The 144,179-nt window shown below is 42.4% G+C and overlaps 3 protein-coding genes across 3 annotated transcripts in view; all 3 read left to right on the plus strand.

The window, feature by feature from the left end:
- Positions 1–12,046: 12,046 nt before the first annotated feature.
- Positions 12,047–72,416, plus strand: cntn3a.2 (contactin 3a, tandem duplicate 2; the record flags this gene model as incomplete). The annotated part of the gene is made up of 22 exons (XM_084184036.1): positions 12,047–12,101; positions 12,251–12,386; positions 14,674–14,849; positions 15,056–15,151; positions 17,462–17,665; positions 19,943–20,045; positions 20,387–20,571; positions 23,619–23,755; positions 24,318–24,447; positions 24,591–24,741; positions 28,970–29,097; positions 31,133–31,302; positions 33,770–33,887; positions 44,358–44,516; positions 45,003–45,152; positions 60,439–60,509; positions 62,112–62,346; positions 63,495–63,604; positions 65,948–66,134; positions 66,510–66,622; positions 66,897–67,062; positions 72,319–72,416. The coding sequence occupies 22 exons, from the start codon at positions 12,047–12,049 to the stop codon at positions 72,414–72,416; spliced, it is 3,078 nt and encodes a 1,025-aa protein (XP_084040162.1).
- Positions 72,417–103,126: 30,710 nt separating this feature from the next.
- exosc10 (exosome component 10) lies at positions 103,127–113,751 on the plus strand. Its single transcript, XM_084185125.1, has 25 exons — positions 103,127–103,301; positions 104,500–104,636; positions 105,154–105,277; positions 105,381–105,485; positions 106,355–106,520; positions 107,010–107,118; positions 107,209–107,284; positions 108,981–109,091; positions 109,266–109,409; positions 109,559–109,749; positions 109,867–110,023; positions 110,130–110,278; positions 110,569–110,619; positions 110,719–110,830; positions 111,038–111,085; positions 111,198–111,273; positions 111,357–111,466; positions 111,618–111,710; positions 111,799–111,867; positions 112,016–112,109; positions 112,199–112,272; positions 112,400–112,580; positions 112,726–112,790; positions 113,150–113,226; positions 113,544–113,751. Exons 1-25 carry the CDS (start codon positions 103,188–103,190, stop codon positions 113,572–113,574), a joined length of 2,664 nt encoding a protein of 887 aa, XP_084041251.1. The 5' UTR covers positions 103,127–103,187; the 3' UTR covers positions 113,575–113,751.
- Positions 113,752–142,932: 29,181 nt separating this feature from the next.
- Positions 142,933–144,179, plus strand: part of srm (spermidine synthase) — a 5,700-nt gene continuing 4,453 nt past the window's right edge. Inside the window, exons 1-2 of the mRNA XM_084185126.1 lie at positions 142,933–143,194; positions 143,945–144,065. Of these exons, the coding sequence (XP_084041252.1) occupies positions 143,064–143,194; positions 143,945–144,065 (252 nt within the window). The 5' untranslated portion in view covers positions 142,933–143,063. The remainder of the gene's footprint in view (positions 143,195–143,944; positions 144,066–144,179) is intronic.

The following is a 144,179-nucleotide window of genomic DNA, read 5'->3' on the forward strand; positions in this document are numbered from 1 at the left end:
CCTGCGTATCCGGTGGTGCTGGGCATGCCCTGGTTGAGTACCCATAACCCATTTATTTCGTGGCAGGAGAGGGCTCTGATGGAGTGGTCTGCCCAGTGTGTGGGTCGATGTTTAGGCGTTTCCGTAGGGGCTACCTCGGTGGAGAGTCCAAACCAGGTGCCCGCATTGCACGTTCCCCCTGAGTATGGGGATTTGGCTATTGTGTTCAGTAAGTCGAGGGCGACGCAGTTGCCTCCCCATAGGCAGGGAGATTGTGCGATAGACCTCCAGGCAGGAGTTGCGCTCCCACGGAGCCATGTGTATCCTCTGTCTCAGGAGGAGAAGAGAGCTATGGAGACTTACATAGACGAATCTCTGAGACAAGGATACATACGGCCCTCCACTTCCCCTGCGTCCTCGAGTTTATTTTTTGTGAAGAAAAAGGATGGGGGGTTACGCCCGTGCATTGACTACCGTGGTCTCAATCAGATCACGGTGAAGTACAGTTATCCACTCCCGCTGATTGCGACCATGACGGAGTCATTGCACGGGGCGCGTTTCTTCACTAAATTAGATCTCAGGAGCGCGTACAACTTGGTGCGCATTAGGGGGGGCGATGAATGGAAGACAGCCTTTAGTACCACCTCGGGCCATTACGAGTATCTTGTCATGCCATACGGGTTGATGAACGCTCCTTCAGTTTTCCAATCATTCGTGGATGAGATCTTCAGGGACATGCAGGGGCAGGGGGTGGTCGTGTACATAGATGACATTCTCGTGTACTCGCCTACCCGAGTCGAGCATGTGGCCCTGGTGCGCCGAGTGTTGCGGAGGCTGTTGGAGCACGACCTGTATGTCAAGGCAGAGAAGTGTCTGTTCTTCCAGGAGTCGGTCTCCTTTTTGGGTTATCAGTTGTCTGCATCAGGGGTGAAGATGGAGGTAGACCGGGTGTCAGCCGTGCGTAATTGGCAAACGCCAACCACTGTGAAGGAGGTGCAGCAGTTTTTGGGGTTTGCGAATTACTACCGGAGGTTTATCCGGGGTTTTGGACAGGTGGCAGCTCCCATAACGTCTCTTTTGAAGGGGGGTCCGGTGCGTCTACAGTGGTCAGCCGAGGCGGACAGGGCGTTTGGGAGGCTGAAGGACCTGTTTACCTCGGCCCCGGTGCTGGCGCATCCGGATCCCTCTTTGCCATTTCAGGTAGAGGTGGACGCGTCAGAGGCCGGTGTAGGAGCCGTGCTTTCGCAACGGTCCGGCGCGCCACCTAAACTCCGGCCCTGTGCTTTTTATTCCAAGAAGCTCAGTCCGGCGGAGCGAAACTATGACGTAGGGGACAGGGAGCTGTTAGCCGTGGTACAGGCCCTAAAGGTGTGGAGGCACTGGCTTGAGGGGGCTCAACACCCTTTCCTCATTTTGACAGACCACCGTAACCTGGAGTACATCCGGGCAGCGAGGAGGCTGAACCCTCGCCAGGCGAGGTGGAATATGTTTCTGACCCGGTTCACATTTAAGATCACGTACATCCCTGGGTCACAGAACGGTAAGGCAGACGCACTGTCTCGGCGGTATGACACGGAGGAGAGGTCCGTGGAGCCCACTCCCATACTGCCGGAGTCTTGTCTGGTGGCACCGGTAGTGTGGGAGGTCGATGCTGAACTCGAGCGGGCGTTACGCACCGACCCTAGTCCACCTCAATGCCCGGAGGGTCGGAAGTACGTTCCGCTCGAGGTTCGGGATCGATTGATCTATTGGGCTCACACGTCACCCTCCTCTGGACACCCTGGTATCGGCCGGACAGTGCACTGTCTTAGTGCCAAGTACTGGTGGCCCACGTTGGCGAGGGATGTGAGGGTTTATGTTTCCTCCTGCTCGGTGTGCGCCCAGTGTAAGGCGCCTAGACATCTGCCTAGGGGTAAGTTACTACCCCTGCCCGTTCCACAACGACCATGGTCTCACCTCTCGGTGGATTTCCTCACTGACCTTCCTCCTTCACAGGGGAATACCACTATACTGGTCGTTGTGGACCGGTTTTCTAAGGCCTGTCGTTTGCTCCCTATGCCGGGCCTTCCTACTGCCCTGCAAACCGCCGAAGCACTATTCACCCATGTGTTCCGGCACTACGGGGTACCCGAGGATATTGTGTCTGATCGAGGTCCCCAATTTACCTCCAGAGTCTGGAGAGCTTTTATGGAGCGGTTGGGGGTCTCGGTGAGCCTCACCTCGGGTTACCACCCGGAGAGTAATGGGCAGGTGGAACGTGTGAACCAGGATGTGGGTAGGTTTCTTAGAACATACTGCCAGGACCGGCCGGAGGAGTGGGCCAGGTACGTTCCCTGGGCCGAAATGGCCCAGAATTCCCTACGCCATTCCTCCACTAACCTAACCCCTTTCCAATGTGTGTTGGTTTACCAGCCGGTTCTGGCACCTTGGCAGCAGAGCCAGATCGAGGCTCCTGCGGTGGATGAGTGGGTGCGGCGCTCGGAGGAGACATGGAACGCTGCACACGTCCACCTGCAGCGGGCCCTCCGTCGTCATAAGGCGAGCGCCGATCTCCACCGCAGTGAGGGACCGGTGTACGCACCTGGTGATCGAGTCTGGCTCTCTACCAGAAACCTGCCTTCCGCCTGCCCTGTCGGAAACTGGGTCGGCGGTTTGTAGGGCCATTTAAAGTCCTGAGAAGGTTGAACGAGGTGTGTTACAAATTACAACTACCTGTTGAGAATAAAAGTATTAACCCCTCGTTCCATGTGTCTCTTCTCAGGCCGGTGGTAGCTGGCCCACTCCAAGAAAGTGAGATCAGGGAGACTCCTCCGCCCCCATTGGACATCGAGGGGGCACCGGCGTACTCCGTGCGGTCCATCTTGGATTCGAGACGTCGGATGGGGGGTCTCCAATATCTAGTGGAGTGGGAGGGGTACGGCCCGGAGGAACGGTGCTGGGTGCCGAGGAGAGACATTTTGGACCCGTCTCTCCTGACGGAATTCCATCGTGGGCACCCGACGCACCCTGCTCCGCGTCCTCCTGGTCGTCCCCGAGGCCGGAGTCGGTGCACGTCTGGAGCCGCGCGTCAAGGGGGGGGTACTGTCACGGTTTCGGCCGAGGCTGCCTCTCTTCCTTGCTCGGGCAGGCTTCGGCGTTCGTCGTCTCCGGAATACTAGCTGCCACCGTTGCATGTTTCTATGTTCGTTTGCTTTTGTCTGATTGTTGTTACACCTGTTATGGTTTAGTGTAATTAGTGTCCTATAAGTTCTCGTTGTGTTTGTCTAGTGTTGTGTGTTATTGTTTTACTGTCGTGCCGGTAGGCTGTTATTCTACTGTTTGCTCGGTTGAGCTATTTCTCCATATTGTTTGGAGTGTTTTGTCGCACCTGTTTGTGCGCCCGTTATTTTCGCCTACGTGCGGAGTTTTCGCCTCAGGGCATTTATTCGTGATTGTTTTTGTGTGCATCTACTAAAGTCTGTTGGACTAACGTTCTGCGTCCTGCGCCTGATTCCACCACCACACCCACCTACATCTACCTGACATCTATACTGTTCCGGGACAGAAGTTATTTTAAAAGCAAAGCCCTCACTCTCACTCAAAAATGTATTCCAGCGTCTGCCTGCCAGCTGGAAATCTGTGTCAGTGGGTGTGTGTAGGCTACCTGCCCCTCCCCTCTGAAGCATAGGTTACTGTAGCCTACTGACAACATTACAAGCATGATTCAGAAATTAGGGAGAGATGTTTAAAAGAATGGATTAACCTTTTCAATGCTAGTTAAGGATACCATAGTTATCACATTTCACATTGGATTTATTAACTACAAAATGGTAAGATGTGTTTTTAATTCTAGTGCTGCTCTGCACACACAAGCATGTTAGCTAGCTATCTAACGTTTTCTCTGGTCCAACGTTAAACCAACTCGGAAATTCAAAGACATTCAAAGTTCCTCCATAGAAGCCGCTCCTCCATAGATATAATTATGTGGGCCTAATTCAGATAATGCATGTCATAACAATATGCCCAGCTCTTCAAGGCAAGCTTCCTCCAAGGCAAGCGTCCTCCATCCTCTCGCACTCTCTCCTCACCGGCAACATTTCAGTTGTCTCTCGTGCCCTACAAAGTGACTGGCAGCACAGTGTGTGTGTTTGTCTTCCATTATGATTAAACCGTGCTGTTACGGCAAAATACAATTAGCTCTTAACGACTTTCCTATATAGATTAAATTGCTTACCCGCTCCATAGCATGCTGCTCTATCTGCACTGATTGGTGAAGTAAAGATCTGAAGTTGTTTTCTAGGTACAAATTCAACATATTTCATACAAGGTTTGTCTTGTTGAAATTTGGTTACCATGATGATATAATCCTTTGGTTGTAATTTCATCCTCAAAACAACAGTTAATGTTGAGGACTTTTTTCAAATCCAAAATATTTTCCATGTAGATTCCACTTCACAAATTACGTTGAAACAACGTTGATTCAACCAGTTTGTGCCCAGTGGGATACTATAGAAAATCCTTGGTATGGTGCTTGGACACTGACTGTAGTATGATCCTTACTAATACACTGACAAACTAACTGTTGTTCTGAATACATTCGATTAAATCTCCATTCAGTTATCACTCCATTTGATTTTGTCAGTGAAGCTTTTAACAGCCAACATGTGCTTTGCACTTGGATGCGGTGGGAGATGCATGCCACCTGTTCCTCTGTGAGAGTGAACATTAGTATTATAATGTATTTGTTAAAATCATGTTTGTAACACTTTCTATGAACCACTTAATAATTTATGTAGGCTTTTATAAGGCGACATTAGCTGTTACTAAAGCTTATAGCAAGTATAATACACTATATTATTATATATTACACTATATATAACAATATATAGTGCATAAGAATTGAAACATACTCTCTTGCAGCAAATGTACCTTGATTTGGACTAACCCCATCACCCAGGTAGCGGTTTTGATTGAATAGTGGCCATAGTGCTGTCTGAGGTTGTGGGATTATAGCTCCCAAAGCAGGTCTCTAATTGTCCTCTAGAAGCAGCCAAACTGTATTGACCACAAGAACCAAGACCAGGATTTATCCCCTACTGGATCTCTCCCTTCTTTAATGTGGCCTGGACTCCCTCAGAGAGAGAGAGAGAGAGAGAGAGAGAGAGAGAGAGAGAGAGAGAGAGAGAGAGAGAGAGAGAGAGAGAGAGAGAGAGAGAGAGAGAGAGAGAGAGAGAGAGAGAGAGAGAGAGAGAGAGAGAGAGAGAGAGAGAGAGAGAGAGAGAGAGAGAGAGAGAGAGAGAGAGAGAGAGAGAGAGAGAGAGAGAGAGAGAGAGAGAGAGAGAGAGAGAGAGAGAGAGAGAGAGAGAGAGAGAGAGAGAGAGAGAGAGAGAGAGAGAGAGAGAGAGAGAGAGAGAGAGAGAGAGAGAGAGAGAGAGAGAGAGAGAGAGAGAGAGAGAGAGAGAGAGAGAGAGAGAGAGAGAGAGAGAGAGAGAGAGAGAGAGAGAGAGAGAGAGAGAGAGAGAGAGAGAGAGAGAGAGTGAATTCAAGGTACTCGGACCTAATGGACCCACAAGCATGGAGCTGCAGCGGGCAATAAAAGGTATGCCGGGTCGTTAGTCTTAGGCAAGGCTGTTGAAACCATCCTGGCTAATGAAGTAAGGCTACACCAACAGTCAACCATAGACTGTAGGAATTAATGAAGCAACCCCAGGAGGGCATCCTTCCTCAGTGCATACTTAAATTAGCAAACAGCTCAACGACCAAGCAACGTTTATTTTTAGATTTACAGCCACGTTCATAAAAGGTTTGTACAAATCGTTGTAAAGTCTTGTGTAGTCTAGAATACAAAGTTAGGGTGGAAACAGATTAGCAGTTTGATACAGTTTACTTTTGCTTCATTGCTTGCACGGTATTGAAGATAGAAATGAGAAGTAACTAGATAAAGGTAACTTGTGAATATTTCACACAACATATTTGTGTTAAAAGGGAATTTTAAAACTTGGACATTTAGTTGTTTGTGTATTAAAATTCAACTTATTTGGTAGAAACGGCTGAGTCTTACTGTCTGGCTCGAAGATAGCCAAGTACCTCAACTCCTCCATGGAATTGAGCGCAGACTAGAGTTTTTTTAATGAATCTCCGACTCGTCGAAACTTAAAAAATGTACATTCTTAAACCCTTTCCATGTACCTATGTTTTCCATTTGTTGTTGAGGGCCTTTCTTTGTTTGCTGAAATCCATTCTCCATAATATAACGTTAATCAAATACAACCACTGACTGTTTCCTCATTGCTGTTGCCTAAGATGGCAACTCAGCATGCCAATGTGCCAATTGAATCTCAACAAGGAAACAGTCGGTGGTTGTATTTGATTAACGTTATATTAAAAAGTATGAATTTCATCAAGCAAAGAAAGGCACTCAACAACATAGGTACACAGTAAGGGTTTAAGAATTTTACTTTTTTAAGTCAATACATAGCGACTCGAAGGAGTTGGAGGTTAATTTAAAAAACAAGTCTATACTCAACTCCATGGAGGAGTTGAGCTGCTTGGCTAGCTCAAAGATAGACATGCAGAAGGAGCAAATGAATTGAGGCTGTTATTCTCTAAAACTGGGTTAAACATGGAGGTTGCTCAATTGTGCTATTAACATGTTATCTTGCAACCATTTGCACTTTTCTTTGTAACTCCGGGTATTAGACAAGCTAGTCGTGGTGGAGCATTTACATTCACTTCTCTGAACGGTTGAGAAATAAGGCCTAATGACTTTTACAGCTTAACACACACACACATACAGACGGAGGTAATACCTTCAGGGTTCGCGCTAATCCGTGGGGCCTCGAGGCGGGATACAAATATTCCTAGAGGCGGCTTTTCACAACAAGCTCCTAGGATCAAGCGCATGAATACATTACGGAGATAATTAAAGGAAATGTCAAATGGTGGCTGTATGGAGCATTATTAACGATGCCCTGGCCATGTTAAAGAATCCTGGGCTGAAGAGAGGATGATCAATGTGTGTTTAATAGGCATCCGGTAGACTACACAGGCACTGACTGTAGTAAAAAAGAGATTTTGATTCACTGGGTTTGTCCCAGGTATTGACTGGGTATGTGTGTATGTGTGTGTGTGTGTGTGTGTGTGTGTGTGTGTGTGTGTGTGTGTGTGTGTGTGTGTGTGTATGTGCGTGTTAAAGACAGACTGGCTGATAATATATGGGCCTTGTCTGAAGATGAATTATGAACTACAGTTATACAGTGGGGAAGAGATGTCCTCTCTATATGACTTGAACTAGAGTAATAGCCTATCTTACTTTGCCATCAGAATAGTAGCATACACTAACACGTTGGTAGAGTGTTGATTATTATTCCTTTACTCTGTGTGAAAGGAATGTTAGAATACAAATATAACTGACCCAGGACACAAACTCAGAACCATCTGCACTATGACACAATGTACACCAGAAGGTGCATTGCTCAAGGGCAAAACGGCAGGAACTGGCATTTAGGTTACTCATCTTAGCAATCCTCCAGTTACCAGCTCATTCCCCACTAGATTTCCCCATCAGATTTGGGATTTACACCGGCGACCTTCCAGTCGCTGGCCCACCTGTCTAACCTTTAGCCTAGGAAATAACAGAGTGATCAGGTACGAGTTTGTTATGCAGTAGCCTACAGATCAAGGGGAGTTATTATGACACTCTCAAACCATGTAAAATATAATTGATAGATCGCTTATTCATGTTTAATTAGCCTACTGTAGCCTATCAAGTGCATTAAAATGTCAATATTTTCCTAAAACTTTGATCAGTTGAAAGGTTACTACACATAATTAAGATTAGCCCACAATAATTGATCATAGCATCTATTCAGTCTACACCAGCATTGGGTCAGGTTCGGACCGCCATGGATCCACACTGTGCAATGCTGTTTCAAGTATCCAATATATACCGTGCCATCCAGGACTCTTGTGAATGCAGATGTGGCCTCTTTCAGTTTGGGTTGCCTTGCTGTTGAAATGCTGTGTTATTTGGTAACTTGCAGACATAACATAGTAAATGTAAATCCAAGACACTGCAATTAAATCAAATCAAATCAAATTGTATTGGTCACATACACGTGTTTAGCAGATGTTATTGCGGGTGTAGCGAAATGCTTGTGTTTCTAGCTCCGACAGTGCAGTATATCTAACAAGTAATATCTAACAATTTCACAACATATACCCAATACACACAAATCTAAGTAAAGCAATGGAATTAAGAATATATAAATAAATATATGGATGAGCAATGTCAGAGCGGCATATACTACGATACAGTAGAATAGTATAGAATACAGTATATGCATATGAGATGAGTAATGCAAGATATGTAAACATTATTAAAGTGACTAGTGTTCCATTTATTAAAGTGGCCAGTGATTTCTAATCTATGTATATAGGCAGCAGTCTCTAATGTGCTAGTGAAGGCTATTTAACAGTCTGATTTGCCTTGAGATAGAAGCTGTTTTTCAGTCCATGCTTTGATGCACCTGTACTGACCTCGCCTTCTGGATGATAGTGGGGTGAACAGGCAGTGGCTAGGGTGGTTGTTGGCCATGATGATCTTTTTGACCTTCCTGTGACATTGTGTGCTGTAGGTGTCCTGTATTAGTGTGATTTGTTAAGTTTCGTATGGTATATATTAATTTCTGGATGTCCATCATTCTTTTTGTATGATATTTTGCGAATTACAATTTGTATCATATGTTACGAATTGCAATTCGTACAATATGTTACGAATATGCAAACGTATGTTAAGAATTCCAATTTGTTGTGACTAATGTTAGCTATGTGGCTAACGTTAGCTAGGCTTTTATGGTTAAGGTTATGGTTAGGAGTTAGGTTAAAGGGTTAAGGTTAGGGTTAGCAAACATGCTAAGTAGTTGCAAAGTAGCTAAAAAGTAGTAAGTAGTTGCAAAGTTGCTAATTAGCTAAAATGCTAAAGTTGTCCATGATGAGATTCTAACTTTGGGTTGCTAGACATTCGCGGTATACGCCCACCCACCCACTCCAACCGATTGAAGTAACCTTCTGTCTTATGTAACCATATCAAACGAAACATAGGCTAACATACTAATTTGAGTGTTCCAAATGTACGTTTACTATGTTATCTAGTCTAAGAGACCAGGCTGACCATGCAGTTATCAACATGTCAATTTTCACAATCCTATCGATACATTTTGATATCCTGATCATTTTTACGCAGTGATGTCCCCAGTTTTTCTGTCAGCTCAGATCTCTGGCGAAGACTGGCGCAGTTCTTCGGCAGGTGCGTCTGCCATACATTTCCATATTTTCTGCTTCTATCGTCTGCTATAGCTACTTCACAAGAAATACGTAGATCTCCGCACAAGACTCTTTTGAACATCATTTGCCGACATGAATGTGGCTCGAAGATAGGGCAGCGTTTGTACTCATCTTTCGTAAGGTTGCCGATTTGATTCATGAGCAACTGTGTGGGTGTTGTTTTTGGGAAGGAGAAAGCGACGTAGACTATGAGACGCCTGCCTATATAGTGCCTTCGTTCATTGCCTGTTTTTTTCTTACACTGCCTGACCAGTGTTTCGGTTTCACCTGTATGAACGAGCTTGTGTTTCCGACATAAATCGGTGGAAAACGCGTCCGTGGCGGGTCAACTATTTATTATGGCTAAAAGGATTGATTTAGTGCATTGCTGGTCTGAATATATTTCAAGATAAGGAGAAAACGGCCGCTAGGTAAGGAAATTATAAAGCTTGGCATGTGTGGCCATGCATGTATGGCTGGATATACATTATGATGGCCATAGTGACAATAAAACCGATTTACTTTCAATAAATTGTTCTTTGATTGGTAGCCTAATTCGTTTTCTTGGTAGGCATCTTTCTACCAAAGCCATATGCCCATAGGCTTTGACATTAGGTTTTTCCTCTAAATTATAAGCTCAATATAACAATAACATGCTAATAATACTACTACTAATAATAATAATACATATTGGAAGTAGAATGGTTTGTGTGTTTGGTTTGATTAACGTTGATTGAGGTTTGAGGAACATATAGCCTAGGCTACTCGCAGAAACTGCAAGCACTCACAATGTTTGCCATTGATACACATTTGTTGTTTTGTGCAGTTCATTTCTGAAGCTGTTTGACATATAGCCAGCCTAATGCTTGTTTGTCAGTTAAATGGGCTGAGTTCTTGTATATTTCCTACCCCATCTTTTACATCTCTTTGTCCTTCCTATAGAACCCATAGGTGTTATCAACATCTATCGACATCACATCTAATTTTACCATTTCAAATGTAACAAACATAGATGTAAAATTGTACATAGGCCTAATGGGGGTTGCACTCAAAGCTGCATGTGAATTGAATATTCATTACATTGCCATGATAGAACCATTTAGTTTCCAATGAGCTGCTGCTCAATGATACATTTTTCAAGGGACAAACGATGAGTGGGTGCCTATTAGTTCAGTATCTTGAACATTTCTCTATTCAGAGAGATTCTGACTAACCTGCCAAGATATGGCTCTGAATGAATGAGTCTATCTGGTTTCATGCTTGGGGAAATAAAACAATAATCAAGTAATATGCATATTCTTCCATTAAGTAAGTCTGTGGGAAGTCTATTATTGTTATGAATGCAGATGTGGCCTCTTTCAGTTTGGGTTGCCTTGCTGTTGAAATGCTGTGTTATTTGGTTACTTGCAGATGCAGAGTAGAAGAGAGAGAGAGATGTGCTGCTTTTATGGGTTTCAATTGCTGTGATACAGGAAGTGACACTACGCCTTATCATCTGTCATTCATCCTGCTACAATGTTTGGCCTATTTATCACCAGCACATGTGGTGTCACGTGATGTGAGTTTTATGTATGGCGACCAAACAGATGAAACCGTTGATTGAGCAGCTCAGGTTTCGAATAACTTATTTTACACAACACCTATCACACAACAATCGTCAGCCCACAATGAAGCCTATACAGTTTTCAAGGCGGTACTGTAGACCTACTGGAGAGGTAAAGCATTCAGCATTCTTCATGAGAGAAGGCGTGGACAATCCAATTTAGGAGACTTCTAGCAGGAGAAAGGACCCAGCAAACATGAAAGACTGGAGGAAATACTCCCTGAGACCTTACAAATCTGACATTATAGCAGCCGACAAACAATTAGCCCCTTTAACTATGCCACTAAAGCAGACTAGCCCGAGGATTAGACCTTAAATGAGGTGTACATCATGGCTTATGAGTACATGTTTGAATCTGTGTGTGTGTGTGTGTTTGTGTGTGAGATAGAGAGAGAGAGAGAGCATTTGTGTGGTATCACATTTGTGTGGGTTTCGTTCTTCTTCAGTTTATTTGTGTCTAGTTTATTTGTATTTGGGAATCACTGCTCTACTGCAATTAACCTTAGTATTGCAATGCAGACCACGCAATGTCCAGCCACTCGCTCTTGATCATGTACCTGTAGGGAATGGATTTCTCATCAAGCTCTCTAGATTCCCTCAACATGTGGCAAGACATGCTGGTGTCGGTGAGACTAATTGATTGGATGGCACCCAATTCACAGGTCCAGGCTCCTTGGGCCTGAGAGGATAGATATTTCTCTGTGGAGCTGGGTCAACAGTTGGTCTCCTAATAGATTGGTGTCTGTCTTGTCCCATATGCCTCTGAGTGCTCTCTTGCTCGCTCGTATTGTTTGTCTCTAAATCAGAATACACAGGATTAATTAATGCTGTTGCTCAATGGGAATGTTGAAACTGGAGATTGAAAAAGCCGTGGGTTAAGAGAAATGGAAGGTTCCCACATTCACTTCCAACATTCCATCACTCAATATTTCTATGGTGCCAATGTCAATTCCATATCCGTCTCGCCTGCCTGTCCAAATGATGGCTAAGCACGAAAATAGATACAGTATATTTGACGTTTTCATGAGGTGACATGTCTGCTGAGTTTGGTGTTTTTGCTGTAATGACTGTCTCCTACAGGTCAGGACTGTCTGTTCCGGAGAAAAGAGTGTTGTTTAGAGCTTATTGAATGAAAGTCTCATTCGTCCTTCGCTGCCAAATATGACGTTACCATGGAAACAGCTTCTTCTGCTATCAATCATCGACTGTCTCGCAGGTAGAAAAATAATATATTTGATGTGTAATGATTCTTTTGTAGGAAACATTTACGATTCGAGTGTGACATCCGAAAAAGCTGGAAATCATGTCACAACCAGAATATATGAGTTAAACATTCTGCTACATTGACGACTATGTCTTCCCCAGAATGTTTGGACAGTGGATCATTCCATGGTCCAAGATGGAGGATGGAACCCAGTGACTTGTTTATCCCTGTTGATTCTATAGAAGAGGAGGCCACTCTTACGTGTGACGCTAAAGGAATCCCCCCTCCTCAATACAGGTAGGATTCAGACTCACTCACCTGGCTTGAATTTCTATATGACTACGACTACGGCTATTACTACGTTTTACACCAGTGCCGCGGGGTCTACTGGTTTTCATCTTTGCTTCTCAATCAGCAACTAATTTACACCTGTGAAATGAGGTGTTTTGACTGTCTGGCCGATCAGGGACTTTAATGGGTCAGGTTTATGTGGCGCTTCTCCACTGCTCATGCTTTTCACATTAATAGCTTGTTGCTGTTTTATGGAGGGATGAAACAATGGGTGAAACCCAGCTGCAGACAACGCAGATGCTCCAAACCAGTTGCGCAAACAAAAACAAACAAGCATTGACTGTCAACTGTCTTTGCTGTGTAGCCCACAGTACTCCAGCACAGCCAGTGTAAATGAGAAGAATAAAAGTGGTATTGAGCTCACGCTACGTTCATAATCGCATGTGGTTGGTATCCCCCCAGCTAAGATGAGGTATTTCCATTTGCTGATTAAAGGCGAGACGAGCGTGTTTAGCGTTGCATCTCTTGCTGTGCTCTGCACCACATGCCCTCAACACCTCCTCAGCTCCTCTCTTGAAGTGTAAATGGAATACACTGCTCCCTCCATTTTATCTTCTCTCTCGCTCTCTCTCTCACACTCTCTCTTGCTCTCTCTCTCTCTCTCACTCCTGCCACTCATGCTCTCATACCCCCAAAGCTGGAAACAGGGTTTCTGAGGTAAAACACAAAAAGACATTGGTCTTGTGCTGCATATTTGGACTCATATAATCAGTGAACATGTAAACAGTGTTTATTATATGAGATAAAGAGAAACTGAACTACATAATTCAAATCACATTTTATTTGTCACATGCTTCGTAAATGACAGGTGTAGACTAACAGGGAAATGCTTACTTACAGGCCCTTCCCAACAATGCAAAGATAATATTTTTTGAAAAATAATAACACAAGTATATATATATATATGCCACGAGTCACCGTCTGTGATCTAATAAGAGCCTCTGCCTTCCTCTGTTTGTCAAGAGCCCCAGGTCATCAAATCCTATCAATTAATTGCCATGATAGAGTAGCGGGATTGATGGACTGAGTTTCAAGGTGCTTTACCTCTCAAATACTATGACATATTTATGTTTAAAGGGCGGCTGAACCAAAAAAACTACTTCTCTGGTTAAAAACGGCCTGTGGCGTCGGCAGTAGTCATAAACATCCATTGTAGTCCCAAAATTGAATAAAAAGTATAAGTAGGATAACTTTGGTCATAAAGTCAGTATTTTCCAAAACTGAGATTTGCGAGATTTAGGAAATGAATGACGTTGACATTTTCCTTGGACTTGTTGGTGTGCTGTACCAGCTTTTATTATTCTCCTCTTTTCTATGAGAGTGCAGAAAGGGTGCAATGAAAGGAATGTGTGAAAGCATTGCTGTGTGGGTAGTGTGAGTTTGCACCTGCTGTGGGTTTTGAGGGTGCTAATATTCTTATTCAAAGAGAGAAGAACTGAGCATATTATACCAATCGAGAAAGAACAAGGTGTTACTGTTTGTGACTATAGTATGTGTATTTTTGACCCATAGGCCTCTGTGGAGAGTGGAAACAATGTATTTGAGAGTTTGTCTTAAGTGGATGGGATATCCATATCAACCATAAAACTGAAATAACACTAAATATTATGAATGCATTTACATATAATTAAAAGGACATAACACATCATTTAAGTTTGTTGGATGTCTTCAAACTCCAAAAGAAGTCTGTCAAGATGAGTCCAAGTCCCATGCCATCCGTTGTGTAGGTCCAGCTACAGTATACAATATGTCTCCAAATGAATGGAAAGGATAACACAAATCTGGTAATGATATGGTTCTTAGTATTTTCATTCATTTTAGATTGTAGGATATAGCTGGATCTACAAAGTAGATGGCCTGGGACATGGACTTATCTCAACAGACATTCTTCTTATTTATCTTAGCTTGAAGATTTACAAATTGTTATGAATGGTTATGGATATTGATATGTACTTCAACTATTGACATAGTAAAGACTCATGCACAGTATGTCCCTTCATTTGAAATGACAAAACAACAAAAGCAACAAACAACCATAAACCGTACCTACCTGTATATGTTATTTTTTATCATTGACCTCAAAATATCAATGAACTTTAAGTACCATCCAAATAACGGTTGCTGCCTTTATTGAGTTTTAGTTTTCAATTTGATCCCATAAATCCACTGTGGTCAATAGATGGAGATGTGCTGTGAATATTGCCAGCAGCTGATGGTATTTCTGCCCTCACAGATGGTCACTGAATGGAACTCTCATAAATCTGGAGTTGGACCACCGGCGTCGGTTGTCTGGGGGCAACCTCATCATAAGAAGTCTGGACCGCTACCAGGATGGGGGAAGGTACCAGTGTACGGCCTATAACACAATAGGAGCCATTCTCAGCAGAAGAGCAAGCCTACAGTTTGCCTGTAAGTTAAGAACAGGCCATAATACTGCCTCCTGTGACACTGCATTATATTGCATTATTACATTGTCACCATTGATAATAACACACCATACCTTATAAATACATTATAATGCTTTACATGCAGGTGGTTCATAGGGGGAAATGAGTGTCATCAGTGTGCTGTATTTATATTCTAAGACGTCATAAATTGACCCGTTTCTCTTCTAGACTTGGATCATTTTAAACTCCACACAAGAAGTGCGGTGTCAGTTCGAGAAGGACAAGGAGTTGTGTTACTCTGTGGAACACCCACCTCCTCAGGAGGTATTGAATGACTTTTGTTATCTTCTTTTACACTTGACAGTCCTATATGAATCGACATGGCATTTCAACTATACTTTAGCACTACTACTTAAGAATGATTCTGCAGTCATATTACAGTTTAATCAATGCTTTTGGTGCAATTTTTTACAAATATGTGGTCAATTTTCTCAACTTATAGCACAAAACTCAAATCGTCAAAAAGGCTTCATGTCCAAATCATCCTAAAGTATCGTCCTAGATTGATTGTGTTGCTCAATGAAGTTACATATAGGGCAATTCCACACCAGTTTGGCCTAAAGATAGTCATGATGTTTTTAATCTTCCTCAAATGAAGTCCATAGAAAGGTTGTTTTGGGGAATTAAGAAATATTTAAATAAAGTTGGCACATCTGTGAGACTTTGGCCTTACCCAGGTCTCCTTTAGGACACTACAACGATTAGTCTGTAGATGCTACTAGGGCAGTCTTGGTGTCTTTTGAAACATTACTGTGTGCTCTGAAATATGAGTAGGTTTTACATTAAGAATGCAATTTATTTACTTTAATATATAGATAACATATATATAAATAAAACATATTTAACATATATAACATCTGAGAGCAGTGTGTACGTATATGGATGTTGACTGCGTGCATGTTGGCACTGAGGAAGAAGTAATTTGATGGTAGGGGTTGTCTCATACTGGCCTCGTGTAGCTCAGTTGGTAGAGCATGGCGCTTGCAACGCCTGTGTTGTGGGTTCGTTTCCCACGGGGGGCCAGTATGAAAATGTATGCACTCACTAACTGTAAGTCGCTCTGGATAAGAGCGTCTGCTAAATGACTAAAATGTAAATGTAAATGTCTCATGATCCCTTTTGTCCTCTCTCCATCCCTTTGGGAGCTTTCCTCAAAACACGTGACGCCAGGTGTAAGGGGTTATGCCACCCTTTATAAAGCATAGCATTTTGGGAAATTGACATGTTGCATTATGTCACATTTGGCCAGTCACCCTACAGAGGGAGTGGTTATGTCACCCTTTATACACAAATCAAATCCAAATCAAATCCATCCCAAAGATACATTATCTTTATGGCTGTGTTTACATAGGCGGTCCAATTCAGATCTTTTTTACACTAATACCCTGTGAAAGTGAAGTCATCCTACGTCATGTCCCGGGTCTTTTGAATGGGCTTCAAGATTATATCATAAAATTAATGAAAATACGGTCATTTAAGATATATAAAATTATAATTGTATTAGTTTATTGATTTACTCACACCCGATGCCTTTTATCAAAATATTTGATGCTCAAGAAGTAGAAAAGTCTCCTGCAGCGTTGTTAGCATGCTGGAGGGCGCCTGCTCGAGCTGAGGACCTACAGGATGGTAAGAACCCGTTAGTTACAGGCCATTTGATGTGTTTCATAATAGATTATGCTTCTTTTTTTTTGCTGAATGTTGCCACCCAGTACTTTTTGAAAATGTAAAATAAATATGTTTTTGAATACTGGCAAGCTGTCGAAATACCTTTAGGGAGTTGTAGTTTATGTCTCTAGGTCAAATGAAAGATTTGTAACTTTTCGGCTTCGTGTTTCTTCTTGGGCGTCAAATACATTGAAAATTGGCACATGGTAAGTAAATTCATTCGAAAACACATATACATTTTAATATATAAATTAATTATTCCACTATCACGGCTCAGGAAAAGACCCAGATGCAGACAGTTCGAATAACGGACGTTTATTATATAAACAGGGGGCAGGCAAAGGACAGGTCAAGGGCAGGCAGAGGTCGGTAGTCCAGGTCAGTGTCAAAACGGTACAGAACGGCAGGCAGGCTCAGGGTCAGGGCAGGCAGAAAGATAAAAAACTGGAAAACTAGAAAACAGGGCTAAAAAAAACAGGAGTACGAAAAACACGCTGGTAGGCTTGACGAAACAAGACGAACTGGCAACAGACAAACAGAGAACACAGGTATAAATGCACAGGGGATAATGGGGAAGATGGGCGACACCTGTAGGGGGGTGGAGACAAGCACAAAGACAGGTGAAACAGATCAGGGTGTGACAGACCACGTTTTCATGGATTTGAGGATGCAAATTTGAAGCCCATTCTTAGCCTACAAAACGAGGGTCCCGGAAGTAACAATGAGTGTAACTTTCATAGGGTATTGGTGTTTTGACAAATCACATCAGATCTTTTGCCAATAATTGGGCAAAAGATCAGAACTGGGCTGCCTGTATAAATACAGCATTTGTGTTCTTGGTTTCAAGTTTTGAATGTTACGTCATATCAGTAGTTGGCTAAATCTCCCCCTCATTTCCCTTTCTAGACCTTAGTTATGCATGGGTCTTCAATGAATACCCATACTTCGTCCAGCAAGACAACCGGCGCTTCGTATCTCAGGAGACTGGCAACCTGTACATCGCCAAAGTGGAGCCCTCAGATGTGGGCAACTATACCTGTGTGGTGATGAACAGCATCACAAAGGGCAAAGTTCACAGCTCACCAACATCTCTGGTCCTGAGGAAAGACGGTAAGCTTATTCATCAGAAGACCTTGCATAATGATTCATAACATACAGGTAGCAGGCGTAGGTAGGCTTTCATTGAGCCAGATAACTTTTTGTAGTATAATAAAAAAATGACTTTTATTTTGAAGACACCTTATACGTGATGTTGAATAAATGTGTTATGAATGTGGTATGAATGATACAGCAACATTCATGAAGGTGTTATGTACAGTATACACCCTTCGTATAAGCTAACATTGTTATTACCTGGTATGCATTGTTTAGTTGCCAGGCCATGTTCATTATAGCACTATGTAGGCTTTATCACCGATGATCCAGGTGCCTTATTTTCTTACTTGGCTTTTTTAACAACTGCCTGTACTTGGAGGAATCCAATGAACTGTTCCTTATAGCTACAGTATGTATTTAGCTCTTCACACTTTTGCAGAAAGTAAACACTGCCTTTGGGTTGAATTAAACATTTAAACATTAACCATACATTCAAAAACAGCCAGACCCTCAAGAGATAACCTTAGTGTATTCCACCCAGGAACTGAGGATTTAAATTATTTGTTGCTGTTATTTCACTACACTCCCTCGACATGCATGCTTAAAGCTGCAATATGTAACTTTTTAGGGCGACCCGACCAAATTCACATAGAAATAAGAGTTATAGATCTGTTATTCTCATTAAAAGAAGTCTAAGAAGCGGTAGATTTGTCTTATGTGAGCTATTTCTATGCTTCCCGTTCTTAAGTGTAGTTTTTGCCTCTTTTACTTTAGTTTTTGTACACCAGTTTCAAATAGCAGAAAATACAATATTTTTGGTTATGGAAAATATATTTCACTGCAGTTTAGATGGTACAATGATTATCTACGTTATATTGCTTGTTTTGTCACATAAACTGAAATTAGGTGAACTATTAGAATTTTTGCAACCAGGAAATGGCGGAGTGATTTCTGCATAGTGTACCTTTAAGTGGAGTAGCCGTTCAGTTCACCTACATGCTGACTAGACCGGGCGCACGTGCATGTTGATTTTTTCCACCCACACCAGACGCGATCAGGACACGCAGGTTGAAATATCAAAATTAACTCTGAACCAACTATATTAATTTGGAGACAGGTCGAAAAGGATTAAACATTTATGGCAATTTAGCTAGCTAGCTTACTGTTGCTAGCTAATTTGTCCTGGGATATAAACATTGGGTTGTTATTTTACCTGAAATGCACAAGGTCCTCTACTCCGACAATTAATCCACAGATAAAAGGGTAAACCGAGTGGACTGGAGTGTGGACCTCCTTTCATCTTTCGATCACCCACGTGGGTATATGCTCCTTAAAACCAATGAGGAGATGGGAGAGGCAGGACATGCAGCGCGTGGAGCGTAACAAATAGAACTAACTTCTGGCTACACAGACGCTCGTTGACTCGCGAGAGCAGTGTTGGTGCAATGATTGAATAACATGTATGTGTAAATGTATTTTGCAACACGGGCGGTCTGGCTGACCACACATTGCTAAAATAGAACTTGTTTCTATTTGTGACGCTTGATGCACTGCAAGTCCCGCCTCTCCCATCTCCTCATTGGTTTTTAGGAGCATATACCCACGTGGGTGATTGAAAGATAAACTGAGGTCCACACTCCGGTACAGTTGGTGATGATAATGCACATGCACATTAAAGTTGGTTGTCAACCGCCATATAAAGTCCAAAGAAGAAGAAGATGCCTGAAGGAGGAGAGATTACTAGAAACAAACTCGGTTTACCCTTATATCTGTGGATTAATTGTCGGAGTAGAGGACCTTGTGCATTTCAGGGAAAATAACAACCCAATGTTTATATCCCAGGACAAATTAGCTAGCAACAGCAAGCTAGCTAGCTAAATTGCCATAAATGTTTAATGCTTTTCAACCTGTCCCCAAATTAATACAGTTGGTTCAGAGTTCGTTGTGATATTTCAACCTGCGTGTCCTGATCGCGTCTGGTGTGGGTGTACAAAATCAACTGATTTTGTACGTTTGCCCACTGACAAAGAAATGATCAGTCTATAGCTTTGTCAGTGGGCAAACGTACAAAATCAGCAGGGGATCAAATACTTTTTTCCCTCACTGTATACCTTGCGTTGTGAGGCCAAACAAAACCATAGTAAAACTAACAGAAATAATACATGCATAAACACTCTTTCTAACACGCTGACTAGACCGGGCACCTGCGTGCGCCATCGCGCATGTTGATTTTGTACACCCACACCAATAATGGAAGCATGAACAACAACTACTTGTACTTGTACTTCATAGGAGTAATGGGAGAATACGAGCCGAAAATAGAAGTTCATTTCCCTGACACCGTACCAGCAGCAAAAGGATCAGTGGTTACACTGGAGTGTTTTGCTCTTGGGAAGTAAGCTGTATTTCTTGGAGCATGTTTTCAATCTTCCCTCTTCTTTCACTCACTCAAAGCATTTTGGGATTTTTATAGAGCAGTGTCACTAGGAAAATTATGTTTGTTAGACTGTGGCATCTCTCTATTATTCGTCAGAATAGCTTTTGAATACAATGATTGTCAACTTCGGTTTGTGAAGGGCCACATGCATACTTTCTTCAAATGACTTTCTCTCTTTATTTAATGTATAGAATACGAAAATAAGTTGCATAAAATCTTGTTAGATATAGTCTAACAGAGAAGATGTGGAGTCGACATGTTTTGTGGAGTCGACATGTTTTGCTTTCTGTCTTTCCTAGCCCTGTCGCTGAGATTACGTGGAAGAGGGCTAATGGAGTCCCGTTCCCCAGCAAAGTGAAGATGAAGTACTCCAATGCCGTCTTGGAGATCCCCAGCTTCCAACAGGATGACACGGGGGGCTATGAGTGTGTGGCCGAAAACAAGATGGGGAAGAACATCGCTACAGGCCGACTGGCCTTCCACGGTACTGTCACGCTGTGGGATCGCAAATATAATTTTAACCATCAGCCGAGTCAGTTAAAAACACTCCTTTTTACAATGACAACCTGTTAAGTGGTTAGGGGCAAATGCAGCGATAGATAATGAAAATGATATGTACAATAAAGTTACAAAACAAGACAGACATCACAATACAAAAGGACAAAAACACATGGCAACAACACAACAAACAGTAAAAACAATCCATATATGGTCAGCAATCATTTGTTAGGACATCAAATACAACAAGCATACCATCCTACTTTCAAGAGGGATGGATTTATCCATTTGGAAAATGTACACTAAATTTTACAACCCATGAACACCAACTATTGGTCATTATGAAAGCTGTGCTATACTCAAGATAATGCACAGGCTCTCATTATATTACTGTTGCTACTACTCATTGGCAAAGTACAGCCACTGTTGGTATTATAATGTAATAATATATTGTTTGTTTATTGATTTTACACTCAACAAAAATATAAATGCAACATGCGACAATTTCAAAGATTTGATTGAGGTACAGTTCATATAAGGAAATCCATCAATTGAAATCCATTAATAAGGCCCTAATCTATGGATTTCAAATGACTGGGAAATACAGATATGCATCTGTTCGTCACAGATACCTTTTTTTTTTTAAGTAGTGGGGGCGTGGATCAGAAAACCAGTCAGTATCTGGTGTGACCACCATTTGTCTCATGCAGCGCAACATCTCCTTCACATAGAGTTGATCAGGCTGTTGATTGTGGCCTGTGGAATATTGTCCCACTCCTCTTCAATGGCTGTGCGAAGTTGCTGGATATTGGCGCGAACTGGAACACGCTGTCGTACACGTCGATCCAGAGCATCCCAAACATGTTCAATGGGTGATATGTCTGGTGAGTATGCAGGCCATGGAAGAACTGGGACATTTACAGCTTCCAGGATTTGTGTACAGATCCTTGCGACATGGGTGATGGCGGCAGATGAATGGCACGACAATGGGCATCAGGATCTCGTCACGGTATCTCTGTGCATTGAAATTGCCATCGATAAAATGCAATTGTGTTCTTTGTCCGTAGCTTATGCCTGCCCATACCATAACCCCACCACCATCATGGGGCACTTTGTTCACAACGTTGACGTCAGCAAACCGCTCGCCCACACAACTCCATACACGCTGTCTGCAATCTGCCCGGTACAGTTGAAACCGGGATTCATCCTTGAAGAGCACACTTCTCCAGCGTGCCTGTGGCAATCGAAGGTGAGCATTTGCCCACTGAAGTCGGTTACGACGCCGAACAGCAGTCAGGTCAAGACCCTGGTGAGGACGATGAGCAAGCAGATGAGCTTCCTGAGACGGTTTCTGACAGTTTGTGCAGAAACTCTTCGGTTGTACAAACCTACAGTTTCATCAGCTGTTCGGGTGGCTTGTCTCAGACGATCCCGCAGGTGAAGAAGCCGGATGTGGAGGTCCTGTGCTGGTGTGGTTACAAGTGGTCTGCGGTTGTGAGACGGTTGGATGTACTGACAAATTCTCTAAAACGACGTTGGAGGCGGCTTATGGTAGAGAAATGAACATTAAATTCTCTGGCAAGCACTCTGGTGGACATTCATGCAGTCTGTGGCATTGTGGTGTGTGACAGAACTGCACATTTTAGAATGGCCTTTTATTGTCCCCAGCACCTGTGTAATGAGGTGCACCTGTGTAATGATCATGCAGTTTAATCAGCTTCTTGATATGCCACACCTGTCAGGTGGATGGATTATCTTAGCAAACGAGAAATGCTCACTAAGGAACATTTCTGGGATATTTTATTTCAGCTCATGAAACATGGGTCGAACACTTTACATGTTGCGTTTATATTTTTGTTCAGTGTGCATTGTTGTTATGTGTAAGCATTGCAGGCAACTCTATTTTTGATTTTCAGTTATCATTCTGGTAGAAAGCAATTCCAGTTGGGACAGGCATAGTCTCATATTGGAAGTTTATTTGGTTATAATTTTAACTTCAATAATTTCATTTTTCTTGCCTGGATAGCTTCTGCTTCCTTTTCTTGTCCACGGTCTCGTGGCTGAGGCAAATAACACTTTTGTAATTGGAGTTGACAGGATGGTGCTGCAGAGTGAATTGGGCATGTTAACAAGTAACAATGGTGTTAAATGACTTCCTGTGAAAGCTCCTTGAAACCCAGTTTGGTGCTGGGAATAGGTCAGAGGTGAGTTGGGCTGTTAAACTGATTTTGAATTATGATCATTACAGTCTGGGAGCATTGCAGGTGAAGACCTTTGTGAGATCTCTTTAAGAATTCCCTCATCCCTAGTGCATTCAAGTGCATGATGGCGCTGCTGTTGTAGCTTACAGAAGGTGACTCTGTTTGAACAGAGAATTGCACAAAAACAATGACATTGTTCCTCACTGTGAAGCCAAGTTCATGTTTGTTTTACTAAAGATAGCAGATACAGTAGAGACTGCCCCATGGCAGTGAAGTGGACATTGCCCTGTGTAGGGTGCAGCTTTCGGATGGGACGTTAAACGGATGTCCTTACTCTCTGTGGTCACTAAAGATCCTGTGGCACTTATCGTAAGAGTAGGGGTGTTAACCTCAGTGTCCTGGCAAAAATTCCCAATCTGGCCCTCATACCATCATGGCCACCTAATCACCACCAGCTTTCAGTTGGCTCATTCATCCCCTCCCCTCTCCCTGTAAATCTTCCCCACGTCTTTGCTGTAAAAGAGAATGTGTTCTCAGTCATCTTACCTGGTAAAATATGGGTAAAATAAATTGAATAAATAAAACATTTTGTCTACTGTTTTGCAAAAAAAGTGTTTAGCAATTGCATTTAGTGTGAAAACGATGAGAAATGACTAACTGTAAGAAAAGGTTATTGTTTTGGCCATGTGGATCCCAGTTTTGATCACGTAGATCCCAGTTTTCTTCACAGTGTTCAAGCAATCGAGGAAAAACTGTAAGAGGACTTCCCCTTTAAAACCCTCTACTAATATGCAGTCAGTCATTGACATGGAGTATTTTGTATCTTTCATAGCCAAACCTCAGTGGATTCAGACCATGAGAGACACGGCCCTAGCCATAGAGGAGAGGCTTCACTGGGAGTGCAGGGCCAACGGGAAGCCCAAACCTTCCTACAACTGGCTGAAAAATGGCCAAGTGCTGATCACTGAGGTAAACCCCACCTTCCCATCCATCTCTCATGAGTTCTTTGTCCATCTTACAGAAAGGAAGGTGCTAGCACACTGAACATTTCACAATCAAATCCAACTTTTAGGAGTATAAGCATTGTCCAGGCACCTTCCTTACATTGAAACATTGCCTTGCACCTGTGACATGGGTGTGCATCGAGAGAGATATAGCGTGTGTGTAAGAAAAGAGATAGCATATCAGACTCTCTACAAGCTGCTCCATTTCAAGAGAACAGGCAAACACTCTCCATTATTCATAGCCCATGTTCAAGCTTCTGCAGATTTAGTTAATCTACTGTGAAAAGTACACGGTAGCAGACCAAACTTGAACCCCAGAGAAGTGCATCTAGATGTTTCTTCCACATGCACTTTTGTACCACTTTTTTATTCTTTACATTAGCGGGATATTTTGTATAATTTTACTCCTTACCAAAACCCTCCTAATGGTTATTTTTACTGTAATAAGTGTGTTTTATTCTATAATGTTCAAATGACCTTAACATTTACTTGTACTCCACATGCTACTTGTGTCTGTGCCTTTGCAGGAGAGGGTCCATGTTGACAATGGGGTCCTGTTGATCTCGTCTTTGAACCTGTCTGATGCCGGGATGTACCAGTGTGTGGCTGAGAATAAATATGGCGTCATCTATTTCAGCACTGAGCTCATGGTCTTAGGTATGGTGGCTTTTATCCATTTCTAAAACGTGTGACTATCCAACAAATTGGCAAGGTCATATTACTGTTCTTTGAAAGGTTAGAGGGATTCAATAATAATGGGGTCAATAAAAATGTTTTTTACATTTCCTGTGTCCCTTCAGCCTCTCCTCCAGACTTCACTGGTAACCTGCTCAGAGCCCTGCTTAAAGCCAAGGCCGGCACCATAGTGACTCTAGAGTGTAAGCCCCAAGCATACCCCACCGCTAGCATCCTGTGGAAGAAAGGCAACCAACCTATCCACACCAATGACAGGTAACGTCTTACAGTACATTCTATATATGGTTTGATTCCTTCTTTCTTCTCCACCCATATTAGTGCTTTAGACGATGATCTGTTCCTAATTTATTTTAGCCTTATTTAGACAGGTACAAGAAGATACTGATTTCTGCAAGAAAGGATGTATTTCTCAATTGGTCGGTTTTCTTTGGTAGTACATACAAGCTCCAAAAAGATAAAGACCTTGTAGATGTTTTTTTCAAGAAGGAAGTGTGATGAGGTGGTGTTGAAGGAGTCAGGCACAGGAGGGTAAATCACGGAATAACAGGCTTTAATCCGCAAAATACAGGTTTATGCAGAAATGCGTCAAACACACTCCAGGGCACAAAACAGGTGCACTGGAAAATACAAAGCACACAGGAAAATACTCCCGTCGATATAAAATACACGAGCTCCACCGAGCTTCACTAACCTCCACAATAAACAATCACCCACAAGGACAAGGGGGCAGAGGGAACACTTATACACAGACTAATTAGGGGATTAGAACCAGGTGTGTGTGATTGACAAGACAAGACAATTGTGATGATGATTGGGGCGGCAGTGGTTAGTACTCCGGTGGCGACGAACGCCGAAGCGTGCCCGGACAAGGAGGGGAGGCAGCCTTGGCCGAAGTCATGACAGTACCCCCCCCCCCGCCGACCCCGGCCTCGGGAACACGGAGCAGGGCGAGCCGGAAGGCGACGGTGGAAATCCCACAACAGGGAGGGATTGAGGATATCCCTCACCGGGACCCAGCACCGTTCCTCCGGACCGTACCCCTCCCACTCCACGAGGTACTGAAGGCCCTCCACCCGATGCCTCAAATCCAGGATGGCACGGACAGAGTACGCCAGGGCCCCCTCGATGTCCAGAGGAGGTGGAGGAACCTCCCGCACCTCAGACTCCTGGAGCGGCCCAACCACCACCGGCCTGAGGAGAGACACATGAAACGAGGGGTTAATACGGTAATCGGGGGGGGGAGTAACAACCTATACGTAACCTCGTTGATTCTCCTCAGGACTAAAAACGGCCACACAAACCGCGGGCTCAGCTTCCGGCAGGGCAGGCGGAGGGGCAGATTCCGGGTCGAGAGCCAGACCCGATACCCCGGTACGAAGACCGGGGCCTCACTGCGTTGACGGTCAGCGTTGGCCTTCTGACGACGCACGGCGCACTGGAGGTGAACGTGGGCAGCGTCCCACATCTCCTCCGCGCACCGAAACCAGTCATCCACCGCAGGAGCCTCGGTCTGGCTCTGGTGCCACGTGCCAGAACCGGTTGGTAACCTAAAACATATTGGAATGGTGTTAGGTTAGTAGAGGAGTGGCGGAGAGAGTTCTGGACATATTATGCCCATGGCAAGAACACCGACCACTCCCCCGGCCAGTCCTGGCAGTAGGACCGCAGGAACCTACCCACATCCTGATTTACTCGTTCCACCTGCCCATTTGCCTCGGGGTGGAACCCAGAGGTCAGGCTGACCGAGACCCCCAGACGTTCCATGAACGCCTTCCAAACCTTGGACGTGACCTGGGGACCTCGGTCGGACACTATATCCACACCCCGTAGTGCCGGAAGACGTGAGTAAACAGGGCCTCCGCAGTCTGCAGGGCCGTGGGGAGACTGGGCAGAGGAAGGAGGCGGCAGGACTTGGAGAAGCGGTCCACAACGACCAGGATGGTGGTGTTACCTTGGGAGAGGGGAAGATCAGTTCGAAAATCAATACTAAGGTGAGACCATGGTTGTTGTGGAACTGGTAATGGTTGTAGCTTACCCTCTGGGAGGTACCTAGGTGCCTTACTCTGGGCGCACACCGAGCAGGAGGAGACTCACATCCTTAGCCAAGGTAGGCCACCAGTACTTTCCGCTCAAGCAGCGTACTGTACGGCCGATACCTGGGTGACCAGAGGAGGGTGACATGTGTGCCCAGAAGAGCAGACGATCACGGATAAGAGCAGGCACGTACCGCAGCCCAGCTGGACACTGATGTGGAGATGGATCTGTGCGTAATGCCTGCTCTATATCCGCGTCCATCGCCCATACTACCGGCACCACAATGCAGGAGGCCGGGAGTATGGGGGTGTTGTCTCTGGGCCTCTCCTCTGTGTCATACAGCCGAGACAGTGCGTCTGCCTTCACGTTCTTCGTAACCGGAATGTATGACAATGTAAAATCAAACCGGGTGAAGAATAGGGCCCACCTGGCCTGGCGAGGATTCAGCCTCCTCGCTGCCCGGATGTACTCCAGGTTATGGTGGTCCGTCCAAACGAGGAAAGGGTGTTTCGCCCCTTTGAGCCAATGAAATGCGATCTCCCTCCATCTCCACACCTGAGGTGGTAATGCGGTATCCGAGGAAGGAGCCCAAGCATGTCCCGAAACACCTCGTTCACAAAGGACTGGAAGACAGATGGAGCATTCATCAAACCGTAGGGCATCACCAGGTATTCATAATGCCCGGTGGTTGTGCTGAATGCTGTCTTCCACTCATGCCCCTCTCGAACACACACCTGGTTGTATGCATTCCTGAGATCTAGCTTTGTGAAGAAGTGCGCCCCATGCATTGACTCATTCACTGGAGGAATGAGGGGGAGAGGGTAACTAAATCTAATCGTCTCCTTGTTCAGTAACCGATAATCAATGCACGGGCGCAGACCGTCGTCTTTCTTCTTCACAAAGAAGAAACTTGAGGTTAGTACTCCGGTGACGACGAATGCCGAAGCCTGCACGAACAAGGAGGGGAGGCAGCCTCGGCCGAAGTCGTGACAGGAAGAGCATACTTAAAAAAGTAATCTCTACTTAAATAACCAAATCATATCAAGAAAATATCTAAATGTCAATGACTTGCTATTAGTTTCATAATTGATGGTGTGCTCTAAAAATGTTGAAATAGAATGTTCAGAATAACAGACACAATTCAATGGGTTAGAATTTACCCACTGGGCACAGACGTCAATTCATTGTCTATTTCACGTTGGTTCAATGTAATTTCATTGAAATTACATGGAAACAACATTGATTCAACCAGTGTGTGCCCAGTGGGTAGATTTCTTTGATATAATTTTAGGCACTGGTGCCCACTGGTGTTGATAGGGTTTAACACATGACAAGTTCAATGTAAACAGGGTCATACTCATTAGGCAAGAAAACAGACAAACTCATTTTCGTTTTCCATTACAAAACCTTTTTAAATGTTTTCCGTTCAATGCCTTAATGAAAATGACCCAGTGTAGCGGACGTGAGTCGGCCTTACGGTCTCCTGATGAGGTAGCCCTGCCTGGGAGAATATTAAAGCATCCTGCCCAAGAATAGCAAAGCACCCTTTAATGGTTCAAACAGCCAACCAATCAACCAGTGCTTAGCAAACTTTTGGAAAAAATGGTGTTCTACCAAATACAATGTTATTTTACAGAAAACTAAATAACAACAGACTTTCAGCATGCTTATAGGAAAGGGCACTCAACATGCTCGGCACTGACACAAATGACTGATGACTGGCTGAAACATGCTTGTCAATCTCTTCTGGTTCAAAGTTGAGGAGAGATTGACTGCATCACTATTGGTCTTTGTGCGAGGTGTTGATGTGTTGAAAGTCACGAACAGTTTGCTTAAGCAGTTTGGACATTCATCGGTACCACACAAGATATGCAACCAGAGGTCTTTTCAAAGTCTCCAGGTCCAGAATAGAATCTGGGAAACGCATAGTATTAAATAGAGCCATAACTACATGGAACTCTCTGCCACCCCAGGTAACTCAAGCTAGCAATAAAATCAGATTTAAAAAACTGATAAAAGAACACCATACGGCACGACGGGGACTGTGAGTAGACACAGACATTTGTATGTATTTTGCATTGTATTGTATTATGTAGTGATATGTGATGCGTGGTTGTCTCGCCTGGCTATCATGAGATGAATGCCCTAGCTGTGGGTCGCTCTGGATGGGAGCATCTGCTAAGTGACTAAATTGTGATGTAAATGTTGTGTTTTGTATATTATGTATTTTATTTGTTGTGTTTTGATTTCTGTTTGGACCCACGGAAGAGTAGCTGCTGCCTCGGCAGCAGCTAATTGGGGATCCTAATAAATAATACTAATACTAGTGTCAGCCTCGGCCCCAGATGGAATTTCCTATTAGACTAACAGTTAAGACGTTGGTTTCGCCCGTGGGAGACGGGGGTTCAAATCCCACCCGTGTCACCAGCTTCTCCATTTACCCCCACAGAATCACTCTCTCTCCAGATGGAACTTTGAGAATCACTAATGTGACCAAGTCTGATGCAGGCAGCTACACCTGCTTTGCCAGAAACCGATTTGGGGCCTCCAGCACCACTGGAAGACTCCTCATCACAGGTAAGGTGTTGCATTACACAGTAGCTTAGCCCTAACTAAACCTACGCTCTGTCTAACCAAGGGTTACCAAAGGTAAGAGCTAATTTCATCGCGCTGAGCTGTGTTCTCTACTGTAGAGTACACCCTAATGGCCATTTTGCAGTAGGTATAATAATGCATTGGAAAGGTGTTTGTGAAACTACTTGACCTTTGTATACTTGGATGCAGCCAACCAATTGACTCAAACAAATTAAATGCCCCTGAGCCGAAATAACAAAGTTGTCGTAAAAGGATGTTTTTATTGCCCATTTTGAAGTGTATTTCTAGAAGAGTTGGTTGCTTTCCAGGTTCCTCATACAACTATTAACCTCTTAAACTCTGACGTCCTCTGGTGGCATTTTCTAAACTATGCATAATATTGTATACTACCCTCATAAAGTACATTTTGTTTTTTTAAACTATAAGTCCTACAAACACATGCTTAGTACTGTTAGAAAGGTAAGAACTGTGACTACTTTTTTAGGTTTGAAATAAAGTAATGTTACAAAAGGATTTGTAAAAAAAAAAAAAATGCAGTTTAAGCATGCACACAGCTATTTTAAAAGCGCAGGGCTTGTGCAATGTAATTTTTTGTCTTACAGGAATGTTTTTTTGTCTTACAAGAATGATATACATAATGAGGAGAAAGCTTTAGTCTCTACCTATGCATTGATGCAAATATATCCCCTGTCTGATTCCCAGTTCATCCACTAGAGAGCAGTAGGAGATCACATGACTCTTGGCTACTTGAAACCAGTTGCGTCTGGTTTGGGTAGTGAGTCACAGTGCCAAAATGATTTTCAAGCCTGACATTTTAAAATTACCATAGGAATCAGGCCTTTCAAGTTATTGGGTTAGTGTTTTAAAATAAGACACAGACAGGTGAATATTATTTTCCCATTCACTTTTCCTATTGTAAATTAGTGAGATCAATCAATGGCGCATGTGGAGGATGCATACAAAGGAAATGTGGATAGAAAAGGAAATGCATTGCTTTACTAAATGTTTGCAATTTTGGTGACTTGACCTGCATAGCGTACTCTATGAATATGACCATAGCTCATGATTTATGGCCTTTATGGAGGCTTTGTGGGGGGTGGAGATTATGACATTGCCAGCAGTAAGATTTTAGTTCAATATCCAAAAAGACAAGGGCTGTAGCTTTCAAATGATATGTTTTGGGCCCTGTACAGGGCCCAAAAGAACCCCTCAGAGTTTAACAGGTGACCCGAGTGGTAACTGTCCAATAATTTGGCTGCCAAACACTGCATTTATTTTTAAACCGTACTGTGGTAGTTGCATTTTTTGAGGATTTAATTCAGAGAATAGATATATAGAGACTCATGAGACATCTTTTAGATATCATTGTTCATGCCGAGGCTCCAAATAAAATCCCTGCAATAGTGATATATTTCTTATCCCTTCATTCTTTATTTTCTAATTCATTGATTTCATTTAGCAAGATTTAGCAAGGTTGTAATTAATTGCCCTGACTTTTGAAGCGCAGCGGCCTCCGACAAACAATGGCTGTAGTGGTTGCAACTCAGGGCCCTTATTGTGTGGTCAGCATGTGCTGTGTGTGTGTGTGGTTTAACCCATCTTGTGGATAACAGTCCCACCACCTCGAAGTATCAATCACCTCTGCTTTTTTATAGGATTTATCTGGGTATTGTAATTGCTTTCAGGATTACAAAAGATTATTTGAGTCATGTCAGCAAACAGTATCAGCTCTTATTAGTGACAAGCCTGTTTAATAACCCTTTACTTGGCTAATCCGTTGTGATACTTCCATAATGATGGCCTGAATACTGTAAGAATTATCATAACCTGTCTGTTTATGACAGTAGGTGTAACAGTTCCACTATCCATAATTACCTTGTTATTGAACACAGAAAGCTTGACAGAATAGCATTTGATCATACATTGGAATTTTCTGTTTACTTCCTGAATTGACTGAAATGAAATTGACCCCATCCCTGGTGCTTTGTGCGTGGGATTGTTTGTACATTTTGGGCAGATCCAACCAGAATTACTCAGGGGCCAGTGGACATGGAGATAATAGTGGGTGAGAGCATCGTGCTGCCCTGCCAGATCGCCTGTGACCCCATCCTTGACGTCTTCTTCTCCTGGGCTTTCAACGGACAGCTCATCACCAAGACAGACAGGCATTTTGAGCTAGTGGGAGGGGTGAGTGACCGACACACTTTGTCTTCTACACTATTTCTTTGAACATCTGGCATATCTTTCTCCATTCAGTCCAATTTCAAATCAAATCAAATTGTATTGGCCACATGCGCCGAATACAACAGGTGTAGACATTACAGTGAAATGCTTACATACAGCCCTTAACCAACAATGCATTTATTTTTTTATTAAAAAGTAAAATAAAACAACAATAAAAAAGTGTTGAGAAAAAAAGAGCAGAAGTAAAATAAAATAACAGTAGGGAGGCTATATATACAGGGAGGTACCGGTGCAGAGTCAATGTGCGGGGGCACCGGCTAGTTGAGGTAGTTGAGGTAATATGTACATGTGGGTAGAGTTAAAGTGACTCTACCCACATGTAGCATAAATAATTAACAGAGTAGCAGCAGCGTAAAAAGATGGGGTGGTGGTGGGGGGGCAGTGCAAATAGTCTGGGTAGCCATGATTAGCTGTTCAGGAGTCTTATGGCTTGGGGGTAGAAGCTGTTGAGAAGTCTTTTGGACCTAGACTTGGCACTCCGGTACCGCTTGCCGTGTGGTAGCAGAGAGAACAGTCTATGACTAGGGTGGCTGGAGTCTTTGACAATTTTGAGGGCCTTCCTCTGACACCGCCTGGTATAGAGGTCCTGGATGGCAGGAAGCTTGGCCCCAGTGATGTACTGGGCCGTACGCACTAACCTCTGTAGTGCCTTGCGGTCGGAGGCCGAGCAGTTGCCATACCAGGCGGTGACGCAACCAGTCAGGATGCTCTCGATGGTGCAGCTGTAGAATTTTTTGAGGATCTGAGGACCCATGCCAAATCTTTTCAGTCTCCTTGAAAAGGCTTTGTCGTGCCCTCTTCACGACTGTCTTGGTGTATTTGGACACCAAGGAACTTGAAGCTTTTTACCTGTTCCTTTACAGCCCCGTCGATGAGAATGGGGCCGTGCTCAGTCCTCTTTTTTTTCCTGTAGTCCAGTCATGGGTGAACAGGGAGTACAGGAGGGGACTGAGCACGCACCCCTGAGGGGCCCCCGTGTTGAGGATCAGTGTGGCAGATGTGTTGTTACCTACCCTTAGGTCCCATTTCTTCAACTCCAGAGTTTGCAAGTGCTGTGTAAGTGAGGTGTCCCCTGGTTTCCCCTATTTGTTTTTAGGGGAGACTTTGGCCCTGTTCAAATACTTTAAACGCGCAGACTCTTCCTAACACAATGATTTCTGTAAGCAATGGCTCTATCACATACCTTTAACCAATCCAGCCAGGCCGTCATTGTAAAAAAGAATTTGTTCTCAATTGACTTGTCTGGTTAAGATTTAAATAAAAATGCAGCCATGTCAGATGAGGGATCCGATCAGATCCTTCAAGGAAGGAAGCAGGCATTCTTAAAGTATTTTTTGAGCAGGGCCTTTGGCTAGTTGTAGCTCTGGGTTGGTTACTGTGGTCAATAGCACCTACCCATTATTGCGCAATATCCATGCAAGCCAATGTGTGCTAGTGCCACAGAAGCTTGAAAGTTGAGAGATATGCGATTTACTTTCTGTAAATAAGAAAGTGCCACGTTCCCATTGGCTTCTGTCCGAATCTTCCTCATGCTCACGGAAGTTACAGGAAGTAATTAAAACACTTGTTGAGTCTCGATTTTCAAGCTTCTCTGGCACTTTCACTCACTGGCTCCCACGCAAATATTAAACTAGTCATTGTCTGTCTGTCTCATTCATTCGAAAAATGCAAGAGTAGTCTTTGATCAGTCTCCAATCAATTGTTCCAATTGTAGTTTTGTCAATGGTAGCCCAACATTAATTATTAGGTTAGCCTGATCAAAACATATTAAACTTTCTACTGCATCTTTGGTTTCAAGGACATTTTACAGTGTCAGAGCTTTTTCAACTTAACATTAATATTTTGCCTCTGTTGTATCCTCTGAGGTTTTATATTTTGATGTTCAGCTGCAAAATTATCACTGATCAAGGTCTTGGAACAGATCTTCAATTGTATTGGATATCAGTGGGATACAATCACGTCATGCAGTGCCTGGACTGCAAAAAACCCAAAACTACTGGAAGATATGGAACACCCACACACTCTGAGAGATTATACATCGGGCATATGTGTGTGTGACTGACAATTTTCTTATCGCTAATGAGATTCACTCCTCACAAATTCTATAATGTCCCCAAATCCAAAGAGATTATCAACTTAACTTACCCGCTTCAAGGAATTAATTTCCATAATTAAACCAGATCAGCCTCGCCACTTTCCCTCCACCACAGCCAAAGGAAGACATTCCACCATTAATTTAGAATTCACTGCTGGCAGTCGTCTTCAGAAATGAAAGTCTACAGGGCCCACATTTTTTTTATTTACAGTGGAGAAAACTGCCAGAAGACCCATAGAAGCAGGAGGGGGTTACATTACAAATGCCCTTTTACTTACCCAAGTTGTTTGGGATTTCTTATGATTGCCTTTGTAGAGGACAGCTGGGGATCTGATGATCAGAAACATCCAGTTGAATCATGCCGGAAAGTACATCTGCGTGGTGGACACGGATGTGGAGAGCCTGTCAGCAGTGGCCATATTGATTGTAAAAGGTAAGAAACCCTCCTTTTCGCAGAATTACCACTCACTAATTATAACTTGAGTCAGTTCCTGTAAACACAGAGGGAGTAGGGTTGAAGGCCCATTTAGTAGCACCCATTACGAGGGAATATAGTGGTTAGCTTAATTATAGACACATAGAATAGCATCATGTAAGTGAGCTGTTGTTGCTAGTGGGAAACGTACAACTGACACACAGCAGGCATTCTTAACTATTGAGAGATAGGGCCTTTAAGGACTACATTACACATTTATAATAAATGTATGATAAACATTTTGCGAATATCAGCTTAGGTTGTACATTGAGTCGTCATCGATATTATCTTACTGAATTACAGATCTTTTCAGTCACAATATCCAGTAGATGGCGGATCTGAAGGAAACAGAGCAGGCCTACCTGGCCTAAAGCGAGTTCTGTCCTAGAGCATCAATCGTAAATGTCATGTTGGGCTTACAACATGTTCTCTGCCAAAAATGTGTTCTTAGGGTAACACAGAGGGGGTTGGGTACTGTGGCTGAAAAAATACAAATGTATGTTATACAATAGATAAATAAACATCTATTTCTGTGTTACTGATACCTTTTAGTTCTGAAATGAAAATTGACTTTTATTTTGTAGATATATTTTTTAATGAAGGTTGTTATGAATCATATTACAATACTCATGAATGTGTTATGACTGGTTTCATAAAGGTGTTGTGAATGTAGATTACCTAAATATGTCCATACAGTGTACTGTATTAAACAGGGGACATTTGTTTTCTTCCCATTGTAGTGATGCCTAATACAAAACAAATCTAGTATGTTCATTTTAATCACATACTATTTTAACGCCCCTGAGATTCTGACAGCATTCTCTCGGCCCCTGCCAAGAAAATATAATTAACGAGATAAAGAATTGATCCTTGATTGTATGTTCCATTAATCGGTTTTAATGAGGGCGACATATCAAAGCTTCTTATCGGGAAGAGCTAATGAGTTTTACATAGATCGATATCGTAAAAATTAAGCTGATGTTGACATTCTAAATATAATATATTTAGCATGTCTTTATTATAGAACATAGATTTACAGTATGGTGTTTAGGCTTTGAAGAACAAAGGTGGGTGTTGTTAAACAACTCTCATTGTTCTCTGGTGGTCTATGTATTAGCTTTGGCGAACAGACACCTTCATTACAACAGGAAACAGCAGATGAGCTTTAAACTTCAGCCCCTCTAATTGGTCAGATAATAAAACTAAATAATAAAAACGTGGGTTCTCGAAGGCTACGAGATGGTTTTCATTTTCACCTTTTAATGTAGCTCTGTGACTACTACATTATTGTTGATGAGTGCAAGTGAGAGGAGGAGAGTTAGAGTGAAAAAAATGTATAGGCCTGAAGTGGCTTCCTATTCCTTATTAATAGGGTTTTTCCATTACAGCACATAGTGAGCTTGACTTTTTCTCACATTTTGTTGTGTTACAGCCTGAACACACAATACCCCATAATGTCAAAGTAGAATTATGTTTTTCTTGAGTCAAGTATTCCAACCCTTTGTTATGGCAAGTCTAAATAAGTTAAGGAGTAAATATTGCTTAACAATCACATTATAAGGGAGTGAACGTTATTTATAATAAGGGTTACGTGGAGAAAATCGGACCTCTGGAAAAAACAAAACAAGTGACCCTCCCCTACACCCAAAATAATAATTAAAACAAAGTGGATAGTAGAGAACATGTTTACCCCCACTTCTTAGACAGGCCAGATCCTAAGATATGCAGTTTTAGAAACAGTTCTTTGTCTTTTAAGCATTACATAGCAATGCGTCAATTTTGAGGATTCGCAGACCAACGTGGGGGTGTAAAGATCTCCTTTATAGTAAAAGCATTGCATGAATCTATCATTGTATTTGCAGGTCTGCCATTAATAAAAATGTCATGCAATTCTACATAATTGTACATATTAGCGGTGTCTTTTTTTAATACCACACAAATTACCAAAATTACAGGCTAAGAATGGACAGAGAGATGTGTGTCACGGTACTGATGTGGATGTGGTGGTGAAGTCAGGCGCAGGACACAGCGGATAAGTCAAAACGACTTTACTGAAGTATTTGAACAATATACAAAATAAATGGCCTCGAACCAACGGAGGCGAACAGATACGCGAAATGCGTAAAACACTCATAAACAAAGTACCGAACCTCACAACAAAACGACAGGCGGACAATAACACACAACTACAAAACATAACACAGGGAAACTTATAGGTGACATAATCAGGACAGAATACGAAACAGGTGCACTAAACTAGACATGACCAAACAAACATCGAAAACATCAAACGGTGGCAGCTAGTACTCCGGGGTACGATGAACGCCGAAGCCTGCCCGAACAAGGAGGAGGAGCAGCCTCGGCGGTATTCGTGACAGTACCCCCCCCCCTTGACGCGCGGCTCCAGCCGTGCGCCGACCCCGGCCTCGGGGACGGCCAGGAGGACGCGGAGCAGGGCGCGTGGGATGATTACGGTGGAACTCCGTCAGGAGGGAGGGATCTAAGATGTCCCTCCTAGGCACCCAGCACCGTTCCTCCGGACCGTACCCCTCCCACTCCACGAGATATTGTAGACCCCCCATCCGACGTCTCGAATCCACGATGGACCGGACTGAGTACGCCGGAGCCCCCTCGATGTCCAGTGGGGGCGGAGGAGTCTCTCTTATCTCACTGTCCTGGAGTGAACCAGCTACAACCGGCCTGAGGAGAGACACATGGAACGAGGGGTTAATGTGATAATCATTAGGCAGTTGTAACTTGTAGCATACCTCGTTCAATCTCCTCAGGACTTTAAATAGCCCCACAAACCGCCGACCCAGCTTCCGGCAGGGCCGGCGAAGGAGCAGGTTTCGAGTCGAGAGCCAGACTCGATCTCCAGGTGCGTACACTGGACCCTCACTGCGGTGGAGATCGGCGCTCGCCTTCTGTCTACGGATAGCCCGCTGCAGATGGACGTGTGCAGCGTTCCACGTCTCCTCCGAGCGCCGAAACCACTCATCCACCGCAGGAGCCTCGATCTGGCTCTGATGCCATGGTGCCAGAACCGGCTGATACCCTAACACACACTGGAAAGGGGTCAGGTTAGTAGAGGAGTGGCGAAGAGAGTTCTGGGCAATCTCTGCCCAAGGGATATAACCCGACCACTCCTCCTGCCGGTCCTGGCAATACGATCTCAGAAACCTACCCACATCCTGGTTCACTCTCTCCACCTGCCCATTACTCTCAGGGTGAAAACCTGAGGTAAGGCTAACCGAGACCCCCAAACGTTCCATGAACGCCCTCCAGACTCTAGAGGTGAATTGGGGACCTCGATCGGACACTATATCCTCGGGAACCCCGTAGTGCCGGAAGACGTGGGTAAACAAAGCCTCAGCGGTCTGTAGGGCAGTAGGGAGACCCGGCATTGGGATGAGACGACAGGCCTTAGAGAACCAATCCACAACGACCAGAATAGTGGTATTCCCCTGGGAGGGGGGTAGGTCAGTGACAAAGTCTACCGAGAGGTGAGACCACGGCCGTTGTGGAACGGGCAGGGGCTGTAACTTCCCCCTGGGCAGGTGTCTAGGCGCCTTACACTGGGCGCACACTGAGCAGGAGGAGACATAAACCCTCACGTCCCTAGCCAATGTTGGCCACCAGTACTTAACACTAAGGCAGTGCACTGTCCGGCCAATACCTGGATGTCCAGAGGAGGGTGACGTGTGAGCCCAATATATGAGACGATCGCAGATCTCGAATGGCACGTACGTCCGCCCCACTGGACACTCCGGAGGAGTAGGGTCGGTGCGTAACGCCCGCTCGATTTCCGCATCGATCTCCCACACCACCGGTGCCACCAGACAAGACTCCGGCAGTATGGGAGTGGGCTCAATGGACCTCTCCTCTGTGTCATACCGCCGGGACAGGGCGTCTGCCTTACCGTTCTGGGACCCTGGGATGTAAGTAAGCTTAAAAACAAACCGGGTCAGAAACATGTTCCACCTAGCCTGACGAGGGTTCAGTCTCCTAGCTGCCCGGATGTACTCCAGGTTACGATGGTCAGTCAGAATGAGAAAAGGGTGTTGAGCCCCCTCAAGCCAATGCCTCCACACCTTTAGGGCCTGAACTACGGCTAGCAGCTCCCTGTCCCCTACGTCAAAATTTCGTTCCGCCAGGCTGAGCTTTTTAGAATAAAAAGCGCAGTTTAAGAGGCGTGCCTGAGCGTTGAGACAATACTGCCCCAATTCCGGCCTCTGACGCGTCCACCTCCACTTGGAACGCTAAAGCGGGGTCCGGATGCGCCAGCACCGGAGCCGAGGTGAACAGGTTCTTCAGTTTATCAAACGCCCTGTCCGCCTCAGCCGACCACTGCAAACGCACCGGGCCCCCCTTCAGCAGGGAAGTGATGGGAGCTGCCACCTGTCCAAAACCCCGGATAAACCTCCGGTAGTAATTGGCAAAACCCAAAAACCGTTGCACCTCTTTAACAGTGGTTGGAGTCTGCCAATTACGCACGGCTGACACACGGTCAATCTCCATCTCCACCCCTGACGCGGACAACCGATGACCCAAGAAGGAGATGGACTCCTGGAAAAACAGAAATTTCTCTGCCTTGACATACAAGTCATGCTCCAACAGCCTACCCAACACTCGGCGTACCAGGGCTACATGCTCGGCTCGTGTAGAAGAGTACACTAGAATGTCGTCAATGTACACGACCACACCCTGCCCATACAAGTCCCGGAAGATCTCGTCCACAAAGGATAGGAAGACTGAAGGAGCATTCATTAACCCGTATGGCATGACGAGATACTCATAATGACCCGAGGTGGTACTAAATGCTGTCTTCCATTCATCTCCCTCCCTAATACGCACCAAGTTGTAAGCGCTCCTGAGATCCAGTTTTGTGAAGAAACGCGCTCCGCGTAATGATTCCGTCATACTCGCAATCAGAGGAAGAGGATAACTGTATTTAACAGTGATCTGATTGAGATTACGGTAATCAATACACGGGCGCAACCCTCCATCCTTTTTCTTCACAAAAAAGAAACTTGAGGACACAGGGGAAGTGGAGGACCGTATGTATCCCTGTCTCAGAGACTCGGCTATGTATGTCTCCATAGCCGCCGTCTCCTCTTGAGACAAGGGATACACATGGCTCCGCAGAAGTGCCGCACCCGCCAGGAGGTCTATTGCACAATCTCCCCGTCTATGAGGTGGCAATCGCGTCGCCCTAGTCTTGCTGAACACGAGTGCCAAATCCTCATACTCGGGGGGAATGTGCATTGCGGGCACCTGGTTCGGACTCTCCACCGTGGTCGCCCCTACGGAAACACCTAAACATCGCCCGACACACTGGTTAGACCACTCCTTGAGAGCCCTCTGTTGCCACGAAATGGTGGGATCATGGGCGATTAACCAAGGAAGCCCCAGTACCACGGGATACGCAGGAGAGTCGATCAAATACAACTGAATAATCTCTTCATGACCCCCCTGCGTCCTCATCTTAAGTGGCGCTGTGACCTCCCTAATCAACCCAGATCCCAACGGACGGCTATCTAGGGCATGGATAGGGAAGGGTGCATCAACGGGCAGGAGGGTAATCCCTAACCTCACACAAAAATTACGATCAATGAAATTCCCAGCTGCGCCTGAATCGACTAGCGCCTTATGCTGGGACTGAGATGCAACCTGAGGAAATACTACAGGTATACAAAAGTGAACAACAGAGAGCTCTGGGTGAGTTGGGCGCCTACTCACCTGGAATGACTCCCCAGTGCGCGACCTGTTGCCTCGAACCCCTGGAGACCCTCCCCAGCACCTAGCCGCAGTGTGTCCTCTACGACCACAGTTGGTGCAGGGGACGGCCTCCCTCGGAATCTCTCTCCTCCTCTCTCTAGCGCCAGCACCCCCGAGCTCCATAGGGCTCGGCTCGGAGGTGCTGGGGGATGGAATGGACGGCCCCAACTCTGGACGTCCGCGGGTGGCCAGCAGGGTATCCAGACGGATTGACATGTCCACCAACTGGTCGAAGGTTAGATTGGTGTCCCTGCAGGCCAACTCTCGTCGAACGTCCTCACGCAGGCTACACCGATAGTGGTCGATGAGGGCCCTCTCATTCCACCCCGCATCCGCCACTAGAGTCCGGAAATCCAGGGCGAACTCCTGTGCGCTCCTCTTCCCCTGTCGAAGGTGGAACAGACGCTCCCCCGCCGCTTTACCCTCAGGGGGATGATCGAAAACAGCCCTGAAGTGGCGGGAGAACTCCGCGTAGCTGATGGTGGCGGCGTCTATTCCCCTCCATTCGGCATTGGCCCACTCCAACGCCTTTCCGGAGAGACAGGAGATGAGGGCGGAAACGCTCTCGTATCCCGAGGGCGCCGGGTGTATGGTTGCCAGGTAGAGTTCCACTTGAAGGAGGAACCCCTGACACCCGGCTGCGGTGCCATCATATGCCCTCGGGTGCGAGAGACGAATGCCACTGGACTCCGGAGCTGGTATGGTGGAGCTGACCGATGGTGGTGGTACGGTAGGAGGAGATGTGGGCAAGCCTCCTCTCTCCCATCGGCGCAGGGTGTTCATTACTTCTTGCATAGCGGATCCGAGTTGCTGGATCCTGGCGTCCTGGCAGCTGACCCGATCCTCAAGCGACTCGGTTCCCGCCGCTGCTCCTGCTGACTCCATAGTCCTCTGTAGCTCAGCTGGTAGAGCACGGCGCTTGTAACGCCAAGGTAGTGGGTTCGATCCCCGGGACCACCCATACACAAAAATGTATGCACGCATGACTGTAAGTCGCTTTGGATAAAAGCGTCTGCTAAATGGCATATTTATTTATATTTATGGTGTGTTATTCTGTCACGGTACTAATGTGGATGTGGTGGTGAAGTCAGGCGCAGGACACAGCGGATAAGTCAAAACGACTTTACTGAAGTATTTGAACAATATACAAAATAAATGGCCTCGAACCAACGGAGGCGAACAGATACGCGAAATGCGTAAAACACTCATAAACAAAGTACCGAACCTCACAACAAAACGACAGGCGGACAATAACACACAACTACAAAACATAACACAGGGAAACTTATAGGTGACATAATCAGGACAGAATACGAAACAGGTGCACTAAACTAGACATGACCAAACAAACATCGAAAACATCAAACGGTGGCAGCTAGTACTCCGGGGACGACGAACGCCGAAGCCTGCCCGAACAAGGAGGAGCAGCCATGGCGGTATTCGTGACAATGTGTTCATCTTATCATATTTCTCCAATGCCAAATCAGTGTGTCTTGTTTGTAAAGAAACTGTCCATGTTTGCAAATAATTAAATCTGAGACGTCATTAGGAATCTGATCATGTTACTTTCAAAAGTTAGGCCTACCTTTCCAGCCCAGACAGAGTAGGCCTACCGACACAGAAAAATGTAAGCTTTAACTGCTGGCTACTCTTCTTCAGTGGCTTAACCCATTGAGAGATGGTCAGAAGTGTTTCCCTAAAAGCTGTCTGGGTTTAAACATCTATTATACAGAAAGTGAATAGCTTAATCAATTGATAGTGACATAATTAGATTACTTCCCAAGCAAAGTCAGCCTCTAAATGTCAAAGAAACAAAACAATGATATCCCCATATGCATCGGAGTGATGTCTTTCCCGGGTATTTTACAGCTTGTTTCTAGCATAAAGCATCGCGGACCAAAACGCTGTTATAGATCACTTTATATAATCAGATCCATTTTATTTTCTTCAAAAACGTACACTAACAAGGGGTAGGACTGTGCTTTTTGTCATTTTCTTTAATAAAATGTAGGCCTATGGCATACCCTCTCATACCCCCTCGAGTCTTGGTTTTAATTTAACAGCCACTTCACTGACATGGAGGTAGGCTATTTAAAGTGGTGGGTGGAGGAATTGACCCAAAAATCTATGGATATAGCAGTCTGTAGCCTAATTACGTTTGTCAAACAGGTAGGTCTACCTCTTATTTCTTAAATAGAAAGAAATAGGCTCCAACACAAAGCCCTCTTGTTGTTAGTAAAGTCTAATTAAAATGAAGACGGTTGAAATGAATTATGCCTACTCGAATTTGCCTTCTTTCAGCACCATGAGCTGTCCATTTCCGACTGTGCCACTGCTGCTGCTTCAAGTTTCAGCACTACAATGTAAGTTACTAGAATCTGGCTTATTGTGAGGTCAATACCTTTGATAAATACATCATAGCCAAGAAACATAATGTTTTTAATAAAAATCTATTATAGTAGGAGCAAGCTATCAAAGTTGACCTCTGGTCCTCTTCATCTTTAAGCTCTCCTTCTAAAACTGAACAGAACATAGGCTATAGGCTAGTCCATGCTCAAGATAGTGCATTACTGGGCCTAATCAACAACAACAAAATTGAAAGAAACCTTTGGCTCTCCTCCTGAACTGCCACCGTATCTCTACACAGCACAGCACAGCCAAAAAGTATTTGATAAGAAAGAGCAGAGCAGGCCGGGGCTCAGGGTTGGAATATCCATTGCGGTGTGTAATGCAGCCTAGTTTTATTTACACCATCCCAGCAGCTATCTCAGAAATACTGTATAACTTTGCTCTGTGCTTCTCCGAGCATGCATTTCGTAGCCTATAGCCTATAAGCTATGGATAATTTGATTGAGACCACACTAAATAGCCTAAAGACGTAATTGATATTGCACCCATCGGAGAATCAGAGGTGAGGGGCGGCATTGGGCACACATCGATATACAGTATAGCCTAATAAGCAACTAATTCTAAAACACTGAGAAATATTGAAATTTCATCAATTACAAATTACATGATCCTCCCCTTGGCTAGATTATAAAAAATACTAAACCCTCCCCTTCACTGAAATTAAAAAAGCATGACATTTTTCTCCAGGTAACCATTCTGTACATTTTGATCCGTCTCTAAGTTGCATCGACTCACTCTGTGTGCAATAATAGTGTTTAACATGATTTTTGAATCACTACCTCATCTCTGTACCCCACACATACAATTATCTGTAAGGTCCCTCAGTCGAGCAGTGAATTTCAAACACAGATTCAACCACAAAGACCAGGTTTTCCAATGCCTCGCAAAGAAGGGCACCGATTGGTAGATGGGTAACAAAAAAATCTATATATCCCTTTGAGCATGGTGAAGTTATTAATTACACTTTGGATGGTGTATCAATACACACAGTCACTACAAAGATACAGGCGTCTTTCCTAACTCAGTTGCCGGAGAGGAAGGAAACCGCTCAGGGATTTCACCATGAGGCCAATAGTGACTTTAAAACAGTTACAGAGTTTAATGGCTATGGAGAAAACGGAGGATGGATCAACAACATTGTAGTTACTCCACAATACTAACCTAATGGACACAGTGAAAAGAAGGAAGCCTGTACAGAATAAAAATATTCCAAAACATGCATCCTGTTTGCAAAAAGGCACTAAAGTAATACTGCAAAATAAATGTGGCAAAGCAATTCTTTCCTGAATACAAAGTGTTAGGTTTGGGGCAAATCCAATACAACACATTACTGAGTACGATTCTCCATATTTTCAAGCATAGTGGGGGCTGCATCATGTTATGGGTATGCTTGTAGTCGTTAAGGACTGGGGAGTTTTTCAGGATAAAAAAAGAAAAGGAATGGAGCTAAACACAGGCAAAATCCTAGAGGAAAGGCTGGTTCAGTTTGCTTTCCACCAGACACTGGGAGATTAATTCACCTTTCAGCAGGACGATAACCAATAACACAAGGCCAAATCTACACTGGAGTTGCTTACCAAGAAGACAGTGAATGTTCCTGAGTGGCCAAATTACAGTTTGGACTTAATTCTACTTGAAAATCTATGGCAAGACCTGAAAATGGTTGTCTAGCAATGATCAACAACCAATTTGACAGAGCTTGAAGAATTTTGAAAATAATAATGGGCAAATGTTGCACAATCCAGGTGTGGAAAGCTCTTAGAAACTTACTCAGAAAGACTCACAGCTGTAATGGCTGCCAAAGGTGCTTCTACAAAGTATTGACTCAGTGGTGTGAATACATATATAAATTTGATATTTCTGTATTTCATTTTCAATAAATTAGCTAACATTTCTTAAAACATGTTTTCACTTTGTCATTATGGGGTATTGTGTGTAGTTGGGTGAAAAATCATCTATTTAATTAATTTTGAATTCAGGCTGTAACACAACAAAATATGGAATAAGTCAAGGGGTATGAATACTTTCATAAGGCACTGTATGTCATTTAGCAGACACTTTTATCCAAAGTCTTGTGTGCATATAGTAATGCACTGTATAGGGAATAGGGAGTCATTTGAGATTGGCTCAGTGTGGATGGCAGCTGATTTAAGGAGCTGTTGCAGCAGCAGATAATGAAGAGGTGTGTGTGCGTGTACAGTAGGGGGGACTCTAACTCTGCTTATTTTGCGATCGAGTCAGGCCCCCCTGGCCCTCCAGACACAGTGGCAGTGGATGAGGTGACGGACAGCACAGCCCAGCTCTCCTGGAGCCCCGGCAGGGATAACGGCAGCCCCATCACCAGCTACCTCATCCAGACCAGGACCCCCTTCACTGTTGGCTGGCAGAGGGTGGACACAGGTAGGCCTGGACATTGATCTAGAAATCATTGTGTTACTGGAGACTTCTTGTTTATCTGTGCAGAATTGACTGATAGATCATACATTTCATCAGGGATGGAAATTAAGCTAGCCCACTAGCCCGTGGCTAGTTCTTTTCAGACTGGGATAGCAGAAAATGTGCCCAACTAGCCTGCCCAATAGTGAAATTCTGTCTTTTCAAATATCGCTTCGCACAGATTTTGGAACCAGGCTAGTAAAAATTGCGGTCTTCTAGGCCGGCTGGCCAGTTCCCAAAATCCATAAGTGTCATCACTGCATTTGATAATGAACATGTGAAAGAATATTTACTGTTGAGCCACAACAACAGATAATATAGATGCCCTATCCTCGGATTAAAGGGAACCGTGTAAATATATTTTTACCTTAAAGGACTTTCCTATTGAAATTAAGGTTTATCTACGTTGATGTGATGCCTGATCTTAGCCTTATTTCCCTTTGTCCCTAGTTCCTGAGGTAATTGATGGCAACACACTGACGGCCACGGTGGTGGATCTCAATGCCTGGGTGGAGTACGAGTTTCGAGTTGTGGCAAAGAACAGCGTGGGAGTGGGTGAGCCCAGTCCCACCTCCCTCCAGACACGGACAGAGGATGCAGGTGAGTTGTTCACGCAAATTCCACTCCATAAAACGCTTCATAAACTTTTCATGACAAGTAGCTGGGTCATTCCACAAATAGTGCCTTTTGCGTCCCTTTTGATTTTAAGTAGAAATTGTGCACCATATTGAATTTTAAAATCCAGTTATATTTAATGAAAGTGCCCTTTAAAGGTTGAGTAAGTTAGATTTATGTCCTCAAATGTACCCACATTTCTATTGTAGGGAAATAGTTTATGATTAGTAAATGTCATAATGTAGTTTTTTTGTTAGATACTACTGAAGTCATTTTAGCTGTCACGCTAGCTATTTGGTCCAAACCACTGAGCTACAGTGAGGGAAAAAAGTATTTGATACCCTGTTGATTTTGTACGTTTGCCCACTGACAAAGAAATGACCAGTCTATAATTTTAATGGTAGGTTTATTTGAACAGTGAGAGACAGAATAACAACAAAAAAATCCAGGAAAACGCATATAAAAAATGTTATAAATTGATTTGCATTTTAATGAGGGAAATAAGCATTTGACCCCCTCTCAATCAGAAAGATTTCTGGCTCCCAGGTGTCTTTTATACAGGTAACGAGCTGAGATTTGGAGCACACTCTTAAAGGGAGTGCTCCTTATCTCAGCTTGTTACCTGTATAAAAGACACCTGTCCACAGAAGCAATCAATCAATCAGATTCCAAACTCTCCACCATGTCCAAGACCAAAGAGCTCTTCAAGGATGTCAGGGACAAGATTGTAGACCTACACAAGGCTGGAATGGGCTACAAGACCATCGCCAAGCAGCTTGGTGAGAAGGTGACAACAGTTGGTGCGATTATTCGCAAATGGAAGAAACACAAAATAACTGTCAATCTCCCTCGGCCTGGGGCTCCATGCAAGATCTCACCTCGTGGAGTTGCAATGATCATGAGAACAGTGAGGAATCAGCCCAGAACTACACGGGAGGATCTTGTTAATGATCTCAAGGCAGCTGGGACCATAGGCAGCTGGGACCATAGTCACCAAGAAAACAATTGGTAACACACTACGCCGTGAAGGACTGAAATCCTGCAACGCCCGCAAGGTCCCCCTGCTCAAGAAAGCACATATACAGGGCCGTCTGAAGTTTGCCAATGAACATCTGAATGATTCAGAGGAGAACTGGGTGAAAGTGTTGTGGTCAGATGAGACCAAAATCGAGCTCTTTGGCATCAACTCAACTCGCCGTGTTGGGAGGAGGAGGAATGCTGCCTATGACCCCAAGAACACCATCCCCACCGTCAAACATGGAGGTGGACACATTATGCTTTGGGGGTGTTTTTCTGCTAAGGGGACAGGACAACTTCACTGCATCAAAGGGACGATGGACGGGGCCATGTACCATCAAATCTTGGGTGAGAACCTCCTTCCCTCAGCCAGGGCATTGACAATGGGTCGTGGATGGGTATTCCAGCATGACAATGACCCAAAACACACGGCCAAGGCAACAAAGGAGTGGCTCAAGAAGGAGCACATTAAAGTCCTGGAGTGGCCTAGCCAGTCTCCAGACCTTAATCCCATAGAAAATCTGTGGAGGGAGCTGAAGGGTCGAGTTGCCAAACGTCAGCCTCGAAACCTTAATGACTTGGAGAAGATCTGCAAAGTGGAGTGGAACAAAATCCCTCCTGAGATGTGTGCAAACCTGGTGGCCAACTATAAGATACTTCTGACCTCTGTGATTGCCAACAAGGGTTTTGCCACCAAGTACTGAGTCATGTTTTGCAGAGGGGTCAAATACTTATTTCCCTCATTAATATGCAAATCAAATTATACAATTTTTTACATGCATTTTGACATGCATTTTTCTGGATTTTGTTGTTGTTTTTCTGTCTCTCACTGTTCAAATAAACCTACCATTAAAATTATAGACTGATCATATCTTTGTTAGTGGGTAAACGTACAAAATCAGCAGGGGATCAAATACTTTTTTCCCTCACTGTATATATGAACTAGAGACAGCGTTCGTGGTTGTCTAGATTCGGTTTTAGAGAGCTGATTACGCCTGCGCACTAGCACTTAGTGCGCACTGGAGCAGAGCGAGCTGTGACGACGTCATCAGGTCATCTAGAAACATGACAGAGTGGATTAATATAAAATTGTAATACAGGGAGGGAAAAAAGTATTTGATCCCCTGCTGATTTTGTAAGTTTGCCCACTGACAAAGACAGTCTATAATTTTAATGGTAGGTTTATTTGAACAGTGAGAGACAGAATAACAACAACAAAATCCAGAAAAATGCATGTCAAAAATGTTATAAATTGATTTGCATTTTAATGAGGGAAATAAGTATTTGACCCCTCTGCAAAACATGACTTAGTACTTGGTGGCAAAACCCTTGTTGGCAATCTCAGAGGTCAGACGTTTCTTGTAGTTGGCCACCAGGTTTGCACACATCTCAGGAGGGATTATGTCCTACTCCTCTTTGCAGATCTTCTCCAAGTCATTAAAATTTCGAGCCTGTTGTTTGGCAACTCGAACCTTCAGCTCCCTCCACAGATTTTCTATGGGATTAAGGTCTGGAGATTGGCTAGGCCACTCCAGGACCTTAATGTGCTTCTTCTTGAGCCACTCCTTTGTTGCCTTGGCCGTGTGTTTTGGGTCATTGTCATGCTGGAATACCCATCCACAACCCATTTTCAATGCCTTGGCTGAGGGAAGGTGGTTCTCACCCAAGATCGTCCCTTTGATGCGGTGAAGTTGTCCTGTCCCCTTAGCAGAAAAACACCCCCAAAGCATCATGTTTCCACCTCCATGTTTGACGGTGGGGATGGTGTTCTTGGGGTCATGGGCAGCATTCCTCCTCCAAACACGGCGAGTTGAGTTGATGCCAAAGAGCTCGATTTTGGTCTCATCTGACCACAACACTTTCACCCAGTTCTCCTCTGAATCATTCATATGTTCATTGGCAAACTTCATACGGGCATGTATATGTGCTTTCTTGAGCAGGGGGAACTTGCCGGTGCTGAAGGATTTCAGTCCTTCACGGTGTAGTGTGTTACCAATTATTTTCTTGGTGACTATGGTCCCAGCTGCCTTGAGATCATTGACAAGATCCTCCCGTGTAGTTCTGGGATGATTCCTCACCGTTCTCATGATCATTGCAACTCCACGAGGTGAGATCTTGCATGGAGCCCCAGGCCGAGGGAGATTGACAGTTATTTTGTGTTTCTTCCATTTGCGAATAACGCACCAACTGTTGTCACCTTCTCACCAAGCTGCTTGGCGATGGTCTTGTAGCCCATTCCAGCTTTGTGTAGGTCTACAATCTTGTCCCTGACATCCTTGGAGAGCTCTTTGGTCTTGGCCATGGTGGAGAGTTTGGAATCTGATTGATTGATTGCTTCTGTGGACAGGTTTCTTTTTATACAGGTAACAAGCTGAGATTAGGAGCACTCCCTTTAAGAGTGTGCTCCTAATCTCAGCTCGTTAGGTCGCAGTTGTAAATGAGAACCTGTTCTCAACTGGCTTACCTGGTTAAATAAAGGTGAAATAAAAAAATAAAAAAATAAAAAAGACACCTGGGAGCCAGAAATCTTTCTGATTGAGAGGGGGTCAAATACTTATTTCCCTCATTAAAATGCAAATCAATTGATAACATTTTTGACATGCGTTTTTCTGGATTTCTGTTGTTGTTATTCTTTCTCTCACTGTTCAAATAAACCTACCATTAAAATTATAGACTGATCATTTCTTTGTCAGTGGGCAAACGTACAAAATCAGCAGGGGATCAAATACTTTTTTCCCTCACTGTATCTTCGGCTGTGAGTGATGGAAAAAATCAGCCTGTAAGACAATTACTTGAAAAATTTAATGGATGTTTTTGTAAAGTGTCTTATTTGCTCATTTGACTTCTCTACGGGAGCTTCTATGAGAATTGTATTTTTGGCCTGGACTTCAGCTAAACTGCAATACCGAAAGTGTCCTCTGGGTACAGTGAAAAGCATGCTTCTAGACCGGAACCCTTGGGCCTTGGTCCCAAGTAATGTAAAGAGAACGAACAGTCAGATGCATCATAATACCCCGGAAGTAAAGCCGCACTGGAAGCGAAATTTGAAATGGAATTACATTGAAAACAATGGAGCAGGGTGGAAAAAATTGTATCAAGTATTTTCGGAAGGTCTTTGGTCACAATTCTACTAATAAATGTAATACAGTGCATTCGGAAAGTATTCAGACCCCTTGACTTTTTCCACATTTTGTCACGTTACAGCCTTATTCTAAAATGTATCAACATTTTTTTATCATCAATACACAATACCCCATAATGACAAAGCAAAAACAGATTTGTATAAATCTTTGCACATTTATCAAAAAAACAAAACGGAAATATGACATTTACATAAGTATTCAGTCCCTTTACTCAGTACTTTGTTGAAGCACCTTTGGCAGCGATTACAGCCTTGAGTCTTCTTGGGTATGACGCTAAAAGCTTGGCACACCTGTATTTGGAGAGTTTCTCTCATCCTTCTCTGCAGATCCTCTCAAGCTCTGTCAGGTTGGATGGGGAGTGTTGCTGCACAGCTATTTTCAGGTCTCTCCAGAGATGTTCGATCGGGTTCAAGTCTGGGCTCTGGCTGGGCCACTCAAGGACATTCAGAGACTTGTCCCGAAGCCACTCCTGTGTTGTCTTGGCTGTGTGCTTAGGGTTGTTGTCCTGTTGGAAGGTGAACCTTCTCCCCTGTCTGAGGTCCTGCGCACTCTGGAGCAGGTTTTCATCAAGGACCTCTCTGTACTTTGCTCCGTTCATCATTCCCTCAATCCTGCTGACTAGTCTCCCAGTCCCTGCAGCTGAAAAACATCCCCACAGCATGATTCTGCCACCACCATGCTTCACCGTAGAGATGGTGCCAGGTTTCCTCTAGACGTGACGCTTGGCATTCAGACCAAAGAGTTCAATCTTGGCTTCATCAGACCAGAGAATCTTGTTTCTCATGGTCTGAAAGTCCTTTAGGTGCCTTTTGGCAAACTCCAAACAGGCTGTCATGTGCCTTTTCACTGAGGAGTGGCTTCCGTCTGGCCACTCTACCATAAAGGCCTGATTGGTGGAGTGCTGCAGAGATGGTTGGCCTTCTGGAAGGTTCTCCCATCTCCACAGAGGAACTCTGGAGCTCTGTCAGAGTGACCACCTCCCTGACCAAGGCCCTTCTCCCCCGATTGCTCCGTTTGGCCGGGCGGCCAGCTCTAGAAAGTGTCAGCGTCTGGGTGAAGTGGTGAAACGGAATCAGGCGCAGGACATAGAATTGAGAAAAGTATGGCTTTACTAAACACAAAGTAAACCATATCAAACCCTCCACGCAGGGAAGAGCAAAACAACAGCTCAACAGACGACGTAACAATGAACAATCACGCACAAACCCAGGAGGGAAAACAGAGGTAATATAGGGAAACCAATAAGCCTAATGAGTAACAGGTGTGAATAATAAAGACAGGACTAGTGTGACACAGAAACATAGATCGGTGGCAGCTAGTACTCCGGTGACGACGAATGCCGAAGCCTGCCTGAGCAAGGAGGAGGGGCAGCCTCGGCTGTATCTGTGACAGGAAGAGTCTTGGTGGTTCCATTTAAGAATGATGGAGGCAACTGTGTTCTTCGGGATGTTCAATGCTGCAGACATTTTTTGGTACCCTTCCCCAGATCTGTGCCACAACACAATCCTGTCTCTGAGCTCGTTGGACAATTCCTTCGACCTCATGGCTTGGTTTTTGCTCTGACATGCACTGTCAACTGTGGGATCTTATATAGACAGGTGTGTGCCTTTTCCAAATCATGTCCAATCAATTGAATTTACCACAGGTGGACTCCAATCAAGTTGTAGAAACATCTCAAGGATGATCAATGGAAACAGGATGCACCTGAGCTCAATTTCGAGTCTCATAGCAAAGGGTCTGAATGCTTATGTAAATAAGGTATTTCAGTTTTTTTATTTTTAATAAATTTGCAAACATTTCTGAAAACCTGTTTTCGCTTTGTCATTATGGGGTACAATAAATGTAATCAATTTTAGAATAAGGCTGTGACATAACAAAATGTGGAAAAAGTCAAGGGGTCTGAATACTTTCCGAAGGCACTGTATATGCAGTGGACGGTATTGGCGAGCTATTTCAGCGTTTTTTTTCATGGGTCCATTATTTTCCCATTTCAATTTTATAAGATGCTTTGGGCAAAGCAATTTAATTTGTAGAATTCGATTTAACTAAAATATCACAAAGAAATCATAATAAACCCCAGTAACAACTTATTTTCGTCAGGGAATAGGAAACAAGAATTCCAACCTACAGAGGTCAAATTATATGCCGTATTTAGAAGCAAGCATCAACACACTTGATAAAAAGTGTAAAACACACGTGAAAGCTTAATTACATAAAGGATAGAATATGTCCATGATAAAAACAAGAGAATGGAATATAAATGGATAAATTAGAAAAAATGATTAGTTGAGATGCAGCCACCACTTGTGTGTGGATTGCTATTTCTAAAATCAATATGGACGACAGCACCCGATGCTGAAAGCTGAGTAGGCTAATTTAATAACAAGAGGACTTTGTTGGAGCCCCATTTAAGAAATAAGAGGTAGACTTACCTGTTTGACAGATGCAATTATGCTATTCATATATTTGTCGGTAGGCCTAGCTATTTCCTCAAATACTGTCACCAGGCCCACCTCCATGTCTGTGGAGGGCTTGGTGTTTGGCTGAAACCAGGGCTCGAATTGAAGGGGTAAAGAGCAAAAAGAATACCCCTTGTTGGCTTACAATTGTAGGAGGAAATAAAATGGATCCAGATTATCTAAAGCAATCAATAACGATGATAAACTTGATGATTAACATAATGATTAATGAGCTGTAAAATACACAAGAAAGACGCGACTCCGATGCACATGGAGATACAGTATATTTGGTTAGTCTATGACATTCAGAGGCTGAGCTACGACCTTCTGCAGTCGAGGACACCAACAATATTGACTTTCCTTGGGAAGTATTTAGTAATCTAATACAATCACAATGTGACTGTTGCTATCAATTGAGCTATTCATGTTATGTAAAAGAGAATATGTTTTTAAGCCCAGGCAGTTTTTAGGGACGCACTTGTACCTTCTGCTTTTGGGTTAAGCCACGGACGAGTAGCCAGCTTCAAATTCTGCATCGGACTCAGGCCTCATGTCTGGGGTGGATTATTTGCTAACAGCGACAGTTTCGTTGCAAACAAGACTGGTTTGGCATTGGAGAAATACGGTGAGATGAATATCTCTTAACATGAATACTGTATAGAGACATAGAAATGTTTATGTTAATTGTCATTTAATTAATTAGCCCACTAACCAGGTGTGTTCAATGTGTAGTGTAAGCCTATGAATTGGGCTGCGAGTCTTTGCTAGTAATTATGTTTTGGTTGGTAAAAGACCAAGTCCATATTATGGCAAGAACAGCTCAAATAAGCAAAGAGAAACGACAGTCCATCATTACTTTAAGACATGAAGGTTAGTCAATCCGTATAATTTCAAGAATTCTGAAAGTTTCTTCAAGTACAGTTGCAAAAACCATCAAGCGCTATGATGAAACAGGCTCTCATGAGGACTGCCACAGAGTTACCTCTGCTGCAGAGGATAAGTTCATTAGAGTTAACTGCACCTCAGATTGCAGCCCAAATAAATGCTTCACAGAGTTCAAGTAACAGACACATCTCAACATCAACTGTTCAGAGGAGTGCGTAATCAGGCCTTCATGGTCGAATTGCTGCCAAGAAACCACTACTAAAGGACAGCAATAATAAGAAGAGACTTGCTTGGGCCAAGAAACACGAGCAATGGACATTAGACTGGTGGAAATCTGTCCTTTGGTCTGATGAGTCCAGATTTGAGAATTTGATTTGGTTTGAATGGACCGCAGAGTGAAGGAAAAGCAGCCAACAAGTGCTCAGCAAATGTGGGAACTCCTTCAAGACTGTTGTAAAATATTTCCAGGTGACTACCTCATGAAGCTGGTTGAGAGAATGGAAAGCTGTCATCAAGGCAAAGGGTGGCTACTTTGAAGAATCTAAAATCTAAAATATATTTTGATTTGTTTAACACTTTTTTTGGTTACTAGATGATTCCATATGTGTTATTTCATAGTTTTGATGTCTTCACTATTATTCTACAATGTAGAAAATAGTAAAAAATTAAGAAAACCTTTAAATGAGTAGGTGTGCCCAAACTTTTGACTGGTACTGTCTTTATGTAATTTATTACTAGAGTTGTGATCACATTGAATTCTGTTTTAATTTGCTCCACCCTGCTCCATTATTTTCAATGTAATTCCGTAAAAAATCTGGCTCCCAGTGTGGCTTTACTTCCGGGGTATTATGATGCATCTGACTCAGTGCTTGACTTGGGCCGGAGCTGTCCAGAGCGCGGTCCCGGCACCTCCTCTATAAAACAAAGTGGCTTATCACCAGCCTGGATTCACACATACAGCGTCAAAAAAAGGTTGATCAAAGCGGAATGAAGGCGGGATCTGCATTGAATAACAATGGAGAGTGGGCATTCATATCCTGATTCTTCTTTGATCAAGTTTATTTGCCGCTGGTCTGTGAATCCGGTGTATACGTGGCAGTAGTCTGTTCGAGTTTGAGAATTCACAGATTGAGAATGCGCCAGCCTGAATGTGCAGTATGCGCTGTTCCAAATTGCGAAATGAGGGTTCTTACGGTCATGAAAATCCAGGAAAAGTCATGGAATTTTAATGTGTTTTCCTTTTTAAATATATGATCAATCACTTAAAAATCTACATATCAGCCATGATCAGAATTAGGCCTACCCTTCAGTGCGTCCCTCTGTGTGTGCTGTGCATCATCTGCATGTGTGCCATTGCGAATGGGCTGTTGCTCGAGGAGAGAGAGTGAGACATTTCAGCAGCAGGTAGCCTAGAAAATAATTAGACTAACTATATAGTCAATTCAAAACATAGCTTGTAGTATGTCTAGTTATCTCGCTAGCTATATGCATTAACGTCGTAGACTCGTTGTAGCCTTTCCACCGGCACTGTTGAGAAATATATCTGACATCATTATTGGAAAGCTAGGATTCCCCGCTATTAAACAGGCTAGCCATGTAATTCCGACAATGTTAAAAATACTAAGAATAGCCTAATTAACAAATAACTTCCATGCTGTGCATAGACCTCCCCTGAAACATGAATACTGTATTTTAGCCTTATCAGGTTATACAGTGAGGGAAAAAAGTATTTGATCCCCCGCTGATTTTGTACGTTTGCCCACTGACAAAGAAATGATCAGTCTATAATTTTAATGGAAGGTTTATTTAAACAGTGAGATACAGAATAACAACAAAATAATCCAGAAAAACGCATGTCAAAAATGTTATAAATTGATTTGCATTTTAATGAGGGAAATAAGTATTTGACCCCCTCTCAATCAGAAAGATTTCTGGCTCCCAGGTGTATTTTATACAGGTAACGAGATGAGATTAGGAGCACACTCTTAAAGGGAGTGCTCCTAATCTCATTTTGTTACCTGTATAAAAGACACCTGTCCACAGAAGCAATCAATCAATCAGATTCCAAACTCTCCACCATGGCCAAGACCAAAGAGCTCTCCAAGATTGTCAGGGACAAGATTGTAGACCTACAAAAGGCTGGAATGGGCTACAAGATCATCGCCAAGCAGCTTGGTGAGAAGGTGACAACAGTTGGTGCGATTATTCGCAAATGGAAGAAACACAAAATAACTGTCAATCTCCCTCTGCCTGGGGCTCCATGCAAGATCTCACCTCGTGGAGTTGCAATGATCATGAGAACGGTAAGGAATCAGCACAGAACTATACGGGAGGATATTGTCAATGATCTCAAGGCAGCTGGGACCATAGTCACGAAGAAAACAATTGGTAACACACTACGCCGTGAAGGACTGAAATCCTGCAGCGCCTGCAAGGTCCCCCTGCTCAAGAAAGCACATATACATGCCCGTCTGAAGTTTGCCAATGAACATCTGAATGATTCAGAGGAGAACTGGTTGAAAGTGTTGTGGTCAGATGAGACCAAAATGGAGCTCTTTGGCATCAACTCAACTCGCCGTGTTTGGAGGAGGAGGAATGCTTCCTATGACCCCAAGAACACCATCCCCACCGTCAAACATGGAGGTGGAAACATTATGCTTTGGGGGTGTTTTTCTGCTAAGGGGACAGGACAACTTCACCGCATCAAAGGGACGATGGACGGGGCCATGTACCGTCAAATCTTGGGTGAGAACCTCCTTCCCTCAGCCAGGGCATTGAAAATGGGTTGTTGATGGGTATTCCAGCATGACAATGACCCAAAACACACGGCCAAGGCAACAAAGGAGTGGCTCAAGAAGAAGCACATTAAGGTCCTGGAGTGGCCTAGCCAGTCTCCAGACCTTAATCCCATAGAAAATCTGTGGAGGGAGCTGAAGGTTCGAGTTGCCAAACGTCAGCCTCGAAACCTTAATGGCTTGGAGAAGATCTGCAAAGAGGAGTTGAAGAAAATCCCTCCTGAGATGTGTGCAAACCTGGTGGCCAACTACAAGAAACGTCTGACCTCTGTGATTGCCAACAAAGGTTTTGCCACCAAGTACTAAGTAATGTTTTGCAGAGGGGTCAAATACTTATTTCCCTCATTAAACTGCAAATCAATTCATAACATTTTTGACATGTGTTTTTCTGGATTCTTTTGTTGTTATTCTCTCACTGTTCAAATAAACCTACCATTAAAATTATAGACTGATCATTTCTTTGTCAGTGGGCAAACATACAAAATCAGCAGGGGATCAAATACTTTTTTCCCTCACTGTAGATAAACATGTCTTAGTTAGCTACCTTGCATTGAAGTAGCCTGCCTTATCCATGTTATCCCTGATTCATTGAATGAGGGAATAATTGTATAATGACAAAAGTATTTGGTTGTAATGTTGCAGTATTTTATATCAAGGGTGGTCAACCATCCTCCAGGAGAGCTACTGGGTATGCAGGCTTTTGTTCGACAGAATGACAGTGCAGTAATTCTACTTTGTGGGGGGTTAAGTGCCTTGATCAAGGGCACAATGGCAGGAGATAGTAGGCCTACATGGGATCAGAGACCAGCAGCCTTCTAGTGTCAATAAGACATTTATGCAGACTTTTTCATGTAGGCTACATAGACGCCACCAATTATTGGTCATGGAAATTTGGTTAAAAGTGATGGAGAAGTCATGGAAAAGTCATGAGATTCCATCTGTCAAAATGTTTATGAACCCTTAACAGTGAATAATCAGAGGTCTGAATAGCATAATGTCATTTGGGAATTTCTGTGAACATAGTCTAATGGACCGACATGAAAAAAGACAGCTTCTGTACAGTGGCGATTTTAGCATTGGTGGGGCAAACTCCCCCAAATAATTGGGATGCATGCCAGCAAAGCCACTACACAACACAACACAACACAACACTAAACAATACATTAATTGCACTATAACGATAACAAACTGTGCCCACAAACTGTTAGGGCCTACATAAAGCTGTCTCAACAGCAGAGCTTTCTTTTCAGCACAATGGAGTGAATACTTACCACTGCTACACCTGGCTATCAGTGGAGCCTTGTCTGGCAACGAAACAGTTCATTCAGCCTAATTTACTGCCTTTTAAAAAAACATAGCTGATATGGCTGACTTGCTTAAACAAATGTGGTTTCTACTGACAATTGAGATGTACGACCTATGGCATAAGGGGACGACGAGCGTATAAGAGGCAATCCGTAATTTCGATTAAGACATTAATGAGTGAGACAGGACGGACGTAGTCAGTATAACTATTTGTTCAGCACTTTTGAAATGTACAGTGACAGAATTCAGAACATGGGCCGTTCTTACAGTATTCTCCCTGTACACCAAGTCAGAACAGTAGGATAAATAAAGGGGGCATATAAGCAGACAATGAAAGCTCTTACGATATTCGATGATGACAGTTCTCTAAAACAGGCTATAGGCTACATGTGCACCACCAAGTCAGAACAGTAGGCTAAGTTAGGAGGGGGAAAAGGACCAAATTATTAGGGTGAGGCACATGGGCTACTAACAGCTTACTACACAACATACACTTAGTATTACTTTCTTAGCTACAGTATACATATCTCCCTGGCATGTTACATCATTTATGCAGTAGCATACAATACATTTTTGGACTCACCTTGTTGTGCTGGGCTCATCAAACTTTGTCATCAAAGTCTGGTATTCTCTGGATTTATTGTGCTTTCAAGACAACCGGGAACTCGGAATAAAACGAATCATGACGTCAGTGATCTTCAGGTCGGCACTCTAGAAAGAGGCCAGAGTTCCCGACTTGGAATTTTGAGTTGCATGACCGTTCAAAACGTATTTTCCCAGTCGGAGCTAGTTTTTTCCTGAGTTCCCAGTTGTCTTGAACTCATTGAAGTCTGAGATTTCCCAGTTCCGAGTTTCCAGTTGTTTTAAACATAGCAAAAATCATGCTGGATTGACAGCATGGCCAATGTATTCTACCTTTTCTGGCCCATCGTGTTGAATGTTTATCCTTTTAAGCTTGGAAAAGAGACCCTTAAACCCAGACTTGGACCACTCTACTGAATAGCAGGCTAGTGATTGCTTTGCAACGCTCGCAGTTAGCCACTGATTCCTTCAAAACCACTCATTGTTGAATTTGCGATTTACAATTTGTTGTGTAATGTTAATGGCCGATGAGCACTGATATGTTTTATCTATAATTTCTCTTCATATGACAAGGATTGAAAAGGATTTGCCAGTAAATTGTCGACTTGATTCATGATGATGACTGCTAGCTTGCTAGCTAAGATTTTGAAAGTATGATGTTGACATGATCAGTCCAATCAAAGCTACGGTAGATATAACGTGATTTTACGTCATTTCTATCTGTGGCAAATGACCTTGAGCCTTCTTGGATGTGCACTTCTAATGTAACTCTATGGCAGCACCCAAGGGGCTTGAATTTTCGAGCTCTACCCATAGATTTTGCGGTGACGTAGTGTCCCAATGAGTGACAGAACACTGAGCCAATCACGGAGCACATAGAGACCCCTACGCTCTGTATTTTATGCTGGCTGTCCCACCACCACAGAAAGCACTGAGCTAGGCTGAAACACCTGCATTTTGGAGCTGCCTTACTCAAGAAAGCAAAAAAGAGACCATGTTTGCATGTGGCTTTATTAACTCAAAGATTATATATTTTTACATTGTTTGCAAACTGATATGTGACACGTATTAATGCCAAAATAACATGCAAAACAGGCACACTCTTTTTTTGTATATATATTTGTTTTAGCTAAACAGGTGGGGGTCAAAACAGGTGGGGCTTTGCCCCTGCCCTGAATGACGGGTCACCACTGCTCCTGCGCCTCTTTCATCCCAAGTCAAGCGCTGACATTACATTTCTTGCTTGGTCCGAACCTAGCATTGAATCAAGGGAATTTGTCGCGCTATGCAGAGACGTCCCAAGGATCCCGGATAGCATGGATGATGCAGGCAGGTCGTCACTAGTTGCCACAAGTCATAAACTCCGCCTATTTCTACAATTTCTCTTCTTAAAATGTGTTTTTAAAAATCTAGCCCTAACCTTAACACTAACCTTAATCATACTGCTAACTTTTGCCTGACCTTAACCTTAAATGAAGACCATTGTTTTCATGAATTTTTACGATATAGCCACATATTTTGACGTTGTGGTAACTAGTGGAAACCATGCAGATGTTCCTCTTTTCCGAGTCACAGGTTGCTAGGCAACCCTCCTGGATTTGCCCAGGCAGGCCTGCCCCTCACCCGGCTATAGCCAGTGTGAGAAACTTGCTAGCAAAAGTTTGTGCAATGAGACAAAAATAAATACTGCACTCTGACCCACAAACATCTTTGCTAGATTCATAATAGTGTTATTAGACAAAGCAAGTGAACTTCAAAACGTGATGTAGTTTTATTGGGATTTGCAGCTGTTGTTGGTAAGTAATGAATCTACTACCTTCTGAAATTACTTACTCATCCCTTTAATATAGACCACATGGAAAAGTTAATAAATCTGATTTTCAAACATGTCCCTCATGTTTTTCTGACTTCTAGAAAGAGTTTTAACGTTACCCACTTAACCCAAACAATTCCCAGAGTTTTCACCATTACTGTATAGCCCTAGTTACTTTGCTTTGACAAAGTCATTTCTGAAGATTATTATTTATTTAATGTGATTAGAGATTAATTTACCTTTGTCCCTCATTTTAAGGTCAACCCTGTTAAATTAACTGAACACTTGTTTTAATATGGTGAAACTATTCCTTAAAAAAAATAAAAAAACATTGATCAAACTAGTACTCAAATCATAGTGTAAAAGCAGCTGAGCTGGATCTACTCCTTTTGGCCATTTTCTGGTGTTTTGTGGTGGAAAACTGAGCCAGATGACCATAACACGTCTACCCTGTTACCCATAGATAGGAAGGCTAGAAATGTTTTAGCAGTAAAAAAAAATGTGTGAAGCTTGCATTCAATTGCCCCTCCCTGTTGCACACAACAAGCTTCCATTCCCCATGTCACAAGGGGAAATGGCTGATTTAAGATTAATTTAAATCCTGTTACATCAACCCTGTTACTTTAATTGGCACTTACTTTATTAATTTTTCTTCATTAAACCTCTTGAAATGGGAAAACATGTTTTTTATGAAGTTGAACATGTGCTCTTTATGACAGAATGTTATAGGTGCAAATTACACTACCCAAAAGGCACTCAACTGGTGGAATTACCCAGCTGTTGGATTACAACCCTCCTCCAATCGGGCCCGGGCACAAATAGTATTTGTTTCTATAAAAGATACTTAAGCCGTGTTTAAACGAGCTTGCCTGGTGCAGTGGAACCAATGGAATTGGATGTCCCAAAAGTACAAACCCCAACCATCTGGAACTCCAGACAGGCTCAATCAATGTTCAAAGTATAAAGCAAAACAAATATTATTTGAACCCAGTTCTGCTTCAAATAGTTTTGACAATACAAATGTCTCAAGCTATTTGAAACAAAAGACGTGCCCACATGGCAGTCTAGTGGGCGGGCGGTAGCTTAGTGGTTAAGAGCATAGTGCCAGTAACTGAAAGGTCGCTGGTTCTAATCCCCGAGCCGACTAGGTGAAAAATCTGTTGATGTGCCCTTGAGCAAGGCACTTAACCCTAATTGCTCTGGATATGAGCATCTGCTAAATAACTAAAATGTAAATGTAGTGTTGTCATAAACATGGTGTCTGTTGTGTAGTTCCTGATGCTGCACCCACTGATGTTGGAGGAGGGGGCGGCAGCAGATCGGAGTTGGTTGTTACATGGGAGGTAAGTCATCTTATGCTCCAGTCTCCTCTAAAGGGCAGCTGTTGTCCTTACTTGCATGTCATTAAAAAGGGTGCTTATTATTTTACATTAAATCAGTTAGTTGGCTTGTGAGTGTTGTAAATCCAGGGCAGTTGAAATGTGGCTCCGGAGCAGCGCTTGTAATTCCTTAGTTGAGGCGCCCGTATAAGCCCTTGGCAAACACAAGCAGAACATGACACCTCACAGTTTTCAATTAATTATACTTTGAATGGTTAAAAGGGTACAATTCAATCAAATCCGAACCTTGGAAATCCCACACTGCTGCAAACTGCAGTACTGCAAAGTTACATCAGAACAAATGTTTAGGCGTCATAAGTGCCAAACAAATAATGTAATTATTATATAAGCTAAATACATTAAGAATTGTACTCAAATCAAATCAAATTTTATTTGTCGCATGCGCCGAATACAACAGGTGTAGACCTTACAGGGCTTACTTACAAGCCCTTAACCAACAATGCAGTTTTAAGAAAGAATACCAAATAAAATCACAAAATAATACAATATAAAATAATACGAAATAAAAGTAACAAATAATTAAAGAGCAGCAGTAAAAATAACAATAGCGAGGCTATATACAGGGGGTACCGCTACCAAGTCAATGTGCAGGGGCACCGGTTAGTCAGAGTTAGAGTTATTAAAGTGACTATGCGTAGATAATAAACAGAGAGTAGCAGCAATGTAAAAGAGGGGGGGGGGGGGGCAATGCAAATAGTCTGGGTAGCCATTTGATTAGATGTTCAGGAGCCTTATGGCTTGGGGGTAGAAGCTGTTTAGAAGCCTCTTGGACCTAGACTTGGCGCTCCGGTACCGCTTGCCGTGCGGTAGCAGAGAGAACATTCTATGACTAGGGTGGCTGGAGTCTTTGACAATTTTTAGGGCCTTCCTCTGACACCGCCTGGTATAGAGGTCCTGGATGGCAGGAAGCTTGGCCCTAGTGATGTACTGGGCCGCACGCACTACCCTCTGTAGTGCCTTGCGGTCGGAGGCCGAGCAGTTGCCATACCAGGCAGTGATGCAACCAGTCAGGATGCTTTCGATGGTGCAGCTGTAGAACCTTTTAAGGATCTGAGGACCCATGCCAAATCTTTTCAGTCTTCTTAGGGGGAATAGGTTTTGTGATGCCCTCTTCACAACTGTCTTGGTGTGCTTGGACCATGTTAGTTTGTTGGTGATGTGGACACCAAGGAACTTGAAGCTCTCAACCTGCTCCACTACAGCCCCGTCGATGAGAATGGGGGCGTGCTCGGTCCTCTTCTTTTTCCTGTAGTCCACAACTCTTCACCTAAAGTGTTATTATTGAAAAGGTTTAATTTCAAGAACTGTGGGAATAATGTTCCGTTAAAAAGGCTGCAGGGAAATATATAATGAGCCCAATAGTTTTAATATCTGCTTTTCTTGCTCATTTCAGTTATGGTCAGGTAGCAAAGAAAACACATTTGCAGGTCATGCACTTCTTCCATGGGTATGAGATTGGATGTGATTGTGTCTGGCGTGATGACTCGCTGAATGTGTGTTTTGTATGTGTTTTAATATCACTATAGTTTTGTGTTTCACTCCCAGCCTGTTCCCGAGGAACTGCAGAACGGTGAGAGCTTCGGTTACATCATCGCGTTCCGTGGCCTCGGTGAGATGACTTGGACCCACGTCGCCACCTCCGCTCCGGGGGCATCCCGCTATGTGTACCGGAATGACAGCATCGCTCCCTTCTCACCCTTCCACGTGAAGGTGGGAGCCTATAACAGCAAAGGGCAGGGCCCGTTCAGTCCCGTGGTCACCATCTACTCTGCAGAGGAAGGTGAGAGGTCAACCATGTCTACTCCCCAACAGTCTTAAACATTTTCCTTTCCTTGCTTCATTGGTTTCCACAACCACTAATTTGAAAGGGTATGATAGGATTTATTCCATGTAGCCAGACTGTTTGACTATTGAACTGTGTGTCCAAAATGGTACTCTATTGCCTATATAGTGCACTACTTTTGACCTGAGCCATAGGGTGCCATTTCAGACACAGACCCAGTTCACATATTTGAAAGAATGTATTGTTATGTTAGGGAGGTTCACATTATGATAATATACTCAAATGTAACTATAAATCAATCAAAACAAAGGGTACCCCATTTTATTTGGATAGCCCCCTAAACAGTGTCTACAAATACTCAAACTATCAACTGCAACTCTGTTGATTGATATACAACAACATGCAAGGAATAGGGCTAGAGTTAGGGTTAGTGGATAGCTAGTTTAGTTCGTTGAATATCTATAAACCATCTATAGGGGACCATCTTAAAGTAACTGTCCAGTGTTTCCAGATTTCTATGAAATATGACCTATAATGAATTACAATATGAGTGAAATAGTTTTCCATCCAGAAAATGGGAATTAAGTATGTTAAAAAACAGCTTTTCTGTGTTGGAGTGGTGTGGGCGTATACCAGTCATAAAACATATTAATTTGAGTAGACCGCTGATTGGCCAGCTCATCCTCTTCAGGAAGATGACATAATAGAGGTAGCTCCCCAAGAGGGTATGAAAAATGTATGCACTCACTAACTGCAAGTCGCTCTGGATAAGAGCGTCTGCTAAAATGACTAAAATGTAAATGTAATAATCCTCTATGAGGAAATAGCAAGCATTTTTTAAAAGGTCTGTTTGAGATACAAGTTTGAAGTGGAGTTTGTGAAGTGTTTTTTCTCCAATGTATGCTTTGCCCACAAATACAAGTATAGGATGAGTCAACAACATTATTTGGGTATGAATTAACAGAATATTAACTTTTAAAAGTGAGATTTTCACTGAACAGTTACTTTAAATAAAGTACCAAAGTTAATACAATAAACTGAAGGATCAGAAATGTTTGTTTGAAAGGGGTTGTCTTTGCCTGGAGAGTCGTTTGCCTTGGCTGTTTTTCAATAATGGGTGAAACTCTCCTTGGTTGTCTTTTCAGAGCCAAGTGGTATGCCAGGGGGAGTTTGGGCCAGAAGTGTTTCCGCCTCAGAAATTGAAGTGAATTGGCAGGCTCTCTCCTTTACTCCTGAAAGAGTTCTCGGCTACGAGGTACATTTCCTGTTTTAAATGTAAATGAAACAGCGAGTTTGTGCAACACAATTACAATGCCTGTCGTCACCTACAGTGTACCTCAAAGCCTCAACTTCAAAACGTCATGTTCCCATGGAAACGGCTGATTTAATTGAATGACTTGTGTGGCAAAATATACAGGCCTTCACAGCAGCATCCTGAGAGCACTTTGGCCCTTTTAAAGAATACAAAGCAAATTGCTGATCTACCTGTTTTTTTACTTCCTGTCACCTGTACTCAACACCACAAACACATAACGCAGGCTGTGTTTTTGGGCCAGAAACATGCCAAGCATTTAACCACTTTCCGGAACCTTAACCCTAAACCATCGCTGCCAACTTTTGAAGATAGTTTGGAGTGAGATTTCCTATCATAAATCTGAATGCTCCACCCAAAAAGTTAATTTCCTGCAATTCTATATATTTTCACACAGCTTTGGCCCATGACCAGGTTGGAATACGCATATTTTTAAATCAGGATTAATTTAAAGTTGAATACACACTCAAATCTCAACAACTTGGTTTGAAGTTACTTTGAGATTATTTGGGCATGAAATTTGGAGTAGGCTAACTGGTGGAAAATGCTATGGCTAACCATAGGATGGATTGCAGTCTCTCCTTGTCCATAAGAAACAAACATGTAAATATTTCATTAATTTGGATGAACTATCCCTTTAAAATAGGAACGTAGAAATTCCTACATAGAGGTAGCTCCCCAAGAGGGTTGGCCACCCCTGATCTATGTTTCCCAAATACTGGGGATTTGAACATGTTCATGTGACATTTGATTTCTACAAATTACCCCACATTCAAGAAAGATCTAATGAATATCTATCTTCATGTGGTTGAGGCTGATTTGCAAAACCTTTCCATCATCTTTCTTTACATAGGCAAGATCTTTTGCATTTATACCTACCATATCTGCCTAGCACCGTATGCACAATAATACAATGACAAAACAGGATATTTGAGGCAAGGGGCATTTCAATATAGCCTATTGTCATTTTATGACATAGCCTATATTCAGCACTGTCCATAAATGCTTACAAAAATGAATAGCCCTCATTGAATTGTAAAAAAAAAAAAAAAAAAAACATAATTATCTAAGACATATTGACATATCAGATTTCAAATTGAATTACACAAGCAAAATTGGTAAAAAGTCAAATAGAAAAAGTATGGGGAATAACAGTAGTGTTCTTGCTGAGATAGGCACACCAATTAGTCTATATTTTAGCCCATTGTAGGGGATGGATATTGTTCTAATGACTTAAATCAGCTATTGTGAAAGACCAAATACATTAAACAGACAATAAGATCTCCTGAAGACAAGATGATATAGCCAACCCAATTATCTTTCAATGTATTGCCCCCTCCTCCCCCCACTAGAATCAGTTTGGGTTCACAATCTGTTTGGGCAAAATTATATTCATAATACAGTAAGACAAATCAGGTCACCCTTCCAAAATTCCTGCTGAACAAACAAGGTGAATAATGTAACCTATGGATCTGGGCTAATGCAAGTGGTGAATTAAATCACTATGGTAGGCTATATTATCACATGCTGTCAAAAGGAAGCATTTTGCGACAGGGGCAGGAGTGACAGCAAATTAATTTGTTGACAATTATGTGTACAAAAACAGTGCTACAAGTTGCTGTGCTGCTCTTTGATAATTGAGTTCATAAACTTTGTTCAGTGTAGAACGAACGTGCTTGTCCAGTCTGTCGTGTCTGCCTTCTCCACTCTAATCGTGGGAGGTCTTTCTTTACTAACGCGCATCCAATCGCCTTTGTCCCGGACCCTTACTAAACCAATCACAAGCTTAAATTTGCTGCGGTTCACAGTGCGGTGGCAGGAAAATTATGTATCTCCCAGGTGAAGCTGCCGCGGTTGAAAAGTCAATGCCCTGAATATTCACTGGATTAAATAGAAAATAGAAGCAGTACTTTTTCCAATGCGTGAGAAATAAGGGGTGTGGCGTGTGAAGAGGGTCAAATGTGTGTGTCTCACGCCCAATGTGTGAGAATTGGCAGCACTGCCCTAAACTTAACCTTAAACCTAACCTTAACCAAGTTCTTGCTTAAAGCATCACTCTTCGGGATTCATGAAAATAATTACCTTGAGCGAGGCGGGAGTAAAAGGCATATAGCCAATCAGAGCTCAGAATTAGCATAAACCAAATCCCCAGTTTGAGATGTATCCACATGTCCACAAGTCTGTAACATCGGATGGTTGTTTATTCAGTGTGTCAATGTGTTTGCTTCTGTCCCTATTCAAGTAATACATTAAAAGATAAACTCCCATTTCCTCCCATTTCAACAGGTGGTGTACTGGGAGGATGACACCAAGCCAGAGACAATGGGGAAAGTGAGGGTACCTGGGAGTCAAATCTCGGTCACTGTCAGTGGCTTAGGGCGAAACACTCAGTATTTTCTCACAGTCAGCGCTTTCAACACAGCTGGTACTGGCCCTTTCCTCCCAGCCATCAACGCCACCACCAAGAAATCACGTAGGTGTCTTGAACACACTAAAATACGGACCTAGACGGTCAATGGAGGGAATTCCATCAATTGCTCAGCAAAAGGGAACATTTGTTAATAAACTGGACAAAGGTGTAGTGGACAGAGGGTGTAGGGTTCTCCATTCTATGTAGGGTTCTATTTCAGCACGTTTACTTTTTGTCACGGCAGTGGTTGGGAAATAGCTCTTATTTAAAGGTCAATTCTAACTGCATGGTGGGTAGCTGTCAGGAGAAAAGTGTGTTGAGTAGAATGAGCCAGGCCATAGAGATACAATGACTGGTGATGATGACTGGGAGAGGTCATGACTTGTTATGGTAACATACAAAGAAACTTAATGACAGAATGCTGCTTGTGTCCAACAGCACCTGGACAACCTCCTCTAAATGTTGAGTGGACCTTGATTGGCTCCCAGATCACTATATACTGGGAGCCGGTGGTAGCCATGGAAACAGAGTCAGAGGTCACCGGTTATCAGGTGAGTTTATATTATCCTCAGACTTCCCACTTACTTCAAAACTAGTAATGGCAAATTAGTCCAGCTACATATTTATCAATATCTGCTGTACTTATTGATCAATACCTACATATTTCCGTTATGTCCAGGAAGAATCACATACCTTGCGTGGTCGTCTGGTCCACCACCTTGTATAGTTTCTAATGATAAATCCCATCCTAATTCTTCACCAGACAGAGAGAACTTGCTGATAATGAAGAATGCTACTCCATGTTTTCTCTTTTTCCCCCATCAGCTGTCTTATAGGAGTCTGAAACATAAGGAAGAGAACATGCTCTTGACAAACAATTCCACAGCCGAGCTGACCCTTGTTGACGACGACGACTATGTAATTCACATCAGGTCGCTGAGCGAGGGAGGGCTCGGCCCAGCCACAGATCCCATCCGCATCCACAAACTAAGTAAGCTGCTCATAATGTGAAGCATTAACTAATCTGGGTTCAGCTAAAATATATTTGTTAATGAAGATATTAACAAAATACAACAGGCCCTTGGACTAACTTAATGTGACAATGTGACGTTTCAATCCCCATCGGGACTGGGTCAGGTTATTAGAAATGGATGGATCTTGGAAATGTTTTGTAGATTTAATACGATCTGCGCACAAAGGAGAAGCAAGTTCGGAGGGACCAAGAGTCTTGTCTCAGCTTATATCCAAAACTAGTTGTACTGTATCTACAGTTGAAGTCGGAAGTTTACATACACCTTAGCCAAATACATTTAAACTCAGTTTTTCACAATTCCTGACATTTAATCCTAGGAAAATGTCCCTGTTTTAGGTCAGTTAGGATCACCACTTTATTTTAAGATTGTGAAATGTCAGAGTAATAGTAGAGAGAATGATTTATTTCAGCTTTTATTTCTTTCATCACATTCCCAGTGGGTCAGAAGTTTACATACACTCAATTAGTATTTGGTAGCATTGCCTTTAAATTGTTTAACTTGGGTCAAACGTTTCGGGTAGCCTTCCACAAGCTTCCCACAATAAGTTTGGTGAATTTTGGACCATTGCTCCTGACAGAGCTGGTGTAACTGAGTCAGGTTTGTAGGCCTCCTTGCTCACACACGCTTTTTCAGTTCTGCCCACAAATGTTCTGTATGATTGAGGTCAGGGCTTTGTGATGGCCACTCCAATATCTTGACTTTGTTGTCCTTAAGCCATTTTGCCACAACTTTGGAAGTATGCTTGGGGTCATTGTCCATTTGGAAGACCCATTTGCGACTAAGCTTTAACTTCCTGACTGATATCTTGAGATGTTGCTTCAATATATCCACATTATTTTCCTTCCTCATGATGCCATCTATGCTGTGAAGTGCACCAGTCCCTCCTGCAGCAAAGCACCCCCACAGCATGATGCTGCCACCCCCGTGCTTCACGGTTGTGATGGTGTTCTTCAACTTGTAAGCGACCCCCTTTTTCCTCCAGACATAACGAAGGTCATTATGGCCAAACAGTTCTATTTTTGTTTCATCAGACCAGAGGAAATTTCTCCAAAAAGTACGATCTTTGTCCCCATGTGCAGTTGCAAACCGTAGTCTGGCTTTTTTATGGCGGTTTTGGAGCAGTGGCTTCTTCCTTGCTGAGAGGCCTTTCAGGTTATGTCTATATAGGACTCGTTTTACTGTGGATATAGATACTTTTGTACCTGTTTCCTCCAGCATCTTCACAAGGTCCTTTGCTGTTGTTCTGGGATTGATTTGCACTTTTCGCACCAAATGACGTTCATCTCTAGGAGACAGAACGCGTCTCCTTCCTGAGTGGTATGACGGCTGCGTGGTCCCAGGGTGTTTATACTTGCGTACTATTGTTTGTACTGATGAACGTAGTACCTTCAGGCGTTTGGAATTGCTCCAATTGCTCTACAATTTTTATTCTGAGGTCTTGGCTGATTTCTTTTGATTTTCCCATGATGTCAAGCAAAGAGGCACTGAGTTTGAAGGTAGGCCTTGAAATACATCCACAGATACACCTCCAATTGACTGAAATTATGTCAATTAGCCTATCAGAAGCTTCTAATGCCATGACATACATTTCTGGAATTTTCCAAGCTGTTTAAAGGCACAGTCAACATAGTGTATGTAAACTTCTGACCCACTGGAATTGTGATACAGTGAATTATAAGTGAAATAATCTGTCTGTAAACAATTGTTGGAAAAATTACTTGTGTCATGCACAAAGAAGATGTCCTAACCGACTTGCCAAAACTATAGTTTAACAAGAAATTTGTGGATTTGTTGAAAAACGAGTTTTAATGACTCCAACCTAAGTGCATGTAAATTTCCGACTTCAACTGTATATTATGTGAGTGCATATTACCATTATATTACCATCAGGTAGTTACAGCTGAGATAGCACTGGAAACACTGTTTCCATCAAGCTGAAAACAGTTTTTCAACAGTTTTTCTCTAGATTAAGTCATTTAGGAACTTGATAATTTAGCCAAGAGACTTTTCCCTCTTTTGGGCTCCGCAGGCTCGTATTTTGCTGAAATATGCAGCACAATCTATCTCTGTCACTAAGTTTCGCTTCCCTTCTCTCTGGATACTATATTACCTTCCTGGGAGACTACAGGAGGAGACCTCTTCCTTTCCTTTAAATGCTAATTAGAGGTTCAAGCAGCGAAGCTCGCTTGGGTCCCCCTAAAGGCTAGAGCCAGCACTGTTTATTGTTTTTGTTGAAGTTCATTATTAGGAGATCAAGCAGCAAAGCTTCGAGAAACCCTCTCATGCAATGCCATGCCAGTTGGCCAGATGGTGGCGCTATAACACACAATTGAAAATGATTTTTTTTTAAGCTAATGCCCCTCACCCCGTTTGACCTAGAGTCGCAAAATTCGGTACATAGGTTCGCCATTATGGATTTTCCACCATTTAGAATTTTGTGGGAAACACTTTAATGACATCTCCTCCGGAAGCACTGGGCTGACCTGGATGGAACTTGATATATAGCATCTATGGACCAAGGTCTCCCAAAACAACATTTATCTGACTAGTATCTCAAACAACATCACATTTACATTTACGTCATTTAGCAGACGCTCTTATCCAGAGCGACTTACAGTTAGTGAGTGCATACATTTTTTCATACTGGGGATCGAACCCACAACCCTGGCGTTGCAAACACCATGCTCTACCAACTGAGCTACACAGGTTGTTATGGACAAATAAACATTAAAGTGACCTGACGCATAAATGCATATGAATCCGACATGGATATTTATATTGTAACAAAACTTGATACAACAACTGTGGGAAGCCTTGGAGTCAACATGGGCCAGCATCCCTGTGGAACAATTTTGACACCGCCTAGTCCATGCCCCGATGAATTGAGGCTGTCCTGATGGCAAAAGGCAGCAAACTCAATATTAGGAAGGTGTTCCCAATGTTTTGTACACTGTGTATACCCGTTGATTCTTGAAGAATATAACGTATATATGCCTCCATGAGCTTAGTTCAACTGTCGTACCCCATCAGAACCCAAGATATAAGCTTGTTTTACTCCAATGTTGTAAACAATGTAAATGTAAACAAACACTGTATAGCCTCAAAACATGGTTAAAAGTACACTGAACAAAAATATAAACTCATTATGCAACAATTTCAAAGATTTTACTGCGTTGCAGTTCATATAAGGAAATCAGTCAATTGAAATAAATTCATTTGTCCCTAATCTATGGATTTCACATGATAGGGAATACAGATATGCATCTGTTGGTCACAGATTCCTTTAAAAAGAAAGTAGGGGTGTGGATCAGAAAACCAGTCAGTATCTGGTTTGACCACCATTTGCCTCATTCAGCACGACACATCTCCTTCACATAGAGTTGATCAAGCTGTTGATTGTGGCCTATGTAATGTTGTCCCACTCCTCTTCAATGGCTGTGCGAAGTTGCTGGATATTGGAGGGAACTGGAACACACTGTCGTACACGTCGATCCAGTGCATCCCAAACATGCTCAATGGGTGACATGTCTGGTGAGTATGCAGGCCATGGAAGAACTGGGACATTTTCAGCTTCCGGGAATTGTGTACAGATCCTTGCGACATGGGGCCGTGCATTATCATACTGAAACATGAGATGATGGCGGCAGATGAATGGCACGACAATGGGCCTCAGGATCTCGTCACGGTATCTCTGGGCATTCAAATTGCCATCGATAAAATGCAATTGTGTTCTTTGTCCGTAGCTTATGCCTGCCCATACCATAACCCCACCGCCACCATGGGGAACTCTGTTCACAATGTTGACATCAGCAAACCGCTCACCCACACGATGCCATAAAGTTGAAACCGGGATTCATCCTTGACGAGCACACTTCTCCAGAGTGCCAGTGGCCATCGAAGGTGAGCATTTGCCAAATGAAGTCGATTACGATGCCGAACTGCAGTCAGGTCAAGATCCTGGTGAGGACGACGAGCACGCAGATGAGCTTCCCTGAGACAGTTTGTGCAAACCCACAGTTTCATCAGCTGTCCGGGTGGCTGGTCTCAGATGATGCCGCAGGTGAAGAAGCCGGATGTGGAGGTCCTGGGCTGGCGTGGTTACACGTTGGTTGGACGTACTGCCAAATTCTCTAAAACGACCATTGGAGGTGGCTTATAGTAGAGAAATGAACATTCAATTCTCTGGCAACAGCTCTGGTGGACATTCCTGCAGTCAGCATGCCAATTGCACGCTCCCTCAACTTGAGACATCTGTGGCATTGGGTTGTGTGACAAAACTGCACATTTTAGAGTGGCCTTTTATTGTCTCCAGCACAAGGTGCACTTGTGTAATGATCATGCTGTTTAATCAGCTTCTTGATATGCCACACCGGATAGGTGGATGGATTATCTTGGCAAAGGAGAAATGCTCACCAACATGGATGTGAACTAATTTGTGCACAAAATTTGAGAGAAATAAACCTTATCTGGGATCTTTTATTTCAGCTCATGAAACATGGGACCAACACTTTACATGTTGCGTTTATATTTTTGTTCAGTATATAATTTTTACATCATGGCTGGTCAGTCCTTATATCCATAGCTCTGTCTATGAATTTGAGAGTGGTTACATTTCTCCAGGCCCATCTCTCAGCTTTTTACCAAAACAGAGGCGGGGTGCCGCTTTGTTATTGTTTCAACTAAGGATGTAGCTTTAAGGAGTACAGAAGTAGCTCATCGAGAATCCATTTTGTCCTGATAGTGGCGCTGTGGTGCCATGAGGTTTGAACCCCGCAATGGCTGCTTGCAGCTATATTTTGTAATATTGATATTCTGTGTTGAGCCACTGAAAAGGATGGAGAGGATTGCATTCCAAACTGGCCTTTTCTATAAAATTTCATTTCAGATACGAAATGTTTCCCCCCCTCTATTGAAATATAGAGAAATCCTGTATTTGTACTTCTTTTTTGTTTTCAAAATCATATTAGCAGGACATGGGTGGTGCAGGAAGTGCCCCTGGAGACCAGGGTTCGATTCCCTAGTCCCATCCCTTCACTATTCGATCTGTCTGCCTCTCATAACTGCTATCTATTGCTCTATTATATAAAAACAAGAACAAAAATAGGAGAACAAAAAAATCACATACGAAAGAACATTACATGGGTCAAATACCTAAGACGAGGTATTATCTCTGTTTCATAAATCCTTAATGTTGGCGTTGTGCTTTGTTCTAGGTATGAGTGCGCGAGGCTCGAGGGCCTGGAGTCTGAACACATCCCCTGTCTCTCTGCTCCTCACCATCGCATTGTCAACGTTCAGGTCTACATCGTGACAGAACGTCAGGCTACTATCTTGTTTATAAATAAAATAAGCTGTCTTTGCTCCATTCCAAATGACCCATCTACAATTATAATTTTTTCTAACTGGGAAAGTCATGGTACAGACTTTCCATTTTGGAGGCAAGACAATAATTTGGGAACATAATTTGTTGTTGTTTGGGCGCATGTTATGATGAACATTGTGTTAGGTCAAGTGCTGTCAACTTCTGAAGATATCTGCTTGGGTTGTACATTTTAGGTGGATGTTCAGATGAATGCGCTATTTACTTTTTGGAGCCCTGAATGATACAAATGCCTTACTTCCATTCATGTGCCAAAGTAGTTTGAATCGTTTAGTTGTAGGCTAAATGCTAAGCTAGCAATGCCATGCTTTTTTTTCTTCATATTTTCATTTGTAATTAAACCTTGTCACACTCAAAGTTGGTTATGAAAGTTATTACCTATGGTAATAATACTTGTCATTTAAACTTTCAAGGTTGTGATATGAAGTTGACTTTTGTAATTTTTACGTACTCTGAGGTGGTCATTGAAGCGAAAACTTTTACTTGTTTCGCTGAGCCAAGTTAAGTTATCTTGCTTACTCATTGAGTAGACACAACCATTTGCCTGTGCCTGTGCCTTTGAAGGTGTGAGAGTGTGACAAAGAAAATCGCTTCACTTGACTTATAGTCAGTGTTGTGCAGCATTTCAGAGCTCTTTAAGTGATCGTTATCGTATCATTATGTGCTACATGAGACCCATAAGACGAGCTGTTTGAGACAGTGCAAGTCGTTTTCTCAATGTTTTCATTTTGTCATTGTGGTAGAGACTTGATTGTATCACGAGGGCTCCTTACAACTATAATGAGCCAAAATCTAAATACTGACCTTACAGTGGATGGATAGATTGCATTTAATAGGAGGACTGTCTTTACCCCACATCACCACTACCAATATGTGACACCCACCTGGGTGATGCACGGCAGCCATTTTGTGCTAGAGTGCTCACCAGTCGCATGGTGAAAATGGTGCCAAATGAGACCCAAGCAGGCAAAGTCATTCACCCACAAGAAAACCCATGGAGCCTTACTGTATATTGAACTCATGCATGACATTGACCTATAGTCAGCTAAATATGTACTGGACTTGCCTATCATTTGTTCAAGGTTCAATTAGCCTTTTCTTGAAACGTATGTATTGTATTATAGGCCCTACATATATTTCAGCGTAGCCTCAACTGCTCAGGTGTTCGGTCCTTTACACACCAACCTTCACTGGTCATAAAGCAGAGAGAAGCTAGATCAGACGGCTGACAGCACATGATACAGTGGTCTATTTAATGCCCTGACTTGACAAATGAAAAGTCTGATATCTGCCATGATTTAGCAGCAATTAAAACATATTAATAAATTAGAGTGAGCCTAGGGGCCTCTATGGGAAAGGGCATAGGACTAATGGTTCTATGACACCACAGAAGATTAATGTATCAGGATTCAGTGAGAGGAGCTAAATCAGAACGATTCCATCAGGATGGAAATATGGTTGTGTGTGTGTGTGTGAGCCTGTGTGTACCTGTGTGCATTGTTAATATATTTATATTAACTTGCTTCTCTGTGTGTCACAGATGACTGTCTTTTGGAAGGATTTTTTAAAAGCTCCAGACCATTTATTGTACTGGCAATCAAACATTTGACACATTTTTGTGCTCACTTTCAAATAGAATAACAAACCATGAAGTTGCACATCTGCGATGGTGTAACCTGGGTTGTGTTTATTAGGCACCAAATGGAAGAAAACTGACTCAAACATGGAGGGACTACCTGGACTAAGAAAGGCTCCTCGGAATACATATCCCAAATGAAATAAATGATCTCACTCCAATACATTTTAATGGAAAGTTAGCAAAAATAGATAAGATCTTGCTACCATGGAAAGGTAAATACCTGTCAATTTGTGGAAAAATCACCCTCATTAACTCTTTAGTATTACCCAGTTTACCTATTTGCTTATGGTCTTGCCTACGCCTAGCGAACAGTTTTTTTTTTATGATATGAGAATAAAATATTCCATTTTATTTGGAACGGCAAGCCAGACAAAATTAAACGGGCCTATTTATATAATGAATATGAATTCGGAGGACAGAAATTATTAAATATTAAAGCTTTAGACCTATCACTAAAAGCTTCAGTCATACAAAAGTTATACTTAAATCCGAACTGGTTCTCTAGCAAATTGTTAAGATTGTCTCACCCAATGTTCAAGAATGGCCTTTTTCCCTTTATTCAGATTACAACCTCTCACTTTCAGTAATTTGAAAAGGAAATAATCTCCCAAATATCACTATTTCTAAAACAAGTCATAGAAAGTTGGTTGCAATTTCAATTTAATACTCCAGAAACGACAGAACAAATAATGCAACAAATATTGTGGTTAAACTCAAATATACTAATTGATTAAAAAAACATTATTCTTTTTTAAAATGTTTAAAAAAGGTATAATCTTCGTAAATTATATCATAGGTAGGACTGGTGGAGTTATGTCGCACATGCAGCTAACAAAAACATATGGAAATGTCTGCTCTACCCCAAATTACAACCAAATAATTGAAGCATTACCGCAAAAATGGAAGAGGAAAGTGGAAGGGGGAAAAAGTAAGGAACTTGTCTGTCGGCCCAGCATTAAAGAACACAATTGGTTAAGGAAAATTGTGATAAATAAAAAAGTATACCAGTTTCATTTAAGGACCAAAGGATTGACAGCCGTCCCATATAGATTGCAAAATAGTTGGGAAGAGATTTTTGACGTACCGATTCCATGGCATAGTGTTTATGAACTGATACGCAAAACGACGCCGGATTCAAAACTTTGAATTTTTCAATTTAAATTATTATACAACATTTTGCTACCAATAGAATGTTATTTATATGGGGGATACAATCTTCCCAGCTCTGCAGATTTTGCTGCGAAGAGACAGAATCATTAGATCATTTGTTTTGGTACTGTCCATTTGTAGCTTGTTTTTGGACACAGGTCCAGGAATGGCTAAAGGATTGCAATATTTACCTGGAGCTAACCCTGCAGATAGCACTACTGGGTGACCTGAAAAGTCATAGTCAATCGATCAATAATATAATAATACTTTTAGCAAAAATGTTTATTTTCAATTTACAATCTGTAGAAACAATGAGAATAGAAGGGTTCAGAAATTTTGTAAAACATCACAGTACAGTTGAAAAATATATGGCAAATAGAAATCCAATATGGATGGTGTTAAGAGATAGATGGGTGGTGTTGAATGGAGTTGAAGGATGGGACTAATAACAACTAACAACAACTAATAACAACAAGATAACTAATGTAAAGCATACTGTGTCCATAATAAGTATATAGGTTATAGGTTGAGAGCTTTTGTGAAAGAGCACAGTTAGAAAGATATGGCATATAGAAGCAAACCAGATGGACATCATGAAAAATGATCAGAGGTTGAGGGTAGAGGAAGTTCAGGAGTAAAAACAAACAAAATATAATTATTGTAAAATTGACTGTGTCCATAAAATGTATATAGTATGTATAAGCTGGAAGTAGAGGCCAAAGCATTGTTGTTCACTAGTTTACTCCAATTAGGGAAGGGGTGGTGGGGTTGGAAAGTAATAAAGGGAAATATATTTTTTTAAAGGATAAGTGTATATATATGTATGTATATATTATACAGTGAGGGAAAAAAGTATTTGATCCCCTGCTGATTTTGTACGTTTGCCCACTGACAAAGAAATGATCAGTCTATAATTTTAATGGTATGTTTATTTGAACAGTGAGAGACAGAATAACAACAAAAAAATCCAGAAAAACGCATGTCAAAAATGTTATGAATTGATTTGTATTTTAATGAGGGAAATAAGTATTTGACACCTCTGCAAAACATGACTTAGTACTTGGTGGCAAAACCCTTGTTGGCAATCACAGAGGTCAGACGTTTCTTGTAGTTGGCCACCAGGTTTGCACACATCTCAGGAGGGATTTTGTCCCACTCCTCTTTGCAGATCTTCTCCAAGTCATTAAGGTTTCGAGGCTGACGTTTGGCAACTCGAACCTTCAGCTCCCTCCACAGATTTTCTATGGGATTAAGGTCTGGAGACTGGCTAGGCCACTCCAGGACCTTAATGTGCTTCTTCTTGAGCCACTCCTTTGTTGCCTTGGCCGTGTGTTTTGGGTCATTGTCATGCTGGAATACCCATCTACGACCCAATTTCAATGCCCTGGCTGATGGAAGGAGTTTCTCACCCAAGATTTGACGGTACATGGCCCCGTCCATCGTCCCTTTGTTGTGGTGAAGTTGTCCTGTCCCCTTAGCAGAAAAACACCCCCAAAGCATCATGTTTCCACCTCCATGTTTGACGGTGGGGATGGTGTTCTTGGGGTCATAGGCAGCATTCCTCCTCCTCCAAACACGGCGAGTTGAGTTGATGCCAAAGAGCTCCATTTTGGTCTCATCTGACCACAACACTTTCATCCAGTTCTCCTCTGAATCATTCAGATGTTCATTGGCAAACTTCAGACGGGCATGTATATGTGCTTTCTTGAGCAGGGGGACCTTGCGGGCGCTGCAGGATTTCAGTCCTTCACGGCGTAGTGTGTTACCAATTGTTTTCTTGGTGACTATGGTCCCAGCTGCCTTGAGATCATTGACAAGATCCTCCCGTGTAGTTCTGGGCTGATTCCTCACCGTTCTCATGATCATTGCAACTCCACGAGGTGAGATCTTGCATGGAGCCCCAGGCCGAGGGAGATTGAAAGTTCTTTTGTGTTTCTTCCATTTGCGAATAATCGCACCAACTGTTGTCACCTTCTCAACAAGCTGCTTGGCGATGGTCTTGTAGCCCATTCCAGCCTTGTGTAGGTCTACAATCTTGTCCCTGACATCCTTGGAGAGCTCTTTGGTCTTGGCCATGGTGGAGAGTTTGGAATCTGATTGATTGATTGCTTCTGTGGACAGGTGTCTTTTATACATGTAACAACCTGAGATTAGGAGCACTCCCTTTAAGAGTGTGCTCCTAATCTCAGCTCATTACCTGTATAAAAGACACCTGGGAGCCAGAAATCTTTCTGATTGAGAGGGGGTCAAATACTTATTTCCCTCATTAAAATGCAAATCAATTTATAACATTTTTGACTTGCGTTTTTCAGGATTTATTTGTTGTTATACTGTCTCTCACTGTTCAAATAAACCTACCATTAAAATTATAGACTGATCATTTCTTTGTCAGTGGGCAAACGTACAAAATCAGCAGGGGATCAAATACTTTTTTCCCTCACTGTATATATACATACATACATACATACATACATACATACATACGTACATACATACGTACATACACATATATATATATATACATATCCTTTAAAATAATATATTTCCCTTTATTACTTTCCAACCCCGCCACCCCTTCCCTAATTGGAGTATACTAGTGAACAACAATGCTTTGGCCTCTACTTCCAGCTTATACATACTAAATACATTTTATGGACACAGTCAATCTATACACAGCTGTGGAAAAAATTAAGAGACCACTGCAAATTCTTCTTAAATCAGCATCTCTACATGTATGACAGCCATTCCATTCCAGTGTCTGTTGAATTCCAACACAGGCACACCTCATTCTACTGAATTAGGTACTGATTAGGTGATCACATGAACCAAATCTTATTTAACGAGGAAAAGTATAAAAACCACTGCTGTGGTCATCACTATCCTCTTGCAGTAGGACCAGCTGGATGGCAAAAACAGTGCTAATAGTACCTCAAAAGTAATATTAATCAAGAAATAACTATTGACCATGCCAAAAGAGTTGAAAAGGAAAGTTTTGAGTGAGGAAAAGAAGGGTTCAATTCTGTATTTACTGGCAGTGGGATACAGTGAGCGTCAGGTTGCTTCCATCCTTAAAATTTCAAAGACGGCGGTTCATAAGAACTAGGTCAAGCAGCAGACATTGGAGACAACAAAGCAACAGACCGGCAGAGGGCGAAAACGACTCTCTACTGACCGGGATGACCGCCAACTCATTCAAATGTCACTCAACAACCGTAGGATGACATTAAGTGACCTACAAAAATAATGGCATTGGCAGCTGGGGTGAAGTGCACGGCGAGGACGGTTCGAAACAGGCTCCTAGGGGCAGGGCTGAAGTCGTGCAAAGCTAGAAAAAAGCCCTTCATCAATGAGAAGGAAAGAAGAGCCAGGCTGAGGTTTGCAAAATACCATAAGGATTGGACCGTAGAGGACTGGAGTAAGGTAATCTTCTCTGATGAGTCCAATTTTCAGCTTTGCCCAACACCTGGTCGTCTAATGGTTAGACGGAGACCTGGAGAGGCCTACAAGCCACAGTGTCTCGCACCCACTGTGAAATTTGGTGGAGGATCGGTGAAGATCTGGGGGTGCTTCAGCAAGCCTGGAATCGAGCAGATTTGTCTTTGTGAAGGACGTATAAATCAAGCCACGTACAAGGTTGTCCTGGAAGAAAACTTGCTTCCTTTTGCTCTGACATTGTTCCCCAACTCTGAGGATTGGTTTTTCCAGCAGGACAATGCGCCATGCCACACAGCCAGGTCAATCAAGGTGTGGATGGAGGACCACCAGATCAAGACCTGAACCCCATTGAAAACTTCTGGAATGTGATCAAGAGGAAGATGGATGGTCACAAGCCATCAAACAAAGCCGAGCTGCTTGAATTCTTGCGCCAGGAGTGGTATAAAGTCACCCAACATCAATGTGAAAGACTGGTGGAGAGCATGCCAAGACACATGAAAGCTGTGATTGAAAATCAGGGTTATTCCACCAAATATTGATTTCTGAACTCTTCCTAAGTTAAAACATTACTGTTGGGTTGTTTTAAAAATGAACATGAACTTATTTTCTTTGCATTATTCAAGGTCTGACAACACTGCATATTTTTTGTTATTTTGACCAGTTGTCATTTTCTGCAAATAAATGCTCTAAATGACAATATTTGTATTTGGAATTTGGGAGACATGTTGTCAGTAGTTTATAAAATAAAACAAAAAAATATTTTTACAAAAAAACACATAAATGATAATTTTGCAGCTGTATATATATATATATATATTTGCGAGAGAAAAATACAGATGGGGGATTGGAAGTGATGCAGACAATTACAATGTTTTTTTTGTTTGTTTGTTTGTTGTTGTTTTTTTAGGCGGTAGATCACCTTTAATATTGCAGATAGATCGTAACTTCCATCAATGTAATTGTCTGCATCACTTCCAATCCCCAAAATAATTTTTTTTCTTCTCGCAAATATATATATACAGTGGGGAAAAAAAGTATTTAGTCAGCCACCAATTGTGCAAGTTCTCCCACTTAAAAAGATGAGAGAGGCTTGTAATTTTCATCATAAGTACACGTCAACTATGACAGACAAATTGAGAAGAAAAAAATCCAGAAAATCACATTGTAGGATTTTTTATGAATTTATTTGCAAATTATGGTGGAAAATAAGTATTTGGTCACCTACAAACAAGCAAGATTTCTGGCTATCACAGACCTGTAACTTCTTCTTTAAGAGGCTCCTCTGTCCTCCACTCGTTACCTGTATTAATGGCACCTGTTTGAACTTGTTATCAGTATAAAAGACACCTGTCCACAACCCCAAACAGTCACACTCCAAACTCTTCTATGGCCAAGACCGAAGAGCTGTCAAAGGACACCAGAAACAAAATTGTAGACCTGCACCAGGCTGGGAAGACTGAATCTGCAATAGGTAAGCAGCTTGGTTTGAAGAAATCAACTGTGGGAGCAATTATTAGGAAATGAAAGACATACAAGACCACTGATAATCTCCCTCGATCTGGGGCTCCACGCAAGATCTCACCCTGTGGGGTCAAAATGATCACAAGAACGGTGAGCAAAAATCCCAGAACCACACGGGGGGACCTAGTGAATGACCTGCAGAGAGCTGGGACCAATGTAACAAAGCCTACCATCAGTAACACACTACGCCGCCAGGGACTCAAATCCTGCAGTGCCAGACGTGTCCCCCTGCTTAAGCCAGTACATGTCCAGGCCCGTCTGAAGTTTGCTAGAGTGCATTTGGATGATCCAGAAGAGGATTGGGAGAATGTCATATGGTCAGATGAAACCAAAATAGAACTTTTTGGTAAAAACTCAACTCGTCGTGTTGGGAGGACAAAGAATGCTGAGTTGCATCCAAAGAACACTATACCTACTGTGAAGCATTGGGGTGGAAACATCATGCTTTGGGGCTGTTTTTCTGTAAAGGGACCAGGACGACTGATCCATGTAAAGGAAAGAATGAATGGGGCCGTGTATCGTGAGATTTTGAGTGAAAACCTCCTTCCATCAGCAAGGGCATTGAAGATGAAACGTGGCTGAGTCTTTCAGCATGACAATGATCCCAAACACAACGCCTGGGCAACGAAGGAGTGGCTTCGTAAGAAGCATTTCAAGGTCCTGGAGTGGCCTAGCCAGTCTCCAGATCTCAACCCCATAGAAAATCTTTGGAGGGAGTTAGAAGTCCGTGTTGCCCAGCGACAGCCCCAAAACATCACTGCTCTAGAGGAGATCTGCATGGAGGAATGGGACAAAATACCAGCAACAGTGTGTGAAAACCTTGTGAAGACTTACAGAAAACGTTTGACCTGTGTCATTGCCAACAAAGGGTATATAACAAAGTATTGAGAAACTTTTGTTATTGACCAAATACTTATTTTCCACCAAAATTTGCAAATAAATTCATTAAAAATCCTACAATGTGATTTTCTGGATTTTTTTTTCTCATTTTGTCTGTCATAGTTGACGTGTACCTTTGATGAAAATTACAGGCCTCTCTCATATTTTTAAGTGGGAGAACTTGCACAATTGGTGGCTGACTAAATACTTTTTTTCCCCACTGTACATATACATATACACATAAATACATATACATACATATATATACATATCCTTTTAAAATATATTTCCCTTCATTACTTTTCAACCCCACCACCTCTTCCCTAATTGGAGTAAACAAGTGAACAACAATGCTTAGGCCTCTACTTCCTGGTTTATACATACTATATACATTTTATGGACACAGTCAATTTTACAATAATTATATTTTGTTTGTTTTTACTGTTGAACTTCCTCTACCCTCTACCTCTCCTATCATTTTCATGATGTCCATCCGGTTTGCTTCTATATGCCATATCTTCCTAACTGTGCTCTTTCACAAAAGCTCTCAACCTATAACCTATATACTTATTATGGACACAGTATGCTTTACATTAGTTATCTTGTTGTTATTAGTTGTTGTTCGTTGTTATTAGTCCCATCCTTCAACTCCATTCAACACCACCCATCTATCTCTTAACACCATCCATATTGTATTTCTATTTGCCATATATTTTTCAACTGTACTGTGATGTTTTACATAAGTTCTGAACCCTTCTATTCTCATTGTTTCTACAGATTGTAAATTGAAAATATTTTTTTTTGCTAAAAGGATTGTTATATTGTTGATCGATTGACTATGACTTTTCAGATCACCCAGTAGTGCTATCTGCAGGGTTAGCTCCAGGTAAATATTGCAATCCTTTAGCCATTCCTGGACCTGTGTCCAAAAGCAAGCTACAAATGGACAGTACCAAAACAAATGATTGAATGATTCTGTGTCTTCCCAGCAAAATCTGCAGAGCTGGGAAGATTGTATCCCCCATATAAATAACATTCTATTGGTAGCAAGAATTTTGCATAATAATTTAAATTGAAAAATTCAAAGTTTTGAATCCGGCGTTGTTTTGCGTATCAGTTCATAATAATAATAATATGCCATTTAGCAGACGCTTTTATCCAAAGCGACTTACAGTCATGTGCGCATACATTCTTTTACGTATGGGTGGTCCCGGGGATCGAACCCACTACCCTGGCGTTTACAAGTTCATAAACACTATGCCATGGAATCGGTAGGTCAAAAATCTCTTCCCAACTATTTTGCAATCTATATGGAACGGCTGTCAATCCTTTGGACCTCAAATGAAACTGGTATACTTTTATGTATCACCATTTTCTTTAACCAATTATGTTCTTTAATGCAGGGCCGACAGACAAGTTCCTTACTTTTTCCCCCTTCCACTTTCCTCTTCCATTTTTGTGGTAATGCTGCAATTATTTGGTTGTAATTTTGGGTAGAGACGACATTTCCATATGTTTTTGTTAGCTGCATGTGCAACATAACTCCACCAGTCCTACCTATGATATCATTTACGAAGACTATACCTTTTTCAAACATTTTTTCAAATCAATTAGTATATTTGAGTTTAACCACAATATTTGTTGCATTATTTGTTCTGTTGTTTCTGGAGGATTAAATTGAAATTGCAACCAACTTTCTATGGCTTGTTTTAGAAATAGTGATATTTGGGAGATTATTTCCTTTTCAAATAACTGAAAGTGAGAGGTTGTAATCTGAATAAAGGAAAAAAGGCCGTTCTTGAACATTGGGTGAGACAATCTATCTGCAATATTAAAGCTGATCTACCCCCTAAAGAAAAAAAGAAAAAAAGGCTCCTTTTCACTTCCCATTGCAAAATGTTTTCCATTGCGTGCCCTAATGAGCACGATCCAAGTTCAACCAATACATTTTAAAAAGGCAGCAGTTGTAAAGGGCTTTGTTGGAAGATAAGATCAGATCTCATTATCACTGCTGGCAACTTAAAGAGAGCTGTCTGAGTAATGTGTTTTTGTTGATATGCTTGTTTTTGTGGCTTTCTCGTGGTTCATCTGTATACTCTCAGTTTTATTTCATTACACACCAACCAGTGTTTACAGAGAAACTGTATCTTTATGACTGATTTCAATGTTTAACTGATTAGAAACTGATTAGAAACTCACAATATACAGTCTATGAACTTTGTGTCCTTGATGCAGAAAGGTCACCTCCTTCTTTGTTTTGTAATGTATACAGTAAGTACTGTGGAGATCTTGTTATTTTATGTTTGATTATGGGCTTTCTTAGTTTTGACAATTCTACACAAAGGTCAAGTGTTGCTTTAAAGAGATAGAAATATGAGTTCTAACTTGTTTAGAAATACATTTTGATTGGTCTGTCACGCCCATGTACTATGATATGGACCAATGCCCTCAAAGGGTTTAAAACCGTGAAGGAAACTTTAATTTGATTTGTCCCCAAAATGCAATATTAATTTTGAATGCGATCCCCAGTAAATTCAAGAATTCTTAACTATACCTGAGCAGAGAGTGACATTTGTGACAATTTGGTCAGCAGACAGCAAAGTTTTCCCTTATGAATGGTCTTTTATAGCACTATATTTGTGCTTTGTCAAACCTATTGAGCTTGACTAATGCATTATTAAAAGTAAAGACTGACATCAAACAGTATTGTATAGTTAATTGGTAGCCTATAATGCCAGTCTTTCATGAAATGAAAAAACTACATTTATTAGACTAAAAAGTTTAGGGGCTGTGGTTAGCAACGCTTGGCCTTTATGTTTGACACTGCAGTATTAAAAAAATGTTAAGTGATCTCCATGAGATTGTATCAAGAATGTTTTCACGATGAAAAGTAATTGGCTGATCTTGTATACTGAATCTGTGCATGTACAATATTGTTTGGTGCATTTATGTTTTCTAAAAAACAAAATATTAAAGGAAAACGATTTACAGAGGATTTTCTCTTCAGTGTTGTTGTTGAGTTGTGTGACTTATACTGTATAATGGCAGTCTGCTTTGACCAAGAAAGTAGAATGAAATAAATATTGACTATTCATATTTTTTTCTGGTTTGTCCAACTACTGATATTGGTCTGCAGACATTGAACAGATGACCAAAGGATCCTTCCATAAAGTGCACATGGCTGCGCTATTAAAGACTTAGTTCTGTGTCTTCCTATTTTTAAGATAAAATATATTTTTGACATATGCAGTTCTTGTTTAGATCATAAAAATGCACATAGACATTGCATAACTGCAATCACAAGAAAATGATAGTACTGGACACAAGCATAATACTATTATAATAACCAATTTATCAGGATTACAGCCATGTGTCCATTAATCTCGGTTAACGCAGAACTAAAGTCTTGCGTATTTGGTCAGATGCTCGATTAAGTTCTGGGTCCATACGTGTTAAGAGAAGAGATAGAACGAGGATCGGAACCGGAGTGAAGAGCTCCACCCTCTCTTTTGCAAGTTACCGGCAAGTCTATGGGCCAAATTTCCCCTCCCCTTCCAAAATTCGAAACATACTGGTCGCGTTCGACTACTTAGACGTTGCCAGATCTTACAAAGCCTGGATAGGTATTTTATCTATCAGCTAACCATATCATATATTATAGCAATCTGACAGTCGACGACACAGTCGATACCGTGGCATGCAACAATTGGTTGATGATGCAACGTCTAAGCAGTGGAACGCGACCGCTAACACGTGAAATCGTGATTTATCCAAAGCGCGGGAACTAATGATGCTCGTTATCTCCCATCATGATAGATCTGCAGTACCATTTATGGTTACATAGTCTGTCCACGAGAGTCTTTTTTTTGTAATATTTTTTTTCTTACATTTGAATTGTCTGGCATTTTACTACATTGTTAGGATCTAGTAACATAAGCATTTCGCTGCTCCCTCTATAACTACTGCTAAACCCAAAAACTTTTTTGATTTGATTTATGTGTCCACTGTTCAAGTCCAGCCCCTTTTCTCTCACAAACAACATAGGAAGGTACTCCATGTGTTGAAATATCTATCAACCCAGTGTTGCAGAGAAGCTTTTAAAGGTCCAATGCAGCCGTTTTTATCTCAATATCAAATCATTTTTGGGTAACAATTGAGTACCTTAATGTGATTGTTTTCAATTAAAATGGTCAAAAAGAAACAAAATAGCTTCTTAGAAAAAAAGCAATTTCTCAAGAAATAATTTTGGTAGGACTATCTGGGAGTTGTCTTCGTGGGGAAGGGAAAACTGAAAACTAGCTGTAATTGGCAGAGAGGTTTGGAACTCTCTTTCTTATTGGTGTATTAACTAATTTAACGCTTGGTGATGTCACCAGGCAGGCCAAAGGTCCATCCCACCAAAACAGGCTGAAATTTCAGGCGGTCTTTCAAACAGCTCTTACACTAAAAAGCCATTATCATAATTTTCACAATTTCACAGTACTATCCCAACCTTATAGTGTGGAACTATATATCAAACACAGGGAAATACATTTAAGATAATAAGAGAAAAGGACCCTGTGCGAAGATCAATATGAAGAGGAATGGAAGAGAAAAGGTTCCTCTCCACACACCACAGATCCAAATAATGACTTGTCTGTGTCAATGCCCAGAGTGCTGCACTACACATGCTATTGATCAGTGGATCAAAAGGAACCCACTTTAACACCTGAAAGACCATTGCTCTTGTACCCAAGAAAGTGAAGGTAACTGAACTAAATGACTATCGTCCCGTAGCACTCACTTCTGTCATCATTAAGTGTTTTGAGAGGCTAGTTAAGGACCATATCTCCTCCACCTTATCCGACACCCTAGACCCACTACAATTCGCATAGCGCTCCAACTGATCCAAGGATGATGCAATCGCCATTGCACTGCACACTGCCCTATCCCTACTGGACAAGAGTAATACCTATGTAAAAATGCTGTTCATCGACTACAGCTCAGCCTTCAACACCATAGTGCCCTCCAAGCTCCTCACTAAGCTCAGGGTCCTGGGTCTGAACCCCTCCTTGTGCAACTAGGTCCTGGACTTCCTGATGGGCCGACCCCAAGTGGTGAAGGTAGGCAACAACACCTCCGCCACGCTGATCCTCAACACGGGGCCCCACGGATGCGTGCTCTCCCCCCTCCTGCAACATTGAGAGCATCCTGTCGGGCTGTATCACCGCCTGGTATGGCAATTGCACCGTCCGCAACCGCGGGGCTCTCCAGAGGGTAGTGCAGTCAGCCCAATGCATCACCAGGGGCATACTGCCTGCCTTCTAGGTTATCTACAGCACCCAGTGTCACAGGAAGACCAAGAAGATTATCAAGTTCACCCCGCTACCATCTACAAGGCGGAGACAGTACAGGTGCATCAAAGCTGGGACAGAGAGACAGATAAACAGCATCTATCTCCAGTCCATCAGACTGTTAAACAGTCACCACTAGCCAGCCTCCGCCCAGTACCCTGCCCTGAACCTTAGGCACTGTTACTAGCCGGCTACCACCCGGTACTCTACCCTGCACCTTAGAGACTGCTGCCCTATGTACATAGAGTCATTGAACACTAGTCACTTTAATCATGTTTACATACTGTTTTACCCATTATATGTATATACTGTATTCTAGTCAAGGCTCATCCTATATAACTACTGCTGTACACACCTTTTATATACTGTCTATAGACACATTATATATATACAGTGCATTCGGAAAGTATTCAGACCCATTGAATTGTTCCACATTTTGTTACGTTACAGCCATATTCTAAAATGGATTAAAAAAGTAAAAAATCCTCTCAACAATCTACACACAATACCCCATAATGACAAAGCATAAACAGGTTTTTAGAAATGTTGGCAAATGTATTACAAATAAAAAACAGAAATACCTTATTTACATAAGCATTCAGACACTTTGCTATGAGACTCGAAATTGAGCTCAGGTACATCCTGTTTCGATTTATCATCCTTGAGATGTTTTTACAACATGATTGGAGTCCACCTGTGGTAAATTCAATTGATTGGACATGATTTGGAAAGGCACACACCTGGCTATATAAGGTCCAACAGTTGACAGTGCATGTCAGAGCAAAAACCAAGCCATGATGTCGAAGGAATTGTCCGTAGAGCTCAGAGACAGGATTGTGTCGAGGCACAGATCTGGGGAAGGGTACCAAAAAATGTCTGCTGCATTGAAGGTCCCCAAGAACACAATGGCCTCCATGATTCTTAAATGGAAGAAGTTTGGAACCACCACCAAGACTCTTCCTAGAGCTGGCCACCCAGCCAAACTGAGCAATCGGGGGAGAAGGGCCTTGGTTAGGGAGGTGACCAAGAAGAGTTCCTCTGTGGAGATGGGAGAACCTTCCAGAAGGACAACCATCTCTGCAGCACTCCACCAATCAGGCTTTTATGGTAGATCAAATCAAATCAAATTTTATTGGCCACATGCACCGAATACAACAGGTGCAGACATTACAGTGAAATGCTTACTTACAGCCCTTAACCAACAGTGCATTTATTTTAAATAAAAAAGTAAAATAAAACAACAAAAAAGTGTTGAGAAAAAAAGAGCAGAAGTAAAATAAAATAACAGTAGGGAGGCTATATATACAGATATAGTCCTGGTAGCCATTATTAGCTGTTCAGGAGTCTTATGGCTTGGGGGTAGAAGCTGTTGAGAAGTCTTTTGGACCTAGACTTGGCACTCCGGTACAGGGAGTACAGGAGGGGACTGAGCACGCACCCCTGAGGGGCCCCTGTGTTGAGGATCAGTGTGGCAGATGTGTTGTTACCTACCCTTACCACCTGGGGGCGGCCCGTCAGGAAGTCCAGGATCCAGTTGCAGAGGGAGGTGTTTAGTCCCAGGATCCTTAGCTTAGTGATGAGCTTTGAGGGCACTATGGTGTTGAATGCTGAGCTGTAGTCAATGAATAGCATTCTCACGTAGGTGTTCCTCTTGTCCAGGTGGGAAAGGGCAGTGTGGAGTGCAATAGAGATTGCATCATCTGTGGATCTGTTGGGGCGGTATGCACATTGGAGTGGGTCTAGGGTTTCTGAGATAATGGTGTTGTGAGCCATGACCAGCCTTTCAAAGCACTTCATGGCTACAGACGTCAGTGCTACGGGTCGGTAGTCATTTAGGCAGGTTATCTTAGTGTCCTTGGGCACGGGGACTATGGTGGTCTGCTTGAAACATGTTGGTATTATAGACTCAGTCAGGGACATGTTGAAAATGTCAGTGAAGACACTTGCCAGTTGGTCAGCACATGCTCTGAGTACACGTCCTGGTAATCCGTCTGGCCCTGCGGCCTTGTGAATGTTGACCTGCTTAAAAGTCTTACTCACATCGGCTACGGAGAGCTTGATCACATAGTCATCCGGAACAGCTGGTGCTCTCATGCATGCTTCAGTGTTGCTTGCCTCGAAGCGAGCATAGAAGTGGTTTAGCTTGTCTGGAAGTCTTGTGTCACTGGGCAGCTCGTGGCTGTGCTACCCTTTGTAGTCTGTAATAGTTTTCAAGCCCTGCCACATCCGACGAGCATCAGAGCCGGTTATGGTCAGATTTGCCAAATGGAGGGCGAGGGAGAGCTTTTTATGTGTCTCTGTGTGTGGAGTAAAGGTGGTCTAGAGTTTTTTTCCTCTGGTTGCACATTTAACATGCTGGTAGAAATTAGGTAGAACGGATTTAAGTTTCCCTGCATTAAAGTCCCCGGCCACTATGAGCGCTGCCTCTGGATGAGCATTTTCCTGTTGACTTATGGCCTTATACAGCTCATTCAGTGCAATCTTAATGCCAGCATTGGTTTGTGGTGGTAAATAGACAGCTATGAAAAATATAGATGAAAACTCTCTTGGTAAATAGTGTGGTCTACAGCTTATCATAAGATACTCTACCTCAGGCGAGCAAAACCTCGAGACTTCCTTAGTATTTGATTTTGTGCACCAGCTGTTGTTTACAAATATACACAGACCGCCACCCCTTGTCTTACCGGAGTCAGCCGTTCTATCCTGCCGATGTAGCGAATAGCCCGCTAGCTGTATGTTGTCCATGTCGTCGTTCAGCCACGACTCGGTGAAACATAAGATATTACAGTTTTTAATGTCCCGTTGGTAGGATAACCGTAATCTTAGGTCATCCAATTTATTCTCAAATGATTGAAGATTGGCTAATAGGATTGATGGAAGAGGCAGTTTACTCGCTCGCCGTCGGATCCTTACAAGGCACCCCGACCTACGTCCACGATATCTCCGTCTCTTCCTCATGCGAATGACGGGGATTTGGGCCTTGTCGGGTGTCTGTAGGATATCCTTCGCGGCCGCCTCGTTGAAGAAAATATCTTCGTCCAGTACGAGGTGAGTAATCGCTGTCCTGATATCCAGAAGCTCTTTTTGGTTATAAAAGACGATGGCAGAAACATTATGTACAAAATAAATTACAAATAACGCGGAAAAACACACATAATAGTACAATTGGTTAGAGGGCTGTTAGAGTGGCCACTCCTCAGTAAAAGGCACATGACAGCCCGCTTGGAGTTTGCCAAAAGGCACCTAAAGGACTCTCAGACCATGAGAAACAAGATTCTCTGGTCTGATGAAACCAAGATTGAACTCCTTGGCCTGAATGCCAAGCGTCACGTCTGGAGGAAACCTGGCACCATCCCTACGGTGAAGCGTGTTGGTGGCAGCATCATGCTGTGGGGATGTTTTTCAGCAGCAGGGACTGGGAGACTAGTCAGGTTCGAGGGAAAGATGAACGGAGCAAAGTACATGTCACGATCGTCATTCATAGAGGAGGACCAAGGCGCAGCGTTGAATGCGAACATTTTATTAAACTTGAATGAACACACGAACAAAACAACAAAACGAAAACGTGACGTCCCTGGTTACATAAACAAACCAACACGGAACAAGAAACCACAAATAATGAATGCCTAACGGCTACCTAAGTATGACTCCCAATCAGAGACAACGAGCTACAGCCGTCTCTGATTGGGAGCCACCCTGGCCAACATAGATATACAACAACTAGAACATAAACCAATGAAAACTCACACCCTGGCTCAACATACTAGAGTCCCCAGAGCCAGGGCGTGACAGTACCCCCCCCTAAAGGCGCGGAATCCGACCGCGCCAACCAAATACAACAGGGGAGGGACCGGGTGGGCACTCTGCCTCGGCGGCGGATCCGGCTCCGGACATGACCCCCACTCCTTCTCTAACCCCCCAAAGTACCCCTGGTCCGGTCTGGCCCTGCTGACCAGAGCTGAACTGAACACTGGTGGAGCGGATTGCTCTAGCTCCGGCGTGATGCAGCACCTGACCGGTGCCGGACCAGCCACCGGTGGAACAGGCACGGGCCGTGCCGGACTGACGACGCACACCACTGGCTTGGTGTGGGGAGCAGGAGCGGGCCGAGCCGGGCTGACGAAACGCACCACTGACTTGGTGCGGGGAGCAGAAGCGGGCCGGACCGGGCTGACGAAGCGCACCACTGACTTGGTCCGGGGAGCAGGAACGGGCCGTGCCGGGCTGACGAAGCGCACCACTGACTTGGTGCGGGGAGCAGGAATGGGCCGGACCGGGCTGACGACGCGCACCACTGACTTGGTGCGGGGAGCAGGAACGGGCCGGACAGGGCTGACGAAACGCACCACTGACTTGGTGCGGGGAGCAGGAATGGGCCGGACTGGGCTGGCGACGCGCACCACAGACTTGGTGCGGAGAGCAGGAACGGGCCGGACAGGGCTGACGAAACGCACCACTGACTCGGGGCGGGGAGCAGGAACAGGCCGGGCCGTACTGGGGACACACACCACTGGTCCTACGCAGGGATCTGGAATGGGCCGGACCGGACTGGTAACACACCCCAGTACCTCTCGCCGTGCCTCTACACCTTCCACCCCCTCTTCGACCAGTGGCCCCCGTAACCTGGCGGCCTCCTCTGCCAATCCGCTGGGCCGCTCTGCCACGGTCTCCTGCTGGCCCGTCGTCCACGGCGTTAGCCCCCCCCTAAAAATTTTCTGGACGTTTCTCCTACCCGTGGACCAGGTCTCCATGTCCCTCGCCAGCCTTTCGCCCTTCTGCCACAATGTCAAGCCCTTCTCTTCCTCACTCGGCTTGACCCAGTCGAGGAGGCGAAGGAGATCTGTTAGGGATCTCCCTGGCGATGGCTCCTGGACACGCTGCTTGGTCACATCTTGGTGGTTTCTTCTGTCACGATCGTCATTCATAGAGGAGGACCAAGGCGCAGCGTTGAATGCGAACATTTTATTAAACTTGAATGAACACACGAACAAAACAACAAAACGAAAACGTGACGTCCCTGGTTACATAAACAAACCAACACGGAACAAGAAACCACAAATAAAGAATCCCTAACGGCTACCTAAGTATGACTCCCAATCAGAGACAACGAGCTACAGCCGTCTCTGAATGGGAGCCACCCTGGCCAACATAGATATACAACAACTAGAACATAAACCAATGAAAACTCACACCCTGGCTCAACATACTAGAGTCCCCAGAGCCAGGGCGTGGCAGTACAGAGAGATCCTTGATGAAAACCTGCTCCAGAGCACTCAGGACCTCAGACTGGGGCGAAGGTTCACCTCTTAACAGGACAATGACCCTAAGCACACAGCCAAGACAACGCAGAAGTGGCTTCAGGACAAGTCTCTGAATGTCCTTGAGTGGCTCAGCCAGAGCCCGGACTTGAACCCGATCTAACATCTCTGGAGAGACCTGAAAATAGCTGTGCAGCGATGCTCCCCATCCAACCTGACAGAGCTTGTGAGGATCTGCAGAGAAGAATGGGAAAAACTCCCCAAATACAAGTGTGCCAAGCTTGTAGCGTCATACCCAAGAAGACTGTGGATTACACGACTGGGAATACAGATATACATCTGTTGGTCACAGATACCTTTAAAAAAAGGTAGGGGCGTGGATCAGAAAACCAGTCAGTATCTGGTGTGACCACCATTTGCCTCATGCAGCACGACACATCTCCTTTGCTTAGAGTTGACCGGGGTGTTGATTGTGGCCTGTGGAGTGTTGTCCCACTCCTCTTCAATGGCTGTGTGAAGTTGCTGGATATTAGCGAGAACTGGAACACGCTGTCGTACATGTCGATCCAGAGCATCCCAAACATGCTCAATGGGTGACATGTCTGGTGAGTATGCAGGCTATGGTAGAACTGGGACATTTTCAGCTTCCAGGAATTGTGTACAGATCCTTGCGACATGGGGCCGTGAATTATCATGCTGAAATATGTGATGATGGCGGCAGATGAATGGCACGACAATGGGCCTCAAGATCTCATCACGGTATCTCTGTGCATTCAAATTGCCATCGATAAAATGCAATTCTGTTTGTTGTCCGTAGCTTATGTCTGCCCATACCATAACCCCACCAACACCATGGGGCACTCTGTTCACAATGTTGATTCAGCAAACCGCTCGACCACACAACGCCATACACGTGGTCTGCAGTTGTGAGGCCGGTTGGATATAGTACCAAATTCTCTAAAACGATGTTGGAGGCGGCTTATGGTGAAGAAATGAACATTACATTTTCTGGCAACAGCTCTGGTGGACATTCCTGCAGTCAGCATGCCAATTGCAGGCTCTCTAAAAACTTGAGACATCTGTGGCATTATGTTGTGTGACAAAAATGCACATTTTAGTGTGGCCTTTCATTGTCCCCAGCACAAGGTGCACCTGTGTAATGATCACACTGTTTAATCAGCTTCTTGATATGCCACACCTGCCAGGTTGATGGATTGTCTTGTGAAAGGAGAAATGCCCACTAACAGGGATGTAAACAAATGTGTGCACAAAATTTGAGAGAAATATGTTTTTTTTGTGCGTGGAACATTTCTGGGATCTTTTATTTCAGCTCATGAAACATGGGACCAACACTGTACATGTTGTGTTTATATTTTTGTTCAGTATATATGTCAGCAATGTCAGAGTCTGTAATATATATATATATATATATATATACACTGCTCAAAAAAATACAGGGAACACTAAAATAACACATCCTAGATCTGAATGAATGAAATAATCTTATTAAATACTTTTTTCTTTACATAGTTGAATGTGCTGACAACAAAATCACACAAAAATTATCAATGGAAATCAAATGTATCAACCCATGGAGGTCTGGATTTGGAGTCACCCTCAAAATTAAAGTGGAAAACCACACTACAGGCTGATCCAACTTTGATGTAATGTCCTTAAAACAAGTCAAAATGAGGCTCAGTAGTGTATGTGGCCTCCACGTGCCTGTACGACCTCCCTGCAATGCCTGGGCATGCTCCTGATGAGGTGGCGGATGGTCTCCTGAGGGATCTCCTCCCAGACCTGGACTAAAGCATCCTCCAACTCCTGGACAGTCTGTGGTGCAACGTGGCGTTGGTGGATGGAGCGAGACATGATGTCCCAGATGTGCTCAATTGGATTCAGGTCTGGGGAATGGGCGGGCCAGTCCATAGCATCAATGCCTTCCTCTTGCAGGAACTGCTGACACACCCCAGCCACATGAGGTCTAGCATTGTCTTGCATTAGGAGGAACCCAGGGCCAACCGCACCAGTATATGGTCTCACAAGGGGTCTGAGGATCTCATCTCGGTACCTAATGGCAGTCAGGCTACCTCTGGCGAGCACATGGAGGGCTGTGCGGCCCCCCCAAAGAAATGCCACCCCACACCATGACTGACCCACCGCCAAACCGGTCATGCTGGAGGATGTTGCAGGCAGCAGAACATTCTCCACGGCGTCTCCAGACTCTGTCACGTCTGTCACGTGCTCAGTGTGAACCTGCTTTCATCTGTGAAGAGCACAGGGCGCCAGTGGCGAATTTGCCAATCTTGGTGTTCTCTGGCAAATGCCAAACGTCCTGCACGGTGTTGGGCTGTAAGCACAACCCCCACCTGTGGACGTCGGGCCCTCATACCACCCTCATGGAGTCTGTTTCTGACCGTTTGAGCAGACACATGCACATTTGTGGCCTGCTGGAGGTCATTTTGCAGGGCTCTGGCAGTGCTCCTCCTGCTCCTCCTTGCACAAAGGCAGAGGTAGCAGTCCTGCTGCTGGGTTGTTGCCCTCCTACGGCCTCCTCCACGTCTCCTGATGTACTGGCCTGTCTCCTGGTAGCGCCTCCATGCTCTGGACACTACGCTGACAGACACAGCAAACCTTCTTGCCACAGCTCGCATTGATGTGCCATCCTGGATGAGCTGCACTACCTGAGCCACTTGTGTGGGTTGTAGACTCCGTCTCATGCTACCACTAGAGTGAAAGCACCGGCAGCATTCAAAAGTGACCAAAACATCAGCCAGGAAGCATAGGAACTGAGAAGTGGTCTGTGGTCACCACATGCAAAACCAGTCCTTTATTGGGGGTGTCTTGCTAATTGCCTATAATTTCCACCTGTTGTCTATTCCATTTGCACAACAGCATGTGAAATTTATTGTCAATCAGTGTTGCTTCCTAAGTGGACAGTTTGATTTCACAGAAGTGTGATAGACTTGGAGTTACATTGTGTTGTTTAAGTGTTCCCTTTATTTTTTTGAGCAGTGTATATATATATATATATATATACTACCAGTCAAAAGTTTGGACACACCTACTCATTCAAGGGTTTTTATTTATTTTTTAAAATTGTTACATTGTAGAATAATAGTGAAGACATCAAAACTATGAAATAACACATATGAAATCATGTAGTAACCAAAAAAGTGTTAAACAAATCAAAATATATTTTATATTTGTCGTGACATAACTTACTTTAATGTATGACTGTTATTTATCGAATCAACTAGCTATGTTTAATTGTCACTATTAAATTTATCATGTAACAATTAACTAATCAGGAATTTGGGGCACCACGAAAGAAGTTGTTTAACGAGTTACCATCTCCCGAATTAAACTCTCTTATATATATATATATATGTTATATATCGATAACAGTCACTTATTAAATAATTACCTCTTATCAGTCTCATTCTGAACGTTGCATAATCCTTGAATCTTTAAGAACCCTAACCTTATTGATGAATCAGCAATACACAAATTGGCTTAATTATTTATTTACTAACTAACTAAATAATAACACAATACAAACACACACACACACACACATAGGTTATTGATTGCTAATGTAATACAATGAAAACAGGTCTCTAGTGGACTGGACTAACAATAGCATGAATGCTTGGGTAGAAGGAGGGTTGGCTGATTCAGAGAGGGGGGGAAGGAAGAGACAAAGGAATTCACCTATCGGACAATTGTAAACTACGCTCACGGAAATACAAATGCTTAAATCCCCACTAACCGCTCATTCGGATTAGAAATGCAACATGTATTTATGTGTAGCTGTCCTCGATAGTTGAGTTGATGATGTAGGATTCTGGTTTGCCCACCAGAGATCCCAATGTCCTTGGTAGAGTTTCTGGTCGTAGTGGTGGTTAGAATGGATACTTCAGCATACCCTGTAGTTCGTAGAGTTGATCTGTTAGATAGATACTTCAGATGTACCAACGGTTGTCTGAGAGGGATTGTCCTTCCCAACTCGTGTCTTTAGTGAAAGTTCTCTAGACGACTATACATGCCAGCTGCAGACTGAGATGATAAGGTCTAGTATGTTGTCTTCTTCTTTACCTCGTGTAGAGGTTGAGAGTTTGAGTTTCACCACTTTGCCATATTCAGCTCGTGCTGCATGTCGGCTGGTCTGTAGAGTTTAACCATTTTGTAACGTTTAGCTCACGCTTCACGTCTGCTGGTCTGTAGCGTGTCAACCATTTTAAGCCGTGGGGCTTCCTGGTCTAACCATGTTAAGCCGTGTAGCTTCAGCTTCACGCTTCCTGGTCTGGTAGAAATTCAACCATTTGCAACATCCAGCTTATACCGTAATCTGCTTGGTCTTCTTGGTCTAACCATTTTAAGCCGTGTAGCTTCAGCTTCATGCTTCCTGGTCTGGTAGAAATTCAACCATTTGCAACATCTGGCATATACCGTAATCTGCTTGGTCTGAGGTGAATTTCGTCAGGAGGGGTTTTATACTTGAGTAGAAAAGGGGGCGTTTCATCATGTTTGTGCTCATCTGGGCGTGGCCACTGACTGAGAACAAGTCAATATGGAAAACAATCATCTCTTCCACAATGCTAAAATCACATTGTTATCTTCACAAAATTATTATTATACTTAAACATTCGTTTTATACAACAATTAGATGCAAACCTCAAAACTGGGAAGTGTACACCCCCAGAGATACAGTTATTGTCACGCTCGTTTACAGATGGGACGGACCAAGGCGCAGCGTGATATGCATACATGTTTATTATACCGAATAAACACAATGACAAAAACAACAAACTAAACGAAACGAAACGTGAAGTCCAAGGTACACAAACAACATACCTCACACGGAACAAGATCCCACAACCCACTAGTGCCAATAGGCTGCCTAAGTATGGTCCCTAATCAGAGACAACGAGCGACAGCTGCCTCTGATTGGGAACCACACCGGCCAACATAGATCTAGACATACTAGAACTAAACATAGAAAATACAACATAGAAAAACACAACAAGGAATATACACACCCTGACTCAACATATAAGCGTCCTCTGAGTCAGGGCGTGACAGTTATGTTGTTCCACCATCTTTAATGACATCACAACATAGTAACGGATTCGACATTGTTCTTGAAGTCCCCGCCGACCATTTCCCACATTCTTTGTGGTATAAATATTGTTTCATTATCCACTTTTGGATGTTGGAGTTTTGGCGAGAAGAATCTATGTGTTATCAAAGGGGTCCTTTCTCCAAATACTTCATGGCAAGGAAGAAAAAGTCTGCACGGTATTTTCGACCAGTCATAAAACTGGCCCCCAGGAGAGGGGGTGTTCAAACCTTTGCCTAGCCGGCATCTTTGATCCTCAGCCCATGAGGGCAAGTCATGACATATTTGAGATTCTTCAAATAGCCACCCTTTGCCTTGATGACAGGGTTGCACACTCTTGGCCTTCTCTCAACCAGCTTCATGAGTTAGTCACCTGGAATGCATTTCAATTAACAGGTTTGCCTTCTTAAAAGTTAATTTGTGGAATTTCTTTCCTTCTTAATGCGTTTGAGCCAATCAGTTGTGTTGTGACAAGGAAGGGGAGGGGAGTAAACAGAGGATAGCCCTATTTGGTAAAAGACCAAGTCCATATTATGGCAAGAACAGCTCAAATAAGCAAAGAGAAATGACAGTCCATCATTACTTTAAGACATGAAGGTCAGTCAATATGGAACATTTCAAGAACTTTGAAAGTTTCTTCAAGTGCAGTCGCAAAACCATCAAGCGCTATGATGAAACTGGATCTCATGAGGACCACCACAGGAATGGAAGACCCAGAGTTACCTCTGCTGCAGAGGATAAGTTCATTAGAGTTACCAGCCTCAGAAATTGCAGCCCAAATAAATGCTTCACAGAGTTCAAGTCACAGACACATCTCAACATCAACTGTTCAGAGGGGACTGTATTAATCAGGCCTTCATGGTCGAATTGCTGCAAAGAAACGACTACTAAAGGACACCAATAAGAAGAAGAGACCTGCTTGGCCCAAGAAACATGAGCAATGGACATTAGACCGGTGGAAATGTGTCCTTTGGTTTGGAGTCCAAATTTGAGATTTGTGGTTCCAACCGCTGTGTCTTTGTGAGACGTGGTGTGGGTGAACGGATGATCTCCACATGTGTAGTTCCCACCATAAAGCATGGAGGAGGAGGTGTTATGATGTGGGGGTGCTTTGCTGGTGACACTGTCTGTGATTTATTTAGAATTCAAGGCACACTTAACCAGCATGGCTACCACAGCATTCTGCAGCGATACGCCATCCCATCTGGTTTGGGCTTAGTGGGACTATCATTTGTTTTTCAACAGGACAATGACCCAACACACCTCCAGGCTGTGTAGGGGCTATTTTACCAAGAAGGAGAGTGATGGAGTGCTGCATCAGATGACCTGGCCACAATCCCCCGACCTCAACCCAATTGAGATGGTTTGGGATGAGTCGGACGGCAGAGTGAAAGAAAAGCAGCCAACAAGTGCTAAGTATATGTGGGAACTCCTTCAAGACTGTTGGAAAAGCATTCCAGGTGAAGCTGGTTGAGAGAATGCCAAGATTGTGCAAAGCTGTCATCAAGGCAAAGGGTGGCTATTTGTAGAATCTCAAATATAAAATATATTTTGATTTGTTTAACACTTTTTTGGTTACTACATGATTCCATATGTGTTATTTCATAGTTCTGATGTCTTCACTATTATTCTACAATGTAGAAAATAGTAAAAAATTAAGAAAAACCCTTGAATGAGTAGGTGTGTCCAAACTTTTGACTGGTACTGTATATATATATATATATATACTGTATATTCTAGACTCTGACATTGCTTGTTCTGATATGTCCTAATTTCTTATTTATTTGCTTGATCGTGGATTATGTGTGTATTGTTTTGTATTTCTAGGTATTACTGGACTGTTGGAGCTAGAAATACAAGCATTTCGCTGCATCTGCGATAACATCTGCAAATCTGTGTATACGACCAATAAACTGCAATTTTATTTTGATTTTGATATTCATGGAGGAAGATTGGGACAATACTCAGATGAAGACTGCCATCCGCTGGTACAAGCTTCTAATTACAACAGCCTTATGGACTTGTGTGAGGAGAGCAATAGAATGCAGGGGCCACAACAACAGGCCTGCCCTTTACTTAACCTAGGCCTACACAAGGCTTAATAAAATATTTTTACATTTCACAGTGGTGCCAACACAGGGTGGGTGAGAGTTGGTAGATCATAGGCTGTTGATCATTGGGAATTATTTTACTAAGGGTACTCTCGTCATTTTGGGGGTTTACTTGTATGTGAGTGATTTACGCAATATACATTTTTCAAAGTTACTCAAAACAATTACAATATGGTGTATTCTGTCTCTGCTCTATACTCTATACGCTATTGCACATCTAATGTTGGTGTTACCCATAAATCCCACCTTTGTTTCTCCCTCAACCAGTGATATATCTAGGGTTGCTTGAGAGGGTCAGAGATGTTGAGGAGTAGATTCAGTTGTAAGTGAACATTTAAGAACACAATACTATGCTTTCTTGAATACGTTCACAGATGGATCTAAGGACCCTAAAACAGGGAGAACAGGAGCAGCATTTAGTGTTCCTGAGTTTAAGGTGGCAGTGATGAAAAGAGCAACAGATAATTTATCTGGTTCCACAATGGAGTTGTTGGCCATACTACTGGCATTAAGACTGCTCTCAATTAACTGAATACGGCCATAAGCAAACAGGAAAACGCTCATCCAGAGGCGGCGTTCCTAGTGGCCGGGGACTTTAATGCAGGGAAACTTAAATCCGTTTTACCTCATTTCTACCAGCATGTTAAATGTACAACCAGAGGGAAAAAAACTTTACTCCACACACAGAGCTCTCCCTCACCCTGCATTTGGCAAATCTGGCCATCATTCTATCCTCCTGATTCCTGCTTACAAGCATAAACTAAAGCAGGAAGCACCAGTGACTCGGTCAATAAAAAAAGTGGTCAGATGAAGCAGATGCTAAGCTACAGGACTGTTTTGCTAGCACAGACTGGAATATGTTCCGGGATTCTTCCGATGGCATTGAGGAGTACACCACATAAGTCACTGGCTTCATCAATAAGTGCATCGATAATGTCGTCCCCACAGTGACTGTGCGTACATTCCCCAACTAGAAGCCATGGATTACAGGCAACATCCGCACTGAGTTAAAGGGTAGAGCTTCCGTTTTCAAGGAGCGGTACTCTAACCCGGAAGCTTATAAGAAATGCTGCTATGCCCTCTGACGAACCATCAAACAGGCAAAGCATCAATACAGGACTAAGATCGAATCGTACTACACTGGCTCCGACCCTCGTCGGATGTGGCAGGGCTTGCAAACTATTACAGACTACAAAGGGAAGCACAGCCGCGAGCTGCCCAGTGACACAAGCCTACCAGACGAGCTAAATTACTTCTATGCTCGCTTCGAGGTAAGTAACACTGGAACATGCATGAGAGCATCAGCTGTTCTGGACGACTGTGTGATCACGCTCTCCGTAGCCGATGTGAGTAAGACCTTTAAACAGGTCAACATTCACAAGGCCGCAGGGCCAAACGGATTACCAGGACGTATGAATTTTGAGTCATATGAATGACTTCCATACCAAATCGCTCAGCTTATATAATGCACTTCCAATCTATTCTTATCTTACACAGTTGCTAACCATCATTGATTGTCACTCATCCACCACCATATCATGTGCCTCCTTGGTGTCGTGTGGCACCCTAGCCAGGCCATTCCATCACGCACCCATCCTAAGATTAGCAACAGTGGCCCCCAATCTATCTTGGCACACTGACCTTCTGTTACTCACTCGTGACACCACTAACACATGGCTTGTCCTTGTTCTCTGTCCACATACATACATCTTATGATCTCTCCATACGTTATTGAATGTTGTATCACAAATCATCATAACAATGACCTACTATGTTTAATTGTTACTAGATTAAATTAATCATGTAACAATTAACTCGTTAGGAATTTGGGGCACCACGGGAAAAGTTGTTTAACGAGTTACCGTTTCCCGAATTAACTCTAAAGATATCTAGATATCTCTTATCATTTAACAGTCATTTATTAATAATTTACCTCATAACAGTCTCATTCTGAAAGTCATAGGCTCTTTAAGTCTGCACAAACCCGGGTCTTACTGATCATTCCGTACCACACAAATTAATTTAATTATTTATTTACTAACTAATTATGATAACACAAGATACAAACACATACACGGTATAGGTAGGGATTAAAAACGGAATACAATGAAAACGGGTCCCTAGCGGACTAACTCGACATGACACTTGTTACAAAAGATGGCGAGTTAAAGAGAGAGAGAGAGAGAGAGAGAGAGAGAGAGAGAGAGAGAGAGAGAGAGAAAGAAAAACACTTGGATACACATGGACCTATTTTCATAGTAATCCTAATACTTTGCCCAGAACTGCCGCCCGTTTGGTAAGAAGTAATGCATGTATTTACGTGTTTGTCTTCGTCGTCTCTGTTGGACCCAGGCCTTCATGGGAAGGGTCGATTGGGCCTTCTCTTTTCGGATGGACTTTTAGATTTAAGGCTCAGATGTAAGGCTCAGATTGTCCACAAGAGGTCACAATGTCCTTCTTCTTAGTCGTCTGTTTACTTTCACGCGTTCTGGAAGTGGTCTTCTGAGGATGGCTAATCAGCCGTGTCAATGATCCCCTGTGGGGTGATGAGAGCAGTGTAGTAGACAATGGTTTGAAGAGAGTAACAGGATGGTCCCACTTAAATTCACCTTCTTAGATACAGTACTTAGAACAGCTACTCAGCCGTAACATTGATTGTTAGTGGAGGCAACTTTTTCGTCTTCACCTCATGTTGATTTTCAGGGTCGGGACCAATATGGACAACAGCTGCAGCTTGAGGTCTGTCTAGTCTGATCTGATAATTCTTATCTCAGTTTTTATGCACTCTGGTAAAGACGGGCGTTTCCGTCATACTGACACGCTCTCTGAGCTCCCTCGGCGTGGCTAGTTACGAGGCAAAAGTATTATTATCACTATAATTTCGTTAGAAAGCTAAAATCACATTCCTATCTTCACGAAAACATTGTCTTCCTCCTTGATATTTTCTACCCAAGGTAAAGGATGTAATCCTGATATACACAGTGTAAAAGCTCTTCAAGTCACAATGTTTTCATTATAATGCCTTTATACCATTTTTTATGTCATCACAAAATATAAATTAATTTTCCATATTCCATTTCTCATCATTCCCAACGTTTGGATGTTGAAATATATTGTCCCAATGTTCATTGTTGGATTTTGAAGTTTTTGGTTGGCAAAAGTCTCTGAAACTAAGGACATTCCTTTCACCGTACTAGAGGGCCAGAGATAGATTCTCCTATCTTTAATTTATGGCAGTATTAAGGTGTCAAGACCGGCACAGCCCGGTATTCTTTCTTAAAATTACATTGTTGGTTAAGGGCGTGTAAGTAAGCATTTCACTGTAAGGTCTACACCTGTTGTATTCGGCACATGTGACAAATACAATTTCATTTGATTTGATTTATTGGCTGCAGAGTGGGTGGAGGAGGTGAGGCCAGACAGGGTAGTCATCTGCTCTGACTCCTGTGCAGCACGGATGAGCTTAAATTCATGTGTGTCTCAGAGCAGACAGGATGTATTGTATGAGGTTTTGCAGTGTTTGTATAGGGTGAAACAGATGGGGGTATTTGTGATGTTCCTCTGGGTACCAGCTCATGTGGGAGTAGAGGGGATTGAGGAAGTGGATATTATTGCCAAGCAGGCTCTTAAACATCCGAATGTTGAGATTGAATTGTCAATCAGTAAAGCAGAAGCTAAGGGATTAATAAGAACAGTGGTTAAAAATAACTGGCAAGAGTTGTGGAACAGGGAGAGTAAGGGAAGACACCTGTATAAGATCCAGGAAAAGGTGGGGGCAGGGAGGTCCTCAGGCCGAGAGAGAAGGGAGGAAAGTGTAGTCACAAGGCTGAGACTGGGACACACAAGTACATTGAAAGTGGTGAGGAAACAGCCGACTGGGAGGTGTGATCATTGTCAGGAGGAGATGGAGACAGTGGAACATGTTCTATTTCAGTGCCAGATATATGTGAGAGAAAGGGAGCGATTGTTATTAGATTTGAGGAGTAATGGGGTTGAAGAGCCAGGATTAAGTGAACTGCTGGGGAAATCTTCAGGGGATGTAGTATTTAATTATGTATTTCGTTTCCTCAGGGTAACGAGACTATTGGGTAGGATTTAGACCTTCACTGTCCCTGGTCCACACTCCAGTCCAGTTGGTGGCGGTAATGCACCTTAAAGTTGGTTGCCAACCGCCATATAAAACCCACTGAAGAAGAAGAAGAAACACGGAGAGAGCGAGGTTGCTTCCTGCCACTCGCATGTACAGAAATTAGAGATGGATTCTTCAAACAGTACCAAACAAAACAATAATCTATCTCTTAACGAAGACCCAGCTGATGAGGAAAACGAGTTTTGTCCCGGTTTCAAGGATGTGGATGCATTCGTGAAGGTAGTGAGCTGGCTGACGAACTGTATTGTGTCTGCAGCGTGTAAAACGTGGACCAGCTAGCTAACTAGCTATATGTATTGTAATGGTAGTAGTAGTAGCTACGTCAGCAAGGCTAGTTAATTATTTAACATGGATTTTAACAAAGATTAATTTATGCACAACATAAGCAATAGCTTTGTCTCGGGTGTTCAGGATGGTCACGCCAGGTTCCACTCAGTTAAACTTCCTAGCTACCTAGCTAGAGAGAATCCCCACACACAGTAATACCAAACAGAGGACGACGAAGAGGCCCAACTCGGCTTAAAATGTCTCCCTCCAGCAGGTGGAGTTGTTTCGCCCATCAAGCAAATATATTTTGTATGGAGGTCAATGAGAGAATGTCTAATTTGGTCAACAAAAAAATGAATGACTCATTTTCTACGTGAGGTTTGTTTATTTGCTCGAATAGACGTTTCGTAATGCCTAAGTTGTTACGAGTGTACTGCTGTAAGTAGGACACGTGACATCCCGGAAACATTGAATACAGGTGGTTGACATCAACAACCATCATCAAATATTCAAAAGGATTACAATGGGCCTCCTGAGTGGCATGGCGGTCTGACGCCTCTAGCACTGCATCACAGTGCTAGAGGTGTCACTACAGACCCGGGTTCGATCCTGAGCTGTATCACAACCGGCCATGATCAGGAGTCCCATATGGCGGCGAACAATTGGCCCAGCGTCGTCCGGGTTAGGGGAGGGTTTGGCCGGGGGGGCTTTACTTGCCTCATCGCATTCTAGCGTCTGCAGGCTGACCTCGGTCGTCAGGTGAATGGTGTTTCCTCCGACACATTGGTGCGGCTGGCTTCCGGGTTAAGCGGGCGGGTGTTAAGAAGCGGGTCATATTTCGGAGGACACATGACTCAACCGTCACCTCCCGAGCATGCTGGGGAGTTGTAGGGATGAGACAAGATCGAAATTGGGGATGATAATTTTTTAAAAAGGATTACAATAATGAGATGTATCCACCAATCCAAAGAATGGATACGTGTGAGCTAGACAGCCCCCCATGCTGCTTTGTGGACAATGACTCCCAATGTTAGGGCGGAGAGACATACATCTTGTCAGTATATCCATAATCTTTGGTAATGCTAGCTAGCTGCATTATGCATAAAGGTCATTTTAACTTTGAGTAAGCCTTACCCTTTCTCTTCTATAGTATGGACTGGGCACTGTCGTAGCAGCAACCAAGGCATCTGCCAGTCTACCGCAAGTAGGGGATGAATATGACTTATATCGCAGCTTCCCAGGATTTCAAGAATTCTGTGAAACTCAAGGAGATGGACTGTTGCATTGGTGAGTAATGATTTATCATTTATGAACGCATAATGCATTGCTTTATTTCACAGGAGCTTGGTGGCACCTTAATTGGGGAGGACGGGATCATAGTAATGGCTGGAACGGAATTAATGGAATGGTATCGAACTCATGGTTTCCATTCCAGTCATTATTATGAGCCGTCCTACCCTCAGCAGCCTCCTGTACTTTATTTACATTTATAAAATGGGTGGTTCGAGCCCTGAATGCTGATTGGCTGCTCTAATTACTTTGGTAACCAGTTTATAATAGCAATAAGGCACCTCTGGGGTTTGTGGTATATGGCCAATATACCACGGAAAAGGGCTGTATCCAGGCACTCCGCGTTGCGTCGTGCATAAAAAAACTGCCCTTAGCCGTGGTCGGGCCACATATACATACTGGTAAAGTAGTGTATTGTAAACAGTTTGACATTGCTACCAAGAAAAATGGTTGGCAAAAAAGTCACTCATGAACCATCTTCCTAACATGTTTGTCTTTGTCTTCCCATGGTCAGTATGAGTCAGATAATGCAACACCATGGCTGCAGAGCTCACATGAGAGACCGCAACAAACTGACGGGGTTGGAGGAAAGATTTGACTTGGTGGTTGACTCCAATGATGTCATTCTTGAAAAAGTGGTATGTATACCAAAATGGCAGCATATTCTGAACTAATGACTTTTCTAATTCTCCATTATTTTGGGAATTATTCTGAAGTCAACACTTTTTGATTGATTTTCAGGGTATTCTGCTTGATGATGCTGCCGGAGTCAACAGGAGCCAGCAACCTGTCATGCCTGCAGGTTTTCAGCCCCCTAAGATCGTTGTGTCCAGTTGGAATCGTAAGGTGCGGAAACAAAGCTTCTTGGGACAGCGCCCACAAAATCACAAACCTGTCAGAACTATTGTCTAAACATTAGACTGTTACCATGGTTACTCCATGGATATCGGTCTGAAAGAAGTCGCTGTAAAAAAGACGCAATAATCTCTACCAGACAGAATGTTGAATACAATTATATTTAAACATACTTTACCGGTTGTCCTTTTGGCGGTAGGAAGTGTAGATAAAATGTCCACAGAAAAGTATTATTAGCCTGACTTTTTGGGGCGCTGGTGGGTATATGGCTCTGTCGGCTTGTAATTCCGGTGAGTATTTTCAATCACACGATGCACTATATGTAAACAATAGCTGAATATAACTGAACGTTGTCAACCGAAGCACGTTTCCTCGTAATCAGCTGGAATTGTTTGCCGTTCGGTCTATGGTTCGGTTAGGTTCGGCCATATTGTGCAAGTGTTTGTCTCGTTCGAATTGCGTCAGTATTGAAAATAAAAACCAGAAATGCAAATGAAATACAGACCACCATACTGAAGGTCGGGTTGATAACGCTTCCCTATGGACATTTTGTATCTGATTACCACCGTTATAGGGACAAAATCGGTGGACAACAGGTAAAGTACGTTGAAATGAAGTTTGTTCAACATTCTGACTTGTAATATGACTGTTTGGGAATGCTGAGCCTACATGTTACAGGCGAGTATGTAAGTATATAACTCTCGGATAGTAAAAGAGACTAGAATTAATTGGTACCCTGGTGAAGTTCTTAGATTTACAAAAGGTTCTCATAACGAAAAGTTAGATGTTTCTAACATGGTTTGGAGTGTGCCTCTTCTATGGTAGTATTGTTGATTGTTTTTTTTGTCTTTATTGAACAGGGGGGTGACTCTGGTTCTGGACGTAGTTCAGAGACGTTCCGACTCCTCCATGCCAAAAACGTCACCAGACCTCAGTTGAAATTCCGGGAAAAAGTCGACAATAGCAACACACCGTTTACTCCCAAGATCTTCGTCAAGCCCAATGCAATAAAACCACTTCCTTCATGTAAGTCGCGTTTGCCATAATTTCAAATAAATTCAGTTGTAACTTATTTTACAGTGCAAACACTTTCCTGGTATTTAGAAATGACACATCAGCATTTTATTACCCAATATGATCACTCTTTTGGCCTCTTAAGGGTTCATAAGATAACACAACTATGTATCATTGGGTTCCATGTAGTTGCCAAAAAGTATAAATTATTTGCTATAAAGTACCAATTAAATAAATATTGTACATGCTATAATGAAGTGCAATCAAGATGTAGGGCGGCAGGTAGCTTAGTGGGTAAGAGCGTTGTGCCAGTAACCGAAAGGTCGCTGGTTCTAATCCCCGAGCCGACTAGGTGAAAAATCTGTCGATGTGCCCTTGAGCAAGGCACTTAACCCTAATTGCTCCTGTAAGTCGCTCTGGATAAGAGCGTCTGCTAAATGACCAAAAATAATAATAAATAATAATAATAAATGTCCATTGATTCCACCTTTCCCGTTGTAGATTTTACCAACAAACACATTCGCAAAGAGAGACCAGAGGATTTGGATGTCCCTGCCGCCCTGGCTGATTTCATTCACCAGCAGAGAACTCAGGAGCATGTAGAAGACATGTAAGACATTCTGAGTCAGTGTACTCTCTTGTTCCAAGGTTGAAATGTGATAACTTTCCATCTGACATTGCTATACATTTCCCTCCATAGGTTTGCTCACCCATACCAATACGAACTGGATCACCTTGCGTTACCCGAGAATCTGCTGTCCAAGCCTGAACCCCAGGTAAATTGTTTGGTTAACACTTTATTTGAAGTATAGTGTCATAAGGGGCCAGCTTCATGAGATGGAATGCGTTTCAATTAACAGGTGTGCCTTCTTAAAAGTAATTTGTTGAATTTATTTCCTTCTTAATGCATTTGAGCCAATTAGTTGTGTTGTGACAAGGAAGGGGAGGGGAGTAAACAGAGGATAGCCCTATTTGGTAAAAGACCAAGTCCATATTATGGCAAGAACAGGTCAAATAAGCAAAGAGACAGTCCATCATTACTTTAAGACATGAAGGTCAGTCAATACGGAACATTTCAAGAACTTTGAAAGTTTCTTCAAGTGCAGTCGCAAAAACCTTCAAGCGCTATGATGAAACTGGCTCATGAGGACCGCCACAGGAATGGAAGATCCATAGTTACCTCTGCTGCAGAGGATAAGTTCATTTGAGTTACCAGCCTCAAAAATCGCAGCCAACATCAACTGCTCAGAAGAGACTGTGTGAATCAGGCCTTCATGGTCGAATTGCTGCAAGAAACCACTACTAAAGGACACTAATAATAATAAGAAGAGACTTGCTTAGGCCAAGAAACACGAGCAATGGACATTAGACCGGTGGAAATGTGTGTCCAAATTTGAGATTTTTGGTTCCAACCGCCGTGTCTTTGTGAGAGGCAGTGTGGGTGAATGGATGATCACTGCATGTGTATTTCCCGCCGTAAAGCATGGAGGAGGTGGTGTCATGGTGTGGGGGTGCTTTGCTGGTGACACTGTCTGTGATTTATTTAGAATTCAAGGCGCACTTAACCAGCATGGCTACCACAGCAGTCTGCAGCAATACGCCATCCCATCTGGTTTGGGCTTAGTGGGACTATCATTTGTTTTTCAACAGGACAATGACCCAACACACCTCCAGGCTGTGTAAGTGCTATTTTACCAAGAAGGAGAGCGATGGAGTGCTGCATCAGATGACCTGGCCTCCACAATCCCCCGACCTCAACCCAATTGAGATGGTTTGGGATGAGTCGGACGGCAGAGTGAAGGAAAAGCAGCCAACAAGTGCTCAGCATATGTGGGAACTCCTTCAAGACTGTTGGAAAAGCATTCCAGGTGAAGCTGGTTAAGAGAATGCCAAGAGTGTACAAAGCTGTCATCAAGGCAAAGGGTGTCAATATGAAGAATCTCAAATATAAAATATATTTTGATTTGTTTAACACTTTATTTGGTTACTACATGATTCCATATGTGTTATTTCATAGTTTTGATGTCGTCTTCACTATTATTCTACAATGTAGAAAATTGTATAAATAAAGAAAAACCCTTGAATGAATAGGTGTGTCCAAACTTTTGACTGGTACTGTATATAGAAAATAATAGAAAGTCTGGGCGCTTGTTGCAGATTACAATAATATATTCAGCAAAACCTGCAACATTGGGCTACTTTACTACAAACAAAAATGTGCAATATCATGCCTGAGACCTTATATCATGCCCATCCGGTGTCACTTTTACTTTTGACTAGCTAAATACACTTTATGACACGGTCATTAACCATTTTGACCATGACGCCTGACACCATGTTGACCTTGACATTGTTGAATATCTTTATTGAAAGCTGATATTAGTCAAGTTGGCCAAATGTGTTTTTTTGTCTTTGTGTGATACATTTTGTCAATTGATGCTAGACTACATTTTCTGTGTTTTGATTTGTCAGATGTACAAACCACTTGCTGAGACAAAGTGCTCATTCATTGACAATCTGGAGGATCTGGTGGCAGTAAACGAGAAACTGACCAAGACGTCAGAGTTTGCAGTAGATCTGGAGGTATAATAAAGGTTTTTACACATGTTCCTCTGCCTGAGACAATTAAATTGTACCTCAAATAACTAAGCATTAAAGATGGGGTAAATGAACGCTTGCTAGCTTTAGCCTTTTGTGACCTCATCTGTCCTACCCAGCCAGGATTTTCTGTTGAATCATGTGTATCTTCTCTCTTAGCACCACTCCTACAGAAGTTTCTTGGGCATCACCTGCCTGATGCAGATTTCAACACGGGATGAAGACTTCATTATAGACACCTTGGAGCTGCGTAGTGAGCTGTACATACTCAATGAGGCTTTCACAGATCCCGCCATCGTCAAGGTCATTGCCTGGTTGTCTAGGCACATTTTGGATTTAACAGCACAATGCCCAATAATGGCAATGGTAGCAGGCTTAGCATTTCAGTTTACAGAAACTTTGGTATAGCCTAGAATTTGAGTCACTAATGTAGGTTTATATGTCTTCCGCAGGTTTTCCATGGTGCCGACTCTGATATTGAGTGGCTGCAAAAGGATTTGGGCCTTTACATTGTCAACATGTTTGACACCCACCAGGCGTCCCGTACCCTTAATCAGGGCAGGCACTCGCTTGACCACTTGCTAAAGCTGTTCTGCAACGTGGACTCTGACAAACGCTACCAACTGGCAGACTGGAGAATACGGTAATGCTAACCCTCTGTTATACACTTAATATGTACTAAATCGTTTTCACTTAAAGCTTTTCATGTTGGCCTGGGAGCAAAATATGATTTGATTGAATGGCTTTTGATTTTCCTTAGGCCTTTGCCAGACGAGATGTTTCAGTATGCCCGCGCAGATACCCACTACCTCCTCTATGTCTACGATCGGCTGAGGGTAGACTTGTGGGAAGTGGGCAACGGGCAGCCTGCCCTGCTGCAGATGGTCTGGCACAAAAGCAAAGACATCTCACTGAAGGTGCGCCTCCCGAGCTGAATAGCGCAACTGAATATTACCGCACCATCTAGGCCTAATTCCCTTGTTAACTTGTTCAGACACTCACAACGAAAACCCCTCTGTGCAGAAATACATGAAGCCGCTCTTCACCGAGGACTCCTACATGGACCTGCTGAGGAAGCAGAAGAAGGCGTTCAACACGCAGCAGCTAGCTGCCTTCCGACTGCTGTACGGCTGGAGGGACAAGCTGGCCAGACAGGAGGATGAGAGCACTGGGTACGGAGGGTCTTGCATATGGACGCATTTGCTGTTTGTTCGCTTAGGATCCTCATATTCGAGTATTTGGTGTGGATTGTGAAGTTGGTCGATGAAAGCCAGCTCTGTACTGTCTGCTACATACACCTGTTTTTAGATCTGCTACCCTCTTTCCCCAATAAGCACCTCTCACACTGCTTGAGATGTCAAATCACCTGATTTGTCTCAAACTGAGATAGAAATAATGAAAATGACAAGGGTTTTTGTTAAGTATATGACTTTTATTTAAACTTGCTTGCCATGTGTTTCAGGTATGTCCTGCCCAATCATATGATGATTAAGATCTCTGACATCCTGCCCAAGTAAGTTGAGAGACTTACCAAAAACACACAAGCGTGCACACACACACAAACATGAATACAATGTTAAACAATCCCCATCTGTTCTTTTTTTTCTACCAGAGAGCCTCAAGGCATCATCGCTTGCTGTAACCCTGTCCCCCCATTGGTGCGGCAGCAGGTCAATGAGCTCCACCTATTGGTGCAGCAGGCCAGGGAGATGCCCCTTCTCAAGGTGAGACATGCCTGGGGGCAGTATTGATTGTTTACTACATTTAACCTCAATCAACTAACTGAATCAATTGAATAGTACCTATTTTCAATGATGTTGGGTGTTTTGATGCTGTTATAGTGTCAAATAAGTAACTAGTGAGTAAAGAAAAGTACTGCGTTGTATACGATGGATTTCACTTTAAGCAATGTTTTCCGTGTGTGTATATAGGCTGAAATTGTGGCTGACAAGAAGAAAGCACTCACGCCCATAAAAAAGGTTTGTAAAACGAATTAATTGATACCAAATCCGCTTGGTTACACAGTTTCACAGGTCATTTATTAGCAAAACTGCCTGTAGCTGATGTGTCATGCATTGGTTGTTTTTGCAGCCAGAAATTCCCCTATTTGGTCCTCATGATACATCCAGAGTCTCTGAAAGTGATTCCCCTAGCTTTACCCCAAAAGGTAAGATATCTTAAGTCCATTGTTAACAGTAATGCTGTTGTCCTTGGCTATAGTCAATTAAACAAATGAAAATGTACTTTCAGAACTTTCAACTAAAAAGGGGGCACTCTTTTCTGACGAGGAGCAGGGAGAGGAGGTTGACATCAATAAAATGATGGGTCTAGTAGCTTCAGCTAAAATCACATTGTTTGAGGTAAGAACTATCTGATATCTGGTTGTTTTGGCTCATGAATGAATGGTACACTACAGTACACCTCTCTCAGATTTGTTTTCTGTTATAAGACTGTTTGAAATGTGACTAATGATGTCGGTTGGTGACTCGTGTGTTTTGTGCTTTTTTGAAGGAGAAGGACACAGTCAAAGATCCAGGTCACCACACAGTGGCTCAACAGAAAGCATGCAGGGTTGTCGAGTCTTTTCAGAACCCTTTCCGAATGGTAATATGCATTGACCTGGTAATGCTTGGTAAACCAATGATGTGTTTGTTTGTTTTTGTGTTGCTATAATGTATCCTCTTGTTTTTAGTATCTACCGTCAAACGACATCCATATCTCCCAAAATGCTAAGTTCGACCCCTCTACGAAAATATATGAGGTATTTAATTAATTGATATTTGTACAAAAAAATGATTGTGGCAGAAATGATGCCACTGAAGTCTGATCTCGAAGATGGTCAGTATTATCTTGAACTGTCGAACTTCATTTGTCCTGCTTGTGTTATATTATCCACTACGTTTCAACAGATCAGTAATAGATGGAAGCTGCAGAGTGTGGAACAGCAGCAGAAGGAGGTAGAGGCCAAAAAGAAAGTGAAGGAAGAGGCAAAGGCAGTAGCAGGTGTGGTGTACTTTACTTGATTCAAATGAACCTTCTTATATTATTTCAAACCATCCTTTGTAAATATTGTGATATTTCTTGTCCTACAGAGGAAAGGAAGAAGGCCAAGCAGAGCTACCAGGAATCACTTCAGAATGTTGCGACTGTGCGTCAGCAAGCTTCAGTGAGTCGTTTTACACATTTCTTCAGAGCTATTAGAAAACATTTTCAATTCTGTGCAAGCAAGTTATCTCATTACATTCAATTAATCGCATCTTTTTGACAGTACATTTTGTTTACATTTCCATCAGGAATCTATAAAACCAGGAGGAAAGAAAAGGGAGAGGGTTGCCAGTGAGACAGGAGAGTCGACCCCAAAACCTAACAAGAAACTCATGAAAGCTGCTGAGAAGCAAAATGAGGAGGACTCTACACCACCTCTAGTTTTCAAACCCTATGACTACAGCCAATCAGATTTCAAAGTCTTTACTGGTACGCATCCCCATGTATTTGTTTATGTTCTATCTGACTTTGGTCATGACATTTGTAGTTGGATGATGAGATTATTTTGCATCTCCACACATGATCTTCCTTTCTCATTGTATGTGGTGAAATAAATAATTTTGTGATGTTCTAGGGGCCAAAGGAAAAGATGGTAAACAGTTTGATCCAGACAGACAAGGCCATGAACCCAGGAAAAAGGTATTATTAACAAATATATAATTATTACATTTGTGGAATTTGTTGTTGTTGTTGATTTAAAGGTAGCAACGAACAGCACCGAAGATATTGACATGAACGCGATGAACATTATCACACAGAGTATCGGCGCATGTACACGGGTGCACTTCACGCTATTACGTGGTTGCTACGGGACCAAAACAACAGAAGTTTAGCATTCAACGTTCTGTTATTGTGGAAATTGACACGCTGTGTGTACGTCGTGCATTCAATGTCATCTTGCTGAGTCTACCTTTAAGGCTGGCAAGATAATTACCAAAAAAGTAACAGTTCCCATGGCTATTGTAATATCAAGTGAACATTCCTTTTTGTTTCTGTAGAAAAATGCGAAAGCACAAAAATCAAATGCCTGTGCTGGAAACCGAAGTATGGCCTTTTTTGGTGGAAAATCCGAAAGGTAACAAGATTCATGCTTGCTGTTTTGGAGACACGTCACGCTTGCTCGCAAAGAGATTTGCGGTGGCTAATTAACAATACATAAGTTCATTGTTTCGCCTCAGTTAGGCAAGGTGCTTAGCTAGCCACCTAAAATTGTTTACAGTTAGCAATCTCTTCTACACTATTTTGCTAGCTAGAAAAATGGCAGGTGTCTCCAGTTTACATTTTACCATTGTGATGCTCATCCATGCATATCCACTTTCTATGCCTATCACAGTTCCCGTTTTGATTGTTCCACTAATATCACTGTGTTGGTTTTCTTTATTCATCTTGCAGAGGAGTCCGTCGTAACTGGCCTAAAAGATAGGTCTACCCATCAATGAACTTTTCTTCTCTTCTCCTCAAAAAGGAAACATGTTTTAAAATTTGATTTTTTTGTCTGTGGATCTATTTACCCTATGTAAATACAATGGTGCACAAAATATTTTTTTCCTGTAACAAATAAGTATTTGCAACCTGCTTATTAAAATAGTTTTAAAGATAATTTGTCTTATTTATTTTATTTGTTGATGGAATCCTTACAGAATGTGCTTGCAAAACATTCAGACTTTCAGGTACATTTTTAGACACACTTGTAGCTATAGCTCACAGTTATTGGCTGCCACTCATTAAAAGAGGAACTGGTCAAAAGCATGCAGACTTTGGGAATTATCTTTTTGAAGACATTTGCAGAGTACCTTTTCCAATATTAGTTTTGTAAATGAACAGCAACCAGTGACTGTTGTCTAATGTGCAAAAAGTACTTTACCTGATTTGTCTGATGGGCAACAAGTTCTAGTTTACCTGGCTGAAAGTAATGTTTGAGAGGGGAGAGCCAAAGAACAGGAGGGGAGGAAATCCCCATTATTACACTGACTGTGTGTTGCTCTGAAAAAGTGTACGAATGTCTGTTGACTGATACTATCTTGGAAAGGCAGAAAAAAATGTTCTAACCAACTATAACTTAACTAAAATGATTTTTCATTTATTGACTAAAACGACACGAGACAAAATGATCTCTGTGACTAAAATCTGACTACCTACTGCATGGTTCTGAAACTGGGGCGAGGGGTCGGCAGGAGGGCGCTTTTTTGTTGTTTTTTAACAGAACTAAGTGTCTGTGCTGCTAATATTCATTGCACGTATCACTGAAAAGCTCGCAATCTCTCCAAAAACTCTTGTCCAGTCCACTAGTTCAGGTGTTCCTAAACTTTTTCACTCAGGCCTCCCGAGTGGCGCAGCGGTCGAAGGCACTGCATCTCAGTGCTTGAGGCGTCACGACAGACCAGGCTGTATCACAACCAGCCTTGATTGGGAGTCCCATAGGGCAGCGCACAATTAGGGCAGCGCACAATTGGCCCAGCGTCGTCCGGGTTTGGCCGGTGTAGGCCGTCATTGTTAATAAGAATTTGTTTTTAACTGACTTGCCTAGTTAAATAAATAAAAAAGTGCCCCCATTCCAGCATTGGCAAACACCCACATTTTCACCATTAATAAAGCATTCCATACATCTATCGTTGCATTTGCAGACTTATGTAAGAGAGCCTACTATTCCTAATGTGATGAATAGATTGTATAGTCATAATTTAGGCTAATAATATAACTCAATCAATGTTCGCAAAAAAGACTGCAGTGTTCAATGCATGGCTGAGCATGTAGTGGCGTAGAGTAAGCCTAGGCTATATCAGATATGTTCTTTCTTTTTGTGTTTGTAAAACAAATTTCATACAATTCCACAATGTCTGGAGACATTAGCAGAATATTTTTTAATGCGACAAAAATTACAGGGTAGTATAGTTCTATAGTCTAATGCTGACACTGACAAACAGATCAATAAAAACAACCTTGTCTGCAAGCATTTCATCTAGGCCTATGGAAAGGGGATACACAAATTGTACAATATGAAGTCCATCAAACCTGGAAGAGGAATTTATCCAAAAACAACATTTCCAGTGCCATTGACCCAATGATTGAGTGAATATGCACATAGTGCACTCATGGGGGATATGGAAGATGCTCTCCGCTGGTGCCAATAAGATAGGCTACTGTCGTATCGGGTGAATGCTGGCAATTATTGCTGATGAACAAAGAGTCCGCTTAGGCTGCACCGTGATTAGAGGCTTTTATTAATATCACACGGTTACAGCATAAGTTACAGACCCGCGGTGTCTGGAGAAGCCCCGTCCCAAATTAATCTGAATGCTTCTGACTCTTCTTCGTTTTTCCCCCAGTATATATAATCTCCCCAAGATGTGGGTGGCTCCCTCTACTGTCCAATCCCCTGTCTACAACACACTTCCTGTCTGTTGTATGTGGCGTTACACTAAAACATTCCCTCTTGATACTAAAATCAACGTCCTCTCCGGTTCCACTTAAAACATTAACAACGTCATAATCTTCATATACGATACTACTGTTCGCTCAAATTGAGAATTTTGATAAGTAAAAGACAGATTTGTCTTACTGTCTTGTCATTACACCAATAGCTATTTTCTTTCCAAACTGTTTTCCCACGATGAAGTTGGGGGTAAAGGAGGGAAACTATTGTCTATTAGTTTACAATTCTAAACTTGGCAAACGGGGAATGAGAACAATGTCAGATTAGGAACATGGCATTTTCTCACCCTCGGTTCGTAGGCCTGCTCCTGCTAATGTCAAACATGTAGGCTTACTAGCCCATGTTAGAAATTGCGTAATTCAAATCTGGTATTGGAATAAGAGAAAACATAATCAAGAGATATTCAATCCAAGCTAAATGTATTATATGCAAAATGTATGTATGATAAGTATGATGGTTCGTATACGGGCTCACTGAAATACCACGCAGGGCAGACAGAGAATATTTCATAAATTTTGGTTATCCCAAGTGTTCATTAAGTCCTCATGACATTCATTCTCATAAGAAATCATATATACCCCAAACTCAGCCAAAACCTAAAAAACTCCATAAAATTCACTGTGCGTGCTCCTCTAAGACCTATCACCCTTGACCTGCTGAAAAACCCCCAAAATTGAAACAACAAGGCTTTATAAACATCATACTAGGTGTGTTGTTTTTTGTTTGAAAAACCCAATTTGAAAAACAACAACCACAAATAGCCAGGCCTCACTTGATTTGGTAGCTCACTTTTATGACCTACATACTGCCTAACTTCACTACTGCTCCCCCTAGCCCTGGGCAACATTCCAATGAGATGAGCTAATCTCTTTCTCCTGGTTATAATCTAAAGATGGTAGTACACACAACATGATACAGATATCCCCAGTCCTAACCCATCAATAATTGTTTGTATCAATCTAATTCCTCATAACTAATCCATAAAACCACTCAAAATTCCTCGAGTATACAATGATTATTTAATTGATTACCCTAACTCAGCTACATGTGATCTCATCTCAAATGATCCATTATCAATTATTTGTTCAACCCCCTAGGAAAAACTGTCTCCCCTTCTATTGTTCCTGTCCCCCCTGTAAATGTCACACTTCACTTTTTAGCCAATAAAATCATGGTTACATCAAAAGTAACACCAGTTAATGGTATTTTCTCCCTAATATTTCATACTCTTCTTCTTTCCCTAAATGAGATTTAATCCCTTGCCTTTCCTCTTCTATCCTTCTATCATTACTGGATCAATGATAATAACTGTAATAACTATCAATAATAATTGTAATAACTATTACACATTATGTTGTGCCCTTTTTCTGATAATGTTATAATTGTAGCCTATTCCATCACTTTAGTTTAAAATATGTTTGTTTATGTAACAAATCCAGAACCCACCACAGGCTGGCGCTATTCCCCCAGCACAACAGCCAATGCCACTTGCATCCCCTGTTCCCCGTAACGAAAATAAATTATAGTTCAAAAATTTACCAACTATTTGTATACACCACTGCTGTCAAGCAACCCATCGAATAAAGTAATAACAATTAGAATTTATCAAAGCACTGTCTTCCAGTCAAGCATTCAGACCTCCACTTGAAATCCCACAGCTCCACCCAACTCGCTTGACTGTCTCTATTATTATTTTTATTTTTTCTCCCGCTAACCAGAGCCATAAATTACTCTCCTTTGTCCTCAACTCAATTTTCACAGCTCTATCGCCATTTTCAGTTCGCTAGTCAATTTCTTTAACTGTTCTTAATTAGGGCCTACCTAATTAATAAAACAAATACTTGCTATCGTTGATAAGCATACATTTAATGATATTCCTAACATTTGAACTATCTCTCACCCCTCCCCTTGCTCCTTTCTATCCAACGGGGAAGGGGCGGGGACCTAGTAACATATTTTCATAGACCTTTCTAGAATACTTCTACTTAAGCTATCTAATTCAACCTTTCACATTTCTCAATCCACGTATTAATCTAGGTCTATAGCCCCAATGCGAAAGCTTTACCTACTGTCCCTACCTGTGTTCGAACCAGGGACCCTCTCCATACATTGCCAGTCACCCCACACATTCCGCGATGCTTTCAAAGTAAATACTCCAGTTCATAGAGCAAGTGACGTCACCAAATGAAAATCGCACTAGCTTTCACCTCAGCAAAAAACTCTCTCTCCCTTCACCCATACCAGCCGCCGAATTCACTCATACACACAGATTTCACCTTATGCCATTGAAATGCCAAACAAAACATAATAGTTCAATGGAGTACTGGCTCTCCAATATTTATACATGACTTCCATAACCACACCAGTCATAGTCCGATCACCCATCAAACCTTATCACATGATCAAACAACGGCACTACCTTAAACTCATATGGGGCGGCAGGCAGCTTAGTGACCAATAGTGCCGCGCCAACAACCGAGAGGTCGCCGGTTCCAATCCCCGAGCCGACCAGGCGAAAAATCTGCCGATGTGCCCTCAAGCAAGGCACTCAACCCCAATTGCTCCTGCAAGTCGCTCTGGACAAGAGCGTCTGCCAAATGACCAAAAATGCAAATGTAAATATTCTCTACTTTCTCACCCATGATGTACGTCTACGTTCGGGTGAGCAAGTTCATACGTATATATCGTCAGAAATGTATAGGTACCTCTCAAACAATCGCACCGTGGTGTTCCCAGCCAACTACCAATCGACACAAATCACCCCCCTTTTCTCTCCTGACTCTTCAAAAGCCACACTCTCGCTGTCTCCAGCCCCTCCCCTCGCGGCTCTCCCTTCTGTGTCCAGTGGGAACAGGCTTTGTCTGCTTTTCGTTTTAGCGTTTCCAATATTCTGCCGTTATTTAAAGTACTTTAGTCTATTTATTTAAATCAAATTATTCCCACCTCATTAGTTAAAGTTGGTGCATATTTATATTTCAACGATAAACCAAATTATTTCAGTCTAATTATTTAACCAGTATTTTGCAGGGTCAAACATCAAACGTTAAATCAAATAATAAACCAAATAGCCTCAACCCAAGCACCTAAAACCAGTATTATGCTATGTCGAACATCAAACATTAAATCAAATAATAAACCGAATTGCTTCAACACAACTATTCAAAACCAGTATTATGCTATGTCAAACATCAGACGCCACAGTTCAATCATATCAGCTCAAACGTTTCAGTTCAGTCACACTTTCAGTTCAAGCCATTCATCACTTTACCTTTATGTTCCCAATTGTTATTAACGGGTTATACGGTTTAAGCAACCACAAACCCAACAGTTATCCACAAATTATACAGTTTGGACAGCCACAGACATCTTTAATTCCCAATTATTTTTCTATCAAGGTATACAGGTTTATCATTCACACTCTCATGCATACGACAACACTCGCACTGTCTAACTATTTAAAGTACCTCCTATGAGTCTCAGTCATAGCTCGCACTGTCTAACTATTTAAAGTACCTCCTATGAGTCTCAGTCATAGCTCGCACTGTCTAACTATTTAAAGTAGCTCCTATGAGTCTCAGTCATAGCTCACACTGTCTAACTATTTAAAGTACCTCCTATGAGTCTCAGTCATAGCTCGCACTGTCTAACTATTTAAAGTACCTCCTATGAGTCTCAGTCATAGCTCGCACTGTCTAATCCTACAATTCCCATGGGTTTAACCATCACAATTATCAAACATTTGCATAGTAAATTATGAAATCGAAGTAGTATACTGTAATCTTTATTTATAGTACAATAGGGTTCACTTACATCAAACAGGTGCTTCACAAAATTAATTTGGATAAAGCCAATGTGCAGAACTTTAGTTACATAACAATAGGTGTCTGCTTACCTGTTTTTAGAAGCCCGGGCACTTTGTGAAACACACCGTTCGACGACAGCGATGTCCAATGGGCTGGATGAATTCCAGCGAAGTTCCGCTACCAGATCACAGTCGGAGGTCACCAATTGTTAGAAATTGCGTAATTCAAATCTGGTATTGGAATAAGAGAAAACATAATCAAGAGATATTCAATCCAAGCTAAATTTATTATATGCAAAATGTATGTATGATAAGTATGATGGTTCGTATACGGGCTCACTGAAATACCACGCAGGGCAGACAGAGAACTGACTTCCTCATTACAAATCCTTCCGTAAATACCCTGACAGTTTTAGTTCCCGCTCTCTGCTGGGCCTATCAGGGTAGAGGTTGGGCGTGGTTTAGACTTGCCCAACCTATCGCTGGCGCTCAGGCTGGTCCCAGCCCCTTGGCGCTCCACTGTTGCACACTGTTGCCAGGCATAGGTTGTTATCATAACAACCTGTAGAGTCAGCACCCATAGACACCGTTCCACTGTACTCTATGTACCTACGTTCAAGGACGGTTCACAGATATCAAAGAGGCAGTGTTCGGGTATTGTGAGACACAAGTTCTTATCTACACCCTACTCCCTAAAACAGCTCCTCACATTAATCACAGCTTGTTAGGTGAAACAATTTATATCAGTACAGTACAAACCCTTCATGCTTAATCATCAATGCATTCCTTCCAAGGTAGTCATCACATCCAGCTATGAGAAAACAAAACCCCACACCCACTAAGCAACACAAGCGAGTGTTCCACCTGCCAGTGCTGGATCGAGGGGAGTGCTTTTCTCTGCAGTGGCTCGCATAGCTGTCCATGGTATTGAAACAGTTAATTTTTGTCCTCAGTTTTATTAGCCACAATCTTGTGTATATTAATGTAGTTACAACACCCCTTTGGTTTTTTATTTCGCTTTCTCTCACTCACACACAAACCATTTCTAATTATGCAGTAGCCTATAAAGAAATGTGCGTGCTGTTCATAACAGGCTTTTTTTCAGGCTTTTTTGCCAACAGCCATAAGTTAAATGAATTTAGGCTGCAGTGATACTGTTACTGAATCTTGTTCTATGCTTAGGCTACTCATCACATTAGGAATTAGATTTTGTTAGTCTGCATAGATGCATGCAATGCTTTATTATAAAGGTTATTATTTTATTTTATTTTGTGGTCAGCACCCCCAACTCAAAACAACTTCCCTTAGCTATGCAGGCTTGTCCGCAACCGTCTAATCTAGGCCTGCGAAAAGGGGAGACAAATGCTGGTTGTGAGGCCGGTTGGATGTCCTGCCAAATTCTCTAAAACGACGTTTTCCTGTGATTGTATTTTGAAATGTTATGATATGCCTGGGCCTATTTTAGCTGCTTTTCACCGGCAGTCGCAACTCAACAATCATCTATTTGGTATTTGCCGCGCGCACTGCCCAAATTGCCGGCCTTCCAACTGGAGGCAATTTGGTTTTTAAGAAGCGAATGATCATCTGGGGCAGAATCATGCTTGCTGGTGTACTAGCCTATTTTGAATGAATGTGTTTATTTCTGTATAGACAGGAGTAATTGTATAGAGGTGATTGTCCATGATTGTCCGTAAAAATAAACATTATTTCTGCCTTTTTATGTATGCAACTCGTCAGATTTTTTTTAACTTTAATTGAACTATTGACGGACAAAAACAGACAATTGAATGTATTGATACACGATTTCATCCACGCTCATGCATCCGACTATGGCTGCAGCCTCATGGTGAATTTTTTTTTTGTTGCCACCACACATTTCTTAAAGTTTATTTGCAGAGTTGGTAGAAATGTCTTTATACTTATGAACACAAATGGGAGGGACCAGTACACACATACAAAAAGACAGACAGGTAAGAAAAGACGAGGACATTTGAAAGTGCTTTGGTTCTCAGAGATCTGGAAGGCATAGCCATCAGTTGTGGTTTCTGGAGCGACAGACTCATCCTCTTCATCCTGAAAGACAACAGCAACTATCTGCGTTTGATTCCACAAAGCTGTTTATTACCCATCTACCCCTTCGTTACTTTGCTGTACCAGATCTGACTGGAGGCAGAGATGGGCAAAAATGGCAAAATACAGAGATAAAATACCCTAAAGACCAATGTATCAAAAATAAAATACTATTTTCTAAATACATTTGCAAGTACCATATTAACCTCAACAACAATCTCAGTAACAGTAACAAAAATGTTTATTTGCTATGAATGTAATACGTGGTTGTTTATCTACTTTAGTTGAATGCACTGACTAAGTCTCTCTGGATGCTAAATTACCAAAATGCAAATATAACAAACACTTAAAAAGCATGCTGGGTATTATTATTCTAATGAGCTCCACCCCCAAACTAGACCATATTTGAATAAAAATGTGAATGACTAGAGATGGGCAAAGATACAGCAAAATGTACACTACATGGCCAAACATCTCATTCCAAAATCATGGGCATTAATATGGAGTTGGTCCCCCCTTTGCTGCTATAACAGCCTCCACTCTTCTGGGAAGGCTTTCCACTAAATGTTGGAACATTGCTGCGGGGACTTGCTTCCATTCAGCCACAAGATCATTAGTGAGGTCGGGTACTGATGTTGGGCGATTAGGCCTGGCTCGCAGTCGGCGTTCCAATTCATCCCAAATGTGATCGATGGGGTTGAGGTCAAGGCTCTGTGCAGGCCAGTCAAGTTCTTCCACATTGATCTTGACAAACCATTTCTGTATGGACCTCGCTTTGTGCACAGGGGCATTGTCATGCTGAAACAGGAAAGGGCCTTCGCCAAACTGTTGCCACAAATTTGGAAGCACAGAATCGTCTAGAATGTCATTGTATGCTGTAGCGTTAAGATTGCCCTTCACTGGAACTAGCCCCAGACCATTATTCCTCCTCCACCAAACTTTACAGTTGGCACTATGCAATCGGGCAGGTAGCGTTCTACTGGCATCCGCCGAACCCAGATTTGTCCGTCGGACTGCCAGATTGTGTAGCGTGATTCATCACTCCAGAGAATGCGATTCCACTGCTCCAGAGACCAATGGCGGAGAGCTTTACACAACTCCAGCCGACGCTTGGCATTGCGCATGGTGATCTTAGGCTTGTGTGTGGATGCTTGGCCATGGAAACCTTTCATGAAGCTCCCGACAAACAGTGCTGACGTTGCTTCGAGAGGCAGTTTGGAACTCGGTAGTGAGTATTGCAACTTAGGACAGACGATTTTTACACGCTACACACTTCAGCACTCGGCGGTCCCGTTCTGTGACCTTGTGTGGCCTACCACGTCAAGGCTGAGCCGTTGTTGCTCCTAGACGTTACAGTTGACTGGGTTAGCTCTAGCAGAACAGAAATTCTACTAACTGACTTGTTGGAAAGGTGGCATCCTATGATGGTGCCACGTTGAAAGTCACTGAGTTCTTCAGTACGGGCCATTCTACTGCCAATGTTTGTCTATGTAGATTGCATGGCTGTGTGCTCGATGTTATACAGTGGGGAAAAAAAGTATTTAGTCAGCCACCAATTGTGCAAGTTCTCCCACTTAAAAAGATTAGAGAGGCCTGTAATTTTCATCATAGGTACACGTCAACTATGACAGACAAATTGAGGAAAAAAATCCAGAAAATCACATTGTAGGATTTTTTATGAATTTATTTGCTAATTATGGTAAAAATAAGTATTTGGTCACCTACAAACAAGCAAGATTTCTGGCTCTCACAGACCTGTAACTTCTTCTTTAAGAGGCTCCTCTGTCCTCCACTCGTTACCTGTATTAATGGCACCTGTTTGAACTTGTTATCAGTATAAAAGACACCTGTCCACAACCTCAAACAGTCACACTCCAAACTCCACTATGGCCAAGACCAAAGAGCTGTCAAAGGACACCAGAAACAAAATTGTAGGCCTGCACCAGGCTGGGAAGACTGAATCTGCAATAGGTAAGCAGCTTGGTTTGAAGAAATCAACTGTGGGAGCAATTATTAGGATATGGAAGACATACAAGACCACTGATAATCTCCCTGGGGCTCCACGCAAGATCTCACCCCGTGGGGTCAAAATGATCACAAGAACGGTGAGCAAAAATCCCAGAACCACACGGGGGGACCTAGTGAATGACCTGCAGAGAGCTGGGACCAAAGTAACAAAGCCTACCATCAGTAACACACTACGCCGCCAGGGACTCAAATCCTGCAGTGCCAGACGTGTCCCCCTGCTTAAGCCAGTACATGTCCAGGCCCGTCTGAAGTTTGCTAGAGTGCATTTGGATGATCCAGAAGAGGATTGGGAGAATGTCGTATGGTCAGATGAAACCAAAATATAACTTTTTGGTAAAAACTCAACTCGTCATGTTTGGAGGACAAAGAATGCTGAGTTGCATCCAAAGAACACCATACCTACTGTGAAGCATGGGGGTGGAAACATCATGCTTTGGGGCTGTTTTTCTGCAAAGGGACCAGGACGACTGATCCGTGTAAAGGAAAGAATGAATGGGGCCATGTATCGTGAGATTTTGAGTGAAAACCTCCTTCCATCAGCAAGGGCATTGAAGATTAAACGTGGCTGGGTCTTTCAGCATGACAATGATCCCAAACACACCGCCCTGGCTAGGTCCTGGAGTGGCCTAGCCAGTCTCCAGATTTCAACCCCATAGAAAATCTTTGGAGGGAGTTGAAAGTCTGTGTTGCCCAGCGACAGCCCCAAAACATCACTGCTCTAGAGGAGATCTGCATGGAGGAATGGGCCAAAATACCAGCAACAGTGTGTGAAAACCTTGTGAAGACTTACAGAATACGTTTGACCTGTGTCATTGCCAACAAAGGGTATATAACAAAGTATTGAGAAACTTTTGTTATTGACCAAATACTTATTTTCCACCATAATTTGCAAATAAATTCATAAAAAATCCTACAATGTGATTTTCTGGTTATTTTTTTCTCATTTTGTCTGTCATAGTTGACGTGTACCTATGATGAAAATATCAGGCCTCTCTCATCTTTTTAAGTGGGAGAACTTGCACAATTGGTGGCTGACTAAATACTTTTTTCCAACCACTGTACACCTGTCAGCAATGAGTGTGGCTGAAATAGCCAAATCCACTAATTTGAAGGGGTGTCCATATACTTTTAGTTTATCTTGTTATAAATACCCTAAAGAATGTATGAACATTAAATATGAAATACTTTTTATAAAAATATATATTTTCAAAATACAGAAAATATATTTCAAGTAGGCAAAAACACACAAAATAAATAGACCATTTCATTTATAAAAAAATTAAATAAAAGTTAAAGCAAAGGCCCAAAACAATACTTAATGTGCTACAATTCACCTCCTTGAAGGAAATGATTGATTAATTGAATAACATGAACACACATTTTAAACGGCAAGTAAAAATATACTGTTGCTTTTGTCCTTTAACTCTCAACATAGTATTGTTTTGCAAATTTTTTGGGGTGCAAATAATTTACCAAAAAATATGATAAAGTATATATTTCGCTGACATATGCTCAAACTAAACTGTTGACTTTTGTCAGCCTCTATTTCAGTTGCCTTTCAGGACAACCAGCTTTTCAAACAGTTCAGCTGTTACCCACCTCCTCTGTGGACAGAAAATCATCCCTGCAAACGAGAAGAGATGCACAACTGGAGCTGATGCTGGCAGGGTTTTGTTGAATCTCACAAACAGGAGCTTAATCAGGGGATACAGGTCAGGAATGAACAGATCCTTCTTGGGGTCCTCGAGAAAGCTAAGGGACTCTAACTCTGCTCTGCCGTGAGTTGCTGTGACCTCCATTCCCTCCTGGATCTTATTTACTTCTTCGGAGAACACAAAAAAGCATCCTTATCCTCTTCTGGGTGGTTGAAGGAAACATTCTCAATCACTGAGACCAGGCCAAGCTCTTCGAGTGAGTGGAGGATGAGCTGGTGGATCCTCTTCATTCCCCCATCCAATCGAGGGGGTAACCACAGCATCTTAAAAAATTGATGGGTTTCTGACACCAAGATGGCTTCGTAGACGTCCGTCTTCAGCTCCAGGAAACTGATGAACCTTTCAAAACCATCCAAAACTTCTTGCAAGAGGTGAGGGCAGTAGCGGAGGTTGGAGGCTTGCAAAGCATGTCGTTTGGACTGGACAGCAAAAATAGTGGAAAGGTGCTCACCATAGTAGCAGGAGACTCTGAAGACGATCTTTGCAATGGGTGTCAGGATCTTGCAGTAGTATTCAATGAAATCAAGCTCCACTTCTTTGAATGAAGGAAGCTGCAGGGTTGCCATCATTTGAAGGAGTTTCTCTCTCATTAGGGTCAGCTGACTCAAGTCAAAAAGTGAATTCCAGTGTGTTAGGCAAGGTGTTTTCAATTGTTGGTTTGTCACCTGAAAGAGAATCTCTGCTGTCTTGGGTCTTAATGTATTCCACAAAGCAGAGTGTGGGAAAGTCCATTGCCTGCTTTGCATCAGTGGTAGAGACCAAACTGAGGGTGTGGGTGGCAGGATGATTCAACCTTCTTCAGCTTCATCATCTGAATCATTTATGGTAATGAGGGACCGGCCATCGTCTGTTATTTCCTCCTCTTCCTCTGTAATAACAGATGTTGAACTATTTGAATGCCTTTACAAAAAGCAATGCATTGTCTGTCACTGTTGCAACAATTGTGTCACTGGAGAGGCCAAAGTATTTCTGCAATGCAGTTGTAGGTGTGTGGACTTGGGAAGAGTCTGCATGCAGGAGCCACAGATTCATGTTCTATTGAATCTGGTTAAATCCAGTGATCGGTGACACTTTTGCTTGTTCTTGTTCAAAAAGTTGGGTCTGCCTGTATGGGGTCATGGATTTTTTTATAACTGAATGCGAACTCTGTTTCTTGTGCACTTCAAATTCTTGAAGACATTCAGGGTGCATTCGCTTCAGATGGGTTTTGAAGTTAGACATTGACAGAGAGACAGATATGATTGCTTTCTTTTTTGTACACAATTTGCATTCAGCTTTTATTTTCTCATTTTCAGATTGAGATTCAATGCTGAAGTATTTTCCATCCATTATTGCACACTTTTTGTGTGTGGTTCCATCTGTGCTTGTTGATGGTGCCATTTCTGATGGATCATTGTTGGTAATGGCTGGTTCTGATGGATCATTGTTGGTAATGGCTGGTTCTGATGGATCACTCATCTTTTGAAGCGACATGTTGGCCGCAACTAGAGAAAAAAAAAGAATGGACACTTTTATAATATTACCAATTTAAAATGATTTCAATACAATTAAGCTTGATAATGAATGTGATATACTATAGTCTGCTACTATGGCATTACAGAAGTAATGGATTACATTTAACGCTATAGGGTAAATTACATCACTGAACCAGTAGGTGTCGCAAGCACTCCATAAAATGTGAACCTGATACTTCATATTAACATTCTCAATTCATAAATGTGATACTCCCATAAGAGCCACCACATCTAAACTAAAATGTTTAAAATGTATTCCAAGACATTAATTCACAATGTGACCAGCTCAAGCTAATTATTGAGCCACCAGCTGGATACATTCACCCATCGTTTAAAGGGTCAATCTGCTGTTGAAACAATAACAAAGTGGTCAACAGCTGAGGGGTGGAGCTGGAGAACCACTCAAATTCATAGACAAAACTATAGATACAAGGACTTGCCAAAATTATAGTTTTAACCATGTTTTGAGGCTATACAGTGTTTGTTTACAATTACATTGGTTACAAACAAAGGAGTAAAACAAGTTTATATTTTGGGCTCTGATCAGATTGACAGTTGAACTAGGCTCATGAGGCATTTATGTTATATTTTTCAAGAATAAATGGCTACTAATCATGTATTTTAAAAGTCCAAGAATTGATGTAGAAATTGCCCCTTAAACAATAATTACTCATTATTTTCAAATGTCATACAACATTAATGACTTAGTTGCATTCTACACAGAGTTGGGGGGTCAATTCCATTTCAATTCCAGTTAATTCAGGAAGTTTACTGATATTCAATGCTTTTCAATCTCGACATTTGGAATAGGATTTAGTTTAAAATGGAATTGACCTCAATCCCGATTCTACATGCTTTCTATATCTAGATCAGATGTCTTTTTTTTTCCATGTTTACCTTTTGTAGGGTTCAAGGAAGGCAGCCGAGTGGACAGGCACATTTCTTCAGGAAGACGCACATAGAGATGCAGTTGTGAGCATAATTATTTTCAAAACTGGTTGAATGGCTATTTTTATATAGGCACCTGTAACTTACCACAGATGAGATACATTACACAGTAAGCAAGAATCACCAGCCTCCAACCAAATATGAATTATTCTGAATTCCGAGGAATTTATTCCAGGCCCTTTTTTAAAAACTTTGAAGTGAAAAATGTCAATTTCAGTTTAGATTTTTTGTTGTTGTCCTGTGCAGTTAAACTTATTAAACACTTTTCAACTTATTTTGGAAGAAATAGGCCCTATATACTTTTCTATAAGAACTGTTGAAAAGTATTTTCTATTTTGAAAATACAAATTACAGCTCTCGAAAGTATCTTGTTAAAAAATACATTGGAGTGTAGTTCAGCCCAGTGTAATTCAAATCACAAAACACTTAGAAGTAATTTAAATAAATATTTCAAATACATGTAACAGAAATAGTGCCCATCTCTGACTAGAGGTGCTATTTTGTCCTTCCTTCATTTGTTTGTAACAAGCCAACTTTGTATTTGCCAACTTTTGTATTCCTATTGAACTTTGTTCTGAGGGTCACAGAGGAACTGATTAACATTTTGATTCTATGTTTAGCGGAGATCTCCTGTGTCTAAAGTGACGTGGGAGGGCAAAAAGTAATCTAACGACCCAACCCACTTAGCTGTTCTACGAGTGGTCTGAGGCAGTCCTTATATTACGAGCGTTTTCAAGTGCAACTTTAGTAAAAATGGTTTTGGGAAACATCTCAGAGATTTAACAATGCTCCTACAAAAACAATGAACTTTGCCTAACAATGCTTTTGGAAAACCTGGCCCAGGTTGGTCTGATTGTGCTTGACAGAGAGCAGGTTGAGCAGGGTCTCCAGTATGTTGGCCTGTACCAAGTAAGGTTACTAAAAGTTTACTAAAGTAAACTTTTGTACTTGTAGACCACCTACTCCACCGCCCCTAATTTACCCTGTATGTGGATCAGCACACTAGATGCACCAGGCTCAAGTTCAGTAGACACGAAACTGAAGAAAACTGTCATGGGGAGGTAACACCTGGCGTGTATTCAGATCTATTCAACATTTGTTACGTTGCGTGATGCTTTATATTGAACGACACGTTTCCCCAAAACGGTGCGCACCGGGCAGTCCCACCCTCTCAAGCACAAATACCCTGCTCAGGCAACTGGGCCCCAGAGCCTCAGCAGGGTATTTGTGATTCATTTTTTTAATGAAATAGTGTTAAATAGGTGTAGGGTTAGTTGGTGGTGCAATTTTTTCCTTTTCCTTTTCCTTTTCCCCTTCCTTTTTATTTTTTGTATCACAAAATGTAACACGATCGACCACACACTACAGCACAGTAGGTGGCGCCATGCACAAACAAAATGTTTGACCGCCAAGATACCAAAGTCAAGCTACTCCCACCTCCAGTAGTTGATCTAGTGTTGGAGAGACTACAGAAAGATAGGGAGGGTGTTGATCCATCTGATTTGTTTAATAGACGTCTGGATACTGTGTATCAGGATTTTGTGGTCATTTACACAGATGGTTCAAAAGATCAGAGGACAGGATGTACTGGGTCAGCATTTGTAGTGCAGGAATGTGTGGTGGGAGTCAGTAAAAGTATTACAGATCATCTGGCTGTACTGTATATACGGCGGAGCTGATGGCCATACTGTTGGCCTTGCAGTGGGTGGAGGAAGTCAAGCCAGACAGAGTAGTTATTTGCTCTGATTCATGTGCAGTGTTGATGAGTTTGCAGTCCTTTAGATCACGTAGCAGACAAGACCTGCTTTATGATGTACTACAAACCCATGGCAGGATTAGACAGATGGGTATACAGATAAGATTTACTTGGGTCCCAGCCCATGTGGGGGTGGAGGGGAACGAGGCAGTTGATGTACTGGCAAACAAGCACTTAGTAGTGGGGATGTTGATGTTGTAGTTTCAATGAGCAAGGCAAAAAGCCTGATATGGACAATGATGGTGCAGGGATGGCAGGAGCAGTGGAATTGAGATACTAAGGGAAGGCATGTATTTAAAGTACAGAGGAAAGTCAGGGAGGGGAGGACGGCAGGAAGGGACAGAAGAGAGGAGGCTATTTTTACTAGATTAAGTGTGGGACACAGCCGGCTGAATAAGACTTTAAATGTGATAGGAAAGCATCCAACAGGAAAGTGTGATTATTGCCAGGAAACAGAGACCATGGAGCGTATTGCTACAGTGTGGGCAGTATCAGAGGGAAGAGAGAGGCTGAGCTCTAGTATGAGGGAGAAGGGGATACAGGAAATTAGTTTAACCTCTACGGGATTGGTGTCCCGTATACGGGACGGTTGAACTAACGTGCGCTAATGTGATTAGCATGACTGTTTTAAGTAACAGCAAACTTTCCAGGATATAGACATGTCTTATATGGGCAGAAAGCTTAAATTATTGTTAATCTAACTGCACTGTCCAATTTACAGTAGCTATTACAGTAAAAAAATACCATGCTATTGTTTGAGGAGAGTGCACAACAACAAAAAACTTAACACCTCAACTGGTTTGATACATTCACCTCTGAAGGTAAATAATGTACTTACATTCAGTAATCTTGCTCTGATTTGTCATCCTGAGGGTCCCAGAGATAAAATGTGGCATAGTTTTGTTTGATAAAATCAATTTTTATATTAAAATGTAGGAACTGGGTTCTACAGTTTGAACCCTTGCTGTCTCTGGCTCCACACCCACCGCGCCCGGCCATCTACATGTGTGACAGTTAGTGTATGAGCTAATGATCCATCATGTATGACATTCCTGGGAGTGTGTAAACTTAAATTTTGTATTACCATATAATTTTTGTATGTTCTCTATAGTTATATACAGTGGGGGAAAAAAGTATTTAGTCAGCCACCAATTGTGCAAGTTCTCCCACTTAAAAAGATGACAGAGGCCTGTAATTTTCATCATAGAATCCAGAAAATCACATTGTAGGATTTTTAATGAATTTATTTGCAAATTATGGTGGAAAGTAAGTATTTGGTCACCTACAAACAAGCAAGATTTCTGGCTCTCACAGACCTGTAACTTCTTCTTTAAGAGGCTCCTCTGTCCTCCACTCGTTACCTGTATTAATGGCACCTGTTTGAACTTGTTATCAGTATAAAAGACACCTGTCCACAACCTCAAACAGTCACACTCCAAACTCCACTATGGCCAAGACCAAAGAGCTGTCAAAGGACACCAGAAACAAAATTGTAGACCTGCACCAGGCTGGGAAGACTGAATCTGCAATAGGTAAGCAGCTTGGTTTGAAGAAATCAACTGTGGGAGCAATTATTAGGAAATGGAAGACATACAAGACCACTGATAATCTCCCTCGATCTGGGGCTCCACGCAAGATCTCACCCCGTGGGGTCAAAATGATCACAAGAACGGTGAGCAAAAATCCCAGAACCACACGGGGGGACCTAGTGAATGACCTGCAGAGAGCTGGGACCAAAGTAACAAAGCCTACCATCAGTAACACACTACGCCGCCAGGGACTCAAATCCTGCAGTGCCAGACGTGTCCCCCTGCTTAAGCCAGTACATGTCCAGGCCCGTCTGAAGTTTGCTAGAGTGCATTTGGATCATCCAGAAGAGGATTGGGAGAATGTCATATGGTCAGTTGAAACCAAAATATAACTTTTTGGTAAAAACTCAACTCGTCGTGTTTGGAGGACAAAGAATGCTGAGTTGCATCCAAAGAACACCATACCTACTGTGAAGCATGGGGGTGGAAACATCATGCTTTGGGGCTGTTTTTCTGCAAAGGGACCAGGACGACTGATCCGTGTAAAGGAAAGAATGAATGGGGCCATGTATCGTGAGATTTTGAGTGAAAACCTCCTTCCATCAGCAAGGGCATTGAAGATGAAACGTGGCTGGGTCTTTCAGCATGACAATGATCCCAAACACATCGCCCGGGCAACGAAGGAGTGGCTTCGTAAGAAGCATTTCAAGGTCCTGGAGTGGCCTAGCCAGTCTCCAGATCTCAACCCCATAGAAAATCTTTGGAGGGAGTTGAAAGTCCGTGTTGCCCAGCGACAGCCCCAAAACATCACTGCTCTAGAGGAGATCTGCATGGAGGAATGGGCCAAAATACCAGCAACAGTGTGTGAAAACCTTGTGAAGACTTACAGAAAACGTTTGACCTGTGTCATTGCCAACAAAGGGTATATAACAAAGTATTGAGAAACTTTTGTTATTGACCAAATACTTACTTTCCACCATAATTTGCAAATAAATTCATTAAAAATCCTACAATGTGATTTTCTGGGAAAAAAAATCTCATTTTGTCTGTCATAGTTGACGTGTACCTATGATGAAAATTACAGGCCTCTCTCATCTTTTTAAATGGGAGAACTTGCACAATTGGTGGCTGACTAAATACTTTTTTTCCCCACTGTACTTGAAAATGTATCAAATGACCAATTTGGCACATTTGGGCAGACTTGATACAAAATAGTCCAGTATTACAATGCTTCACTGGATCAATCTGAAACTTTTCACATACACTGCTGCTATCTAGTGGCCAAAATCTAAATTGCTTCTAAATATTACATTGTGGCCTTTCTCTTGCATTTCAAAGATGATGGAACAAAGAAATAAATAGAAAACGCATGTTTTTTTGTTTTTATTATCTTTTACCAGATCTAATGTGTTATATTCTCCTACATTAATTTCATATTTCCACAAACTTCAAAGTGTTTCCTTTCAAATGGTATCAAGAATATGCATATCCTTGCTTCAGGTCCTGAGCTACAGGCAGTTTTTTTAAGAGCAACGGGGCTGGCAGGTAGGATTTAGCTTCTGCCTGTCTCTGGCCCACACTCCAGTACAGTAGGTGGCGGTAATGGACCATAACGTTGGATACCAACCGCCGATAAACCCCACCGAAGAAGAAGATACCATAGTCAAGAAGAAGAAGAAGAAGAAATAGAAGAGCAACATGAAAACAAACATGTCTGACTTCAGTGTCTGAGGGTCTACATAACGAATAAATCAGCACAATTTATCGTATTGGACGTGGGGGAAATTGGAAGAGGAGGGGGAGTCGGAGGAGAAACGTCGTCCCTAGACAAGGCAAGAACTAGATGTATGTCAGGAGAAGTGCAGGACTAACATAAGGAGAGTTATACTTGGAATACGGAGGAGGAATGGAGGGGAAAAGATAGGCAGAGGAGGTCTAAGAGAGAGAGGGAGGAAGAGGGTGAGCTTGAGTCAATTAAAAAGATGGTTTGTTAAAGAAGAATGGTAGAAAGTGTAAACAAAGTGAGTTGAAGACAGGAGGAGAAATGGAAGTGAATGAGAGCGAAGTATTGGAGTTGGTAGGTGTGGTGAAGTTTTCAGAGCACGAGGTTTTCAACAAGGATCAGGATAAAGATGAGTCTGTGACAGTAGGAGTGAAGTTTTGGGGAAAAAGTAGACCCTTGCCTTTTGGCTGATCCATTTGTGGTTACAGGGTGGCGTGAGTGGAGAAACAGAAGAGTCATTGTCTGTTCTTTTGAGTTTTGATGTTGAGTCTTTGCCCGACAAAGTGATGTTAGGATATATAAGTTATCCGGTACGAGCTTTTCTGCAGAAATCATTACGTTGTTACAGGTGTCAGGCTTATGGGCATGTGGCAGCAGTGTGTAGGAGTGAGGTTCCTAGGTGTGAGAAGTGTGCAGAAGGGCATGAGACAAAGGAATGTGTAGCATTGGGGAAAGTAGTGTTATGTGTTAATTGTAGGGGTGCCCATGGGGCTGGGGATCCGAAATGTCCGGTGCGAGAGAGGCAGGTTGACGTTTCCAGGGTTAGAGTAGTGCAGAAGTTGTCATATGCTGAGGCAGTGAAGAAAGTAGAGGAAGATGGGTCAAGGGGGAGGGATCCTGAGAGGAATGGTGTGAGTAGCAGATCTGTACCAGTACAGAGGGATAAACCAACAAGTGATATACACTACCAGTCAAAAGTTTGGACACACCTACTCATTCATATATATTTTATATTTGATGTTTCTTCAAATAGCTACCCTTTGCCTTGATGACAGCTTTGCACACTCTTGGCATTCTCTCCACCAGCTTCATGCATGAGGTAGTCACCTGGAATGCATTTCAATTAACAGATGTGCCTCCTTAAAAGTTAATTTGTGGAATTTCTTTCCTTAATGCGTTTAAGCCAATCAGTTGTGTTGTGACAAGGTAGGGGGTATACAGAAGATAGCCCTATTTGGTAAAAGACCAAGTCCATATTATGGCAAGAACAGATCAAATAAGCAAAGAGAAACGACAGTCCATCATTACTTTAAGACATGAAGGTCAGTCAATACGGAACATTTCAAGAACTTTGAATGTTTCTTCAAGTGCAGTCGCAAAAAACATCAAGCACTATGATGAAACTGGCTCTCATGAGGACAGCCACAGGAATTGAAGACCTAGAGTTGCCTCTGATGCAGAGGAAACGTTCATTAGAGTTACCAGCTTCAGAAATTGCAGCCCAAATAAATGCTTCACAGAGTTCAAGTCACAGACACATCTCAACATCAACTGTTCAGAGGGGACTGAGTGAATCAGGCCTTCATGGTCGAATTGCTGCAAAGAAACCACTACTAAAGGACACCAATAAGAAGAAGAGACCTGCTTGGGCCAAGAAACACGAGCAATGGACATTAGACCGGTGGAAATGTGTCCTTTGGTCTGGAGTCCAAATTTGAGATTTTTGGTTCCAACCGCTGTGTCTTTGTGAGACGCGGTGTGGGTGAACGGATGATCTCCGCATGTGTAGTTCACACTTTAAAGCATGGAGGAGGAGGTGTTATGATGTGGGGGTGCTTTGCTGGTGACACTGTCTGTGAATAATTTAGAATTCAAGGCACACTTAACCAGCATGGCTACCACAGCATTCTGCAGCGATATGCCATCCCATCTGGTTTGGGCTTAGTGGGACAATCATTTGTTTTTCAACAGGACAATGAGCCAACACACCTCCAGGCTGTGTAAAAGCTATTATTATTTTTATTTTTTAAGGGGTAACTTCCATCAATGTAATTGTCTGCATCACTTCCAATCCCTCATATGTGTTTTTTCTTGCGTATATATATATATATATATATATATATATATATATATATATATATATACATACAGTGGGGAGAACAAGTATTTGATACACTGCCGATTTTGCAGGTTTTCCTACTTACAAAGCATGTAGAGGTCTGTAATTTTTATCATAGGTACACTTCAACTGTGAGAGACGGAATCTAAAACAAAAATCCAGAAAATCACATTGTATGATTTTTAAGTAATTCATTTGCATTTTATTGCATGACATAAGTATTTGATCACCTACCAACCAGTAAGAATTCCGGCTCTCACAGACCTGTTAGTTTTTCTTTAAGAAGCCCTCCTGTTCTCCACTCATTACTTGTATTAACTGCTTTTATACTCGTTACCTGTATAAAAGACACCTGTCCACACACTCAATCAAACTGACTCCAACCTCTCCATAATGGCCAAGACCAGAGAGCTGTGTAAGGACATCAGGGATAAAATTGTAGAACTGCACAAGGCTGGGATGGGCTACAGGACAATAGGCAAGCAGCTTGGTGAAAAGGCAACAACTGTTGGCGCAATTATTAGAAAATGGAAGAAGTTCAAGATGATGGTCAATCACCCTCGGTCTGGGGCTCCATGCAAGATCTCACCTCATGGGGCATCAATGATCATGAGGAAGGTGAGGGATCAGCCCAGAACTACACGGCAGGACCTGGTCAATGACCTGAAGAGAGCTGGGACCACAGTCTCAAAGAAAACCATTAGTAACACACTACGCCGTCATGGATTAAAATCCTGCAGAGCACGCAAGGTCCCCCTGCGCATGTCCAGGCCCGTCTGAAGTTTGCCAATGACCATCTGGATGATCCAGAGGAGGAATGGGAGAAGGTCATGTGGTCTGATGAGACAAAAATATAGCTTTTTGGTCTAAACTCCACTTGCCGTGTTTGGAGGAAGAAGAAGGATGAGTACAACCCCAAGAACACCATCCCAACCGTGAAGCATGGAGGTGGAAACATCATTCTTTGGGGATGCTTTTCTGCAAAGGGGACAGGACGACTGCACCGTATTGAGGGGAGGATGGATGGGGCCATGTATCGCGAGATCTTGGCCAACAACCTCCTTCCCTCAGTAAGAGCATTGAATATGGGTCGTGGCTGGGTCTTCCAGCATGACAATGACCCGAAACACACAGCTAGGGCAACTAAGGAGTGGCTCCGTAAGAAGCATCTCAAGGTCCTGGAGTGGCCTAGCCAGTCTCCAGACCTGAACCCAATAGAAAATCTTTGGAGGGAGCTGAAAGTCCCTATTGCCCAGCGACAGCCCCGAAATCTGAAGGATCTGGAGAAGGTCTGTATGGAGGAGTGGGCCAAAATCCCTGCTGCAGTGTGTGCAAACCTGGTCAAGACCTACAGGAAACGTATGATCTCTGTAATTGCAAACAAAGGTTTCTGTACCAAATATTAAGTTCTGCTTTTCTGATGTATCAAATACTTATGTCATGCAATAAAAAGCAAATTAATTACTTAAAAATCTTACAATGTGATTTTCTGGATTTTTGTTTTAGATTCCGTCTCTCACAGTTGAAGTGTACCTATGATAAAAATTACAGACCTCTACATGCTTTGTAAGTAGGAAAACCTGCAAAATCGGCAGTGTATCAAATACTTGTTCTCCCCACTGTATATATATATATATATATATATACAGTGAGGGAAAAAAGTATTTGATCCCCTGCTGATTTTGTACGTTTGCCCACTGACAAAGACATGATCAGTCTATAATTTTAATGGTAGGTTTATTTGAACAGTGAGCGACAGAATAACAACAAAAAAATCCAGAAAAACGCATGTCAAAAATGTTATAAATTGATTTTGTATTTTAATGAGTGAAATAAGTATTTGACCCCTCTGCAAAACATGACAGTACTTGGTGGCAAAACCCTTGATGGCAATCACAGAGGTCAGACGTTTCTTGTAGTTGGCCACCAGGTTTGCACACATCTCAGGAGGGATTTTGTCCCACTCCTCTTTGCAGATTTTCTTCAAGTCATTAAGGTTTCGAGCCTAACGTTTGGCAACTCGAACATTCAGCTCCCTCCACAGATTTTCTATGGGATTATGGTCTGGAGACTGGCTAGGCCACTCCAGGACCTTAATGTGCTTCTTCTTGAGCCACTCCTTTGTAGCCTTGGCTGTGTGTTTTGGGTCATTGTCATACTGGAATACCCATCCACGACCCATTTTCAATTCCCTGGCTGAGGGAAGGAGGTTCTCACCCAAGATTTGACAGTACATGGCCCCGTCCATCGTCCCTTTGATGCGGTGAAGTTGTCCTGTCCCCTTAGCAGAAAAACGCCCCCAAAGCATAATGTTTCAACCTCCATGTTTGACGGTGGGGATGGTGTTCTTGGGGTCATAGGCAGCATTCCTCCTCCTCCAAACACAGCGAGTTGAGTTGATGCCAAAGAGCTAAATTTTGGTCTCATCTGACCACAACACTTTCACCCAGTTCTCCTCTGAATCATTCAGATGTTCATTGGCAAACTTCAGACGGGCCTGTATATGTGCTTTCTTGAGCAGGGGGACCTTGCGGGCGCTGCAGGATTTCAGTCCTTCACGCCGTAGTGTGTTACCAATTGTTTTCTTGGTGACTATGGTCCCAGCTGCCTTGAGATCATTGACAAGATCCTCTCATGTAGTTCTGGGCTGATTCCTCACCGTTCTCATGATCATTGCAACTCCACGAGGTGAGATCTTGCATGGTTCCCCAGGCCGAGGGAGATTGACAGTTATTTTGTGTTTCTTCCATTTGCGAATAATCGCACCAACTGTTGTCACCTTCTCACCAAGCTGCTTGGCGATGGTCTTGTAGCCATTCCAGCCTTGTGTAGGTCTACAATCTTGTCCCTGACATCCTTGGAGAGCTCTTTGGTCTTGGCCATGGTGGAGAGTTTGGAATCTGATTGATTGATTGCTTCTGTGGACACGTGTCTTTTATACAGGTAACAAGCTGAGATTAGGAGCACTCCCTTTAAGGGTGTGCTTCTAATCTCAGCTCGTTACCTGTATAAAAGACACCTGGGAGCCAGAAATCTTTCTGTTTGAGAGGGAGTCAAATACTTATTTCCCTCATTAAAATGCAAATCAATTTATAACATTTCTGAAATGCATTTTTTTGGATTTTTTTGTTGTTATTCTGTCTCTCACTGTTCAAATAAACCTACCATTAAAATTATAGACTGATCATTTCTTTGTCAGTGGGCAAACGTACAAAATCAGCAGGGGATCAAATACTTTTTTCCCTCACTGTATATACAGTGGGGGAAAAAAGTATTTAGTCAGCCACCAATTGTGCAAGTTCTCCCACTTAAAAAGATGAGAGAGGCCTGTAATTTTCATCATAGGTACACGTCAACTATGACAGACAAATTGAGAAAAAAAATCCAGAAAATCACATTGTAGGATTTTTAATGAATTTATTTGCAAATTATGGTGGAAAATAAGTATTTGGTCACCTACAAACAAGCAAGATTTCTGGCTCTCACAGACCTGTAACTTCTTCTTTAAGAGGCTCCTCTGTCCTCCACTCGTTACCTGTATTAATGGCACCTGTTTGAACTTGTTATCAGTATAAAATTCACCTGTCCACAACCTCAAACAGTCACACTCCAAACTCCACTATGGCCAAGACCAAAGAGCTGTGAAAGGACACCAGAAACAAAATTGTAGACCTGCACCAGGCTGGGAAGACTGAATCTGCAATAGGTAAGCAGCTTGGTTTGAAGAAATCAACTGTGGGAGCAATTATTAGGAAATGGAAGACATACAAGACCACTGATTATCTCCCTCGATCTGGGGCTCCACGCAAGATCTCACCCCGTGGGGTCAAAATGATCACAAGAACGGTGAGCAAAAATCCCAGAACCACACGGGGAGACCTAGTGAATGACCTGCAGAGAGCTGGGACCAAAGTAACAAAGCCTACCATCAGTAACACACTACGCCGCCAGGGACTCAAATCCTGCAGTGCAAGACGTGTGCCCCTGCTTAAGCCAGTACATGTCCAGGCCCGTCTGAAGTTTGCTAGAGTGCATTTGGATGATCCAGAAGAGGATTGGGAGAATGTCATATGGTCAGATGAAACCAAAATATAACTTTTTGGTAAAAACTCAACTCGTCGTGTTTGGAGGACAAAGAATGCTGAGTTGCATCCAAAGAACACCATACCTACTGTGAAGCATGGGGGTGGAAACATCATGCTTTGGGGCTGTTTTTCTGCAAAGGGACCAGGACGACTGATCCGTGTAAAGGAAAGAATGAATGGGGCCATGTATCGTGAGATTTTGAGTGAAAACCTCCTTCCATCAGCAAGGGCATTGAAGATGAAACGTGGCTGGGTCTTTCAGCATGACAATGATCCCAAACACACCGCCCGGGCAACGAAGGAGTGGCTTCGTAAGAAGTATTTCAAGGTCCTGGAGTGGCCTAGCCAGTCTCCAGATCTCAACCCCATAGAAAATCTTTGGAGGGAGTTGAAAGTCAGTGTTGCCCAGCGACAGCCCCAAAACATCACTGCTCTAGAGGAGATCTGCATGGAGGAATGGGCCAAAATACCAGCAACAGTGTGTGAAAACCTTGTGAAGACTTACAGAAAACGTTTGACCTGTGTCATTGCCAACAAAGGGTATACAAACACTTTTGTTGAGACACTTTTGTTATTGACCAAATACTTATTTTCCACCATAATTTGCAAATAAATTCATAAAAAATTCTACAATGTGATTTTCTGGAATTTTTTTCCTCATTTTGTCTGTCATAGTTGACGTGTACCTATAATGAAAATTACAGGCCTCTGTCATCTTTTTAAGTGGGAGAACTTGCACAATTAGTGGCTGACTAAGTACTTTTTTCCCCCACTGTATATATATATACATACATATACACATACATACACATAAATACATATACATACACATATACATGGATACATCCTTTAAAAAATAAATGTCCCTTTATTACTTTCCAACCCCACCACCCCTTCCCTAATTGGAGTAAACTAGTGAACAACAATAAGTAGGCCTCTACTTCCAGCTTATACATACTATATTCATTTTATGGACACAGTCAATTTTACAATAATTATATTTTGTTTGTTTTTACTGTTGAACTTCCTCTACCCTCAACCTCTCCAATCATTTTCATGATGTCCATCCGGTTTGCTTCTATATGCCATATCTTTCTAACTGTGCTCTTTCACAAAAGCTCTCAACCTATAACCTATATACTTATTATGGACTCAGTATGCTTTACATTAGTTATCTTGTTGTTATTAGTTGTTATTTGTCCCATCCTTCAACTCCATTCAACACCTCTCATCTATCTCTTAACACCATCCATATTGGATTTCTATTTGCCATATATTTTTCAACTGTACTGTAATGTTTTACAAAAGTTCTGAACCCTTCTATTCTCATTGTTTTTACAGATTGTAAATTGAAAATAAACATTTTTGCTAAAAGGATTATTATATTGTTGATCGATTGACTATTACTTTTCAGATCACCCAGTAGTGCTATCTGCAGGGTTAGCTCCAGGTAAATATTGCAATCCTTTAGCCATTCCTGGACCTGTGTCCAAAAACAAGCTACAAATGGACAGTACCAAAACAAATGATCAAATGATTCTGTATCTTTGCAGCAAAATCTGCAGAGCTGGGAAGATTGTATCCCCCATATAAAAAACATTCTATTGGTAGCAAGAATTTTATATAATCATTTAAATTTAAAGATTCTAAGTTTTGAATCCGGTGTCGTTTTGCGTATCAGTTCATAAACACTATGCCATGGAATCGGTACGTCAAAAATCTCTTCCCAACTATTTTTAAATCTATATGGGACGGCTGTCAATCCTTTGGTTCTTAAATGAAACTGGTATACTTTTTTATTTATCACAATTTTCTTTAACCAATTATGTTCTTTAATGCAAGACCGACAGACAAGTTCCTTACTTTTTCCCCCTTCCACTTTTGCGGTAATGCTGCAATTATTTGCTTGTAACTTTGGTTAGAGCAGACATTTCCATATGTCTTTGTTAGCTGCATGTGCGACATAACTCCACCAGTCCTACCTATGATATCATTTACGAAGATTATACCTTTTTTAAACATTATTTCAAAAAATATTTTTTTTTTTATCAATTAGTATATTGGAGTTTAACCACAATATTTGTTGCATTATTTGTTCTGTTGTTTCTGGAGGATTAAATTGAAATTGCAACCAACTTTCTATGGCTTGTTTTAGAAGTAGTGATATTTGGGAGATTATTTCCTTTTCAAATAACTGAAAGTGAGAGGTTGTAATCTGAATAAAGGGGAAAAGGCCATTCTTGAACATTGGGTGAGACAATCTTACTAATTTGCTAGAGAACCAGTTCGGATTTAAGTATAACTTTTGTATGACTGAAGATTTTAGTGATAGGTCTAAAGCTTTAATATTTAATAATGTATTTCTTCAGAATTCATATTCATTATATAAATAGGCCCGTTTAATTTAGTCAGGCTTGCCGTTCCAAATTAAATGGAATATTTTTTTCTCATATAATTTAAAAAACTGTTCGCTAGGCGTAGGCAAGACCATAAGAAAAACTGGGATAATACTAAACAGTTAATCAGTGTGATTTTTCCACAAATTGACAGGTATTTACCTTTGCATGGTAGCAAAATCTTTCTATTAACATTTATTGGAGTGAGATCATTTATTTCATTTGGGATATGTATTCCGAGGAGCCTTTCTTAGTCCAGGTAGTCCCTCCATGTTTGAGTCAGTTTTCTTCCATTTGGTGCCTAATAAACACAACCCAGGTTACACCATCGCAGATGTGCAACTTCATGGTGTTTTTATTCTATTTGAAAGTGAGCACAAAAATGTCCCAAATGTTTGATTGCCAATACAATAAATGGTTTGGAGCTTTATAAAAATTACTCACTGGCCTTCCAAAAGACACCGTCATCTGTGACACACAGAGAAGCAAGTTAATATAAATATATTAACAACGCACACAGGCACGCTCAAACACACACACACACACGCACACATATACACACACACAACCATATTTCCATCCTGATGGAATCGTTCTGAATTAGCTCCTCTCACTGAATCCTGATGTAAGGGCAATTTTACCAAGAAGGAGAGTGATGCAGCGGTCTAAGGCACTGCATCTCAGTGCTTGAGGTGTCACTACAGACCCTGGTTCGATTCCAGGCTGTATCACAACCGGTCATGATTGGGAGTCCCATAGGGCGGCGCACAATTGGCCCAGCGTCGTCCGGGTTTGGCCGGTGTAGGCTGTCATTGTAAATAAGAATTTGTTCTTAACTGACTTGCCTAGTTAAATAAAGAGTGCTGCATCAGATGACCTGGCCTCCACAATCCCCCGACCTCAACCCAATTGAGATGGTTTGGGATGAGTCGGACGGCAGAGTGAAGGAAAAGCAGCCAACAAGTGCTCAGCATATGTGGGAACTCCTTCAAGACTGTTGGAAAAGCATTTCAGGTGAAGCTGGTTGAGAGAATGCCAAGAGTGTGCAAAGCTGTCATCAAGGCAAAGGGTGGCTGTTTGAAGAATCTCAAATCTCAAATATATTTAGATTTGTTTAACACTTTTTTGGTTACTACATGATTCCATATGTGTTATTTCATAGTTTTGATGTCTTCACTATTATTCTACAATGTAAAAAATAGCAAAAATAAGGAAAAACCGTTGAATGAGTAGGTGTGTCCAAACTTTTGACTGGTACTGTATGTTTCAGTAAGATTTGATTTTTGGCATTTATAGCAATGGTTATCAACTGTACTGCAGGGATGGAACGTAAGTCACAGAAAATAGAGGTTGTGGTTGCAGCTGCAGAGAGGTAGTTGGGTGTGCGAGACTTGACATCAGACGAGTTACTGCCCCATCCCTTCAGGCTGTTGGCCTGAAGTAGGAATAAATAGATTTAAGTAGTGGAGTATGGTAGTTATTATTATTATTATTATTATTATTATATATATGTATATATATATTTTTGGTGAGTGTAGTATTAGATGGTAGGGTATTTGTTGTATTTTTTAATTTTTTAATGCAAAGGATAAGGGAGTTATACTCCAGTCTCATAGGTGGCGGTAATGCAACATTGATTGGATGCCAACCGCTGTTAAACCTCATAGAAGAAGAAACGCTACATGCCCGACGCCCAACGTGGTTCACAACTCAGTCTGATTTATTTTGAATGAAACGTTAACAAATCTTTTTTTTTTTTACTATAACGAACTGTACATTTCGACTGCATCAATAATGGATAGCATAAAAGACGGATGGTTCACAGAAACGTGTACGTTATGGCCTGGACAAGCGATGAGTCTGCAAGTAGAAGAGGTTCTTTACCAACAAAAATCAAAATTTCAAGATGTCATGGTTTTCAAGAGGTAACGTTAAGTAGCTAGCTAGCTAACGTTAGCTAGCTAGAAATACAACTGTTTGTATGCTAGCTACGTTAGCTAGTTATGTAACGCTGGCTTGCTAGCTAGCTAGTATTTAGGATGTTTTTAAAATTGAGAGGTTAAGTAACTGTTCCCACATATCCAATCGTTATTGCTAGAAGTTTAGCTAGCGCTAACTAGTTGGCTAACGTTTACTAGCTAGCAAACGTATCTACCTAGCTAGCTGACAGCAATACCTTAGTTAAAGTTAACCTAGCTAGTTACCTAATTGGGTCTAAGGGAGGAAATGTGTCCAAGGTTTTCTAGCTAGTTATTTGTTTTGGTTGTGTGTCGGGGTCATTTTCTTCATGTTAGCTAGCCAAAGCTAACTATCTAGCTAGCTAGTTTAACTTGCCAGATGTCATGAACCCAAATGTTGATGCTTTTGCCATCTCTCACTTCTGTCATTGAAATTTCTGCAATATCCTGTGTGTTAAGTAACGTTAGTAGGCCTACATTAGCTAGCATGTCTTGGCACAACGTGTCTCATATGTATAGTTGGCTAACTAGGTTGCTAGCTTCATCTTGCCAATCATGACTTGTATTTGACACCCCTAACCCATCCCTGATGATTATCAAGCAACCACATACAGTCTGTTCCCTTTTTACCTATTCCTCTTCTTCTACTGTTTCTGGGGTTATTTGTTTGTACTAATTAGTCATTCAAGTAAGTAATCTCATACCATATATTTTCAGCAAAACCTATGGAAATGTCCTTGTGCTGGATGGAGTTATTCAATGCACAGAGAGAGATGAGTTTTCCTACCAAGAAATGATAGCCAACCTACCTCTGTGCTCCCACCCTTGCCCCAAAAAGGTATAGTCATCCCACCATAAATTCAGTTGAACATATTATACTACAAGACTTAATTGTGCGTTGTAGAGAATCCTGGACAGAACTTTTTGGGGAAGTTTTGCATGTTGGTGTGTT

The sequence above is a fragment of the Coregonus lavaretus genome, assembly GCF_964263955.1.
Source record: "Coregonus lavaretus genome assembly, chromosome: 20".
Classification (NCBI taxonomy): domain Eukaryota; kingdom Metazoa; phylum Chordata; class Actinopteri; order Salmoniformes; family Salmonidae; genus Coregonus; species Coregonus lavaretus.

Excerpts from the sequence above, each read along its gene's own strand:
- exosc10 (XM_084185125.1), top strand. The coding sequence starts at position 103,188 with ATGGATTCTTCAAACAGTACCAAACAAAACAATAATCTATCTCTTAAC. Across the intron at positions 111,711-111,798 it reads TTCAGAACCCTTTCCGAATG|TATCTACCGTCAAACGACAT; the intron begins GTAATATGCATT and ends TCTTGTTTTTAG. Across the intron at positions 112,110-112,198 it reads AGAGGCAAAGGCAGTAGCAG|AGGAAAGGAAGAAGGCCAAG; the intron begins GTGTGGTGTACT and ends CTTGTCCTACAG.